The sequence below is a fragment of the Triticum aestivum genome, chromosome 5A (assembly GCF_018294505.1).
Source record: "Triticum aestivum cultivar Chinese Spring chromosome 5A, IWGSC CS RefSeq v2.1, whole genome shotgun sequence".
NCBI lineage: Eukaryota > Viridiplantae > Streptophyta > Magnoliopsida > Poales > Poaceae > Triticum > Triticum aestivum.
Genome location: NC_057806.1, coordinates 703,732,265 through 703,876,443, shown reverse-complemented (window position 1 = coordinate 703,876,443; position 144,179 = coordinate 703,732,265).

The following is a 144,179-nucleotide window of genomic DNA, read 5'->3' as shown; positions in this document are numbered from 1 at the left end:
TCTCGTAAGTCTGGCGCATATTCCCGTGCCTTGGTACGGGGTGTAGCTTGAGTGGAGGGCTGAGAGGCCTCTCTGTCGCGACAACGAGGTGGCCTGTCGGCCGCATCAAGTGCTTCCTCCTCTAATCGGGGTAGTAACCTGCGCTTTCGGTAGCTCTTGGAGGGGCGTTCGAGTTTATGCTGTTCGGCCGCAAGGACTTTAGTCCATCTGTCGACTAGCAAATCTTGATCAGCTCTAAGCTGTTGCTGTTTTTTCTTGAGGCTTCTTGCCGTGGCCATAAGCCTGCGTTGAAAACGCTTTTTCTCGATGGGATCCTCTGGCATGACGAATTCGTCGTCATCGAGGCTTGCCTCGTCTTTGAAGGGAGGCATATAATTATCGTCCTCGACCTCTCTGTCTGCCGCTCTCTCATGAGGGCTGGTTTCTCCATCCTCCTATGCTAAATCTTGCTGGAGGGGGTTTTATTTGGCGCTTTCCGGAGTATTATTATCTCCCGTGCTGGAATCACCGTGTTTGTTTTGGCGGGATTTTGAGCGGCGCCGCTGACGCGGGCGCTTAGGCTGTTTCTTGGAGGGGTCATCCTCCGCTATTCCATCGCCATCTCCCTCTTTTGGGGTGTCCACCATGTATATGTCATACGATGAGGTGGCTTTCCAGGTGTCGGGGGACTAATCCACGAGCACCTATGGGACCGGCGGACCGAGTCCCTTTCGGTTCGGCGGGGGCGAGGGTCGCACGAAGAGCGGATCGAGGCGAAGCACACGAGCAGTTTACCCAGGTTCGGGCCGCACGGATGCGTAAAACCCTACTCCTGCTTTGTGGTTTGTATTGAGTTCTTGCTCGGGAGCGCGGAGTGCTACAGTACACCCCAGCAGCTAACGAGACCGAGCGTGAGTGTTCTCTTCTCCCCCTCTACGTTGCGCATCGGCCTCCTTTTATATGCTCAAGGGGTCACCGACAGGTGGCAACGTAGACAAGGGTAAAAATGGAAAGGTGTTGTGGTTGGTACAGCTACCTGCTACAGTGTATCATACCTAACCCTGACGGCAGGGGACCAGGGCATTAAATGCCCATCTGCGTCGCCTAAATAGTGCCAAAGGGACCGTCAGGGACGCCACCGCTTGCCACGATGGCAATCTTGTCAGCGCCGCTTGCCACCATGCACCGCTGGCTGCACAGCCTCCCGCCACGTACGCCTGGAAGGGTCCCAGAGCGACATGTTGGTGGATGTGCTGGAGCGCGGGCGCAGAGTGGTGGCTTGCCGCGGCAAGCGCCTTGCCGCGGTCGTTGTCTTGTCGCGTCCGGGAGCTTGTCGCTCACCGGGCCTTGCCGGGACGCGTGGCGCGTCGCGGCGAGTTCCTTGAGATGCCTTGGTTAGCCTTCCCGGCAAGCTCCTCTTGCCGGGGTCTTGTCTCCTTGGCTTGGATACTTTGTCCTTAAATGGCTCCAAAGGAACCACAGAGGACCTTGGTGGTCACCCGGCAAGCCTTGCCGCGGGATGCTGCGACTGCCCGTGCACAAGTTCGGGATACTAGGGTACCCTACTCTAGTACACCGACAGGAGCCCCCGGGCCTGGGCCATACACGGTGCCGAGCGCTGTTGGGCCAGGCCCAAAACAGGGCACGGGCACACGCGGCCTGGGTTTCGCCGTATCTCTCCCCGTATCCACCGCGCCCTTCCCGAATGGCACGCGTTGAATGCGGCGTCATGGGAGAGATCGTGGGTGGTTTCTTTATTCGGAAAGGCGGAACGTCCGCCCCCTCCCTCTTTATAAGCATGGGAAACAGGGGTAGTTCGCCCAGTCGCCGGTTGCTACTCCAATCTCGGAAACCTCCGCCGCTCCCTCGTCTTCCCAAAGCTGAAAGAGAGCAGCGCCCCGTCCCCCATCACCACCAGCACCACCAACGTCGTCGACCTCCTCCACCACTTCCGCCATGGCTCCGAGAGCCGACAAAGGGAAGGTTGTGAAGTCGACCGAGGCGCAGCGGCTTGCGGCGCTGCGAAAGGAGCGGGCAATCTTCCCCCCCAAGCTCGCTGCGAGGGAGCTGAGGGAGAACTACTACCTCTTCTGGTCGACGGAGACGCGAGCGCATCCGCGCACGAAGGTACTTCCAGCCGCCGCTTGGAAAATGGCTCCAAATGGATATCCTTTCTTCGCCTTGTTCTTCTACTGCGGGCTCTGCCCGCCTTTCTCTGGGTTTTTCTGCGATATTATGAACACCTACGGGTTCCGCCTCCTTGACTTCACCCCCAATGTTGTTCTGACCATGGCAGTTTTCGCACATCTCTGCGAAAACTTTGTCGGAGTCTATCCCAATGTAGCCCTTTTTCGCCACTTCTTTATGCCCCGAGTAGAGAGAGGAGAGCCTTTATCTGGCGGAATCGCCTGGATCTCGAGGGCCGACAAGAAGGACACTTATCTAGAGGGAGAGTTCGGCGGCAAGTGGGAGGAATGGAGAGCAGACTGGTGCTGGATTGTCGAGGAGAACCCGCAGCCGTTTACCGCCCGGCGCCAAGCCCCAGTAGCACGCGGCAGCGATTGGAGTGACGTGGCCCCGGAAGACGATAGGCTGAAGATTGCCGTCACCCGGATCCAACGCCTCAGGCTTGCCGGGCTCACTGTAGGCGCTGTTGGCGCAGATTTTCTTCGCCGCCACATCGCCCCCCTGCAGGAACGGAGGAGACCCGCCTGGGAATTCAAGAATGCGGCGGATATCATGAGGCTGCGTCCGGGCCTCAACTTCAACTTCACTATTCTGGAGCTTAACGCGATGCTCCAGGAGCTGTTCAAGTACGACCCTCAACATCCCGAAGTGTTCAGGTTGCCGAAGGGTGTCGTTCCGCTGTGCAACAACTCCGCGCTCGACCGCATCCGTGCAATGATGCCGCTGTGCGATTCACATGGAATTGTCCCAACTTGGCAAGAGCCTGCAGACGACGTCGTGCAGGAGTTCTTTGACGGCTTGGTAGAAGTGCCGGTCCGCTCCGACAAAAAGAATAGCCTCACCCGCGACACCATCGATGCGGAGATGACACACAGCGCCACTAGGCTAGAAGAGGCGGCGACAGCCGCAGCCGCGGGCGAATTTGGATTCACCGTGGAGGAGGCAGAGACAGCAGAGGCGGCAAGCCGTGCCGAGCGAGAGGAGCTCGTCGGCGAGAAAGATCTTGCCGGGCATGACGTCGAGTCGAGCGAGCCCGCCGAGGATACGAGCGGCTCGCTGGAGATCAACTCCTCTTCCTCCTCATCTTCAGGCAGCTCACCGCAAGAAGAGCCTCCATCCCCACCAAGAAGGCGTCTCCGCAAGGCCGGGGATGTAGCGGGGCGGCGGGCGAGTCAACAGTCGCCGCGCCGCGCGACACGCTCCACCGCGGCAAGCACTGTTGCCGCGGGAGCACCTCACGCTGCTGCGGCAACTGGAGCGGGGTCCACCCGGACCACCGCTTCTGCTCCTGCCGCTTCTCACGCCGCGGCGGCAGCCGGAGCGGGGTCATCTCAGACCACCGCCACTGTTCCCGCCAAGCGGCCAAGGGAAACTACTCCTCCGCCTCCTCGCGCCGGATGTGAGCCAGACTTCGACCTCTCCGCGTTCAGCTCCGACGAGGAAGAAGAAGAGTAAGATTCTCTTGTTGTACTTGTAGTTCTTCAATTCTTGCTGTTTTGTCTTGTATCTCATTTGCTTTACTCTGAACTTATTCCTTTTTAGGACTCTGGCCCAGAGAGGAGCGAAGAGAGCCAAGGTCTCGGTGATTGTCATCGAGGACGAACCCACCGCGACAGCAGGGGGTGCGTCCGAGACAACCTTGCCGGACCCGGCAATTGTTCTCCAGAGCAGCCCCCAGCGTAAGTATATGGTTCGCTTTCCGCTGTTAGGCGCGCATGGATACTCTTTCTTTGCTGACATCTGACTGTTGGTTTGTGTAGGAGCAGAGCAGCCCCACCAGGAGCGCCCGGAGGCCGCCCCCGAAATGCCAAGGGAGAGTCCTCCGGCAAGGGAGAGTTCTCCGGCAAGGGACAACACCGGCGTCCCCCCGGCAGCGGAGACTACGACTGCCGAACCCAGTACAGGTAATCTTCTCTTCAAAGCTTCCCTTGGGTTCTTCTTCTTTTTGGGTATTTGCTTGACTTTTCTCACTTTTCCGGCCATCAGACCCATCTGCTGCGGAGCCGATGGAGACCGAGGTTGCTGCCGACGATGCTGCTGCCACTGAAGAAGCAGCCGGCGCTGATGATCCCGCCGGCGACGAGGCCGCCAAAGCTGCCGCCACAGCAGCTGGCGAGGGGTCTGGCGATCGCACTGACGGCCCTGAGGCCGCAGGAGCGCCAGGCGCTACGTCGACCGCCGACCCGTCCGCCGCTGCCGCAGCGCCAGGCTTCGAAGAGCCCCAGCCAGGCGTCTACTTGAAGGCCTGCGATGGCGTCTTCATCAACCTCCCCTGGGCGTCAAGCTCCAGGGCGCCGGTCGAGGGAGAGAGCTTTGATGGAGAGGTGCTCGCCTCCGCTGGGCTGACGCTAGTTGATGCGCCGAGCAGCAGCAGCGGCGAGCCTGAGGAGGAGCGGCTGTTGCGGAAGCTGTTGTCGCTCTACCGCGCGCGGCAAGCCAAGCTGGAATCCCGTGAGGCGCTTGTCGCGAAGGCGGGAGCGGACATCGAGAAGCGCGCGGAGGAGCTCCGAGGTCTCAACCAGGAAGCTCTTCGGTCCCTGGCAGAGGAGCGGGAGCAACTCGCCGAAGAGCAGAAGGCCTTCTTCCTCGAGAAGGCCGAAGTTGAAGAGCAACAGCGGCGTGCCGCTGAGAAGCTGTCTGCGCAGGAGGGCAAGCTGGTGCAGCGGAAAGTTAACCTCGACAGCCACGAGGAGGAGCTTGCCGCGCGTGAGCAAAAATTCGGCGGAGCCCTTAAGCAAGCAGAGGATGCTGCCGCAGTTGCCGAGGCCGCCAAGAAGGAGCTGGAGACGAAGGTGGCGCAGCTGGAGGCCGATCTCAAGGCGAGTGGTGAAGAGCTTGCCGCGCTCAAGCGTGAGCGGGAAGGACGCCCACAGCAACTCAGAGCTGCAGGTTCGTCTCGCCGAGAAGGGCAAAGAGCTTAGCACCGCCAAGGACTCCAACATAGATCTTCAGTTGAAGCTGACCACTTTGACCAAGACGTTGGACGGCGCCAGGGAGCAGGAGGTGGCCTTGAAGGAGGAGATCAAGGCAGACAAGGTGCTGCTGGCAAGTGCTGCCGCCGCCCAGAATGCTTTTAGGGAGAATGTGGAGCACTGGACGGAGGGTCTCATGAATGCTGCCGCAGATATCGATAGGGAGCTGGCGCAGCTGGGGCTGGAGGATCTCGGGTTTCCCTCTGAAGAGAACCTCCAACCCAGCGCCAAGCTCACCTTGTCCTTCAAAGGCATGGCGACGGCCCTCCAGCGGCTCCGGGAGAAGATCCCAAAGCAGCTGGCCGACGAGTCGCGCAAGATCTGCGCGGGAGCTCTTCAAAAGGTGTTGGTGAAGGTGGCCTTCCGCAACCCGGGCCTCAACCTCACCAACGTCCTCAAGACCCTGCCGCCGGATGCTGATCCGGAGGCGCTCAAGACCCTTGTCGCACCCATTGTGGACAAGGTGAGCGGGATCAAGAGGATTGAGGGCGATCGCGTAGACTAGGCCGCCTGTTTTCTTCTTTTCTTGTCGCTGCTGGTCATGTTATGAGAACAATCTGTTAGAGCCGCGACAAGCTACCTTGTAATATAACTCTATTCCCGGTAATGATTGCAATGTTATTCCCTTTACTTGATTCCTCCCTTTGTATGTTTTTGCCCTACGCTTTTAGGGAACTTGCCGGTGCAGGCACCTTAGCCGCGAGCGCTGACTGCGGGACGTCAGCAGCCTGCTGGCGGTGCCGCTACCGACAAGAAACCTTGTCGCAACTGGTCGCAGCTCACTTAAGTTGTTGAGCGGACTCGAAACAAAGTAAGGGCGCAACTAGCTACGAGTTGGTTCCTCCGTGCACAGGTTTTCCATACAAAGTGCGGTCGTTCAAGGGAGATAACTTAAAATTTTTAAAAATCTGATTGCTCAAACTTTGGCAACTTAGCTTTTCTGTTGTTTGCTTCCCGGTAAGGCGAAACTTTCTTGAACGACGCCTGGTCCATACCATTATCTTCTCCTTCCCCCCGGCAAATTTGTGGGTGAGGGAACCTTCCTTTCCTTGAGAAAAAAGAAAGAGAAGGAAATAAAGATATGGAGCCTTACGGCTCGTTATTGCTTACCGGGGAGTAGGTGCTGCACAAAGTGTCAGATCACATATGCAAAAAATAGAAAGCATGAAATTGACAAGATGTGCGGAGCATATGAGCTTTACTTATGCACGGGGTCTGCGCCCGGCTTTGTACAAAGGATTACATGCAACAGCGGCAAGACTTGTACAAAAGGTGGTTGCTAGAACAGGTTCCGGCAACCGCGCCTTACGGGTAAAACTTACGAAGATGCTCAATGTTCCAGGAATTGCTCACCGGAATGCTATCTTCGGTCTCAAGGCGGACAACGCCAGGCCTAGTGACTCGTTTCACCCGGTAAGGGCCTTCCCACTTCGGCGTCAACTTGTTGGAATTCTTGGCGGACTGAACACGCCGAAGAACAAGGTCACCTTCCTCGAGACTTCTGGCATTAACTTTGCGTCTATGGTAGCGGCGCAAAGCTTGCTAGTAGCGAGCAGCTCGTACAGCAGCCTGAAGACGGTCTTCCTCAAGGAGTAGCGCGTCATCTTGTCGCAGCTGCTCTTGCTCAAGCTCATCATAAGCGAGCACTCGAGGTAACCCGTATACGAGTTCCATGGGGAGAACTGCCTCTGCTCCATAGACTAGAGCGAAAGGTGTCTGGCCAGTGGCTCGATTTGGCATCGTCCTGATCGACCAAAGAACCACCGGCAGCTCCTCGATCCAGTTTCTTCCGCACTTGTGCAGCCTGTCAAAAGTCCTGGTCTTGAGCCCACGCAGCACTTCAGCATTTGCCCTCTCCGCTTGACCGTTGCTTCTCGGGTGAGCAACAGAAGCGAAGCAGACCTTGGCACCAAGATCTTGGACGTACTGCATGAAGGTGCGGCTCGTGAATTGCGTACCGTTGTCGGTGATTATCCTGTTAGGGATCCCGAAGCGGCAAACAATCGACCTGAAGAACTTGACTGCTGACTGTGCTGTCACCTTCCTCACTGCTTCCACTTCCGGCCACTTTGTGAACTTGTCGATTGCAACGTACAAGTACTCAAAGTCCCCGACTGCTCGGGGAAAGGGGCCGAGGATGTCGAGCCCCCATATCGAAAATGGCCAGGATAAAGGGATCGTCTGGAGAGCTTGAGCTGGTTGGTGTATCTGCTTGGAATGGAACTGGCACGCTTCACACTTGGTTACTTGTGCAGTTGCATCCTGGAGGGCTGTCGGCCAAAAGAAACCTTGCCGGAATGCTTTGCCGGCAAGTGTTCTTGCGCCAATGTGGTGACCACATATGCCTCCATGTATCTCTGCCAACAGCTTTTGTCCGTCTTCCCGGTGAATACACTTCAATTTCACACTGTTGAGTCTTCTTCTGTACAGTGTGTTGTCGACAAACTGGTACATACTTGACTGCCGGGCTACTCTTTCCGCTTCTTCTTGCTCTTCGGGAAGTTCTCCTGTCTGAAGGAAACGGACAATCTGCTGTGTCCATGCCGGGGCTTGTGGCTCGACAACAAGGACTAAAGGAAAATCTGCTGCTGCGGGAACATCCGCTTCTACGGCGAGAACCTGCGGCTCTGCCGGAGCTTGAGTTCCCCGGCAAGCTTGCCGGAGCAAAACTTGTTGGGAGCTTCTGCTTCAACGGAACAAACCCTAGGGCTTGCCGGAGCAGACTGCTCCTCAGCGCTCTTGGCGTTGATCTTGGGGACCTTCTTAGCGGCGGCTTCGGGAAGCTCTGCCAGAAAATAGTCACCAGAAATCAACTTCCTCTTCTTGCTCTGTCTAGTTGATGGCGTTACAGACGGTTGAGTCAGCTTGAGCACAAAGATCCCTGGTTCCACAGGTAACTTAAGTGCAGCGCACTTTGATAGGCCATCGGCAATGGCGTTCTGAGCTCTTGGAACATGCTCCATCTCTAGGCCGTCAAAGTGCTCTTCTAGCTTTCTCACTTCGTCGACGTAGGCTTCCATCAACGGACTCTGATAGCTCTTGTTCACTTGGCGGACGACAAGCTGCGAGTCACCCCTGACAATGAGCTTCTTGATCCCAAGGTCTGCCGCGATCCTGAGACCGGCAAGCAAGCCTTCATACTCTGCAGTATTGTTTGTTGCTTGCTCCTTGGGAAAGTGCATCTGGACTACGTACTTGAGGTGCTCTCCAGTGGATGCGACAAGCAGCACGCCAGCGCCGGCGCCTTGCAGCGAAAAGGCACCATCAAAGTACATCAGCCACTCTTTGCTTGCTTCCTCGATAGGGATGCTCGTTTCTGGAATTTCTTCATCTGGTGTTGGCGTCCATTCTGCTATGAATTCTGCCAATGCTCTGCTTTGGATAGTTGAAGTACTCTCAAACTTGAGGCCAAAGCTTGACAGTTCCAGTGCCCACTCAACAATCCTGCCTGTCGCTTCTGGATTCTGTAGTATCCTCTTCAGCGGAAAACGAGTGACAACTGTGATCTCATGTGCTTGGAAGTAATGGCGCAGCTTTCTCGAGGCCATGAGAAGGCTGAAAAGCAATTTCTGCACGCCAGAGTACCTTGACCTAGCCCCCTGCAGAAGGGAACTGAAAAAGTAAATTGGGCGATGTACCATTCTCTTCTGTATCTCCTCGCGCATCTGCGCAGATCCATCCTTGTCGGGACTAGAGCTTGTCGGGGAAGCCCCCTGCTTGTCGCTGGATGCACCTGCCGTGGTTGCTGGCTCGTCATCTGCCTCCCTCTCTGCTACTAACGCAGCACTAACCACTTGATTGGTTGCCACTATATACAACAGCAACTTCTCTTGTGGCTTAGGTGCGATAAGTGTTGCAGTGGAGGACAGGTATCTCTTCAAGTCTTGCAGCGCAGCCTCCGCTTCCGGAGTCCATTTACCTGCCTTTTTCAATATTTTGAAAAACGGTAGGGCGTGCTCAGCAGACCTAGAGATAAACCTGCTGAGAGCAGCCACGCAACCGGCAAGTCTTTGTACATCCTTGACGTGCTTTGGTGCTTCAATCTGCTCAATGGCCTTGATCTTGTCGGGATTGGCTTCGATTCCCCGCTGAGACACGAAGAACCCGAGAAGTTTGCCGGAGGGGACTCCAAACACACACTTCTCGGGGTTGAGCTTGAGGCTGATCTTGCGCAGATTTGCAAAGGTCTCGTCTAAATCTTGAATCAGAGTTGCCTTGTCCTTGCTCTTGACCACTATGCCATCCATGTAGGCTTCCACATTTCTGTGTATTTGTGGCTCAAGAGCGACATGGACTACCCTTGCAAATGTTGAACCAGCATTTTTTAAACCGAAAGGCATCCATATGAAACAGTACGTGCCACATGGAGTGATGAATGCGGTCTTCTCCTCATCCTCTTCTGCCATGAAGATCTGATGGTATCCTGAGTATGCGTCAAGAAATGAAAGCAAGTCACATCCAGCCGTGGAGTCAACAACCTGGTCAATGCGCGGCAAAGGAAATGGGTCTTTGGGACAAGCTTTGTTAACATCGGTAAAGTCGATACAAAGTCTCCATTTCCCGTTTGCCTTGCGCACGACTACATGATTGGCCAACCACGTAGGATGGAGCACTCCTCTGACAAGGCCTGCCGCTTCCAACTTCTTGATCTCTTCTGCGATGAATTCTTGGCGCTCCACTGCTTGCTTCCTGACCTTCTGCTTGACGGGCCGCGCATGAGGACAAACGGCAAGATGGTGCTCAATTACTTTTCTGGGTACACCGGGGATGTCAGACGGTTGCCACGCAAACACGTCGACGTTCGCCCGTAGGAAAGCAATGAGCGCGCTTTCCTATTTAGGGTCGAGAGTGGCACTAATGGTGAAGGTACCACCAGTGCCGTCCTCCTTGGCGGACACCTTCTTGGTCTCTGGCGGAGCTGCCGTTGTCTTCTTACACTTGCCGGTGGAGCTCGATGGTGCGTCTTCGACGGCAGCGCAGCACTCCGAAGAGGTGCGCTTGCCGGAGTGGGCATCAGAACTCTTGCCGGACTTGGTCTTCTTCTTCCCCCCGGGAGCTTCAACGGCAGGTGACTTGCGATCTGTTGCGGCTGCCGCTTCCCGGTAGATCTTGTCGGCGCAGATAAGAGCATCCTTCTTGTCGCCAGGGACAGAGATGACGCTTATCGGGCCTGGCATCTTCAGCATGTCGTATGCGTAGTGAGAGGCTGCCATGAACTTGGCGAGTGCTGGACGGCCGAGTATCCCATTGTAAGGCAATGGAAAATCGGCAACGTCAAAAGTGACCCTCTCAGTCCTGAAGTTCACCTCGCTGCCAAATGTTATTGGCAATGTGACCTTCCCCTTCGGCTTGCTCCTTCCCGGGTTGATTCCTTGGACTGTGCCGGTCTCTTCAAGCTCGCTGTCAGGGATCTGGAGTTTCTGGAGTACAGCGGAGGTGATCAGGTTCAAGCCGGCCCCGCCGTCAACTAGCATCTTAGTGACCTTGAGGTTGCGGATAGTTGGTGAAACCAACATCGGCAAGCACCCGACCGCAGTTGTGCGATCAGGGTGGTCCTCAATATCAAAGATGATAGGCGTGCTGGACCATTTCAGAAGCTTGCGTGACTCGACAGGTGGTTCCGCCGCATTGACTTCCCGCACCCACTGCTTGAGTTGGCGGTTTGAAGTATGCAGAGAAGCACCGCCGTCAATGCACAAGACCTCTGTGGGTTTCTGGAACTCCTGCTCACTGGTCTCGACACCATCCATGTCTTCATCGTCGTCGTCATCTTCATCCTTGTCGCGGCCGCGGGGAGGTCTGTCTCTTTGCCGCTGCTTGGCCTTGCCGCGGCGTCCTTCCCGGCCGGCGCGCTTCTTGCCGGATCCCTCTCCTTGTCGCGTCGCTCGTATTCAGCCTTTTGCTGCTGGACAAGCTGCTCGACCTTCTTGCAGCTCTGGAGGTCATGGCCCTTGGTGCGGTGGATCTTGCAGTACTGCTTGTCGGTGCCGTCCTGCTTGTCGGCGACCGCCACAGTCTGGCAGTTGGTGCATGCGGAAATCTCCTTGCCGGAGCTACCAGCTTTGGCTTTCTTGGCGCCACCTTCGTTGCCGGACTGCTCAATGACTAGCACATCTTTGCCTTTCTTCTTCCTGTTGTTCCGCCACCGGTTTTTCTTTGCCGGGGCAGCACCCTCGCTGTCAGATCCTCCTGCTCCTGTATTCTCTCCGGGGAGTTTCCTCCCTTCCTCAGCACGTGCACACTTGTCGTCCAGGGCATACAGCTCACTCACGTCTCTGATCTTGCACATCGCCATCTCCTCCCGCATCCTGCGGTTACGCACGTTCTGATGGAACGCGCTGATGACCGCGGCAGGGTGGACATCTGGGATGTTGTGCTGTACACGGCTGAATCTCTGAATGTACTTGCGTAGGGGCTCTCCTTCCTTCTAGGCGAGCAGATGAAGGTCACTCTCTTGGCCATGAGGTTTGTGGCCGCCTGTAAAGGCGCCGACAAACTGATGGCATAGGTCTGCCCAGGAGGATATTGAGTTGTCCGGCAAGTGCATGAGCCATGACCTGACGTTGGGCTTGAGCACCAGCGGGAAGTAGTTGGCAAGGATCTTGTCGTCCCGACCCCGGTAGCCTGCACCGTGATGGTGTAGATGCTGAGGAACTCCGACGGATGCGACTTGCCGTCGTACTTCTCTGGTACGTCTGGCTTAAAATTCTTCGTGCTGGGCCACTGGACTTGCCGCAGCTCACGAGTAAACGCAGGGCAACCTACCATGTACGGCAAGTCGCCTGGTTCCCCTGGCGCATGCATGTCGACAGAGGGCCCAGCGCGCTGGTCCGATTGACGTCGCGCTTCTCTTCGGCGCTCGATGCGAGTACGAGCGTCTTCTTGCTGTCGTTCGTGAAGAACTTGGCGCTGATCGCGACGAGCTCGTGGATCTGATGATGCGGTGGAGTCGCTATCGAGGTGGATCCGGCGAGTCGGCGATCTTGGCCTTCGGAGTGGAGAGTGCACAGTGGTTGCACCCCCACCGGTCTTGTCGCCACCGGCTCGTGCCTGGCTGACTTGCCGCGGTTGCGACGTGCTCGGCTGCCGTTGAGTGTCGCCGTTGGCGAAGCCGATGAGACTCTGAATGGTGGCCCTCCAGTCGTCGATCTTGTCTGCCATTGGAGGGTAGTCCAGGAGCAGTTGAGCTCGCGCCAAAGCTTCTGCTGTAGTGGCGGGTGGCGGTGGCGAACGGTGCGAGGAGCGGGATATGCTCGGACTTCTAACTATGTTAGAAGGAGTAGTATCTCGTCTAGGCGACCGTGCCTCGCTCGTGCCAGCGTGTTGGCGTGCATGCTGGTCTTGAGCACTCCGAGATCCACCAGCTCGATCTTGGTCCAGCAAACGCATCGTACCGTGAGTACCATGACGCTCCCGGTCCCGCGCCTCCTGAGATGGGCGCGGTGCATGTACGGACGCCAAGGTCTTGGAGTGCGCCCGGTCGTTGTGGGAGCCGGCTACACCGCCGATGGGCAGCGCAGCCTTGTCCTTGGACCTGGCAGCACCGTGAGCTCCCTCGTCGACGCCCGTTCTTCCGCCGGCGTCTGCCCCATCAGCCGTTTGCTCCGGCGGTGGTGGGTTCGGCGCGGACGGAGCAGCTGCCTCCGAAGCCTTCTTCTTCGGTGGCATGTCGATGAAGATGATGAAGATCTAGCTCGTGTGAACGCCGGATCTGGTTCACACAACCTCGTGCCCCCTACCTGGCGCGCCAAAGATGTCGGGGGACTAATCCACGAGCACCTATGGGACCGGCGGACCGAGTCCCTTTCGGTTCGGCGGGGGCGAGGGTCGCACGAAGAGCGGATCGAGGCAAAGCACACGAGCAGTTTACCCAGGTTCGGGCCGCACGGATGCGTAAAACCCTACTCCTACTTTGTGGTTTGTATTGAGTTCTTGCTCGGGAGCGCGGAGTGCTACAGTACACCCCAGCAGCTAACGAGACCGAGCGTGAGTGTTCTCTTCCCCCCCTCTATGTTGCGCATGGGCCTCCTTTTATATGCTCAAGGGGTCACCGATAGGTGGCAACGTAGACAAGGGTAAAAATGGAAAGCTGTTGCGGTTGGTACAGCTACCTGCTACAGTGTATCATACCTAACCCTGACGGCAGGGGACCAGGGCATTAAATGCCCATCTGCATCGCCTAAATAGTGCAAAAGGGACCGTCAGGGACGCCACCGCTCGCCACGATGGCAATCTTGTCAGCGCCGCTTGCCACCGCGCACCGCTGGCTGCACAGCCTCCCGCCACGTACGCCTGGAAGGGTCCCAGAGCAACACGTTGGTGGATGTGCTGGAGCACGGGCACAGAGTGGTGGCTTGCCACGGCAAGCGCCTTGCCGCGGTCGTTGTCTTGTCGCGTCCGGGAGCTTGTCGCTCACCGGGCCTTGCCGGGACGCGTGGCGCGTCGCGGCAAGTTCCTTGAGATGCCTTGGTTAGCCTTCCCGGCAAGCTCCTCTCGCCGGGGTCTTGTCTCCTTGGCTTGGATACTTTGTCCTTGAATGGCTCCAAAGGAACCACGGAGGACCTTGGCGATCACCCGGCAAGCCTTGCCGCGGGATGCTGCGACTGCCCGTGCACAAGTTCAGGATACTAGGGTACCCCTACTCTAGTACACCGACACCAGGGCCTAGTAGGCGCTGGTTCTTCATCATCTCCTTCATCGGCGTCCATACCGTCGATGTCCTCAGAGTCGAAGTCGAGCATGTCGGTTAAGTCGTCGACAGTGGCTATAAAGTGGGTGGTGGGTGGGCTTTGAATTTCTTCATCGTCCGTACCCCAACCTTGCTGACCGTAGTCCGGCCAGGGCTCTCCTGATAAAGAGAGAGACTTCAGTGACTTCAGGATATCACCGAAAGGCGAGTGCTGAAAGATGTCCGCGGCAGTGAACTCCATGATCGGCGCACAATCGGATTCGATCGGTAGGGACGCGGAGGGTTCGGAGTCTGGAGAGGAGTCCGGCTCCTTGGAGTCACGAGTCTCGCAGAGTACGGGGCTGGTGCTTGGCTCAATCGCTGTTGGGGTCGCAGCCCCCAAGGTGGCATCCAACCGCCCATCCTCGATCGGCGCAGTTGGCTCTGAATTAAGGGTCGGAGCCGATGCGGGTGTGGCCTCCAGGGCACTGTTCGGCGGCAGAGCTAGATCATGCTCGTGGTGATAGTGCGGCGCGCTCGGCAGTGGCTCGAATCCGTTGAAGATCAAGTCCCCGCGGATGTCAACCGTGTAGTTTAAATTTCCAATTCTGACCTGACAGCCAGGGGCGTAGCTTTCGATCTGCTCCAGACGGCCAAGAAAATTGGCCCGCAGTGCGAAGCCGCCGAAGACGAAGATCTGTCCGGGGAGGAAGGTCTCACCCTGGACTGCATCGCTATCGGTGATCGTAGGAGCCATCGAGCCTGACGGCGACGACACAGAGGAACTCTCAATGAAAGCACCAATGTCGGTGTCAAAACCGGCGGATCTCTGGTAGGGGGTCCCGAACTATGCATCTAGGCCGGATGGTAATAGGAGACAAGGGACACGAAGTTTTACCCAGGTTCGGGCCCTCTTGATGGAGGTAAAACCCTACGTCCTGCTTGATTAATATTGATGATATGGGTAGTACAAGAGTAGATCTACCACGAGATCGAGGAGGCTAAACCCTAGAAGCTAGCCTATGGTATGATTGTTGATGTGTATGTTGTCCTACGGTAGCTTGTGGGTGATGCTGCGAAGCCAGTCATCCGCGTCGAGGGGCTCGACGGAATGGTTAAACTTTGGTGGGTACAGCTTGATAAAGTCATTGATTGACACCAAGTCATTTCGCTGATGGCATGTAGTGTTTTGCTCAATCCGCTCTAGCAGGCGGTTGGTCTCACGCTTGTTTCTTTCCGCCTCCAGCATCACTTCGGCCAGAGAGGGCGGGTGAGGCAGATTTTCACCCCTAGCTGCACTGGCTTCCCCCTGCTCTGGGGTAGCAGGGTTGCTGCGGGTATTGACCATCCTAGGAGAAAACAAGACAACAGTTTAGATAAGGATGGCTCAAACTTAGCAAGGAAGTGCAGAATGTAATGGATAACACGGAATGCAGAGATGTTCATCCGTATGTCATGGTAATATAAAACTGCCATATATATACCAACGGTCATACACATCATACATAGTTTAGTACAAGCCCAGGCTACAGTACAACTATGATGAAAGACGTTACATCTCATCGGAGGCATTCCAAGCTCCTATACATTATTTGTTTATACCTCCGGAATTGATTACACACAAAGTCATATTCCACAAGTCACGCAGGACAGTGGAGATACAACTATTATAATACTAGTGATACTACTACTAACTCAGACAGCTCCGTAGTAGTCCTCATAGAAGTCACCTCCATAGCCTGGAAGTTCAACGTGATCATCCGGGAACAGACGGTCCTGAGGAGCTTGTGGACCAAAGGGGCTATGATGAGGTCTTGGACCAACAAACGGTGGCCTGCGGGGACCACGGGGTGGGGTGATGCCTCCCACATCACGCCAATCCACTATGTCTGGCAGAGCAGATCTTATAGAATACAGATCCCTTGTATCCATACATCCAGCTTGCACCGCAGGTGCAAACCGAGTCAATGTGGCCCAATGATCAGCACGGGTATTGAAAAGCTCCAGCCTCAAGGCCCGATTCTCTCGGTCCTTATGTTCGAGCATCTCGACAGTTGTACGAGTTAATGAGTCCTCCTGAGTGGAGTCAGCATAGATAGCCTGAAGATACCCTTGCGCTCCCGGAAGTGAAGCTGGCATGTAACGGAAGTCGGTGTTCCGAAGCAGGCCAGTCCGGACTCGCATGATGGTCATCTTGGAATAGGCAGTATCCTGCACAACCATCTCAACAGTAACCCCGAGTCCATAGGAACAGTGAAGGGGCTCGGTAGATCCAGGATAAGAAGGAAATATCCGGACGGTGCAGAAACATTGGCTTTGATTAAAGTCTCGGAATTGCTCTTCAATGGTGTATTCGGGATACCAACGGTAACCCGTCTCGATCATTACCCGGACTAACATGGCAGTATGACCGGGCACGTTGAGGCACCGGGTCAGGCGAACCACTTGGTTTTGAAACACGGTTGGCCATCTGAAAGCACAACCACAATGCCAAGACATTAGAATTTCTAGGGAAAATTGGACAGCAGAACAGCTGTAAATGCTCAGAAAAAGATTTGAGACATCCACAACAGTTTGCAATACCAGTCAACAACATCATATCAAGGTTCTGATTCATTAGCAACATACTAAAATAGTAGAAACTGAACTGGGGCTTGTAACAACAATCCTATAAGCTACTACGGATTAGTAACACGTGAACCTGATATAAGAAGAGAGCCTAGTCCTTAACCCACGTTGAATGAGAAGAGAATGACTCAGATCAGAGGACATAAGGTAAAGGAGTAAAAGAGCCTTATGTTCCCTTCCACAATCAATTCCCCTACATATAACTAAAGCATTTCTAGACTCGACATCGACCAGTTTGGCTCAACGAACCTATAGGCAGTCCGACTCTGATGCCAACGCTGTCAGGACCCCGATTCCAAGCCACATCGATCTAGCCGGTAACACCTCATATCACTTTGCGGCCTCACGTACGGTATCCCACGGGTGTCGCCTTACCATGGCCCGGAACCGTTTGCGCATTTTGGCTCACATATATGATAGTGTCGCTAGCATCCATATGACAGAGAACCCGGGCCGACATGGCTAGTCGTGAACCCAAAGCGGCACAGACCTATGGAGACAGGCATACATGAATCACATCGAGCATGTCGGTCATCAGCGAGTGAATCCGGGCTGTAGCACTGGGCTAACAGGACTCCGGGGAACCCGGGCTGTAGCAGGCTAGGCAGGACTCCGGATGTCACACCGTGACATTTCCCCGAAGGGACAGACATAGGAATGACGTGAAACACATGCCGACCAGTCAAGTGTCCTGAGCAGTAGTGTTGGGCTAGCAGGACTCCGGTGAACCGGGCTGTAGCGGACTACTATGGCTCGAGGAACACTAGACTACATTTCCCCATAAGAAAGGCCGCCAAGCCCTAAAACCTCTCGGGAGGGCTGATCTAGAGTCCGTTCGGGGCTCCGGAGAAGGGAATCCGTCGCCATCGTCATCATCAACCATCCTCCATCACCAATTTCATGATGCTCACCGCTGTGCGTGAGTAATTCCATCGTAGGCTTGCTGGACGGTGATGGGTTGGATGAGATTTATCATGTAATTGAGTTAGTTTTGTTAGGGTTTGATCCCTACCACTATGTTCTGAGATTGATGTTGCTATGACTTTGCTATGCTTAATGCTTGTCATTAGGGCCCGAGTGCCATGATTTTAGATCTGAACCTATTATGTTTTCATCAATATATGAGTGTTCTTGATCCTATCTTGCAAGTCTATAGTCAACTATTATGTGTTATGATCCGTTAACCCCGAAGTGACAATAATCGGGATACTTACTGGTGATGACCGTAGTTTGAGGTGTTCATGTATTCACTATGTCCTAATGCTTTGTTCCGGTACTCTATTAGAAGGAGGCCTTAATATCCCTTAGTTTATGTTAGGACCCCGCTGCCACGGGAGGGTAGGACAAAAGATGTCATGCAAGTTCTTTTCCATAAGCACGTATGACTATATTCGGAATACATGCCTACATTATATTGATGTGCTGGAGCTAGTTCTGTGTCACCCTATGTTATGACTGTTACATGATGAACCGCATCCAGCATAATTATCCATCATTGATCCAATGCCTATGAGCTTTCCATATACTGGTTTACGCTTATTTACTTTCCCGTTGCTATTGTTACAATCACTACAAAATGCTAAAAACATTACTTTGCTTTCGTTACTCTTTTGTTATCGTTACCATCACTATAATATTATTTTGCTACTAAACACTATGCTGCAGATACTAAGTTTCCAGGTGTGGTTGAATTGACAACTCAACTGCTAATACTTGAGAATATTCTTTGGCTCCCCTTGTGTCGAATCAATAAATTTGGGTTGAATACTCTACCCTCGAAAGCTGTTGCGATCCCCTATACTTGTGGGTTATCAGAGGCTCCGACTGGGTGGCGGACGGAGCAGGGTGTGGGGTTTCGTCGCGGGTTTTTGCGGCCTCGGTGTACGAATGGGTGGGCGGATGGGATGGCAGTGGGGAACCATGGCTTAGAGACGCGCTTGTCCGAAATGTGGGGTAAGTTATGAAAGTACCCCCACCGATTTGAGGCGGTTCTTTCGGTTCAGGGGTACCACGGGCATTTCGTGTGTCGGGATTTCACAGGAGGTGGGAGTTTTCGCGCGCGTTGTAATTTCGGAATAGCAAGGCGCGGGTTGAGATGGAGGGAGTTGTCGGAGCACAACGAGACAAAGATATATCTTAAATATTTCGGGCTAACAAGGCGCGGGATGAAGGCGGGAGTTTCGCGGCACGATAGACAGAGACGCTAGCTTGAATTGTCGGCATAACAAGGCGCGGCTTGAAATTTCGGAAGAACAAGCTTAACGTGTACCTAAAAAAATACAATTTGCACCTCAACACGCACAACACACACACAAACACTATTTAGACTAGAGTAAGGTACACGTGCATTGCACGCATGAGATTTGGCAACCAAATTATGAATAAATACCACATTATAGCATGCAAGCTTTGAGTCATATATGCATGATGTAGATGTTCGTTTAATTCTTATAGTTCATTTCATTCAAAACCATCTAGCTTTTATAAGAAAACTAATATATTTTAAGATTCATGGAATTGTGCATCATAAGACATAAAGTAAAAACAAATAATGGCAAATCATGTAGAAAAACATTTGGGTAATTCTGATACGGAAAATTCTAGAACAAATAAGAAGTGCTTGTGTTTTGATGTTTGTGCATTATGCTTAAGTTCAACCATGGAGTCTTCTAGATTATACATGTGGCGAAATCTGGTGGAATCTAGATGATATCCAACGGCCAGTAGTGCTCAAATTTGCCATCTTTGGACCATCGGATTCGCCTCATCCAACGACCATCTTTCAAAGTTAAAGTTACCCACACACAATATAAAAAAATATAAAATATAATATATATAGGGGTATAGATATAGATATGTGATGCGAAAGTCGCCCATCATCTCCAATTAGAATAGTGTGTCCATGCACGGATGCGACGTGGCCAAATGATGTCTGCCATCGGTATCTCAAATTGAAATTAGTCTGACCTTGTTCAATGTGTATACATTACAACATGCTCGTTTCCAAACCACACAACACAGATCTCCGTTATATTCATGCATGCATGGGTTTCAAACATCAGGATCTCTTATTCAAATATTTGAATTCAACTCTACATTGATTATGACCTCACCTATTCTTTTACACCCACACAGTAGTCTTCTCTTTATAATTGTACCACTAACTTTCTCTCGTGCATGCATGCACACACACTACCAGTCGGCATTATCCATCGCATGCATGCAATCTTTTTCTTCAAGTCGGTCTCCCATGAAGGCACACACCCACACACATCTCCCTCTCCATCATATCGGGCATTCTTTATCTCTCACGCGTGCATGCGCAACGATCGATGTTCCTCTATGTATGTGTGTATATATCTAGGTCTTTCATAGTTTTCCACACAAACCGATCAATCGATATATCCAGTGAGGTATCACCCTCTTTCCCACGTCCACATCGATCAATCTATACCTCTCTATATAGGATTAACATTTATAGCTAATACACCCACATTAATTATATATCCAACGTCCCCCTCTCATCATCCATGCCTTCCGCTTCATCTCTCAGATGCGTGCACAATGGCGAAGACAGGGGCAGTAAGGGCAATGCCCCCTCCCCCCCCTAACATCACTATATATCGAGGCTAATATGAATGTGATCATTAGAAAATTGCTGATAAAAATGGTTTAAGTTCATGAATTGACCCTCCTTGTAAAGGATTAGCAATGCTTGGCCCCCTAGCTCATTTATTTTTCATGGCTCCGCCACTGCATGCAACAGCGCACGTGTTCGCCCCCTCTCTCTAAATATCGATCTCGCACTTGTGCATTCCTTCATAGTCTCCCTCCACTCGGCCCCTCGCACCATCTTCTAGCCCCCATCGGATTTTGCCATGTGTACAATCTAGCAGACTCCATGGTTGAACTTGAGCGTAAAGCACCATCCTCAGAACAACAGTGGTTCTCTCTTGTTATAGAATCTTCCGTATCATAACTGCCCAAACTTTTTTTCTAGTTGAATTGCCATTATTTATTTTTACTTAATGCTTTACAGCGCACAATTCCATGAACCATAAAATAGATTAAGGGCTTCTTTGATTCAAAGGATTCTCAAAGGAATTTTGGAGGATTCTAATCATTAGAAATTTTTCCTATCTTGGTTGTTTGATTCGTAGGATTGTAAACCATAGGAATTTTTCCATATGATTCATTTGCACTAGATTTCATAGGAAACATCCCATCCACTCAAACCTCTTTGAAAGAATTCTGCATTTTTTCTATGCACAATCAAACACTCGTACAATCTGTAGGATTCAAGACGACATTCCACTATAATCCTATGTTTTTCCTATTCCCGCGTTCTTAGCTTTTTTATAAAACTAATTGATTTTGAATGAGATGAACTATAAGAATTAAACAAATGGCTACATCAAGCATATATGACTCAGAGCTTACATGCTATAGGGTGGTATTTATTCATAATTTGGTTGCAAAATCTGATGCGCGTAATGCACGTGTACCTTACTAGTACTTCGAGTATGTGCAAAACACGTAAATTAGAATACCAATGGCATGCCACACAGTGTCTCTCTTACAGTTCATGAAGCCACGTGGCACATGTGGAGGCGTTGTCACGACCTCCTTGCGTGGATTGATCACAGTGACGTGCTGCTGGTTCCAGAAGAATGTACTCGCCCTCCCTAATACATACTGGCGGTACATGCACGAAGCGAATATGTGCATGCACGCCACACACGCACTCATTCCCTCGCACACACACGCGGCTACACGGGCGGACGCAATTTTGTACCAAGATCCACCCCATGTCATAATTTGACGCGTGTAAAGTCGTTCACTTCATGGATGGTCAATTAATATAGCGCATGCAAATTGAGTGGATGTGAGGGCGGAAGAAAGACATTATTACTCCACTGCGCGCATGCGAGTAGTTAAATTGTGGGTTGCTAGTAGTACTTCCATTAGTCTCCTTCGTATTTTGTGCCAATTTTTGACAGTAACATAATATTTACACATTTGAGCAGTGTAGTACTTGAAATTTATGTTCCGCCAAACTCATCGGGAGCCGTTTCGGGCCTCGAAACCAAAACCATCAATTAATCTTTACCTTGTTCCCATCATATTCGAAAGCCTCCTCACACCTACTAGTATGTACCAAACCTGAACGTGTTCCCACTATGCAGGTATTAGTACTAGTGCTAGTACTTAGGTTATAAAAAGAGGAACTACCTAACCGAAAATCACTCTACCTTTCCTCATAAGTGCTTCCTCTTCGTTCGTTGTTGCCATGGCCGGTGAGGAGAGCTCTAGGTCGACAACTACTCATAACAAGGGAGCGGCAACCAAGGCTGCAGAAAAAAAAGAGAGGGCTCGCCACCATGCAGAGACCTCGAAAGATCTCTCACGGGCAGGCGATGGCTCCCAGGAGCGCCCTGGCCGCGGAGGCGAACATGCCAAGCCGGCAGAGCTGGAGTCGTTATCCCTCGACGGCATGCCCGGTCAGCTCAATAAGCACCTCAATAAGCAGAAGGAGTTCATCCAAGGCTTGATGGAGTTGCTAAAGGAGAGCCTCGACGACATGCCCGCTGAGCTCAATCAGCAAGGGGAGTTGACCGCCGGCTTGGTGATGCTACTGAAGAAGAGCATTGCCTCGGAGAAGAAGGCGACCAGCGAAATCCTGCGACTTCAGGAGGACAAGGCGAAGCTTTGCCACGAGATCGACCTGTTGAAGGAGAAGAACGCCGGCTGGAAGAAGCCGCATGAGAATAGTAGTTCCTCGATAAAGATGCTGCAGGCCCTCATCATGGAACAGAAGGAGGAGTTGGCGAAGCTCCGCATCGAGCACCCGGTTGCTATCAAGGTACGTAATGTGGTCGTGGAACAGATGATGAAGGCTCGCGTCGAGAAATCCCGCGTCATGGACAGAATGAAGAAGATGGCAGAGGAGACGCGCAAGGAGATCGAGGTCGTGGAGGCGATGAAGAAGCAGTTACGACTCCATGGCGAATTAGATCATTTGGGGTGATAATCTTCCTTCTTCTTTTGCTCCTGTGTTTCATCTTTTGCTTCGGGTGTTTCGACGCACGTGTCATGTTCTCTGCGAGGCATGAATAGAACAATGGTTTTTTTGAGGGAATGAATAGAACAATGCTAACAATGAGATGACTAGCAAATTAGATCATTTTTATCGCCATATGGCACTGGGCTGCTGTGTTTCGTGCTCCTCCGTCGCAGTACTACTCCAGTGGAAAACTTGAGTATACTGCACGGTTCTTTGATCCTCCTCGATTAGGTCGTCGACGCATTTATACAAGCAGTCAAATCACAAGGCCCCGCCTTCCAGCAGTAATGAGCCGTCAAATCACAAAGGCCCTCGCCTCTCGTGAAACCGACCAAGCTAGACTGCCCCGCCCTCTAGCCTTTTAAAAATGTATACTTTTGTACAACATAGTATTGATGGATTGCGCCATGGAGCAAAACTTGAAATTAAAAAAAGGTGATACATATACAGAGCGCTCGTCGCCAAATTATGTATATAGTACTATAAAAAAGGCTAGTCACAATAATGTTGTCTAGCACAACCCACACCTCAAATAAAACTAAGAGGGTGCTTGGATACATTTTAGTCCCATGACTAAAAGTAGTGGGACTAAAACATGCTAGCCTCACACATGCTTGGATCCAAATACTAAAAAGGCTAAAATCAAGTTAATGAGCATTTATTATCCTCCAAACCCTCCAATCCAGAACTCCCCTGTGTTAAAGGAGAGGAGTTAAATGAGTAGAGAGGGGACTAATCCGCATTTTAGTAGGGGTACCCCTGACTAAAAACTTTTAGTCTCAAGACTAGTTTTAGCCCCTCTTTAGTCAGGGGTGCTTGGAACTTTAGCCTCTTAAAGAGACTATTTTTAGTCAGACTAAAATAAGTCCCTTGGATCCAAGCACCCTCTAAGCATCCTGGAATTCTTTGACAAAACTAAGCACCCTGAAATTCTTTGACAACCAAACTGATGGCTATATGATGGTGGCCATATATATTGTACGTATATAATGTGAAGAAACGAGTGGTAGTACTATACCAACTAAAAGATGAAATGTAAGAAATACTAGTATGTACGTAATGAAGAGTTAAACTAACGAGAAGAAACATAACATAGTTCTGATAGGGGCTCAGCACAACACACCCCTCAAATTAAATTAAGCACACCTGAAATTAAACTTTGCAACTATTCCGGTAGACACTGCATGAGAACCACCATGAGCAACAAAACTGCCACCTTACTCAGAGTCCTCGTCCATGTCCTCCACTTCGTCCTTGTCCCTCTTCCTCTTGGTCGATACTTCTTTGCTTGAACCGCACACTTGGCTGTTGCTCTTCATCCAACCCTTGTAGATATTGAAGCAAAGGTAGCCATCCATTGCAGCATAGTGGATGTGGTTTATATCTAGTACATTCCGCTGCCATGCATGATGATGAAACGTGTATGGAGGTTTCTCCAGTTTACCGTACGAAGGATGAACCATGGCTCCTACCAGGGTTAGCATTGAAGGCTGACGAGTGGACACCAGCCGATTCTTCTGGAGGTCGAAGGTGTTGCCTACAATGAGGCCTATCCGACGCATGACTTCTTTGTCGTTACCAAAGTCTACAGTAACGAATTTGACTAGGTTGCTCTCGAGGAAGTCCTTAAAGTCCTGGCACTCAACGTCGGCTGGCATATGTGGTAGACCAAGCATAAGTCATGCACGCAAACCTAGATCACGGCGGGCTTCTTCCTCTCTTCGTCCTTTAGATCCTTCTCTCGTCCCAGGACTGTGGTGTACTCAACATTTAGCCCAGTGACCCACTCATCATCTGAGTCTTCGAACATGCGTCTGAAGCGAGAAAGGCATCCTTTCACCGTCGCGGAAGAACGGGTGTAGATGACGTCGAACTCATCGCCGGTGATGGTTCTAAACTTGTACTCACCGCCGATCGTGGAGATTTGGGACGCCATGGATTTAGTAGGAGGGTTAGTGTCGGTGTCAAACCCGGCGGATCTCGGGTAGGGGGCCCCGAACTCTGCGTCTAGGCCGGATGGTAACAGGAGACAAGGGACACGAAGTTTTACCTAGGTTCGGGCCCTCTCGATGGAGGTAAAACCCTACGTCCTGCTTGATTAATATTGATGATATGGGTAGTATAAGAGTAGATCTACCATGAGATCGAGGAGGCTAAACCCTAGAAGCTAGCCTATGGTATGATTGTTGATGTGTATGTTGTCCTACAGACTAAAACCCTCCGGTATATATAGACACTGGATAGGGTTAGGGTTACATAGAGTCGGTTACAATGGTAGGAGATCTTCATATCCGTATCGCCAAGATTGCCTTCCACGCCAAGGAAAGTCCCTCCCGGACACGGGACGAAGTCTTCAATCTTGTATCTTCATAGTCCAGGAGTCCGGCTGAAGGTATAGTCCGGCCATCCGGACACCCCCTAATCCAGGACTCCCTCAGTTAGGATTAGTGGAACTGCCGTAATGTGAATGGACGAGACGACTAGGAGCGAACCGCCGTAGTATTGAAGGACGTGCGGGGACGAGTAGGAGCGAACTGCCAGCGTGTGAATGGCAGGGTAGTGGCTTTCCTTTCTCCCATAATACGGGCTTCCGAGAGCCCTTGGATCAGAGATCGAACGGTTGCATGGCGTGATTCTAGACCTATGGGTGAATATCCTATCCTGGAGGATTATTCTGCAAATTTTCAGCAACTTAGCATGCGATCGTTTGATCTCAGATCCAAGGGCTGCCAGCAGCCCGTATCTTGGTCGCGCCTACCACGACCGTCGCGTCGCTCGCACGGTCGCACCCTTGGAGATTTAACACGGTGCGTTAGGCTATGTGATGTTGGCATGTCATACATAGTCATCACTTAGTCACTCATACTACAACAAGGTTGGCTATAAGGTTGGCTATAAGTGTATTTTTTACTCCTCTCTATCTCTTTCTTCGTACTTCCTCCGTACCATAATATAAGAATGTTTTTGACACTAGTGTAGTGCAAAAAACGTTCTTATATTATGGGACACAGGGAGTACTAGTATTTATTGCATTTGCCAAGGAGTGACCTCTTCCAATAAAATGGTGTTGCTAAGTTTGCTTCATTTAATTAGCTATAGACTCAAAATTGTCTTTTCACCTAGGTACACGTGCTTAGCATCGTTTCTTCCTTGGGTCACCAAACTAGTCTCTCTCTCTTCTTGATTAACTTGCCAAATCAGACTTTATGCCTATGTGGCAAGCTTAAGCACCTGTAGGAGCAAGTAAAAGTAAGTACAATAGTGCGCTTTACATGGCATTTTTCCATATGTGGGGGAAAGAGAGGCAAGGAAAAAGTGGAGAAGTGGGCTCTCATGCAAGAGCCAGCCTCTACTACATGGTGGAGCATTGGGAGAGGCACCTGTATGGAGGTGGTCAGGAATCGGGAGACTCACGCCGGTCGTAGCGCCACAGTTAAAATGATAATGGCAAGTCAAATCACAGGGCCCCACCTGTCCAGCAGTAAGTCGCTGTCGAATCACACAGCCCTACGTTTGCAGCAGCCTACTCCCTCGTCTTCTCGCGTCTCTGTCGGACCGACTAGGCGGAACTTCCGTGCCGCCTACCGCGCAGGAAAAGCCCTGCCCTCGAGTTTTAAATAGTATAAAGTATACTAATTTTGTATCCATGGATTGCCCCCACACCATGGAGCAAAGCGTCTAGAAAACGAGGTACACATGTATGGAGTATACAACACGCCCGTCGCGTTCACGTCGCACCCCAGACGGTCAGTCGGTCTAGCACGCTGCTCTCCGAATGGAACGCGCGTCATATTGCGTTTGCACATACATGTGGGACGGCAATTGAGAACCGACCATAGGCACACTCCCCGGCCCTGCAAGTCAGGTGACTTAATAGAAGAGGGAGACGAGCGATAGTACTAGAGAAGTGTTGTACTACGTTGGTGCCTGGATGATCCCTGGAAGACACGGAAGATCAGTTCGTCCATGCATGTGACCAGACTCCAGCAGACACGCCTGGATTGGCTATCGTCTACATATCGTGCAGGATGTCTTGTACATGGCTGTAGTTGTGGTGAGAAATCTAAAAAAAGGTTTCTTGTCATCTCGCAAAATTAGGTGTCATGTGCTTCAGATCACTGTGAGGGTTAAACAACGACAACTGAGTTGGGCTAGTCATTGGGGGCACATGCACGATAGTGACTACTCGGCTGCCATCTAGGTCAAGCCGGCTATGTTAATTAGGACATCTATCGACGGACCCCTTTTCTATGAGTTTATCTTTAATTTGAGCTTTGTTCCTCGTCTAGTTTGTCCGTCGGGATTCATGTTGTCTCCTTTGGGCAGTGAGGTTATGATTTCTTGTCATGTGGCATTTTTTCGTGTTATATGTTATAATCCGGCGCTTCAGATCAAAATGACGACAACTGCGCCTCCGGGCCACATGCATGAAGACTTCTCGATAGTCATTGACGAGGTCAAGCCGGCTCTGGTAGACAAAAGAAAACTAGTACTACTCCACTATATAGGAAGGAGCCTCCGCGCTTGCTTGCTAGTGTTGCTCTCTTCACACTGTCTCGGCCTCTCCAGATCTAAACACGACAGTGGTGGCCACTCTCTCTCTCTCTCTCTCTCTCTCTCTCTCTCTCTCTCTCTCCCTGCTCACTGCTGGTCACAGATCCAGCCGGATACTCTTCGACGGGGAAGGTGAGAAGGTGCAATGTTCACACGGTCGTCCTCGGCGATGACTCGTACCCACTACTGGGCGCGTCCCGATCAGCCTGCCTTGTCGTTCTATCCCAAGCACTGCTGGCGAGGGAGGGCCTCCGACCCCTTCTTCCTCGTTGCCGTAGTGTGGGCAGATCCGGCCTCCCGCTGCCCACCTAGCGACATCCCGGCGACCATCAGGTATAACTTCCTTCGAAACCGGCCTTGCTCTACTTCCCGAGCTCCTGACGTCGCTGCATTTGTAGCTTTTACTATTTCTCAGGCCCCCTCATAGATAGGATCGATCGGCTGATCGAAAACCACCTATTTTTTTTACGTTTAAGAGGTAAAACTAGTTCATGCACTCGAATCTAGTACTACTTCATTCAAACAAGGAAGAAAGGGTGTCGGTGTACAAAAAGAGGGGTACACTTTTTGTACCCCTATAACTGTGCACGGGCAGTCTGAGCCACGGGCACCACCACACTGGGCAAGGCAAGGGAGGTGAGCCAAGGTAAGGCCGAAGCTCAGGAGAAGTAGAACGACGCCAAGACCAAGACCACAAAGAGCAAAGGGGACGAAGCGGACCCCCCCCCCCGGCAAGATCCTTGCCGGGAGGCGGTTCTAGCAAGCCCGGCAAGACACTTGCCGTGGCAGCTCGCCCCACACCTACGGAGTGAGTCACCCTTGAGTCCACTGCCCCCATGGGGCAAGGATTCGGGAGACATCCCCATGGTGGCATGCAGATCTTTGTGAAGGCATACAAGATCAGATACACCCTTTAGAAGACGATGATCCTTAGCGGGATCCCAGCCAAGGAGGACCACAAGGCCCCCGGCAAGAGCCTTGCCGGGGATGACAGCAGGCACCACGGCAAGACCCTTGCCAGGGCCCCGGCAAGGCCCTTGCCGAGATCACCCGTAGGGCCACCATTAGGCCCATGCCAGTCAAACCTCCACCGCCGTTCGCATGCAGCTGCCGACCCAACCAGCTGGGCAGGCACCTGCATGGCAGCATGCAGATCTTCGTGGAGACCTACCACTGCGCCACCTCAGCTGCCTGCCTGCCTACATGGCACCGCGGGCGCCGCTGGCTAGGGCGTGTGTCAACACGAGAGGGAGCAGCGACGGATGAGACAGGGCTCTCCCCCATCCCCGATAAAGCAAGGGCACCTGGGCAAGACGCATTAAATGCGCCTTGTCATGTAATGCGAGGGATAACCTCGCATCACTGTTCCCTTTCCACCTCCTGTGTGCCACTGTGGCTACCCCTTTTCCTATAAAAGGAGGCCCAAGGCGACCAGGAGAAGGATTCGGCTTTTTGGAGCTCCTCACGCCCCATAGCTAGCTCAAGAACACAAATATATAATCCACCAAAGCAGCAGTAGGGTTTTAGGCATCCCCGCGGCCCGAACCTGGATAAAGGAACTGTGTGCTATCTGTTTGATCCGCTCTTCTCAGGACCCCGCGCCCCGCAACCGTAGTAGGGATTCTTGTGATCCCATAGGTATCGTTCATCACCGACATCTTTGGCGTGCCAGGTAGGGGGCGCAGTTGTGTGAATCGGCTTTAGCAGTTAGCTCGACGCTTCTTCAACATCATGGCGCCCAAGAAGAAGACGACGGTGGCGGTTGGCCCGTCGGAAGCCGGACATCCCGTCCCGACGCGGGCGAGCAGCGGACCGGTCGCGGAAAGGACCCGGGGCGCCGTTCGCGAACACCAACACCGTCCCAGCAGCCGGAGTTTGGGAGGCGGCGATATTCGTGCACCTGGTAACGGGCCGCACGCCGCCAAATCCAAAGACGGAGCCAGGCCCTCCGCGGGTGGCGCGGGGCCTTCTAAGATCGCTACCGCCCCGCCTGAAGGCGATGCGAGGGCCTCCAAGACTCCCACGCCGGCGCCGACGGCGCGCTCATCTCAAACGGCGCGCGACGAACGGCGCAATCACGCCGAAGACCCCGGGCGTCGCCGCGGGAAGAGCCCCGAGCGCCGCTCCCGGGAGGTAGAAGACCTGCCCGCTCGCTGAGGCGCTGGTGAAGATGGCATGCGACCGCGAGGTCGTGATAGAGCTCCTTCTGACATGGTCAGAAGTCGAAGCACGTCGCGATCCGTGCAGGTTTCGCTGCCACCAACGCCAGCAGAAGCCCTGGCGCGCGTGCAATTGCTCCTCGATTTTCCTCCCACTACGGGGAAACTCGACAAATGGAGAGCCACTATCCGAAGCCTTGTTGCGGTGGCCAACAAAGACGAACCAAGTCCGGTGGAGCCCCTGGGTCAACGCTCCGATGGAGTCCCACGCACCAGTGGCAGGAAAGCCGGTAGCGCCGCGACCACGGTGCACTCGCCTCCTCCTCGCCCGATACTGCGGACGCCAGCCCGTCGCGACGTTGCGGGTGATGAAATCTCCATAGCATCGTCCGACCCGCGGACCCACCGTGACCAGCGCCAAGTCCTTCGGGAACGATAACATGAAGACGCTCGAACCACTATCGAGCGCCGGGGCGGAGCACGCCACCAGTTAGACAAGCGAGCAGGGCCCGCTGTGAACCACCCGGCACCGGAGAGCCCTGGAGGCCTACCTTACGAGGTAGGCTGTCCGGCTTTTACCCGTGAGCTGCGGCAGTTCCAGTGGCCCACTCACCGCACCTTCAAACCTGACGTGGGCGAAAAGTACGGCGGCAAGACCCACCCGTCCGAGTTCCTCAGCATTTACACCATTGCGATGCAAGCTGCCGGAGCCCGTGACGATAAGGTGCTTGCGAATTACTTTCCGTTGGCGCTTAAACCCAACGCCATGTCATGGTTGATGCACTTGCCAGTAGACTCTATTTCCTCCTGGTCGGATTTGTGCCATGAGTTTGTGGGTGCCTTTACTGGAGGCCACCAAGCCCATGGCCAAGTGAGCGACCTGCACGTCATTCCCCGGAAGGGAGGCAAGAGTCTCCGCAAGTATATACAGAGGTTCAGCCGGATACAGTACAATATCCCTGATGTTCACCCTGCTGCCATCATCAACGCGTTCCATCAGAACGTGCGTAATCTCAAGATGCGCGAAGAGTTGGCAATGAACAAGGTGAAAGATGTAGCAGAACTCTATGTTCTTGCTGACAGATGTGCCCGGGCTGAACAGGGAAGGAAGTACCCCGGCGAACACGCCGGCGTGGAAACCGACTCCTCAGATGAAGATACTGCCGCCCCGGTGATGAAGGGCCGGCGCCGCAATAGGAAGCGCAAAGGTAAAGCTGTGCTTGTCGTCGAGGGATCTGATGACACCAGCTCCATCAAGAAAACAAAGGCAGATGACCCCGGCAAGGAAATTGCCGGATGTGTCGCCTGCCGGGCCTTGGCGGTTGCCGAGAAGCCAGGAAACTCCGACAAGCGATACTGCAAGATCCATCGCACCAAAGGCCACGCTCTCCACGACTGCCGACAGGTTGAGCTCCTCGCTGAGAAGCAGAGGGCTGAATATGAGAGGCGGGACAAGGAGAAGGGCCAAGACGATGCTGAGGGGTCCGGCAAGAAGCGTGACGGCTAGGCGGGCCGTCACGGCAAGGATAAACAACAGGAGAGGCCCGCCCGGAGCCGCGACAAAAAGCCAGAAGACGACAATCATGAAGAGGACGACGAATCCGACGACCAAGAGTTTCAGAAAGCTACAGAGGGCATGTGCGTCAACGGTGGCGCCTCGCTGCATACTTCTCACCGCCAGCTTAAACAGTGGGTGCGAGAGATTATAGCGGCAGAGCCGTCGTTTGATGCCCAAAGGCCGCTGAAGTGGTCCAGCACACCTATCATTTTTGACACTAAGGATCACCCTGATCGCACTACTACGGTCGGGTGCTTCCCATTGTTGGTTTCACCAACGATACGCAACCTCAAGGTGACAAAGATGCTAGTCGATGGCGGGGACGGTCTGAACTTGATCCCGCCTTCCGTGATCGAGAAACTGCAAATTCCTGATGGAGACCTCGAAAAGACGGGCACGTTTCAGGTGGTCCACCCGGGAAGAAGCCAACCTAAGGGAAAGGTCACGCTGCCCGTGACTTTTGGAAGCGATCTGAACTACAGGACGGAGAGGATCATGTTTGATGTTGCCAAGATCCCCTTGCCCTACAACGGGATCCTTGGCCACCCAGCGTTGGCCAAGTTCATGGCGGCGTCACACTACGCCTACAACATCCTGAAGATGCCAGGACCTGTGACGATCATCACCATCCCCTCCGATAAGAAAGATGCGCTGATTTGCGCTGACCAACTATACTAGCAACCAGTTGCAGTAGCTGCCGCCACTAGGGCACTTGCTCCTGCCGCTGGGACCCCAGGAGGGAAGAAGAAGAAGAAGACCGGTGAGACCTCGGACACCCACTCCGGCAAGCGCACCTCTTCGGAGTGTAGCGCTCCCATCGAGGACGTGCCAGAGAGCTCCATCGGCGGAAACAAGAAGCCCAGGGCCATACCGCCGGGAACCAAGAAGGTTTCTGTCCATGAGGACGGCACGGGAGGATCTTTCACCATAAGCTCCACCCTTGATGACAAATAGGAGGACGCGCTCATCACCTTCCTGCGGGCGAATGTCGATGTGTTTGCATGGCAAGCTTCCGACATCCCCGGCGTTCCCAGGGAGGTGATTGAGCACCATCTTGCCGTCTGTCCTCATGCATGGCCCGTCAAGCAGAAGGTCAGAAAGCAAGCTTTGGAACGACAAGAGTTCATCACAGAGGAGATTCGGAAACTGGAAGCAGCGGGTTTGGTAAGAGGAGTGCTCGATCCAACGTGGTTGGCCAATCCGGTCGTAGTGTGCAAGGCTAATGGGAAGTGGAGGCTGTGTATTGATTACACAGATATCAATAAGATTTGTCCTAAGGACCCCTTCCCGTTGCCGCGCATCGACCAGATTGTTGACTCCACAGCTGGGTGTGATCTGTTGTCATTCCTCGATGCCTACTCCGGCTACCACCAGATCTTCATGACAAGAGAAGACGAAGAGAAGACAACATTCATCACCCCATGTGGTATGTATTGTTTCATACGGATGCCTTTCGGGCTGAAGAGTGCTGGTTCGACGTTTGCGAGGGCGGTCCAGATTGGTTTTGAACCCCAACTCCATAGAAATATGGAAGCTTATATGGATGACATAGTGGTCAAAACCAAGGACAGGGCAACCCTCATACCGGACTTGCAAGAAAAATTTGCAAACCTGCGCAAGATCAATCTCAAGCTGAACCCTGAGAAGTGCATCTTTGGCGTCCTGTACGGCAAGCTTCTCGGGTTCTTTGTGTCACAGCGTGGGATAGAGGCCAATCCGGACAAGATCAAGGCTATAGAGCAGATTGAAGCACCCAAGCGAATCAAGGATGTGCGTCGGCTTGCTGGTTGCGTCGCCGCCATGGGCAGATTCATTTCCAAGTCTGCTGAGCGCGCGCTTCCCTTTTTCAAGATCCTTAAAAAGGCGGGCCCGATGGAGTGGACGCCAGAAGCCGAAGCAGCATTGCAAGATTTGAAGAAGTACCTCTGCTCCGCGCCGATACTGGTTGCACCTAGGCCACATGAGCCGTTGCTGCTATACCTGGCGGCAACGAACCAGGTGGTCAGCGCCGCACTAGTGGCGCAAAGAGAGGTTGGCGACGAGGTAATGACAGCGACAGAGCCCAACACCACCAATGCAGAGACGATGCGGCCAGTTGAAGTGCCGCCTAAGAAGAAAATGATGCAGCACCCGGTCTACTTTGTCAGTTCCCTCCTGCAGGGAGCTAGGTCAAGGTACTCCGTCGTGCAGAAAATGCTCTTCGGCCTTCTTATGGCCTCGAGGAAGCTGCGTCACTACTTCCAGGCACACGAGATCACTGTCGTCACTCGCCTCCCTCTGCAACGGATATTGCACAATCCAGATGCAATGGGAAGAGTTATGGAATGGGCACTGGAGCTGTCCAGCTTTGGCCTCAAGTTTGAAAGTACTTCGACGATTCAGAGCTGAGTCCTGGCGGAGTTCATTGCAGAATGGACCGCAACACCTAACGAAGAAGCCCGAGAGACTGCTCTCCCCGGCAAGGAGGCAAGTTGCAGTTGGATCATGTATTTTGATGGAGCTTTCTCCTTACACAGCGCCGGGGCTGGCGTACTGCTTGTCGCGCCCACCGGAGAGCACCTCAAGTACGTGATCCAGATGCACTTCCCCAGGGAGGTGTCAACAAACAATACGGCAGAGTATGAAGGGCTGCTTGCCAGTCTTAGGATCGCGGCGGACCTCGGAATCAAGAAGCTCATCGTCAGGGGCGACTCGTAGCTCGTCATCAAGCAAGTCAACAAGGACTACCAGAGCCCGTTGATGAAGGCCTACGTCGATGAAGTGAGAAAGCTGGAAGAGCGTTTCGACGGTATACAGGCTGAATACGTTCCCCGAGCGGAGAATGATATCGCCGATTACCTGTCAAAACGCGCTGCCCTCAAGCTACCTGTGGAACCAGGTACCTTTGTGCTCCAGCTAACTCAGCCATCCGTTGATCCATCAACAGAGCAGAACAAGAGGAGGAAATCAGGACCCGGCAAGTACTTTCCCGCCGAGCTCCCCGGAGCCGCCGGCAAGGATGTTGCCAGGGACACTGAGCCCGCCACGGGACGGCTAGCTCCGGCGGAGCGTCAAGCTCTTGCCGTCGAGACAGCCGCTCCTATAGCGGAGGAAATGCCTTTAGTCCTCGCCATCGAGCCCCAGGCTCCAGCGTGGGCACAGCATATCGTCCGATTCCTCCAAACAGGGGAACTTCCTGAAGAGCAGGAAGAAGCGGAAAAAATAGCCCGTCGCTCTACCATGTACCAGTTCGTCGATGACGTCCTGTATAGAAAGAGGCCGATCAGTGTGAAATTGAAGTGTATCCCTCGGGAGGAAGGATTGGAGCTGTTGGCGGAGATACACGGAGGCATATGTGGATCCCACATCGGGTCAAGGGCCCTTGCCGGCAAGGCATTTCCGGCAAGGCTTCTTCTGGCCCATCGCCCTCCAGGATGCGACGACACTAGTCACCAGGTGTGAAGCGTGTCAGTTCCATTCAAAGAAGCTTCATCATCCAGCTCAAGCCCTTCAAACCATCCCTCTTTCCTGGCCCTTCTCGGTCTGGGGGCTCGACATACTGGGCCCTTTCCCCCGCGCTGTCGGGGGCTTTGAGTACTTGTACGTTGCAATCGACAAGTTCACAAAGTGGCCGGAGGTGGAGGCAGTAAGGAAGGTCACAGCTCAGTCAGCCGTCAAGTTCTTCAAGGGACTAGTGTGCCATTTTGGTGTACCCAACAGGGTCATCACCGACAATGGTACACAGTTCACGAGCCGCACCTTCATGCAATATATCCAAGACCTCGGCAGCAAAGTCTGTTTCGCTTCCGTTGCTCACCCACGGAGCAATGGTCAAGCTGAGAGGGCAAACGCTGAAGTACTGGGATGATTAAGGACCAAGACCTTTGACAGGCTGCACAAGAGTGGAAGGCACTGGATTGATGAGTTGCCGACGGTTCTTTGGTCGATCAGGACGACGCCAAATCGAGCCACCGGCCAGACACCCTTTGCCCTGGTATACGGGGCAGAAGCAGTTCTCCCCACTGAACTCATATATGGGTCACCTCGAGTGCTCGCTTATGATGAGCTTGAGAAAGAGCAACTGCGGCAAGATGACGCAATGCTCCTTGAGGAAGATCATCTTTGGGCGGCTGTGAGAGCAGCACGCTACCAGCAAGCCTTGTGCCGCTACCATAGCCACAAGGTTCATGCCCGAAGCCTTGAGGAAGGCGACCTTGTTCTTCGGCGCGTTCAATCGGCCAAGAATTCCAACAAGTTGATGCCAAAGTGGGAAGGCCCTTATCGGGTAATACGAGTCACCAGGCCCGGCGCAGTCCGCCTGGAGACCGAAGATGCCGTTCCGGTGAGTAACTCCTAGAACATTGAGCATCTTCGCAAGTTTTACCCGTGAGGCGCGGCTTGCCGCCCCCCGGCAAGCCACCTTTTGTACAAGCATTGCCTAAGATGCATGTAACCCTTTGTACAAAGCCAGGCGCAGACCCTAAGCACAAATAAATGAAGCGCTGGTGCCCTAAGTTATAGCATGCAAGCTAGGTCGAGTCTCGTCCTTGGTTAGGGTTGATAGTGCTTAGCGGAGACTAACCCCTAGCTTAGAGGTTGAGTGTGCGTCTCTTTATCTTTCTTTTCTCTTCTTTGGTTCACAGGACACACGGATATCCGTGCCGAACCACTTGGGGAGGAAAAGAGAAGAGGGACAGACCAGCATCTAGACCACGGCAAGCCAGTATTATCGAGGGCTGCAAGAGCAAAGATTCACCCACGGCAAACCAGAGTTGTCGGGGGCTACAGCTTCAGATAAGTTCTTCATCCCTTATCATGCACTCCCTTATGGACTGAGGTATGTGAAACCTCGTTTTTCCTAAAGCTATCGTGCTCCCCTAACTCTAGGCCCTAGGGCTCGTTCCTGGGGCCAGGTTTGGTCGTAGTCGCGGAAGCGAGAGGATGAAACAAGGAGCCTGAACCCACCTCATCCCTGCCTCCACCAAAGGTGTGAGAAAGGTCGAGCGAAGTGGGGAGATGACAAGGCCTGTTGCCGGGCAAGGAAATGTTTGTCTTAAAGATATCAAGGATTTACTCCTTGTTGTGGGTTATACCCACAAACAAATGACCTGGCAAACATCCCCTTTTCATTAAAAACATTCCACTCAGGTACAGTCCATAGGGAATGAAAAATATGAATAATGGGATTACAAGTTTTAAATTCAGCTAAGGCCCGAAGGCTTACAAACTAAAAAGAGATAAGGTGCCCGTAATCCCTTTCTTGTCCCTATCCTCAGGAGGCAGGTCAAGGAGACGAAAAGGGCAAAAGGGGCGCCTAGGCGAGCTACGGGCAGCAGAAGACACCAAGAGAACATCTCGGTGGCCGTCCGAGGGCTGGATGGCGATGGCGGCGCCAGAAGCAGAGCTCGAAGACAAGGCGGCAGGACGTCAGCACGCGTCGAAGGCGTCGGTGCCCACGTACTCCGACTTGACGGCCTTGTCGCCCTCCCTCTTCCTCTTCCGCAGCCTCCCAACGCCAGCCGCCCAAAGACACGACCCCGAGAAGTTTAGGGAGCCGGCGACGCGGATGATGGGGTCACCGGTGCCGCGCGGAGCGGCACCCGACGCCTAATCGGACCCGTCATCCTGCCGCCTACTACCCTCGTCGTCGCTGCCGCTGTCCTCCTCGTCACTCCCGCCCGAGGAGGAGTCTTCACTATCAGAAGAGCTCTCCACGCAGCACCTTGCATGGGTCCCAAAGCACCCAAAGACCTTGACGGAGAGAAGGCCACCCTCCATCAGCTTAAAATGGAGAGTGAGCCCCTCCGTCAAGCGGTGGATATGAGCAAACGTCTTCCATCCCTGACGAAGATACATCACGTGAGGGGCAGGGAAGTCGACGCGGGCCCGCGTGCCACTGATCCCGCAGCCCCTCATGCGCAGCCACAACGACTCCGGCGGATCCAGCTCCATCTCCCGCGCGAATGGAGTCGGGAGATGAAGGCGACAGCGAGGCGGCCGGCGCAGCCTGACGAAAAACTCACAAGGGTCATCCCCAACGTAGCCCTCCATGGGGGGAGGAACTGCCGGCGGAGGCGAGGCCGGCGCGCCGCCCCGTGCTCCTCTTCCCCGAGCGCCTCGGCCTTGCCCACGGCCTCGCCCCCTCCCCCTTCCCCTCGCGGCTGGCTTTGCCGCCGCGGGTGCAGGAGAAGGAGGGATACGTTGTTGAGCGGCGACCCTCGCTGCCACCGTTGAAGGACCAGGATTCCCTCTCTCCATGACGGATGGAAGGGATGGAGCAGAAGCTGAAGGAAGGAGGAGATGAAGGAATGCGGGACGCCATCCCACCCCCCCGTTCTTTATAAAGGAACGGGGTGGGGGCTCGGCCGCCCCGCTCAGCCAATCAAGACACGGAAGGCACGGGGAACTGGAACCGACCCGCCGCCCCAGCCCGCGGTGGCAAGGTTCCCCGCCTCCACCATTCGCCACCCCAAGCGCATGAGAGACACGTGGTGGGCGTGCAGGACCGAGGCGACGGGTCAGGCGACCTCTCCCCACCCCGTGATCGTGGGGACTGGACGCCTTGAAGACCATGCCTCGGCCCCGTTCAGTAAATGGGCCGCGCCTCCACGCCTCCCTCCGTTCATGAGGAACGCGCCAACCGCCCCCTTTACTACGACGTGACGCATGCATGCAGGGCTCAGCCCCACGCATGCCGCCCACGTCACACACACCTCCCCATGCCACACCACGCGCGGGAAGCATGGGAAGCGCAGCGTGCGAAGAGACTTACCGCGGTAAAAACCGCCCCGCCTGCCCGCGCACCATTTTTGGGCCTAGCCCAACGACGCGATTGCGCTTACGTGTGGCCCAGGCCCGGGGGCTCCTGTCGGTGTACAAAAAGAGGGGTACACTTTTTGTACCCCTATAACTGTGCACGGGCAGTCTGAGCCACGGGCACCACCACACTGAGCAAGGCAAGGGAGGTGAGCCAAGGTAAGGCCGAAGCTCAGGAGAAGCAGAACGACGCCAAGACCAAGACCACAAAGAGCAAAGGGGACGAAGCGGACCCCCCGGCAAGATCCTTGCCGGGAGGCGGTTTTAGCAAACCCGGCAAGACCCTTGCCGTGGCAGCTCGCCCCACACCTACGGAGTGAGTCACCCTTGAGTCCACTGCCCCCATGGGGCAAGGATTCGGGAGACATCCCCGTGGTGGCATGCAGATCTTTGTGAAGGCATTCAAGATCAGATACACCCTTTAGAAGATGATGATCCTTGGCGGGATCCCAGCCAAGGAGGACCACAAGGCCCCCGGCAAGAGCCTTGCCGGGGATGACAGCAGGCGCCACGGCAAGACCCTTGCCGGGGCCCCGACAAGGCCCTTGCCGAGAACACCCGTAGGGCCACCATCAGGCCCACGCCAGTCAAACCTCCACCGCCGTTCGCATGCAGCTGCCGACCCAACCAGCTGGGCAGGCACCTGCGTGGCGGCATGCAGATCTTCGTGGAGACCTACCACTGCGCCACCTCAGCTGCCTGCCTGCCTACATGGCACCGCGGGCGCCGCTGGCCAGGGCGCGTGTCAACACGAGAGGGAGCGGCGACGGACGAGACAGGGCTCTCCCCCATCCCCGATAAAGCAAGGACACCTGGGCAAGACGCATTAAATGCGCCTTGTCATGTAATGCGAGGGATAACCTCGCATCACTGTTCCCTTTCCACCTCCTGTGTGCCACTGTGGCTACCCCTTTTCCTATAAAAGGAGGCCCGAGGCGACCAGGAGAAGGATTCGGCTTTTTGGAGCTCCTCATGCCCCATAGCTAGCTCAAGAACACAAATATACAATCCACCAAAGCAGGAGTAGGGTTTTACGCATCCCCGCGGCCCGAACCTGGATAAAGGAACCGTGTGCTATCTGTTTGATCCGCTCTTCTCACGACCCCGCGCCCCGCAACCGTAGTAGGGATTCTTGTGATCCCATAGGTATCGTTCATCACCGACAAAGGGGTGGGGGTGGGGGAGGATTTGTTACCTGAATCTAGGACTTGGTCGAAAGAGGAAATAATGGGGGCGAAAAGTAGCAGAGACTGGCTATCCAACTGGTCTCTAGGTCTAATAGGGAAATAAAGGGAAACGCATTACAAACACAATATAAACCTGATCTATTGGTTGAAAAAGGAAAGAAGGTGGGGACTGGGGGACAAGTCAACAGAGTAAGTCCAACACTAGATTTGCTAGCCTCACACAGTATAAGGTGGCTATACCGAACAAAAATGGGACCAACCCAGATATCCTGTTCTGATGTTTGTTGCCCGGAGCCACTCTTATGTAATGCCACTGGTAAAATGTAGAAGTCGCACTGTCAAAAGTAAGGACACGTTAAACCAATGTTGTTTTCAATGTAATGCCTCCAGTAATATGAATCAATGGCACTTCTTTACATGTCCTGCTAAAATTTCCCATTAAGATAAGTTGGTTCTTTTCATTAGAAATGCAATTGTCCTGGTCCGCCTACTCTCCCGTGCCTAAAGTAATGTCGTATTTAACGGTTGTCATAGTTAATCCTAATGCCCACACTAATATCTAGCAATGCCAGTGCTTTAGAAATTGCTACTGTCCTTGTAGGATTGCCATTCAGATAAGGAACATGCTTCTTTTCATTTGATGCATGTTTCATCACTTGTTAGTCACCCTCCTTTCCACCTTTTTTGTGCAAACAGAGATATACATTTCACGCTCGATCTTGGTTGAACTGCACAAATGATATCCAAATTATAGTTGAGCATTCCAGGAGCTTCACAACCAACCTTGATGTTGCTCAATTTTATTGAAACTAATGAAGAAGAAGCTCTGTGGGTTTCGATTTCTGATGGAAATGGAACTGGGGCTGGAGCCCTTTTCTTAAATTTTTTTTGAAGAAGCTGCTAGCTCATGGTCATTGCTTCATTTTAGGTGAACTGCACCAAAAGGTCCCATGAATTGAATCATCCATGTTGGTGACTGAAAGAGCCAGCTTCAGCATCCTAGTCTAAGCACCCCCGGCCTCCATCCTTGCGACGCACGGTACACCTCGTTTGCCACCTGCTCGACCCTAGTGTCACTGATAAAATGAAGTAATAATATAGTTAAAATAGAGCGAGTGTCATCTCTATCATTTCATTTCTGATGTAGATAAAGAAAGTGCTTCTCTTTGTTAATGTATGTTTCATCAACTAGTCCCATTGTTAATGTTTAAGCGTTTCTGCAAACTGGGGTGCTTAATTTTAGTTGATATGTACAAAAATAGAGATTTGAATGTCTCAAGGCGCCTCCTTTTACTACCGTTGTACACTGATGTTCATCACTGGTAGAAGGTGTATTTGGGAGACTTGGGATGATGTCCAGTATGAGGCGTACCGTATGAGGCATCGCAGGGCCCATCTCGCCCTCGCAGCATGGCATACTATGATACTATCGCAATATTTTCTTCTATTTATTTTGTGTGTTTCATCAACTAGTGCCATGATAATGTAATGACGCTTTTTAATTATCTGTGCAAACAGGGTTATTCAGCTGCATTTTGGTGGAACTGCACAAATGTATGTATGGAACCGGCATATATGCAGAGTGCAAGGTGTGCCAAGTAAAAAATTACCGACACCAACCCTGCTGCATGCACGCATTGGCATCCACCACCACCAGTGGGATGTGTGGCGCTCTCTGTGGATGGATCTTTCTCGGCAGCAAATCATCTAACCAAATACTAGTAGCTTATATTCGCAGTTTTCTAGGGAGTACTCTTTTCTGAAAGAAGCACCAATCTATTTTCCTTTATTTGTACACTGTGTCACAACTTTGGCCCAAAGGTCCAGAGCTATTTTAGGGTGATTTGCGTCGTACTCGGAGACTGATTGTAAGCATGATTTTCATTAGCTGTCACACTGATTGTAAGCATGAGGAGGTGGAAGATTAGGTTAGTGCGAAGCTTACCTTAAACCCTTACCCCGCTGTTGAAACGAGGCGAGCGTCGAGGGAACTATGGAGAACGGCGGGGAAGCGACGTCACGCCATCCGGCCTCCTCTTGCAGTGGGAGAACGAATACTCCTGTAGCTCCGGCTGGCTCTACACCCTCACGAACGACACTCCATACTCGATCGATTCGTTATCCTCTGGGTACTCGACCTTCGACCTATACGCCCACCACCTCCGCCTGACTGTCGCCTCAGGCGAATCTGTCTGCTCCATTACCCAGAGGAGATACTCGATGAACTCGGAGGACTGCATCGTGACTGCCGCCGAGGAGTACATGTACATCGCCGCCCTCATCGCCGCCGTCTCGCTCTTTCGCATACATTGCCACATGGCCCGCACCTTCCTCGAAATCTCCCACTCATTGTCAAACCAACTACGGATCTCCTTGAACCTTGCTAACTTTTCCTGGTCGCCGCCGGCGATCTGCCTGATTCGCTGCTGCATCCTCTCCTTAGATGTCCTTCTGAGTGGTCCGATGCTAGCTTTGGAAGAGGGGAGGAGAGACGGTAGTCTTGCAATAGAGAAGAGGGAGATGCGAGAAGGTGGTTTTGGAATGGAGATGATGGAGAGGAGAGGAGGTGGTTTTGCAATGGAGAAGATCAGAAGAGGGAGAGGCGAGACGGTGGTTTTGGAATGGAGATGATGGAGATGAGAGGAGGTGGTTTTGCAATGAAGAAGATCAGAAGAGGGAGAGGCGAGACGGTGGTTTTGGAATGGAGATGATGGAGAGGAGAGGAGGTGGTTTTGCAATGGAGAAGAGGGAGAGGAGCATCTGGCAGAGATTTAGGATTGGACGAGAGGGCCGGCGCGCTGTGACTGGATCAAAATCAAAACCAATTTACCCTTCAATTAAGAAAGCGACCCCACATTAACTAGTCTCCCTTTTATTCTGGGTAATAATTGACCATGATTTTCGCACATAAAATATATGTTATACGTCGCAAAAATAATATAATTTGAAAGTACATTCAGATACGAACCAAACTATACAATTTTTGGTGACATGCATTCACATTTTGCTTGTCAAATACAGTACATGGTCAAAGTTTGACCCAAAATACGCAAAACAACAAAAAATTACTTCCAAGACCAGCGCTGCTCTTTCGCTCTTCTCCTCTTAAACCAACGTCGCTCCTCCCGTGTTCCAATCTAAGTGCAGCGCCGCTCCTCTCCTCTTCCATTTCAAAACCACCACCCCTCCTCTCCTATTCTAGTCCAAAACCAGCATCGCTCCTCTCCCGTTCTAATCCAAAACCAGCGCCGCTCCTCTCCTCTTCCATTCAAAATCCACCGCCGGCGAGTGAAGGTGCTGTGGAGAAGTAGATCGATGGAGGAGTACAACCGATACGTGAGGATCGCAGACGGCGACCCTGTGAAGCTAGCTAGGATGTTGGAGATACTGTCTTGGTTTGAAAACAAGGACCAACTAGTGGCGGCGGCGACATCCATGGCCAAATATTTGCAACAGAGCGAAAAGGCCGCGATACTCCTGGAGGGAGTCATGCCGGAGTACATAGACTGCTCCTATGGGCCATGGAGCAAACAGATTCACCGAATCCGATCGTGAGGGAGCGGTGATGGGAGTATCAATCACAGATGGAGTATCCACCAGAGATTGAAGGATCGAGCATCAACAGGGTGCCGTTTGTGAGGGTGTCCTGCCAGAGTGAGCCGGTGGAGTCTTCGTCGACCGAACCCAATTGCAAGAGGAGAAAAGCAGTTGGCCCGACGACGCTTCCCCGCCATCGTCTCCCTCGCCGTTCACATCGTCTCACGGGGTGGCTGTCTGTCGCCGAGGAATAGGAGGGGGCTGCCCCCCCAGCCCAATAGTGGGGCAGGTTGTGAATTGTCAGGAGGAACTTAGGGTTGTCAGTATTTGCAGGTTGTGAATTGTGTTTTGTGCTGTGTATTTTGAAACTACTCTCAGGTATGAATGTCTTTTCAATTTCAGATTTGTAGTACTGAGCATATGAAGTATTTTATGAATTCTAGAGATCTATTTTTAGCACTGAAAAAAATGTAGTTTCATAGGAGTATAAAAGTGCAGACAATGTGACTCTCAGAGAAGAAACTGCAAGTTTCAGTTTTAGATAAGAAACTGCAAGTTCAGTTTCAGATAAGAAACTGCAACTTTCAGAGGCATAGCATTTATATTAAGACGGCCTTTTAAAACAAGGTTAACATCATGTTGGAAGTTTTATTCATGGTCGAAAATGGAACTACTAGCCAGTTAGCATCATGCTGATCAACATTCATGCATAGCACATCTTCATATGATGCACAGTCAAAATGCCCACACAATGTCGAGTGTGCGAAACACAGAGGAAACGAGGGACGAAGTTTTGGCAAGTGTTGGACGTGGTTTTGGGCTGCCCCGTCTAGGCTTTCATTTTTAACATGCGCAGCCCACGACCTCGGATGGGAGGTCCATAGGCCTGTTTGTATTTTCTTAGGGCCGTCATGTATCGACCGGCCTATGGACCTCCTATCCGAGGTTTTATTTTTGGCAGCCCAATTTATATTTTTTTTGAAGAAAACGCAGAGGTCTGTTCTATTTTTCTATATAAGAATAGGAACGCTAGGTCCAACTTATGTTTCCCTTCTAACTATATTATGTATATTTAAATTATTTTATATGATATTATATATTATTTTTATTGTCATCATATATTTAACAGATACTTACATATGTAAGAAAACAATATCCCACATCTTATTAACTTATAAAAATAATTTCTTAACAAATAAAATCCTGGATTGTGTTGGCACAAAAATCCTAGTGATTGTGTATAAAGGCTTGGTAACATTTAAGGACGAATGTAATAATATCACTTATTATTTAAATATATTTATAACAAAATGCTCAGCCACTTTTTATTTTTTGATAACATTGCTGGCCCAACCCAACATTATAATTAGAATCTGCCCAGCAAAATCGTGTATTTCGAGAAAGTGCAAATGGCCTATAATTTTTTAGGAAATAAAATAAATGGGTCGCATGGACGCTACATTATTTGTTCACCCAGCCCAGCTAATGGCTGTAATTCAAAATAAAGATCAAATTGACTGTAAATTCTACCGCGCAAAAAAAACTGTAAATTCTGAAAAATGGGTTGAATACGTGCCATATTTTTGGAGGCTGAAATGTGGGCCAATAGGTCGAAGCCAACGCAAGTCGTTGTCAATTTAGTCAACAAATGATTCTGACATGTTAGTCGTTGGATTTACATCCAACGACCGGCATCCATCTTCAATCTCTCGTCTTCTTTCTCCAGCGCCGCTGGGACCACCTCCCGCCTCTTGCTGCTAGCAGCTCTGCTTAGCACACTTCGCTATGAAGCGCTACTCCACCGTTGGCCAGGCCATCCCTCCACCCCTCCACACCTCCTATTCTTCTCCACCAACTGCCGAACCATACCGCACTAGAACCAGTTAACCCTCGTACACCTCTCCGTCTGTGACTCTACTCCCGCGTCTTCCCATCTCCGGCTCGTTGCTGTCCGGGGCCTCACCGTCGTCCACCACCTTGGATGCGCTCGGCGCGGCATGGTCAACGTGGTCAACGAATGACACCATCAAAAGTAGACTGTGCGTGGAGAGGCTGACAGCTGGGTCCACGGCCGCACACAAGGAAATGCCTCCTTATTATGCGCAAAATAATGATTTCTCCACCTCACATCTGGGACCCACCGAAAGGGACTCTGTATTTCGTGAAAATAACGTGCCCCCCGCTGACATGTCAGACCCACCAGTAATCTTCGCACGCAAGGAAGTGCCTCCTTATTAAGCACAAAAAATGAATATTCCCCCTGCCAGCTGGAACCCAACATAGTGGGAGGCTGACTTGTGGGCCTACCAAGTTGATCGGGACGTAGGGCTTTGTCAACTTAGTCAATATGAACGATTCTAGATCATGTTACCGTACGATGTTCATCCAATGGCTGTAGTGCTTCTTCAACCTCTGGTCTTCTTACTCCAGCCGCCCAAACCAGCGCTGGTCGTGCCGCATGCTCCTGCCTCCCGTGGCCGGCTGTGATGTCGCGGAGGCCTCACCGCCCCCTACTACTCCCACCGCTGGCCAGGCCATCCCTCTACACACCCACACCCCCTGTTATTCTGCAGCGACAGCAGCCTCACACCGTAGCCGAACCAGTGAACCCTCGTACTCCTCTTCGTGTGGGCATCCACTGCTGCGTCTTCCCCGGCTCCGAGTCGTCCCCTTCCTAGTCATCGCCGTCGTGCACCGATGTGGTGCTCTCGGTGCGGCGTGGTCAATGTGGTCAAGGAACGACTTCCATCGGACATGGACTGTATGTGGAGAGGCTGGCAGTTGGGTCCACGGCCGCATCAAGGAAGTGCCTCCTTATTACGCGCAAAATAATGATTCCTCCACCTGACAGCGGGGACACACCGGAGGGCCACCGTATTTCATGAAAAAACGTTTCCTCCTGACTGCTGGGACCCACCAGCTACATCTTTGCATGCAAGGAAGTGCGTCTGGGCAAAAAAACGATTCGCCCCCCTGACTGCTGGGACCCACCAGCTACATCTTCGCACGCAAGGAAGTGCGTCCGGGCAAAAAAACGATTCGCCCCCTGACTGCTGTGACCCACCAGCTACATCTTCGCACGCAATGAAGTGCCTGACAGTCGGGACCCACCTGGTCAAAGCGTACGTAGCGTTGTCATTCTAGTCGCGAACGTGTACGTACATATATACTGGTGGATGTAGAGGCGCGCACGTGTCATACTAGAGGCGCGTACGTGTCGTAGTAGAGGCGCACACATAGCATGTACACGTATGTACAACGGCAGGGTGCAATAAAGAAAATACGGCCACGTATGTGTACATACGGGCGGGGTCTCGAACGCCTACTCACGCATACGTAGGGCCAGGGCTCATGTACATGGCTGGGTCGGAATGGAGAAACAGCGTCATCGTCGTGTTCATGGGGAGGCAACGGAATGTGTCGTGTTCATGGGGAAGCAACGGAATACGTCGTGTTTATAGGGAGGCAACGGAACACATGGGAGCCAACCGGCTGGGTCGGAACGGCATGCGTGGTCGTGTTGATCAGGAGGGCTTGGACGGAACAGGCGATGGAAACGAGGCCTGGCATACCGCAAAACGGAGGAAACAGACCTCCTACATTCGGAACATGGTCCTGTTGATCGGGAGGGGTGTGGCGTACCGCAAAACGGAGTAAACAGACCTCCTACGGTCGAAACGGGGGTCCTGTTGATCGGGAGGGGTGTGGCGTACCGCAAAACGGATGAAACGGACCTCCTACGGTTGAAACGGGGGTCCAATTGATCGGGAGGGGTGTGGCGTACCGCAAAATGGACGAAACGGACCTCCTACGGTCGAAACGGGGGTCCTGTTCATCGGGAGGGTGTGGCATACCGCAAAACAGGACTCCACGGGATACTGTTCATCTCCACCGTCGACCTCCTCCAGCCTCCACGGGCTACCGTCGACCTCCTCCAGCCTTCACGGGCTCCTGTTCATCCAGCCTCCACCGCGCTCTACTCCACCGGCTACTATTCAACCACCCCTCCATGGACACCCCTCCACCGTGTATTGTTCATCCAGCCCTCCACACCACGAGGTCCTGTTCAACAAACCCTCCACCGTCTACTGTTTATCCAGCCCTCCACACCACGGGGTCCTATTCATCCAGAGGCAACGCCACCGCTCACTGTTCATCCACCCCCCCCCCCATGCAACATTCACTGTTCATCCAATCGATCGGCTTCAGTTAGTAGCAGTAGCGAAGGAATCGCTCGATCGGGTTCAGTTAACAACCATCGATCGATCGCTCGGGTTTAGTAACGCGTAGCCTGTAGTGCAATCGCTTGGGTTCAGTTAGAGCCCAACGCCTCGCTCGGGTTCAGTTAGAGCCAACGCCTCGCACACATGCGTGTACGTGTACGAGAGGAACGTGCATCGCTCGGCCCCCTACCTCCCACCGTAACCGGGAACTCCCTGAAATTTTCCTCCCCCTCGCTTCTACCACGGTTTTTTCTGTCATGGACGGCCCAAAGAATGTCATGCAGCTGCGTCTCCGGCCCGCCCAGGACGAAAAGCCCATTTTCTATCATGATTTTTTGTCATAGAAGTTGGAGGCCACCACATCTATGATGATACCGGGTTTTGTCACAATTATCGTCATAGAAGTGTCATATGTATGATAGAAAAAAATTTCATTCAGCCCAAAATGTCACGGATGTGTCTTTTTTTTGTGGTGAAATGAGGAAAACAAAATAAAAAAATCAAAAAAGGAAAAAAACAGCACACATAGTCTGTGTATATAGAATATATGTGTAGGGAAGTTATTTGGCTGATTTAGACAAGGTCAAAAAAATCTTGCTTAGAAATGAGGCCGTTTACCCTACCTTTGGAGCTCTTTTTAGCACATTTTTCATGAATGTGAGTTTACCCTACCAAAGTTTCAAAAGAATTACAACATCCATATAGCATGTCAAATTGGAAGTTCTAACATAGGTCCAAGATTATTCAAACATAGTTCTAACGTAGGTCCAACATCATTCAACAGAAATACAACATTATTCATAATGCTTCATAATTATTCATAAATAGCGTTGGGGCTTCTGTTTTTTCCTTGAGTTTCTTGCCATCACTTTGCTCCTCGTGCACCTTGTGCTCATTGCTTCTTCTCTTCTCCTCTTGGTGTTCGGTACCTTGCGTGTCTTCTTCAAACCTACCGTAGAGTTGTACAAAACATAAAGGGTAATGAGATCATGTCAAGTGATAAATGTACAGTAGTATTTGCAAGATTTACATACCTAGCATAACTCACACCAAACAGAAGGTTGCAAAAACCGAGTCCAGCTCTCCTCAGGCTCTGTCTCCAGCACACAGTACGCAACTAGAAATACAAAATTGTGTGCATCAACTGCACAAGCTGCTACTATATGTCCTTTAAACCTCCCTATGATAAAAGTAGCATCAATAGCCAAATAAGGCCTATAGCCTACCAAAAAACCCCGGCGACAAGCCTCAAAGCAGACAAAAACCCTCCTAAAGCATTCCTTGGTCTTTGCCACTCCCCTGAATGTGTACTCCACGGTGTGGTGGTCAATATCTACAATACTACCTGGCTGGTCCTCTCCACTTCACCTTTGAATGAATACAACAATTGAAAACTTTCCTGGCGGTTATCCTAAATAGAATCCATAGCATGTTGTTTACCATTGAACAACCTCATGTATGGTAAATCTATCTTGAGCTCGTCTTTGATGTTCTGCCGCAATTCCTTTGGACCCACTTGCTGGTTTTCTTTCACCCACTTCTTTACTTCTTTTTCCACCCATCTTGACTTGGCTCTACTGAATGTATCCTTCCTAAAGGTTGATTCCTGGCATGTGTGCTTAAAAGGGTTCACTTTGACCTGAACATTCGTGCTATTTCACATTTTAGATGCAAGCATCCTCCATTAACAACCCTCAGTCAGACAGTGCACGCTGTAACATACTTGGTCGCTCTTGTCAACTTTGATAGTACGTTATACCTTGATGCAGTATGTCACAAGTGCATTTCTACACTCAGTCATTGATGCAAAAATGGTACATTCTTCCAAATGAGGTTTCAAAGGGTCCCATTCAACAGTTGCAAGGTCTTTGTCCTCATCCACCGCGTCATCATCCACACGAACTGCATTGTGAGCATCATCTTGGTTTTCAGCCCGAGGTGCCCATTGTAAATTCTGAATAACATCAGAATATAGCTTCTCTTCATCAAATTCAGAATTGTAGGCATCAGGCTCCACTTCAAGGGGGACCCTACTGCTGGTGCCGACGCTTGTCGAGCCACCATGTTGCCGTGCACTAACTGAACTGTTCTCGCTAGAGCTGCCATTACGACGACTTGGTTCTGCTCGAGAAGTTGCACCCACCATGCTAGGTCCGAATGCGTGCTCAAGCACATCAATTTGCAGCCTCACATCAAAATTCTCTTTCTTCTTATGCCTAGCAAACATGGTAGCCATCTCTTCATCATTGCTAACTGTCACCCATTTCTTTTCCCCATCATAGTATTTGTATTCCACTTCATCAAGCAAAGCCCAAGGATATTGGCTACAAATCACCTCCCCAAATTGTCTGAAACTCCAATTACAAGCCATTGGCAACAGATAATCGAAACCTCCTTGGAATTTCTTCTCATTCTTTGCATTCAACATGTACCGGTCCCTTCTAATGTGCACCAAGAAAGCAAACCGCAACTCCATCCTAACCAACAAAAAACAGAGATGCAATTAGCACACTAATAGGGCAAACTAACTCGAATCTACTGTATAAATGCACAACTAAGCTCAATCTAAACAGGAGGCGTGACTTACCCCTCGGGAACCCATTCGTGGATGTGGCGGATCTCTCGCCCGATGCCTGCCTTGCCAAATACTCCGAGGTCGCCGCCACTCGCCATTTCGCCCTGGGATTCACCCTCATAATTCAAACAGCTGCACTAGGCCCCCACCTATCAACGCTCCGGCCGGGCGCATGGAAGGAGGCTGCACCACGGGTCGAGCAAGTGGTGGCCGGGCGCCCCACCCGTGGCATCACAGGAAGGTTGTAGGCGCAGAAGGACGGCCGCGGCCGCCACAGCGCAGCTGGGGGCGGTGGCGTAGGACGGCCGGCCCTCCACCGCCGACACCCCCTCCCCCGGCCCGATGCACCTCATGGCGCCGCCGGACCCCCAGCACCACCGCCTGCCGCCGGATCTCCGGAATCCCGCGCGCAGCCGCCGCCCACAGTCCTGCCTCCGGGGCCGCCGCGACTCCCGCCACCTTCTCCCACCAGAGCGGCCTCCCGCCGCCGTCGCGGATCACCATCACCCCCGCCCGTCGCCGCTCCCATGGATCCCATCGCCTCCGCCCGTCATCAGCGGGCCCCAATACCACCACCCGAGCAACCGCTGTGAGTCCTGGATCCTGCAGGTTGTCATGAGCCGTGGATCCCGAGCACCGCCTACGAGCCATGGATCCACCTCAGTTCGACTTCGCCGAAGCCACCATTCTGATGGGTAGCGCATGGGAGGTGGTGCTGCTTTGACGAGCTACTCTATCCACGAGCACGGCGTGTCGATGGATGCCTCCTCCCTCTTGTTCGCTCCATCCCTGAGCATGACGTCTCCACGCTCCACTCGACGGCAACCACCAACCCAAATTCATATTGGGCACTACCTCCAGGTGGAGGATATGTCGACCTACCGGTGGAGGATATGTTGACCTGCAGTTGGTCGTGCGCGCCACTACGACGCCTAGGATGTCCAAGTTTGTTGTTGCTGCCCCTCTTCCTCCACTGTTGCTACCTTCTTCATCCATGTTGCTGACTTCCCCCACCTCCCCTCTCGGGGTGGTGTATAGAACACAACCAAATCAAGGTGAGATTTTGTTCAGGAATAAACCTCTGAATAATGTCAACTGTTTGCATTGGGCTTGAACCTATTTTACCTAGAAGAAGACAGCTTCGCCGTGGCCACAGACGGCGCAGCGGACTTCCTTGGTGCGGGGAAGAGTGGGGTCACCGGCGACGTCCTGGAGCACCATGGTGAACTCTCCAGCACTATGGTGCACCACGTTCCGGTAGACAGTTGTTGTCTGCAACCTCCTGTAGTTTCAGAGCATTTCAAGGTCAAATCAAGAACCTAGCAACGATTGGCAATGCACCGAATTCTGTCGCAGGTTGACAGCCTGTGCTGCAAACTTAGCTTTCAGTTCAGTGTGCTCAAGCTCAGCTCTTTGTGAGACTGATAATCTCCTGACAAACTGTACAATTTTTCATGGTGAGATCTGAAGGATTTATACATCAAGGCAGAGGCGTCGAAGATGCCAGCCGAGCAAAGGAAGGTTAATATCAGATTCTTATAATGGTCATTGGACTGCTTCCTTATTTTTTATTCATATATTTTATTGTATGTATAAACTCTACTAGTTGTGCACCACTTGCCAAATTGTTGTGCGGCAAATTTATTTGTTGATGGCACGCCATTGCCCCAGATGAGACATCAACTACAAGCTAGCTACTAAACTAGTTGATCGATTGTTCTGCTGTTAGGTGTGCACACTTGCCATACGTCAGATCAATGCCTAGGTAGACTTGAGACCCCATACCTTCTAATTGATTATCTGCTGGTCGGTGGTTGCCTTTGGCCAAAAAATTGCTTGAAGCCGGTTCAAAGCTGTATTGGTAGTTGCAGGACGTATGTTGCCACATTAATTTAGTCTTTCCATTTTTTTCCTACTAGAATGGTCATACTTGGTGTTGAAAATTTGAAAGGTTTGTGCACTCGTTTGTCAGCTTTACCCTAGTTTTGCCAATCCTCTCGTGTCCAAAAAAAGAGGGTTGAACAGATAGAAAAATATCTGTTGACGACTGAACCTTGCGAATCGAAGGTTGTACAAAAATGTTTAATTCTAAAACATCATGTAACTAAACTGAACAGTAACAAAAATATGAGAAAAGGCGAAAAATGTACACTTATTATAAAATTGGGATTTTCACCTTTACTAAAATAAACCAAGAACTTCAAATAAAAAAAGCAGACCGGTTCAAAAATTACACAAAAAATATATTCTCCCCATTTCAAAAAAAAAATTGGTTCAAATTTAAATAACAGATAAGTTCAATGTTTATGAAAAATCCAAGAAGGTCAAATAAAAAAATAGAACAGTTCCAAAAGCTTATAAAAAACTTATTTCTGAAGAAACTAGAAGTTCAAATTTAAATAATGGAGCGGTTCGATGTTTATTACAAAACCAAGAAGTCCAAATTACAAAAATAGAGCAGTTCGATAATTATGAAAAACTCAGTTTTTTCCTTATTAGTAAAGAAATAAAAACAAGAAGTTCAAATTAAAGTAACGGAGTAGTTCAATGTGTACGAAAAACTCAAATTCTTTTCATTCGTAGAAAAATAGAAGTATGAAGTTCATTTTTTTAATTTTTTATGCTTATTTAAAACCCATATTTTTAGCTTATTAAAAAAACTAAGAAGTTCAAATTAAAATAACAGAGAAGTTCAAAGTTTATAAAAAATTAGAATAACAGAGCATTTCATTTTCGATGTTAAACCGAGAAGTTCTAATTAAACTAACAAAGCAGTCCAATCTTAATTAAAAAATTAGGACTTTTTTCTTTCTAGAAAATCTAACCAGGAAGTTTATGTTTTAAAAACAAAGCACCACGACATTTCTATACGAAAAACGAAACAAGGCTGGCCTAGAATAATGTTAACTCTCGAGGTTCATATTTAATAAATTGGAGAGTTCGACAAATATGAGAAAACAAAAAAGTGAAACATATGTTTGTACGAAAGAAAACTCTTGAATTTTTCCCATCTTCGGAAAATGGATTTTCCTCTTTTCTAAAAAAACATAGAATTTCAAATTTAAAATTTTGATCATTTTCAAGATTATAAAAAAACATGGATTTCCCCGTTTCTAGAAAAACTTAGATTTCTAAATTTAAAAGACAAAGTAGTCCAATGTTTATTACAAACCCCAAGAATGTTAAATGAAAAAAAACAAAGCATCTCAACACAAATTTATATAAAAGGTATTTTTTCCGTCAAAATACCCTAGAAGTTCAAATATAAAAAACAGAGCAGTTTGATGGTTATACAAAATTCAGATTTTCCTTTTTATTATAGAATGAAAAAAAGAAGTTCAATTTTTTTAAAATAGAGCAATACAAAATTCATACAAAAGGACTTTCACCGTTTCTAACAAAAAACTCTAGAGTTTCATATTTAAATAACGGGTTGGTTCAATATTTATTACGAAACTAGGATTTTTCCATTACTACAAGGAAATAAACCAAGAAGTCCAAATTACGAAAATAGAGAAGTTCGATATTTATAAAATCTTAGGTTTCCTTGTTACTAAGGAATAAAATTGAAGAAGCTCAAATTAAAATAAAGGAGTACTTTGATTTATACGGAGAACTGAAATTCTTTCTGTTTCTAGGAAAAAGGAAAGCAAGAAGTTCAATTTTAATAAAATTGTATGATTCTAAAACCATTTTTTTCTCTGGAGAATAAAACTATTAATGTTTTCGGAATTATGGGTAAAAAAGTAAAAGACAAGTTCAAAGTGAAAACAACTAGCAATTCAACTACTACATGGAGTGTGTTTCATATAAGAAAAAAAGAATAAAAAGACAAAGTCTAAAAAGACTTTAGCTAGAAGTTCACGTGTTTCGTCCCACGAAGTTCAAAAATTCTTGTAAAGGAGGTTCACTATGTATTTAGTTGTGCAAAAACACACAAAAATGTTGTTTCCAGTGTTTTAAAACAGTTTTCTCAATCCATTATAATTTAAAACATAGTGCTCGACACAGAAATGTTCTTCTATTCAACACATTTCCAAGGGTATATCATATTCTTATTCCAACATAAACAGTTAAAAATGAATTGGTGTATGTTGTCCTGAAAAGAAGTTTAATCGTATGAAAAAAAGTTGCGTCTTTTCAACATGTTTCTAATGGAATACGTGGTTGAAGTTCAAAGTGAAAACATCGGTAAGTTCGATGATTATAGAAAATCAGATTTTTCCTCGTTATTAAAGAATGGAAACAAGAAGTTCAAAAATAAAATAAAAAAAGTTTAACTTTTAAAAATAGAGTTCTCCAAAATTCTATAAAAAGGATTAAGAAATAAAACCAGGAAGTCCATATTAAAAAGATGGAGAAGTTCGATGATTATAGAAAACTCAGATTTTCCTCGTTATTAAAGAATGGAAACAAGAAATTCAACTTTTAAAATTCATAAAAAAGATTAAGAAAATAATATTCAAAATTCATAAAAAAACTCAGATATATTCACGTAAACCAAAGAAGTTCAGATTAATAACTGCCAGAAGTTCGCGTACTATACGGTGTGCATTTTGTATTAAAAAAAAATCAAAGGCTAAAAGTTTTGTTGTTATAAGTTCAAGTCCTCGTTCAGAGAAAGTTAAAAAAATATTGTGAGAGAGGTTTGTACAAAAAGAATATCATTTGTCTAACACTGAAGAAATGGATGAGAAAATTACAAACGAAAATATGTCACAGAAGTTCAACGTGAAAACAGCTGGAAGTTTGATTACTATAGTGAATGAATTTGAGATAAAAAACTTTTAAAATCATCGCGAGTATGAAAAAATGATCAACATGGGAAAGTTGTGTGTTTACATCATCTTTCCACCGGTATATTACTTGTTGAATTCCGGTGAGTGTTCCGGTAAGTGAATGGAGAGCTACGAGCAAAAAAATCACGTGAAAAACAGAGTGAAGTTCAGGTACACGCGCCGCGAAGTTCAGGTTCTTCACGCGGTGCATTTTCGAAGAATTTGTTTCGCAATAAAGGGAGAACGAATGATCTCGCCGTTTTTGAAATTACATAAAAATGGCTAGGAATCAGAGAAAACCAACAACATTAAAAGGTTTCACATTTTCCGTAGCTTTTCAGCACTATATTATTTGCCTCATTCCGATAAAGTTTGTAGAAATTACGGGGAAAATACGTTTTTATCCATTTTCAAAATTGACTTAAAACTGTAAGGAATTGGGAGAAACAATATATACAGAAAAGTTTCGCATTTGTTCAAGCTTTCTAACGCCATATCATTTGTTGCATTCGGACGTACGGTTAAAAAATTAGCTCGAAAATACTAACTCGGTGGAACTTGTATCGTTTTCTAAAATACTTTTAAACCATTCAAAATTAGAAAACACTCACTACTAGGGAAAAGGCTAGCAGCAGCGCGGGTACCCGCGCTACCAATAAGGCGCTACAGCTAACGTATAGCAGTAGCGCTGGTCCACCCGCGCTACTGCTACACAAGTGTTGCAGCAGCGCGCTTAAAGGAACCTTGCTGCTGCTAATAGCTATAGCGCGCTTCCCCTGTGCGCGCTACTGCTACAACCGTACTGCTGCTAACTTTTCTGCACTCGCTACTGCTAATTTTAGTAGTTTTTTGTTTTTTTTTGGCATATTTGTTTTGTATTTGAACAGGCTTTATAGAAGAATCTTTAGCACATACAAATGTCATCATGATACACATACAAATGCCTGCGAGACCACAAATGTAATCATAGCATATACGTACAAATAGTCTCGTCATAATCATCATCCAACACAAAGTGGTATCTTGTCATCATCTCGAAAATAGTGATACATGCAAGTTCCGAATACTTGCAACTACAACGTCATCCATCTAAACAAAGGTATACGCGAGAAGAGCTATCACTATGAGTGAGAGCGGAACTATGCAGTACATGAGATGGCGGTTACGAGTCCTCTCTCGCGCTAGCGTGAACCTCAAGTAACTAGCTTCTCCTTCTTGTCTGCTTTTGAAGCCTTTATGGCTGGCGTCCGAGAACCCATTCACTTCCGCCTGACACTCATGCCACTCGTTGTACACCCCCGGAACCTTCCCTTTGTACACGACATAGCAGTTCCATCTCGCCATCAAGAAACTAGGTACCTGTTAGAGATACATGTTCATGAACAGGATGTACAATCATATATATGCAACAAAATATACTAGAGAACACCGAAAAAGAAAGGGTTAGCAACTAGATGCAACATACAGTATGAAAATTAATTAACTAGAGGTACGCAGGTCATCGTACGCAAACTAACAAAGTAGCGTTATGCAAGTTCGGCAGGGATCATGGACATCACAAAGTTGCATCACTACAAATAGTATACAAGTTCAACTGACACATATCATCATCACCGGCATCATAAATCACTAGAAGTACCATCCTTCCATATCATCGTGGATGGACCCTAGCTTCTTGAACGGCGTGAGGTCTAGACGTTGCATGCCTATGCGAGTTCGGACGTCAGCTCGCGATATAGGGCCGTGGTGGAACATCCCCTTCTCATCGACGACTTCTATCATGATGATCGTCGCAATGTCACTTTGGATGCGAAAGAAGTCATCTCTAAGTTTATAATCCATTTCTCCATGAGATTCTAGCCACTTGTGGATATGATCATCATTTCTGCTTCTCATGCGAAGCTTTTGGTGATCCGTGTTGAACTGATTCATGAGATGGAGGATGTATAATCCATCCTTCTTGCTTGGTTTTGGGACTTGGATGCAGGAGAAGTTAGTTTTATGCGTGAAACCCATCTTCTTGTTCCTTTGTTTCCTGATCTGCATGTGGCCACCTCTAAAGCTGAAGCCTTGGAGAGCATCATCTAGAATATTCATTATGTGGGTGTAGTCTTTTTTCTCGTAGTCTCTGGAAGGGTCAAAATACACGGCGTGGGGGACTTGTGGATAAAGAATGATAAGGACGGCGCGCCCGTTGCTGCGGGGAAAAGACACCTCAAATTATTCCCCATAGAGAGAGAAGGAATGATTGCAATGTATGAAAGGGTTGTTCAAAACTGACTTACTTTGGATGATAAGGCACGAGGACAATTTCCCGGTCCTTATTCTGTACCATGAAGTTTTGGAGGTAGTCCCTAGCAGTTTCACGCTCAAAGTCGCCGAGACTCAAGAAAGACTCGTGCATGTAGTACGGATCCGCCACACAGATTTGCAAGACTTCTTCACTGTTCATGATAGAGCTCATATGTAGCGCAAAAAGGCGGACAATTGTAAAATCGAGCCGTCTTGTCAGAAACATCTCAAAGATATGGTCAAACCGCAGGAAGAACACCTCCGCGGGCCGTGTCTCGACGTAGCACTTCCCCTCAGGCACACGAGCCGCGTATGTCGGATATCCTGGATCCTTTCACTAGTAGAAGAAGGGTCAAACGTGAAGCACGTTAGTGCTGGTTTGAATTAGAGCCGGCACTAATGTATACATTAGTGCCGGTTCGTGGCGGCGATCAATAGTATCGGTTCGTGGCGAACCTTTAGTACCGGTTCATGCCACGAACCGGCACTAAAGAGGCTGTGTCAGCCTGCGGTCAGGCTATGGCCCCACCATCACCATTTAGTGCCAGTTCGTACCACGAACTGGTACTAATGAGGTTATGGCAAGCTGTTTTTAGTCCCACCTCGCCAAGAGAGAGGCAGTATGAGCGGTTTATAAGCCGTGAGTGCACAGACAATGACGAAGAGTTGCAATGCTCACCTACATGTTGATTAGCTTCAAGCCTTGCGGAATAGCATAGATTGCACTGAGCTATGTGCAGTGTAGTCTACACTATTCCGAATGGCTTGAAGCAAATTAACCAGCATTGCACCTCTTTTTTATTTTTAATAACTTATTTAAACTCCGGACTTCTTTTGTGTTCAGTATGCTGCATTTATAGCGACGTCATCAATTTCCAACATGTTCTGACATCATTTGTTGTTTTTCGGTCATTTACCTAATTGTTTAGAGAGTTAAATGACCGTGAAATTGAAAATCACTACAAAATGAATCTTGAAAATGTTGAAACTTGGCATGGTATCATCATATCACCCGCATAGCATGCGCGAAAGAGTAGAGAGGGTCACGACAAAAACTGGACGCACTACGTGTACAAACTGGACAAACTCTTTCCGAGTATCAGGGTTTCGGAGTCCGGAGTGGGTACTAATGTGCAACTCTTTGCTTGGTTTTGTTAGGGTGGTCCCTAGGAAGTCCCAAAACAATGGCATGAACCACCTCTACACAAAATTCCCTCATGTTCGTCGGTTATGGTACTTTCAGCCTATAAGTACTTAGACTCGGAGTGAGGAATCGATGCCGGTGAAGACCCTACACAAGGAGTGAGTGAATATTTGGCATGTACCACCCTAAGAGCACTTTTAAACACATGGTATGCCAACTCCTAGCTTTTCGTGCCATCCCGATGCTCCGGAGCCCCTCTATGGCGAAACCCTAGCCCCTCTACAACTTTCACCGGAGCCCAGAGTGGGTACTAATGTGCATCCCACCAATCAGGAAGAATCACACGGATCGTGTGTTTCTTTCTAGCTCTTGCGAGTCGTTGGATCAAGCGTGTGTTTCTTCCTAGCTCATGTGAGTCGTTGGATCGAAACTGGACATACTATTTCCGAGTATCAGGGTTTCGGACGAGAACTACTCATCTGTTACATGGCCACTTCAATGTTTTTTAAACTTATTTGAACTCCGGACTTCTTTTGTGTTCAGTATGCAGCATTTAAAGCGACGTCATCAATTTCCAACATGTTCTGACATCATTTGTTGTTTTTTGGTCATTTACCTAATTGTTTAGAGAGCTAAATGACCGTGAAATTGAAAATCACTACAAAATGAATCCTGAAAATGTTGAAACTTGGCATGGTATCATCATATCACCCGCATACCATGCGCGAAAGAGTAGAGAGGGTCACGGCAAAAACTGGTCGCACTTCATCTGTTACATGGCCACTTCAATGTTTTTTAAATTTATTTGAACTCCGGACTTCTTTTGTGTTCAGTATCCAGCATTTAAAGCGATGTCGTCAATTTCCAACATGTTCTGACATCATTTGTTGTTTTTTGGTCATTTACCTAATTGTTCAGTATGCAACATTCAATTTCCAGAAGAAAATAAATAATGCAGAAAATAAAAAACTATACAAAAAAATTACTCAAAAATAAATAGAAGAAAATAAATAATGCAGAAAAGAAAAAACTATATAAATAGAAGAGGTAGCCGCCGTTGGGTTTATAAACCAATGCGGCTGCCCTTCGCCGGGCGAGGTGGGACTAAACTTTGGGGTGGCAGCGCAAGGCCTTTAGTACCGGTTGGTGGCTCCAACCGGTACTAAAGGCCCCCCCTTTAGTACCGGTTGGTGGCTCCAACCGGTACTAAAAGCCTTCGTTTCCCGCCGCTTGGCCTGGCGAAAATAGGCCTTTAGTACCGGTTGGAGCCACGAACCGGTACTAAAGGCCCATCCTATATATATAGCACTTACGAAAATTTCAGTTTCATCTCCCCACTTCGTCTCCAACCTCTCGCGAGACATCACCGCGCGCGCCGCTCGATCCCGTCGTCGCCGCCCGTCGCCCGTCATACGTCGTCATCGTCGCTGTCCCCGCCGCCGCCCGTCGTCGTCGTCGTCTCGCGCTGCCGCCCCGAACGCCGCCGTTGTCCGTCGTCATCACCGCGGCCGTACGTCTCTCTCGCACCCGCGCCGCGCGCACCGGCCCGTACGTACGCCGCCGCCCCCGCCCCGTACGCCGGCATCCCCGCTCGTACGTACGGGGCGGCGGCGTACGGGGCGGCACTGCAGTATACACACACACATACACACACATACACACACATACATACACACACATACACACACACATTTTTTTACATATATATACACACACACACACATACACACACACATTTTCTGTTTTCTGTTTTTTAGAAAAGTTAATTAGATGATTGAATATTAGATTAATGTCGAATGTTAGATGAATTAGATAGAAAAGTTAAATATATATTAATGTCAATTGTTAGAGATGAATATAGCTAGATATATTAATTAGGTATATGAGATTTGAACTAGTTGAATAATTAATATAACTAGTTTATTTTTAGTAAGAAAATCGTCGAACTAGTTTATTTAGGTATATGAGATTTGAACTAGTTGAATAATTAATATAACTAATTTATTTTTAGTAAGAAAATTTAGGTATCTGAGATTTGATGATCTAATTAAAATATTATTTGTTAATGAGTTTTTCTGTTTATTTATTTTTTTTATATATTTTTAGTTTATATAAATGTTACATTAATGTCGAATGTCAGATGAATTCGATAGAAAAGTTAAATATATAGTAATGTCAATTGTTAGAGATGAATATAGTTAGATATATTAATGTCAAATGTTAGATGAATATATATTTGGCTAGATATAGGTGTTTAATGTTTCACCTATATGAACATAGGAAATGTCATCTGACGACGAAAAAGATTTCATTATGTGCCAACACTGTGAAGACCAGCGCGGCCTGTGTGACCAAAATTTCCTTGTTGATGGTAGGCGCTTCAGCATCAAGCTGGATGAGACATTCGAAGTTGATACAGTAAGTCACTTTGTCAATTATTATTTGAATGCAAAACTTATGCTTCATTTGCTTCAACTTATAATTTTAAATTTTCACTATTTTACTAGCGCATCCCCTGCCATGCAAGAATTTTTGTCTTGGATAAGATAGGTTTTAGTGCTATAGATGATATGGAGGTAAAGAGAGTTTACTTGAAGACGGAGCATGGGTATACTTTCAACGTCAAATTATATAATGGAGACACATACACCCATTTTGAATGCAAAACTTGGCAAGCACTATGCAAGGCTTATGCATTTGAGCCTGATATGGTTATCACCTTTGATATTCGTCCGGAAGATGATATTGAAGGTAATATAGACATCTGGGTCGATGTACAAACGCCTCCAGTTCTACCATTTGGTGAGCTTTTCTCAACCATGCATGCATATGTTTATGTCTTTCATACAGTTTATTCAAAAATAGTTGACAACTAATTTGTATTGTCAGCTTATTTCGGTTCAAGCAAACATGTCTGGCGCTTGGTAGACAACACCTACTACTGCCCCCGGGCTCAACTAAACTGCGAGGAGATAAGTCATTATGTTTCATGGCTTGAGGATCTTAATACTGTCAAGACATTTTTTTTCCTGAACTTAGAAATGTTAGTACTCAAAACGTCCAACCAATGGTGATCGTATTGAACTACGGTCACATCTATAATCGAAAGATGGTAAGATTTTAAATATTTGTCCTTAATTAGTGCATCTTTTGCATACATTATTTTTGAAGCTAAACTTTCATTGCTTAGTATATTAATTACTATACGATGTTCTTCAACAGGGACTTCCGATGACAGTTGTGCCTTAGTGGATCGAGACAAAAGGTTGCATGTCAATGGTTAGCTTACGACCAAGATTTCCTACATTGCACATGAGTGCATTCAGGATTTCTGAAAGCGAAAAATGCTTAATAGTGAAAGATTGGAGCAAAATTGTTAAGGATCGCAGAGAAGTACTAGGGGGCAGCAAGGAGAAGCGCAACCCAAGATTAGGAGACAGATTCATCTGCATGCTCCAGTATGATGAATCAGGAGAGCTATACATGTTCTATGTTATTCTACCTGAGAGGGAGCAGCAGGATCAGTAGCTACTAGTTCATGCTCTTAATTAGTACTTGTCTCATGTCCGTGTCCTAAACTTCGATGTTGGTGATGATTATGTTGAACTTGATGATATCATTGATTCTGTTACAAAGTGAATGTTTCCTCTTTAAGCTAGCCAGCGTTGATGATGATTAGATAGCTAGCGGTAATGACTATGATGATTAAATAGTGGTAATTAGACGACTATGATGATTTTGAGCTAGCTAGAGTTTATTTATTTATTAATATGAGATGATGATGATGATGACGACTACAACTCATTATAACGTAAAACAATCCTAAATTAAATTGATAACACAAATTTAATAAAAAAATACAAAATAAAACAAAAACCCACAACCATTTAGTACCGGTTGGTGTTACCAACCGGTACTAAAGGGCTCCCGGCCCCCGGAGCTGGCTCGTGCCACGTGGATCCCCTTTAGCACTGGTTCCTGCTGAACCGGTACTAAAGGGGGGGGCCTTTAGTGCCGAAACTTTAGTGCCGGTTCCTAAACCGGCACTAAAGGGCCTTACGAACCGGTGCTATTGCCCGGTTCTGCACTAGTGTTTGAGGCTAGTAGGCTTTTCTCAGTCGACAGCACATGGTCGTGCAGTCTCCTGAGATCCCTTGATAGTGCCTCCAGTGGTTTCGGTGGTAGCATTGGCTTGCCCATGAGATGGAACATGGCCACACCTTTCACGGGTACACGCTCTTCAGAATGCATCGTTTGGCTACTATGTGCTCTGGCTTGTTTGGAGGCAGCTATGTTCCCCGATCTCTTCCTCTCCTTTTTCTTGGGCACACCTTCTAGACCCTTCCTTAACCCCTGCCCCAGTGTTCTCGGGCTAAGTACTGTACGACCCTCGCGCTGGGATAGTTGAGCCTGTGTTGAGGCAGCATCTTCAGGCATGTCCTGTGAGGATTTCATGAAGAGAGACTTTTTGCAATCCCTGCTACGACCTTCCTGCCCGGGCATATCATCCATATCCTCATTAGCAAGCTGATAGCCCGATTCGTCATATGGTTGACTCATCAATTCTATTTCACAGTCATACGCGTTTGTATTGAGGAAATCCATAGGGTCGACCTCCGTCTCATCATCCATTCTCTGTTCTACAGGACAAATTACATCAGCCAGCACTATTGCACCTCCTTCATCATGTCGTCCGCCGCTCTCACCCGGCACTACAGGAGCTGGTAATTGCGTACGCGGGGTGGTGGTTTCCGCACATGCTTGTTGATGTGTGGTTATTGGTGTGCTCTCGGCCGGCTCCAGACGAATAAGATTCTTCGGCCATAGCAGCACCCAACCCTCGCAGCTTCCAATCCATGGCGGGGTCTCGTCGTCCGCTCCAACATGCTGTACTAGAGGAGGCAAATCCTCGTGCCCCGATTTCACACTGGACAAGCTAACCCTGAAGTGCCCAGTAGGGATCGGCTGGTTGTGGAACGTGGGTTGCAAGGGGTCCATTATCATCCCCTTTCCCACGTCCACCTTCTGGCCTTTGATCAAGTAGAGTATGGTGCACGGGGTTTCTTTCGCCTGCAAACACATATGTCTGTGGCGTAAAACATCCGAAAGGCAACAAAAATGGAATATTATATATATATATATATATATATATATATATATATATATATATATATATATATATATGTTGGTGCGACGTGTAATTACCGTGACGGTGTCGAGCTCAACCAAACACGAAGGCCCACCAAGCGCGCCAGAGACTGAGGACGGGCTGCTATGAGCGGGAGCGGCTGCGAGAGGAGGCCCAGTTGCGTGAGCAAGTGATGGTGCGATGGTGTTGTTGTTCATGGAGTTGCTCCCGACGAAACTGGGCAACGGGAAATCATGTACCGTCTTGTCTGGATTTTCCTTCATCCAGTTGATGATAACTGGAACCAAGTTAGTAGCAAAATCATTTCTGCAGGCAGTTACAGCTGCATTGACTGCCTGTTGTAGCAACTCATATTTGTCCTCGGCTGCTTTTTTCGCGTCCTCAGCTGCTTTTTTCTCGACCGCAAGCTTCACCTTCATGTCGATGTCTGCCTGACTAAACTTCTTTTTCTGCTTCTTGGCCTCCGGGCCCTCGTTGTAAAACACCTTCCACGTGGCGCCATCTCCAGCGCCGTGCACACGACCATATTGCGGCCGCTGGCCCAAAGGGAGTCCCTTAAGTTCGTTCAAGGCCCAGTTGAGAGGGGTGTCCCACTTGGGCCTCATCGGAGAAGTAGGGTTTTCGGCTACAAGCTGGTGTTGCTTCTCCAGTAGTCTAATCAATTTCCCCGTGATCTTGTCCGTGTAAAAAACCTTTTTCTCCTTGTCTCACTTGTAGCGGGCCCTGATGAAGTCATGCTCCAAGGGGTTGGTGAACTTCGCGAAGGGGTCTGGGAGACCCGCGGCTTCATGTTCCTCGTCCTCCTTATCCCATACGGGCCTTTTACCGAGGTAGCCACGGCTTCCGAGGCGATGCTTCCCCGTGTTCCTTTGCTGAAGGCTCTTGAATTTCGTACCCTTAGCCTTGGCGTCCTCGGTAGCGCAAGTGTCCTTGAACTTTTCGAACTCCTCTTCCGTAAGTGTCGGATTTTCCTCCAGAATCTTGGACAGGGGTTCCTCAGCCTCAATAGCTCGTTTCACCCTCGATTTCCAGGAGGCCAAATCATTGCTGAACATGCCCATGGCGTGATTGTTAATCTTTTTCATCTTCGGATCATCCCACGGTTGTTCTATGTTATCATCCGGATCGGGGGACTTGAATCTCTTGTGCAACTTCGTTAGGAGCAACTGCGTCAAATGTTCTTTACTCCTTAAGTCATCGTCATTGATGCTCGCGCATTCCCATAGGATGCATCCTACTTGGTTCCCATAGCACTTGCGACGTTCTTCTGGCTCTAACGGCTCAAACTTGCAGGTGCCATCTTTGTGATCACAAGTCGTCCAATACCTAGTTTGTTAGGTTTTCGTATCCTCTGCTTCTTATGCCTCTTTTCGGTACCGGCATCGGCGCCGGTATCTTCCCCGGCGGTACCTTCCCCACCGGTCTCGGCGCCGCCATCGGTGCCCGCACCGTCGGTGTCGGTGTCGGTGTCAGTACCATCATCGAGGCGGACCTGCAAACCTTGCTTAGCAGTCAAAAAGTCGAGGTAGTCTTGTTCACCCTCATAATCCATCTCGTCTGCATCTTGGTCAGAAGGCCCAGTTTCTTCATTGTTCGACATGTTTCCTATGATTAAGTGTCCTCATTTATTTCTAAAAGTATGAATAAATGAGAAATGAGATAAAAAAGAAATCTATGTGCCAGCACTCGATATGCCAACTATGTAGCACAAATCATGCCTTTATTCACGGGAAATTTCGGCATGACCTTTGCTAAAAAATGGACATATCGAGCGCCTGAAATTCACCGGAACGGAAATGAATCAACATTCCGGCGTAACATAGGCAACTCAGATCATTTACCAAAACATGACATGTCCAAAACATGACATATCCACATATCACATGTCCAGTTCAAATTTGCATATAAATTCAGCAAATTTTGAAACCTAACTAAATTCATAACTAAATAGATAACCTAATTAACATAACTAAAACCTAAATAAATTAACCCTAGCTAGCAGAGAGAGAGAGAGGGGGTGGTTTACAGAGGGTGCAGGGCGAGGAGGCAGGCCCGACGACGGCCGAGGTTGGGAGGGGAGGAAGCAGAGGAGGGAGGCGAGGGCCGACGGGTCGGGGGCGAGCGCCGGCGCCGGGGGCGAGCGCGCCTGGGTCGGGGGCGGCGGGGTCGGGGGCGAGCGCGCCGAGGTCGCGGGCAGGTGCGGCGGTGCGATGGGGCCGGGGAAGAGAGAGTGGGGATTTGGGGGAAAAGAAGCGGGATGAAGCAGGGAGAGGGAGAATTTTGGGTTAAGTGGACGTAGCAGTATCGCGTTTACACGAAACGCGCTACTACTACCTCGACTAGCTGTAGCGGTTTTCTGCAGAAACCGCTACTGCTACCTTGACTACCTGTAGCGATTTTCTGCAGAAACCGCTACTGCTACCTTGACTAACTATAGCTCTTTTTCACTAAAGCGCTGCTGCTATAACCAGTTTCCCTTTTTTCTTTTCCTCAGCATAATAGGAACATATATATTACATCATTGGACCCTTGCATAATAATGGCTAAGTGTGTATACAAAATAGGAACATATATATATATATATTACATCATTGGACCCATGCATAATAATGGCTAATTAAGTGTGTATACAAAATAGGAACATATATATATATATTACATCATTTGACCGATTCCTCAGCGCTGACGTTTTCGTTTTTGAGTCAGCTTCTTTCCCTTCTTGTTCGTCGAAGAATAATTGAGCCCCTCATTGTGACTTTGCATTTTCCATGGAGTACGATTTTTCTTTGGTAATGTAGTATTGATTCTTCTTTTGACGTATACTTCATCATCATCGTCATCTTCCCTCATTGGGTTGCCGTACTGATCATAGTCTTCCTCGTTGGCGACTCCATCCATTCCAATGATGTTTCTTTTGCCTTTCCTCATGACAACATGACTGGGATTGCATGGGTCGGTTATGAAGAAGCATTGTGTCACGTGCTTAGCGTGTACCCATGGCTCTTTTTTTGCGATAGCGTTCATGGTAGCGCTCTTGGCGTCGGGTATAGTCATGGTAGTGAAAATCCGGCTTTCTCTTTTGACATTCTTAGCCCATCTGACACGGAACATCGTCGTGTTGTGCAGTCCAGAGTAGTCAAGCTCCCAGATCTCCTCGACCCTTCCATAAAATCGTTCAGTTGCGCCGTTGTCGCTGCCGGTCATGCATTCCATCGTCACCCCTGAGTTCTGATATTCATCACTGTCCATATCTTTGGCCTCCGTGTAGAACGTGTATCCGTTGATATCATATGCCTGATAGGTTACGAGGTTGGGCGAGGGGCCATGTGCTAAGGCGTATATGAGCAATCCGTCCTTAGAGCCCTCCTCCGGGGGATTAGCAATAATATGCTCTTTGAACCAATGCAGGAAAGTGGAGTTGTGCTCTCTAGTAACTTCGGCGTCCGTCCTGCATACCCCCCGGTCACAATACTTCTTTGCGATAATTTCTTTGTGCAGTGCCACGAAAGGATCTACCTCGTCTAGGTGTTGTAACACTACCAAGTTTGCTCTGTCAAAGTCGCTGCGTCGATCTGAGTATGCCACGTGCAGTTCCCTGCGACCGTTGCAGTGACCTTCTCCTTCGAGCCTCCCATCGTGCTTGTTAACGGGCAAACCATCACTAACACCAGGCGGCTGGTCTGCGCCAGATAGAAAATTCTCACAGAAAGAGATGCACTCTTGTATCAAATAGCCCTGGACGATGCTTCCATCCGGACGGGACATGTTACGAACGAATCCTTTGATGATCCCATTCATCCTCTCAAACGGCATCATGTTGTGCAGGAATGACGGCCCCAGGTCTATTATGTCATCCACAATATGGACACACAGATGCACCATCACGTCAAAGAACGCGGGCGGGAAGTACATCTCAAGGTCATTCAGTATCACAACAATCTCTTCCTGTAGCCTTCGGAGCTGCTTCACACTGATCGACTTTCGAGAGATGACGTCGAAAAAGTTGTAGAGACCAATAAGCGTGTCACAGACGTGCTTGTCCATTATCCCTCTAAGGGCAACAGGTAATATCTGCGTCATCATCACATGACAGTCATGAGACTTCATCCCGCTGAACCTTTTCTTGTCCGTGTCTAGATATCTACTTATCTTGCCACAGTAACCGGAACTAACTTTGACTCTGGTAAGACACTTAAAGAATTGATTGATCTCAGCCTGACTTAAGGTGAAGCAAGAAGGGGGGCAATAATCCTCATTCTTTATTTTCTTGCCCTTCTTCTCCCGTGCCTCTGTCTCCGTCTCTGTCTCGTCTGACATTTTATGTGGCGGCATGTGCAGATCTTCCCTGATTTCCAAATCTTGCAAGTCTTTTCTTGCCTTCGTCCCATCCTTGGTCTTATCCGGCATGTTCATCAGTGTTGCGAGCAAGCTCTCAAGGACATTCTTACAGATATGCATTTGATCAAGGCAATGAGGTGTATCGAGTTTGTGCCAGTACTCCAAGTCCCAGAACACAGACCACGTCTTCCATACCTTCAGCAGCGGCTCCGGCGCCTTTCTCATCGTCTTTCCCGACGCGGGGCACTCCTTCCAGTTTTTCAATAGCTCATCGATTTCGGCACCGCTCCGCTTATGTGGAGGTGCTCGATGCTCAGCGTGACCATTGAATAGATCTCCACGGTTTCTCCACGGGTCGTCCTCTTCAAGCCATCTTCGATGCCCCATTTACACGATTTTTCCAGACCCGCCATCTTTCCTTGACGTTAGCTGCTGAGACGTTGTATCATCCATGCACCGCGTGCATCCGCAATATCCATGGCACACCTGGCCTGCCACATATCCATAACCAAGATAGTCATGCACTGTCGTGATCAGCGCGGCTCTCATGTTGAAATACTCGCCTTTGTTGGCGTCCCATGTCTTGGTCGGTGTTTTCCATAACGTGTCTAACTCCTCCTGAAGTAGCCCCAGATACAAATTAATATTATTTCCTGGTTGTTTCGGCCCTTGAATAAGCATGCTCATGTGAATGTACTTCGATTTCATGCACAACTAGGGGGGAGGTTGTACATCCATACAAACACGGGCCATGTGCTATGGTTGGTGCTCTGGTTGCCAAATGGATTCATGCCATCGGTACACGCGCCGAGAACGATGTTCCTTGCATCACATTCAAAATACCGATAGAAGCTATTCAACGCTCTCCACTGGCTTCCATCCTTGACGTGTCTCAGCTTCGGATCATCTCCATCGTCGGGCTTCTTCCTCTCCGCGTGCCAGCGCATTAGCTTTGCTTCCTTGGGATCTACAAAATACCTCTGGAGACGGGGAGTGATCGGTAAGTACCATACCACTTTATGGGGACATTTCTTCCCGGCCTTCTTGTATCGAGAAGCATTGCACACCGGACAACTTGTTTTTTCCGCGTGCTCCTTCCAATAAATTATGCAATCGTTGATGCATGCATGGTATCTAATGTGTGGCAGATCAAGAGGGCACACGATCTTCTTGGCCTCATCAACACTACTAGGACATAGATTACCCTCGGGAAGAACATCCTTTAGGTACTTGAGATGCTCATCAAGGCTAGTGTCGGTCCATTTGTTTTTAGCCTTCGTCTTCAGCACTTGGAGCGTGAAACTCAAGCGGGTCACCTCATGATTGCAACCATCATACAATGGAGTGGTCGAGTCTACCACCAGTTGCTCCAGCTTAGCCTCCTCTCTAGAAGCAGCTCTCTCAGTACTCGTCTCCTTGCGAAGCAATGCTTGGACATGAGGGTCCCGCACGATTGAACTTAGTACCGACGAACTCTGCTGCGTGGAGTCCATGTTGTTCTCTCCGCCGCCATGTCCGGCCCCTTCTCCGCCGCCATGTCCGGCCTCTTCCCCGCCGTCATTATCGATCATCTCTTTGTCTTGCCCCGTGTCATCATTGCCTGCCCCGTCGGCATCCTCAACATCGTCATCCTCATCTTCAGTTATCCACCGAGTATAGCCATCCATGAAACCAGTCATGAGCAGGTGCGCTTCGACACGACCATCGACATGGGGGTCAAGCCAAACTATTCCTTTGCATTTTCGACACGGACATAAAACCTCTGTTAGGTTATTTTCCTTCATGTCCTGCACCGCCGACCGCAACCACCTGTCCACCATCGTTCCACTGACCATCATGAACTCTGCACGGTAATAATAAACAAACTGATTATAAAAATGCGTGCATTCATGAAAGTCATACAAAAATTCGGCATGACCTTCCTTAGAAGTAGGACATATATAGATCTAGAGTTTGCCTGGAATTCGCCAAAACGGAAATAAATCGACATTTCGGCAAAACATAGGCAACTCAAATGCACAATTTGGCGTCAACTCATGCCACACACACAATTTCCATAAAAATATCACACACACACATGCATAAACATATTTCCATTTTGCAAAAGCATGAAATATTAATCACACCTCTATCTCGAGATCGAGCACACGGTGGAGATGATGATGTAGGGAGGTCAAAAGTGCACAAAGCTCTTCTTGACAAAGAAAGATCTAGTTAGGGGGCAAATAGGTCACTTAACTAAATGCTACATCTACCTAGCTAGCTAATTTGGGAGGAGACAACTTCAACTAGTGGAGGGGGGAGGAAAAAGAGAAAGGAGATGAATTAATGGAGGTGGTGTAGTTATAGCTAGGAGTAATGAAGAGAGAGAAAGGTAGGTAGAAGAGGGAGAGTAATGGGGGAGAAGTATTTAGGAAGAAGAAGAGTGAGAGAGGGAGGATGTGGGAGGGTAGGGGAAAGGGAGGAGAGGAGATGGGAAGGGGGAGGTGGAAAAGGTGGTGGGTCCTGCATCTTAGCAGTAGCACGGGAGAGAAAGCGTGCTGCTGCTAAGAGCGTAGCAACGGCGCGCTTTCCTGTCACGCACTACTGCTAAACGGGCCAACCCTGTGCACATTTTCAAAATTAGCAGCAGCGAGGTGACAAAAAAGCGCGCTGCTACTATGGCATTAGCAGTAGCGCGCTCCCTGGCACCGCGCTACTGGTAAACTTATGTCGTTGTAGCAGCACGGTTTAAGCGTCACACGCTACTACTAAGTTTGCACCAGTAGTGAGCTTTCCGAAGCCGCGCTGCTACTACTTAGCAGCAGCGCATGTTTTTATGCCGCGCTGTTGCTAAGATTCTGTGTATAAGGTTTTCCCTAGTAGTGACTTTTAACATGAAAAAGTAGCGCATTTTCATAAGCTTTCCAACGCCATATTATTTGCCTCAATTCGATTAGCCGTTTAGAAATGACATCAAAAATACGAACTCGGGTGTTTAGTTTGCGAAATCCTATGATTTTCCAAATTACTCTTTATCCATAGGGAATTAGAGAAAATTTTCAACATGTGGAAGGAGCGGTTTTGCAGCAGCTTTCCAACACCATATTATTTGCCTCATTCCGATAAATGGTTTAGAAATGCGATCGAAAAGATGATTCACGTTTTTTGTATGAAGAAAAAACGGTTTTCAAAACTGCTTTTAAACAGTTTACATTTTGCCAAAAATTTAACTTGGGTCATAATACTAGTGTCCATAGCTTTCCAACGGTATATCGCAAACCCCATTTGGGCAATGTTGGCGGAAGTTCAACCTAGCAGTGGGAGAAGTTCAGGTCGAACAACTCAGGTAGTAAAATTGCAAAAAACGCAATTTCATCATGACCCAAAAGCAAAATCCTCCAACGAGTGAGATTCCTATTTAAAACCGGTATTTAGTTGCTAAAAAAGTTTTTAGATTGCACTAACATTATATAGAAGACCACTAAAGAAAATAATTTGCGGGGAAGCCACGGTTGCGAACATAGCCCGAAGGTCGGGTTCATACAGAGGGAAGTCCAGACGCGTTACTCAGGCAGTTCAGGTTGTGATCAGAATATTATTCTGATCCCGTGATGAGAATAGTGTTTATATATATATATAGGTCTCCTGCCCTGGCCGCGCCCCTCTGCCATGTTTGGACAAGCGGGAAAGGAAGGAGGGGGGAAGGGAAGGAAGTAGGAGTCCTACTTCTTCACACTTTCCTATTCCTCCTATCCTTTCCTTTCCTCCCCATATGGCTGGCCCTATAGGGGCGCACCAGTCCCTTGTGGGCTGGTGTGTTCCCCCACTTGGCCCATTAAGCCTATATCTTTGTTGGGGTTGCCCGGAACTCCTTTCTGGTGACCCGAAAGTACCCGGTACCCTCGAAACACTTTCGATGTCCGAATAACATCGTCCTATATATCAATCTTTACCTCTCGACCATTTTGAGGCTCCTTACTCCGAACAACATTCGTTCACCAAATCATATAAGTCAAACTAGCACATATGCCCGTGCATTGCAACGGGAGAAAATAAATAGTTGTATAATCAAATTTAAGCAAAATATATAACATATGCATGTATTGCAACAAAGAAAAAAAATCAAGATTTCATATGGTATTTAAGAGTTTACCTATGATGGTGCACTATTGAGTTGTAGCTCTCATTTCGCCACTTCTGCCATCTTCAATTTGATGTGAAAGTTTTGGACAACCATGCAACAATAAAAATGCAACGCTAATCATCAAAATATAAAAAAATAAAACAATTTAGATATGTATGTGGAACAAAGCTACTGAGTTGTAGCTCTCATTTCGCCACTTCTGCCATCTTCACTTTGATGTGGAAGTGTTGGGCAACCATGCAATGTTAATCACCAAAAGATAAAAAAAATTTAAAAAATTAGATATTTACATGGAACAGAGCTATAAACTTATCACCTGATACAAAATCCAAAATAGAAAAAACCATATGAAAATTGATCAAAATTTTATTATTGGATTTGAATGTTAACAAACTAATTTGGTTTCCCCGGAATTTTTTCTTTCTTTCAAAGTATAAAATTACTTAATGTTTTTAAACCCGATAAATATTTACAAACTAAAGGGACCATCATGACTACAAAAAGCACTTACTAACAACGTTTTGATTTTCGGTTTGTGATTTTTCTCACTCTAGGCCGAGATGGCCGAATTTCGGTCATTTTTAAAAATTTTGGCCGAAATTTGTCCAAATTTTGACTGAAATTTGATTAAAATTAGACCAAAATTTCTCAAATTTGACCAATTTCGGTGGAAGGTAGATTTCGCCCTAGGCCGAGATTCCCGAAATTCGGCCGAAATCCATTTTTTTTTTGGCCGAAATTCAAAACACAGCTTACTAAGGATGCGAATATTAATTCTAGCAATTGACGGTAACACACATGTTACTACAACGAATACTTTAAGATATAGTTTTCATATATACTTATTTAAACTCTAGAAAAACACAGATATGTTTTCTCGGTTTTCTTAAAGTATGATAGACGTGAATAAATATTAAAAATGAATTAAATGCTAACATATACAACAGCATCGAATCTGTGCTGACACGTACAACTTCTAGTTGGTATCTCTCTCCAGTCTAGTAGCAGCACCGAATCTATGCTAACATATACATCAGCTTCTAGTCTCTCCCTCTCCAGTCTAGTAGCAGCGCGGAACAAGCAACACCAGCACAACCTAAGCCAGGTATATTTTCCCCTAAAAAAATATATTAGCCCACATAAGGCCCAACTGGTGAGCGCATCAGCTCCCTCCCGCGCGTCAGTGGGACCTCCTGCTACCTATGCTCTGACCCGACCTCTGCTTCTATTCATGCAGCCGCTGCACCGCAGGCGCTTCCATCACGGCCATAGACCTCTGCCTCTCTGCTCCTTTTTGGTCCCACCTCGAGACCTCCTCCATAGTGGACAACTTTAGCAGCCGATCTCTCATCAATCCTCCGGCGACCGCATATGCGCCCACACCTGACCCGGCCAGTTTCTTCATGTGTTTGTTGATTCTTGAGCTGGCCTGCAGATTTGCAAGCAACTTGGCAGGATATATAAATTGCTGTAATTTGGTGAAAGAAAGCGAGGCGGGACTATTTCAATCTTGAATGCTTGCAGCCATCGGGACAACAGGCTAAAGTCCTGAGTTTGATGCCCCTTCCTGAGCAATTCTTTTACCACGGCCCACACAGTGAGATCAAAAATATTGTGAGCGGTGATGTGGCATTGTTCATTAAAAATAGAACCCTCAATTATGACAAATATTTGGGCTAGCTCCACAGGTTGTGCCCCAAGGGATGAAAACCGGAGGTTGTGGGTTCAATACATGGCAGGAGTGATAATTTTTCCGATCAAACTATTTTTTATATAAAATAAAAAGTTAGATAAATCTCATCCATTAATCTTTATGGTTCATACAAAATCAACGGATATAAAGAGGTGACGTATGGAGAACTATGAAAGCCTCCGTCCTTTATTATTAATTAGGTAAAGATAATACTAAATCATCATCGAATGTTAAGCGTGTAGACCCTACAGGTTCGAGAACTATGTACACATGATCTGGATACTCATATTGGCTCCTACATATTTTACGAAGATCTTTATCGGTCGAACCGTTATGACAACATACATTATTCCCTTTGTCATCGGTATGTTACTTGCCAGAGATTCGATTGTTGGTATCTTCATACCTAGTTCAATCTCGTTACCGGCAAGTCTCTTTACTCGTTCCGTAATACATCATCCCGCAACTAACTCATTAGTCACATTGCTTGCAAGGCTTCTTATGATACGTATTACCGAGAGGGCCTAGAGGATACTTCTCCGATACTTGGAGTGACAAATCCTAATCTCGATTTATGCCAACCCAACAAACACCTTCGGAGATATCTGTAGAGCATCTTTATAATGACCCAGTTACGTTGTGACGTTTGAGAAACACCACTAACAAAACACCGATGAAGACCAAAAACTGTCATATGTGAGGTGCCCTCACCTCTGAGCAGCGAGATGGAAGTCCGAGGCGAGGGGGCTGAATAATCTCCGGTCACACCTTTGTCTCTCCCAAACCCTAGCTATCCCGACGCTTGTTTCTTATGGACGCTAATTTTAGAAACATCTGCTACTTTATTCATACACTAATTTTTGTAGAAACATATGCAACTTTATTCTTACTCATGCACCAATCTTGGTTTGGATCAGTCGACGGACACTAAGCACGGCCAAAAGAATAACATCAAAATGCCCGAAACAGATTCAGAAAAAAATATAAGTACTGTTGTCAAGTTTAGGACTTTAATAAGGATGGACTGGTTAACATAGCCATTTATGGAACAGAGTGCTCAAGTTAATGGACGTTGTCTAGGGACACCTACTTGTTGCATCAATCCCTTGACCCTAGCTAGCCCTAGCTCGCCCTCTCTCTGGACTCTCACTCGAACTGGAGGAGGAACAAGAAGAACAAGTGTTGAATCTAGTTTTTTTTGTATAGTTGAGGTTGTTTCTAGTATAGCGACGCGATCACCTCCCAGCTATCTCGCTATCAGACACGATCAGCACACCACGTGACTCGACCGGCTCGCCGCACGGCTCTGACCTGGTCACAGCTCGAACACGCACACACACTACTCGGACACTATCTGGACATGCCCCAGATAATTGCCATACACTAGTCGGACAATGCCCATACGATGCTTAGACACACACACGCACGCACGGCCACACACGCACACCCTCCATAGATTAGACCCGGCGCGCCGACGCCGGTCACCAATGTGGCGGACATGGCTTATTGCCAAAACTCACCCCCTAAACCATGACATCGCAGCACGGCCTGCCGACAGGAGCCCTTGCTCATCGTCATCGTCTCGTCCGCCTGATGCAACTGCGGACCTCCTAGCGCCGCTGCGACATGTCGTGTGCTCACGGCACCCGCACTGTGGTTGCCAGATAGCTCATCATCGGAGCTGTCTCCGGAAACACCGGGCGTCGCCATCGCCAGGCACTCGCCGCGGACATCACCGCGCGCCACAGCCCGGAACCTGGTAGCTCTAATGCCAGTTGTTGCGTCTATCCCTTGACCCTAGCTAGCCCTAGCTCGCCCTCTCTCTGCACTCTCACTCGAAAGGGAGGAGGAAGAAGGAGAACAAGGAGAGGACATGGTGGTTTTTCCGGTACACGAACGCCCGCCTTGTGAATGGCAATTTATCCCGGAGCTCAAACTCCAACCACACAACACACATGAGCGGTACATAGTGACTTGTAGCCTCTGGACGACGCAACGCCCATGAAACGAACTCCGTGAGCTCTACATGCATGTACGCGCTCTCCTGCCGAGTCGTCCGCCCTCATGCATGGAGCCACGAACTCCACCGTGGCACTCGGTCTCCATGCCTCGCTCCTCCGCTACATTCGCCATGCTCGGCACTCCCCGGCCAGCGCACCCGTCGCACTCTGACGCGGCCGTTTCCAGTGCGGTGACACGGTCACCTCCCCGGCTATCTCGCTAACAGACACGATCAACACACCAAACGACTCCCACGGCTCGCCGCACGGCTCCGACCTGGGCACAGCTCGAATGCGCACACACACTACTCGGCCATACACTAGTCGCACAATGCCCATACAATGCCCAGACACACAAGCACGCACGGCCACATGCGCGCACCCTCCACGAACGAGCGCCGACGCCGGTCACCATCGTGGCGGACATGGCTTATTGCCAACACTAGTTGCTGAGATTAAAGCACTCATGAGGGATAGGGAGTTTGTCCTCAGAAATTTAGTCGAGGTCAAAATAGGATGCAGATCAATTGGCTAATAAAAGTCATACAGAATTAGTTACTGTTTGTGTGATTACATAAGGGGCCTTTATGTGTATTGAAGATTTTTTGCCACTGGATCATAATCCTATTATGATGGAATAAAACTATCTTTTTCTTAAAAAATATAAAGTTATTGGATGCCTCTAGCTACGAGTCAATGGTTGCAGAAAATCTAAAATAGAGTAGTACTGTAACGCAATTAATTTTTATTTTGAGGCGTTACTGTAGTGGAATTAAATGATATACCCACCTACCCAACTTTGGCCGGAAGTTTACTGAAGAAGGAAGGAGTTGTACTACTTTCTCCAAGGAGTCAAAAGACTGTCCTTTTCATCCCCACCCCCCGCTCCCTCCTCCCCAATTCGAAACCCCAGAAAATCCTCGTCCGCTACTCCGACTTCATCCGATGAAGTCCCCGCCGCCGGCGCTCCGTCTGGAGGAGGCGCCGCGTCCGCACGCCGCGGACACCACAGGCGCAGCGGGACACGTCGGAGGTGCCGACGTGAAGCGAGCTGGATCCGGCGGTGAGGTCCAGGCGACGATCTGCCCCGCCTGCATGGCGCCCTGGAGCAGCGAAGGCCCGCATCGCATCTGGTGAGCGAGGGCCGAGGGCCTCCACCCCCACGGTCCCAGTGCATTCTCGCTGCTACTTTTCTTCTTATTCGCGGGCAGCCATGTCGGTCTCTTTGGGATTGGGGGCTATTAGCACACACACGGTATATATATCGTCTCTGTAATGGATTGGGGGCAATTAGCGCAGTATATATCGTCTCTGTGTTGGATTTGGGGGCATACACCGCTGCTGATAGGATACTGAAGAAGCTTGCATCTCTTTTTACAGTCCACTTTGCAACGTTATTTTTCTACTGGGGAACATTGCTCTCATGGTGGGAGTTCTCCTCTTTTATCTTTAGGCATATTAATTCCCATTTTTCCATGTTAGATGCACCTACGCGTGCATGGCTTCCGGTAACAACTATGGGACTTTTGAGAATTATAGACCACTGATCATCTCCTATGTGTCTACTACATGTATTCAGTTGCATTCCATGTGGCCATGTGTATGGCAGATCATGTCTGGAGAAGTTGCTTTGTCCTTCTAGCAATGAGAGTGCCAAGGTAACACATACCCAGTGAACAGATTAAATTGAAGCTATGTATATAAGATACCTACATCGAATTGCTCAACTTATGCATCAATGTTGTTCTTTCTAACCAGTGCCCTCAGTGTGGCAAAGGGTTTGTGGAGAAGCTTATTATCAACCTCTACGCACCAGAAAACATGCTAGAGGGTTGCTGCAGTCCGGAGGTCCTGTTTCTTTCATCCATTGTACATCTATATATAGATGTTCCAAGTTTATTTTTATATCTTTTTTTCGGCAGAGTTTATTTTTATAGCGACACACTTACATTTAGGACATTGATTTATCTCTCGCGCTCTATATTTGAAGTTCAAATCTAAAGTGGTAATCGTGTATTAAGCTTCTTTTTAGGACGATCCACTCTACGTATCTGTTGATCTTGCTGAGGCTAAGGCAGATCAATTTTCAAATTTGAATGTTTATTCAATATCCGACCTAATTTTTATTTTAATCCATTTCAAAAATAAATAAATTGAAACAATGTGTATGAACTTTAAAAGTATTCGATATTTGATATTTGTTGTGAATTAACGAGGATTCAATATCAGAACGCCATAAAATTTGCATCTGTTTAGGCAAAGTTCAGAAGTTGGGCATTAAATTGTTTGATTACAACCTGAGTCCCGACCAATTTTTAATTGTATCGTCACCTACTCTGTATGGAAGGACATTCTGATTAATACTCTGCTATTTTACGTACAACTTACTAATGGATGCATAATTTTCATAATACTTTAATGTGGACTGGGTCTATCAATCAAGTACTCTATTTAAATATTGCCTTACCTTTAGTGTGGTAAGGTGGAGCACTGTAAAATATCTTAACATACGGGTGCCTGGGTGAGCGCTAATGCAATTGTTTCTCACAAAAATAAGGACAGCGCTCGTTAAACAAGCTCGGGAGAAAGAAAAAAGAACGAAGTGCCCGGTAACAGTCCTGGCATCGACGCTAGCAAGATTCCTCCGATCGAAGGGGATTGGGCCGTAACGGCTAGGAATTAAAGCCGAGTGACTGGACTAAGCGCCCGCGTTGTAGATGCCCTAACATCACTCTGCTTAGTCTACTTTCTTATTGAAACTGGCAAGGAAACAAACAAATGTAGATCAGCATGAGGCACCAAATTTCTATGTTAATAACTTTTGTAAAAAAACATGGATGCATGATAGTCATCTTAATCAATGCAACTAAAAATAGTTTCCACTCGCTTCGTATGGCTTACAGCAGGAATATATAGGTAACGTGTATTTTTTTTGTGGGGGATAGGTAACGTGTATCTAAGTTGATTCGAAGTAGAAATTAATCTGAATGAACAAAAATCGGGCCGACATTGCTTTTCTCGCACAGTCCTTGGTCTCTCACTTTGAGTTCGGATTATATATGAAAACTTTCGACCTAAACATCATTTAGTTTCTCTTTTGTACAAAATCATGTTGGTGGAATAGTGGTGGATTTCATTTAAAAATAATAATCAATACATCTATATATACAGTCCCCTCCAAGCAAGGGTGGATTTCAGTTGTTGCATGTGGGCATAGTTAAACAAATAAATTTGTTGGAGCTAATGCGAGTATTCGCTGCTAAGCCTAGTGGGAACTAGAATATCGTTCTTTGCCAAATATATGAATTCTCCGAATACATCATCAATATAAGGCAATGCCTCATATACATGCATATGAGATAGTTACAACATACAATAGAGAGTGTTAGGTGCGAGGGGACAGCACAACCTGCACTAGGTTAGCGCATGGGGCTGTGGCGACTGGTGCTGGCGCTGACTCAGCCGCCGCAGGACACGGGCGAGCTGGGGGTGATACTGTTTTCCAACACATGTTGCCGCACTTTTGTCCTTTTGCTGGCCTAAAATTACACTTTGATCTATTCACCATTCTGTTTTTTTTTGGGGGGGGGGGGGGGGGGGGGGGGTGAGGTTGGATTCATCATTTTTCATGCTGAATGTCTTCTAAACCCATCCTTATACCTGATATTGCATTTGAAAAAGTAAATTACTTATTTTTTATTTGGTAACCAGATCCTGAAGAACAGTGTTGTTAACATGTAATCAACAGTAACATTTTCCACTTGAATCAATATTTTTTTATGACAACTACTATCATATTGTTAAGAGGTTCCTTTAGTTTCAGTATTGATTATAACTCACAAATTCATCTTTTGTGCAATTGACCTGCCACTGGAGGAAATTGAAGCATTTTACAAGCCTATATTTGCTGCAGTAATTAGGGAACATTCGGAGTATAATGTTGCTGAGGAACCATCCAGTAATTCTACATGTGATGACAGGCAGCAACTGTTTTCAGAACGGGTGGCTCAGATAGAGGGAACAGTACATGAAAAAGTGACAATGGCTAAGGCTAACTTGATGTTAATGAAGGGGCGATTGAAGAAGATGGTTGAACAAGAAAAGATGGCGCCGAAGGATGTGATAGAGTTCCTGGAGCAGAATTGCCCTCACCTTATGATTCGTGCATCGTGCTTGTTCCCGTCGTTGCCAACACTGACTATGGACAACGTGGAGGTTGCAGATGTTGAATTAGTTGTCAGTGAGGGACCATATAGTCATGCTGTGGAAGTTGATGAACAAGGTGGCAGAGGCAACGACGTGAACCATACCACAATGGTTTCAGGTGAGGTGACCGATGGCTCATACAGAATAGAGGTTGAGGAAGTGGACAACAAGCGCTTTGGTGACAGTGGCTACTCTGGAAACTATAATTTCAATGCCTCCAACAAAGAAGCAAATGGGATGTTGCCGAGTATGAATATAGAGGCTGCAGCTGAAGGTGGTGAACGCATGCAGACCAAGCAAGCAGCAGCGCCAACCTGCTCTATATGTATGGAACCTTGGACCTCCACTGGAAAGCATCACATCTGGTGAGGAAGATGTTTTCAACTATCGGTTTATTTTTTCTTTGGGTACATACTACTGAACGGACCCTTGTCTTCCATGAGACCATGATCTTGTGCTCAAATTGAGCCCCATGTGCAAATAACTTCAGTGACATCCTACTTTTACTATATCTTCCCCATGTTGGGATTGAAATCAGAACATCACACTATACGCAGTAGCCATCTCTTGTGGATGATCACAGTAACTACTCCTATTAGTGGATGTACTTTGATTTTTTTGATAATGCACCAGCTTTTGCATTCCATTATTTTTTAGATATGTTTTTTCATTGAAAAGAATACCACTTGTGTTTTGAGTAATAGTAAATATTTAATTTTATGATAGGTTATCCGTAACCATTCGATTAGTAAGAATGTTTCTTTCTCAACATCAACTAGACAACTACTACGGCGTCAAAAAAAAAACTAGACAACTACTATAGGGCATAGTTGCAATTTTGGTTTAATTTCTTTCCTCTAGTTGAATTATTGCAGACCATGAATTCATTATACATGTGACATAATTGAGTTAGGTGATCTCCCTGTATGTAGTTTACGAAGGTTTGGGTTGAGGTTCTGAGGAGGTGGCAGCAGGCGATCACTCGGTGTAGGACGGCAAGCTGCCACTGGTAGAGCTTAGTTGGACCTTTCATGGTGCTTGTTGTATTTTATGTCTTGATGATAAGATCAGCGAGTTTTTATTCTATTTTTCTTGGTTCTCGATTTATACATGTACGCATAAATGTGGCTGCTCTAGATCATCTCCTATCTCCCATATGCAGTTGCATTCCTTGCGGACATGTCTACGGCTGGTCGTGCCTCATAAGGTGGGTCAAGTACCAGCTTTGTGGGAATGAGAGTGTAAAGGTAACATGCATTATTCAGAACACAAGTGCCTCATATTAACTGATGTTCATGAATCATTGATGATATGTGCACATGAAATTGCTAATCTTATGCACGAATATTTGTCTTCTAATCAGTGCCCTCAATGCGGGGAAGGAATTGAAGACATGCCTATCGTCCTCCATGCACCATATTGTCAGGTTCTGTTTCTTTTTCTGGTGTACTCTCATAGGGTATTGCATTCTAGACCATTGTTTATTTGGCATATCTTATAGTAGAAACAATAGTTGTCTCTATGATATGACCAGTTAGTTATAACATGTATTCAGCATTATAAATGTGCTCAAACCGTATGTTCGATCCACGGTAGCTTTTAGTTTGTAAAGTGTTCAGATTGTTTTTTCCATACTAGATGTCTTAACAACACAAGTTATATCTTGTAAACATGATTTTTACACTAGACATTAATAGTAATGAGAAAATTATGTCAATGATAGTAATGTCCTGTGCGATTTTCACTATGCTTTCGCATTCCAGTTATTTATGAAAATGCTGTTGCTTTTTGGCACTGTTGTTGCATTTAGGCCATTAATTTAGACGAGTATGGCTGCATGCATTGCCAAGATGCAGAGGCCGGGGGTACATCCTCCTTTAAAAAAAAATTAGACGACCGCACACATCCAGTAACGAGGATGATGACCCGCTATCGTCATGTTCCCAGCATACTAGTATCCAAATTGAGGAATTCTTCCCCGCCGTCAGCATAGTCGATCTCCACCTTCGTCTAGTTTCTCGCTCAATTTATCTTTCACAAATCGTTGGGACAACAACATGATGTAGACCGTTTTGGCAAATTTTGCCTTTTTGTGAGGCATCCCATCACCTACACGCTCCCGAGCAAGAGTTCGCCCCTCACCCTCACCCTCTGGCTTGCTCTCTCTCTCTCTCCCTCTCTGGATAGAGTTATTTTTGTCAATACACATCGCACTAGCAGAGAAATGGTAGATAAGAAAAGTGTTCCGTTCTCCCCATCGTCGCGCACATCTAGCGAGATGAGGGACCCTAGACGCCGCCTAAGGACTTATTGGCGAAGCCATGGCGGCGTCAGGGAAGGTGCCGGCGGGGCTCTCATGTTCTCTATCGTGGTGTCCGTGGAGAGGCGCATGGTGGCGGTGATCCTTGCCGTGGTGCGCGTCACATGGTGGCGACGCTCAGGCGGTGGCGGGCCTACCTGGTGGTGGCCTCCTATGAAGACGCAACATCCACCTTGCCTAGATGGTGCGTGGTGGGCGGCGATGGCAGATCGATCTGGTTTGCTAGATCTGGACGCCGGTGCTAGGAGCGGCCTAGGGCTCCTCTCTGGCGGCGCCTGGGCAGGACAGGCACATGGTGCATGTGGTGCTTGCGTGCAGTACGGGTGGAGCGACCGTGGCCTGTGATCTGACTCATATCTGGCCAGGTCCTTGGAGGTAGACTGCGGCGTCCCGACGTGTGTGCGGGCATGTGTGCAGTGGCGGGATCAGGGTGCAACGGGTGATATCGAGCTGCGAGAAGATGTTGTGGTGCTGGTGTGACATTGTGCTCCCACATGCTTGGGCCTGCTACTCTGGAGTTATGGCGTGCGGGCTCCCTTCTGCGACGCGAGGTGTCCTAGCGACACTATACTGTCGTACAGATCGGTGCACATAGCCACGGGCATGGCGTCGTGTGAGCTCGCCCGAGCCATGGCAAGTGGGCTGTGCCCGAAGGTTGCTCGGACGGCGGCCGTCGGCAATAACTGGGTAGAGCCTCCTCCAATCCACCGGACTGGGTGGAGCCGCAGTGTCGCACCCCTAGCTAGTGGTAATGTACTAGAGTAGTTAAGCATGCATACATCATGTTCATTTTCCTTTAAATTGGAATTGAGGAAATGCAAAAGCCTCATAAGACATGCTAAAAGGGTTTAAACCCTAAGTTTTACCACTAGCTAGGGATGTGGCAACTCAGACGTTGACACTTCCTACCGTGGAGGTGTATATGTCCACTTGGTGGCTGATGATGGGCAAGGATTGGAAGAAGGTGACTTTTGCTCTTCCTACCATGGTTGGAGTGATGGGATGTGGATGGTTGGCGGAGCCTCGAGTCATGGATGCCGGGGCAGCGTCCTTGAATGGCGGTCTGCATGATTCCCTCTCCGGCGGGCATCATGGCGGCGGTGCTGGTTATGCCTCAAGGTCGTGTGGGCGGCAAGAGGTGTAGTAGCCCGGGTGCTCGGGATCGCACTCTATTGTCCAAATATGGATCTGGAGGTCTGTGCTCGTCGTTGGGGTGCCTCATGGTAGCGACGCTTGTTGGCGCCCCCTCTTCTCACAGCGCCGCTTCTTCTTCCTGGAGCTGTCTCACACAACTCTCTACTTTCTTTGTTTCCCTCAAGAACACACAAGAAGGAGAAACTCTCACACACACAGACACACACACACACACACGCATGTACCAAGGAGGAGCCTAGAAAGCTTTGCCCAGAGCCTCTTCCCCTTGGTGAATACGCTTGCTACATTGTTTCTGCCTCAGTCCTCTCGGCCGCCACTTTTCACATTCATCTTCTCCAACTTAAATAGCTAAGTACAAGACTGACCCATGCAGTAGCCAGCCGCCACTCTCGCGGCTGCTAACGCCCACTAGCCATTGCACTAGGCCACTAATCACAACTAACTCTATCTACATGCACGTTGCCATCCACTCCTATTATTGTGCTAACAAACTAAGTGCCTGGCCAAGCAATCTCTCAACAGCCGCAAACCAAGCCGTCCAGCTACCTGACTTATGCACGTTCGGAGCCATGCACACTCATACGCACACTCGCCATGGCGCTAAGTCTCGCACGTCCCACGCCCACCCGATGCGTCCGACGAGTCCGACCGCACCAATGCATCCCGCACGTCGCGCGCATCCGACGCGCCCGATGAGCCCGACTGCACCAGACGCCGTGGCTTATTTCAACAACGCTTTGCACCATTTCCCCTTCTGAGGGCGTTGTCGTGGAGCTTAGGTTGTCTAGGACGTATCATCACATATATCTAGGCCTACAGGTGTTAGTTCTCGAAAATATAGTTGCGTGCGTATGTGCTCTCTGCGTATGTGCTCTCTGGTTATCCCAATCTGCTTTCTACGAGGACCTCTTTGCAACCTTGTATCGTTCGGCCATGTACTTCGGTTTTGGCCAGTCGCCTCACGACCATTTGACCTGCACCGCACCGTTGGATTTCCGCTGATCATCTCCTTCATCGCGGTTGGGTCAACCGCATTTATCCCCTTTCTCCTCGATGGCGCTAGCATCGTGGTGCTCTGGCATGCTGTCGTCAGTTGCTGCTCGCAGTCGCTTCTGTTGCCGTTTGAAGCTTGCCGTAGGAGCCATCACAGCACACATTGTCGCGCTGGTGTAGTGCCTGCCACCGGCAGTTGCAGCAATTGCATGTGCTACTCCATCCCCCACCGTCCCCGTCGACGGTTCCAGCATCGACGATGCCGGGCATCGCCGGTTGGAGCTCGCCATGCAGGCCACCCCAGCATCCCGTCACCCTCATTTTCTAGTTCCAGCAAAAAGAAATCTCGGTTCCAGCAAAAATCACTGCCATCACAACAAAAACCACCACTATCCCGACAAAACACATCATCGCTTCCAGCAAAAAAATATCGCCGCTGCAACAAAAAAAACCATTGCTTCCAGCATCACGTTTCCCCGGTTCCAGCACTTTTTGCATCCCCGTTGGTCCCTGTGGTCGCAACTTTTCGATGGCCGGTTACAGATTTTTCAACGGCTGGTTGAAGCACAAAAAAATGTGACAGCCGCCGTTGTAACATGCAAGGAAAGTGATCTGCCGGATGCCAGATGCGGCTTCAGTTTGAGCATCGGCGGTGACGGCACATCGCGGGGTGCAGCGCCCAGTTGTAGCTTCTTTTTGCATTGGATGTAGCTAGCTCCCCGTGTTGACCTCTTTTAGCCTCTACTGTGGCGGTCGCTGCGGCACACACGACAACCGTGGGCTTCATGAGGGCGCACTTCCATGCATCAGCTCTAGGGGAAGGGGCAGCCGGGAAGGAGCGGTAGTAGTAGTGGTGGAGCGGCGATGGAAGTAAAGATCGGGAAGGGGGTCATTTCCAGCGTCGAAACGTGTGGCGAGGGAGAAAAGATAAGGGAGTGGGTGGTTGCGCGGGCACACGTGGGACGACGTGGCTTGCATAGGCGAGTGTTGCGCGTGTGACGAGTTACTCGACCAGCCGAAGCTTCGTCCGGCTGTTTCGTGAAATGGAAGATAGTGGCGAGATGAGATTGAGATGTCAGTGGCAAAGATGCATGTAGTTTCAATGGAGTAATGGCATTTTGATAATTAGACAAAAGCAGTGGCATAAGCAGAATTGCAGGAGCGAGTAGCGGCATTGACATAAAATGTTCATTTGTTTTTCTAGATATTAAACCCATTATGTGTTGATGCGTAGTGATGCAAACTATCATGGTTGGGACTTCTTCTGTTATCTTTGCATCCCCATCTAAAACCACTCAACCAAGAAATGTCTTGCAAACCGCCTTATCTTTGGTTGTTTGCTGAAGGGACATTAAGAATTAAATTGTTATGCTCAGTTGTAACATGTTGAATAGATTTCTTTTGCTGGATGTTGATTATATCTCACAGGTTCTTCTTTTGCCCAATTAACTTGCCTTTGCAGGAAGTACATGGGTATTATGAATCTAAATTTGCTGAGATTGAGGCATCGATAGAAGACTGTATGCTGTATGCAGAATTAACTTATCACTTAGAAGAGCTAAGCAAGCTTCATAATGCAGAACTGCGTGCACTACTTGACAGTCATTTTGCTGAGATGGAAAGGGTGGCGATTCTACACGTGGCACTGGTTAACGCTAGAATGATGTCCATGAAGGAGCAGATAAAGAAGATGGCTGAAGAAGACGAGGCGATAACGGAGGATCTTGTCGAATTCATGGAACTGAATTGCCATCAACTCTTTCCTACCCTACCATGCCTACCCCCATGGCCCTTCTGATCAAAGCTGGTGAATGGTTTATTTTGTGCAACTCAGCGAACTGCTTACCATACTCTACAACATATTATGTATTTCTACTTCATGATATTTACTTACTGTGATGTCGGAGGACTCTCTGGTTTGACTTCATTTTTTGTCAAGTACATGGTTGCTGGCTAGTTAGCTGGAGCTAGTGTCACCAAGTCATCCTGTGCCGAGACGTTGTATAAGCAGTAATGGTGTTTCAAACTGTCAGAAATATGCACTTCTTTGTCCCTCCATTCATAAATATAAGTCGTTAGGTTAGCAAGTAGGCTGCGAAGGTCCTTCTGGGTCACATCACATGTGTCCCATACACCCTAGACCCTACTGAAAACATAAGTTGTGGTGCACTCCCATACGAAATGGTTGTTTCCCAGTTAGCTAGCGGCAACAACTGTACTACTTGATCCAGCCTACACCCATGCCCCTTCTGATCAAAGCTGCTGAATGGTTTGTTTTGTACCATACTCTACCACATATTATTTCTTTCTACTTCATTATAATGGTGTTTCGAACTATGAAAAATATGTGGTACTTCGTACTTATGTTTTTAGGAACACTCATGTTGGACAGGAATTTGGTGAATAGTAAATTACAAACAAATACATGAAATAAAAAATGGATTTTTTTTGTAACATGCACGACCAGTACTCGCATATGAAGTTTCACCAGAAAGAGAATTTTGTGCTATCAAGGGCAAAAATCACAAAATCAAAGCTATATAAAAAGTACTATTTGATGAATTGTATGGTCCCAGTTGTATTTGTATGTTTCCGATTGTATTTTTACTGGTTTCATTTCTTCGCAAAATTCACAAGTGAGTAGAATGGTCAACCAAGTTTGATACCCCAATAATTATGATTTTTTGGATTTTTTCTAGTATTTTTTCAAATTTACTACTCAGGTGGGTGCGGATGGAACCGTGTTCATTTCTATATTTTCACTCTTGTTCTATTTTTCATTTCCTATTTTCAGGTCCTTGAAAATTTTATGTATCACACTTATCTAAGGTATCTCCAACGCATACCTATAAAACAGAGATGGTATACGTCTGCGGACCCTTCCGGATGCGTCCGCGGACAGTGATACGGGAGCCGGCCATCCAACCGTGCCAACATAATTAAATTTCAAACGGTATTTGAACAGTCCAAATACTTTTCATGTATATCAAATTTTCATTTAAACCAGAACAAATTAATTACATTTAAACCAGACCAAATTTATTTCATTTAAACATGGTTGTCACTCCTCCACACATGATATATCCTTGTGCATGATTGGCTTGATGCGCGAGGAGTAGCAAAAGTATTGCTCCTAAGTTGGGAAAATAACCGATGTCCAAGTTTGCTGCTTTCCCAAGAACTAGCATGTTCTCATCATTCACCTTAGAAACTTCTCCTCGTGCTTGCAACGAGTTAGTGATAACATGGTAGAAATAACGTATAACAGGACTATCAATGCAACTGGCTCTTTGCTTAGAGCCATGATGATTCATCCTAAGAAAGGATTGCCACGGGTGCGGGTCAATGAAATCATAAACATATCTAATATGAGCATCATTGTTGGGGAAGCCAAAATAATTACACCACTCAACGAACACTACTAGGGATAACCCTAGTAGTAGAGCTTGTTTTATAGCTAGCAGTAGCGCTTGTAAGGCTACCAGTAAGGTGCTACAGCTAACTGGTAGTAGTAGCGCTTGGTAGGGAAAAGCGCTACTGATAACAGTAAGTAGCAGTAGTGGTTCTTTGGAAAAGCTCTACTGCTAAATTTTCCTGTATTTTTGAAAATGAAGCTTATTGTCACTGCATTTGGGTAGGTTTTATATACAATACTTTCTTCATATGATTTCATGACCATGATTAGTTATTATAATAACAATGGGTGAAATGAATGTGGATTAGATTCAAGTGGAGGCAAGATGTGGTGTACACATGTTGCCTCCACTTGAATCTTATCCAAGTTCATTTCAGTGCCGACCTTCCACCAGGTGAGGCCTATCGCATAGACCCCGGTCATCTCCGCACCAGTCGCACTCCGGGAGCCTATCGTCGTCGCCAGACATTTTCCTATGTTCATAAAACTTGTACAATTCAATATATGTACTACAAAAACTAAATTAGATCATTATTATTCATCACGGTTTGACTATCGGTCTGTCAAGTCTTTTCTTGAAAACTCTCAGCTCACGTGGTGTATATATTTGACCATCGGTGATGGTCGTTACTCCTCCTTCCCCTAGTGCATAACAAAGGTTTAGCACAATGGGAAGAAGGAGAAACGGCCCCCACGACAACAATCAGGATTCTTCGTCCTCTCTCATATATGGTGGATGCACTGCCTCACTGATTTTTCAACCGTCGGTGATAGTCGTTACTCCTCCTTCCCCTAGTGCATAATAAAGGTCTAGCACAAGGAGAATAAGGAGAAATGACCCCCACGAAAACAATCGGGATTCTTCTTCACTCATATATGGTGCAGACTTTCTCCCTCACTCATTTGTTGACTGTCATGTATGGAGCCTCGACAGACTTAAAGTCAACCCGAAATGTCGTTTAATTATCTTTCTAAAAAAATCCGGGCGACTCGATATTTCCTACATATTCTAGCACAAGTCATGCCAAAATTCACAGAAAAATCTGGCATGACCTTAGCTAAAAAAGGACATATATCGGGTGCCTAAAATTTGCTGGAATGGAAATTAATCAACACTCCAGCAAAACATAGGCCACTGTGAGGTGATCCCTGCAAACATAGGCCACTCATATAGCTACTACTCTACTACAACTATCAAAACATCTACATCATCATCGACATGGGGATAGCGATCTTTCTCACCTTGAGGTCGGAGGTGGTCGGTGACGGGGATGACGGCGGGGATGATGCAGGGGCTCCTTGATTTCTACAAAAACAAAATATAAACAAAAAATATTATTATCCTCATCTTATGACTTAGTGAAACCCTATGTCTAAAACATCCTACTTCTAGCCCTATCATTTACTAAAAATACCTTGTTCTAACCTAAAAATTGAAAAGACCTATACATTTACTAAAAATACCCTAGTTCTAGCCCTAACATCATTCTATCCATCCATCTATCTATATATCCTCATAAATCCTAGAAAAATGCCCTGGATTTTTAACTACTATCTACTTCTTGGATCATATAAAAATGCCCTAATTTGACATAAGTTAGAAAAATTCATATTCTATTCAAAAGACCTACATTTACTTATTTTTTCAATTCTATTCAGAAAACCTACATTTACTAAAAAATCTCTTATTGCATAATACATTTCTGTACCGAAAAATTTCTATTACTAAATACTTTTACTAAACAATTCTATACCTAAATTTTTATAGAAAGTGAGGTCGGAGGAGGATGAGGAGGGAGGACTGAGGGCTTCGGGCGGCTGGGGGAGGGAGGAGCGAGGAGAGCAGTGGGAGGAGGGAGCAGGGAGCAGGGCGGTCGAATGAGGGAGGAGGGAGGAGGGCCGACGGCGGGAGGAAGGAGGAGATAGGAGGGCCTTCGGAGGAAGGAGAGAGGAGGGCGTTTAGAGGAGGAGGGAGGCAGGCAGGAAGATACCTTGGGGTGCTGCTGGGTGACGGCGGGCGACGGTTGGCGACGACAGGAACAGCGCGCCGTAGAGTGAGCGAGTGAGAGTGTGAGGGGGAGAGTGAGGACGCGCGTGGGCCAGGGTGTGTATAAGGGGCCCCGTAGTAGTAGTGTTGGTTCGTAACCACCACTACTACTAAGCTCCATAGCAGTAGCACTTTAAGGGAACGAGCGCTACTTCTATGATCATTAGCAGTAGCGTTTTTATAGAACCAGCGCCACTACTAAGGCTGATCATTAGCATGTAAAAAAGCATCAAATTAAAAAAAAAGCATTGGTCATGAATGATCTTTTTATGTAGATTCTAAATTTTCAGTATGAGAGTTCACCGGTTTAGGAGCCGACGAAGATTCATATTACCACAGATCCTACACATAGAGTACAATGAAGACCAAGTGGTTGTGATAGTTTGAGAAGCACCATATTTAAGGTGGTAAACATTCTGTTCGTGGAGCGAGGTGGGGCTAAACTTTTGTCATAGGAGGGGACTGAATTTAGCAGTAGCGCTGGTTTGAGGAAAGTGCTATTGCCAAGTACAATAAGAGTAGCGCTCTTTAAGTATGAGCCCTACTAGTATACCTAGCCTGCCGACTACGGTCTGGCAAATATAGTAGTAGCACGTATTATAATTACAGCGCTACTGCTATGTGCATAGTAGCAGCGCTCTTTATGCCCAAGCGCTACTGCTAAGTAGTAGCAGCGCTGCCTTCTAAAAAGCGCTACTAGTCAGCTGCTGTGCATAAGGTTTTCCCTAGTAGTGGATTTAGCCATAATCTTGATGCAAGTTTGTTGGTTGACTGCCTAGTTAGTAGGGAAGGATTGAGTCACACGCATGCATGGATAAGTTGTTAGTGGCCGAGTCATGGATGCATGCATGTAGTACCTTAGCTAGTGCGTGACTTGCGGTGTGGCTGGGTTGTGCGTGCGTGTGTGGCTTTTGGGGTGTGTGTGTGCGCACCGTATATAAATCCCCCGCCTGGGTACTCTTGTAAGCTGAGCCGAGTGTAAGCCATGTAGCCATTGTAAAGAAGAAAAGATTGGGGTGTTTGAGCGCCCGTGGCGGCGTTCGTGCACCGGCCGGAAAATCTCTCGTGTCCACTGTTCTTCTTCTTCCACCTCCGTTCGAGTGAGAGGAGAGGTAGTTAGAGGGCTGCGGTTCCAACAATTGGTATTATGAGCTGGTTCATCTTGGGTGTCGTCCCCTTGCCGGAGGCGTGCCGGCGGTGGCGGCGTTTGCCGGCGGCTGCGCGGTGAAGCTCCGGGCCGTGTGTCGGTCTATGGAGGTGCGCGGCGTGGCGAGGAGGCCGCGGTGGCTGCAGCGGCACGGTGAGGAGGCCGCGGAGCCGCTGCGTGGTGGTGCGGTGGCGCAGCACGGCGTGGCGGCGTGCAGGCACTGCATGGCTGCATGGAGGCCGCGGCGGCGAGCCGGACGCGACCGGTGCGTGTTATGGGTGCACACTGGATGCGTCGGGCGCGTCGGGACCACGGTCGCGCGTACTAGGGTGCGGTTGACGTTGGGAGGAGGTGTATGTCGCCGTTGTGCTCGAGTCTGTGCTCGAGTTCGGCAGCATCCTTCCGGCGTTTGTCGCTGTCGGCTGCCATGGCGGACGCGGAGGCGGCACGCGGTGAGCGTTTGGTGCAGTCGGGCGCGTCGGATGCGCGCGGGACGTGCGGGATGCACTGGTGCGGTCGGACTCGTCGGGCGCGTCGGGTGCGCGCGGGACGTGCGGGACGCAGAGGGACGCCAGGCTTGTGTTGCCGGCGAAGAAGGAGCTCGGTGTATGTCGCCGGGGTCGTGACGGCGCACGGTGCGACCGGCGTCGGTGCGCCAAGTCAGGTCTGTGGCGGTGCGACCGGCGTCGTTGCGCCAGGTCGGATCCGTGGGCTGGGTCATGGTCATGACGACGACAACGAAGCGAGCTACATCAACTCCGTCGATGGCGGGCTCACGACACGTCGCAGCGGGCGCGGAGGCGCGTGATGATGTTGAGCGAAGGCGTTCAAGACGATGGTCGACGGCAAGGCGTGTCAAGATTAGGAGGGGAATTGTTAGCCATAATCTTGATGCAAGTTTGTTGGTTGACTGCCTAGTTAGTAGGGAAGGATTGAGTCACACGCATGCATGGATAAGTTGTTAGTGGCCGAGTCATGGATGCATGCATGTAGTACCTTAGCTAGTGCGTGACTTGCGGTGTGGCTGGGTTGTGCGTGCGTGTGTGGCTTTTGGGGTGTGTGTGTGCGCACCGTATATAAATCCCCCGCCTGGGTACTCTTGTAGGCTGAGCCGAGTGTAAGCCATGTAGCCATTGTAAAGAAGAAAAGATTGGGGTGTTTGAGCGCCCGTGGCGGCGTTCGTGCACCAGCCGGAAAATCTCTCGTGTCCACTGTTCTTCTTCTTTCACCTCCGTTCGAGTGAGAGGAGAGGTAACTAGAGGGCTGCGGTTCCAACAATTGGTATCATTAGCTGGTTCATCTTGGGTGTCGTCCCCTTGCCGGTGGCGTGCCGGTGGTGGCGGCGTTTGCCGGCGGCTGCGCGGTGAAGCTCCGGGCCGTGTGTCGGTCTATGGAGGTGCGCGGCGTGGCGAGGAGGCCCCGGTGGCTGCGGCGGCACGGTGAGGAGGCCGCGGAGGCGCTGCGTGGTGGCGCGGTGGCGCAACATGGCGTGGCGGCGTGGAGGCACTGCATGGCTGCCTGGAGGCCGCGGCGGCGAGTCGGGCGCGACCGGTGCGTGTTATGGGTGCACACTGGATGCGTCGGGCGCGTCGGGACCATGGTCGCGCGTACTAGCGTGCGGTTGACGTTGGGAGGAGGTGTATGTCGCCGTTGTGCTCGAGTCTGTGCTCGAGTTCGGCAGCATCCTTCCGGCGTTTGTCGCTGTCGGCTGCCATGGCGGACGCGGAGGCGGCACACGGTGAGCGTTTGGTGCAGTCGGGCGCGTCGGATGCGCGCGGGACGTGCGGGACGCACTGGTGCGGTCGGGCTCGTCGGGCGCGTCGGGTGCGCGCGGGAAGTGCGAGACGCAGAGGGACGCCAGGGTGTGTCGCCGGCGGAGAAGGAGCTCGGTGTATGTCGCCGGGGTCGTGACGGCGCACGGTGCGACCGGCGTCGGTGCGCCAAGTCAGGTCTGTAGCGGTGCGACCGGCGTCGTTGCGCCAGGTCAGATCCGCGGGCTGGGTCACGATAATGACGACGACAACGAAGCAAGCTACATCAACTCCGTCGACAGAGGGCTCACGACACGTCGCAGCGGGTGCGGAGGCGTGTGATGACGTTGAGCGAAGGCGTTCAAGACGATGGTCGACGGCAAGGCGTGTCAAGATTAGGAGGGGAATTGTTAGCCATAATCTTGATGGAAGTTTGTTGGTTGACTGCCTAGTTAGTAGGGAAGGATTGAGTCACACGCATGCATGGATAAGTTGTTAGTGGCCGAGTCATGGATGCATGCATGTAGGACCTTAGCTAGTGCGTGACTTGCGGTGTGGCTGGGTTGTGCGTGCGTGTGTGGCTTTTGGGGTGTGTGTGTGCGCACCGTATATAAATCCCCCGCCTGGGTATTCTTGTAGGCTGAGCCGAGTGTAAGCCATGTAGCCATTGTAAAGAAGAAAAGATTGGGGTGTTTGAGCGCCCGTGGCGGCATTCGTGCGCCGGCTGGAAAATCTCTCGTGTCCACTGTTCTTCTTCTTCCACCTCCGTTCGAGTGAGAGAAAAAGTAGCTAGAGGGCTGCGGTTCCAACAGTGGAAAGTGATGTTAAAGTCTTGGTAAAAGAGACGGAAAGTGATCCTTTCCTCCAGATATACATTTGACACTAACGCAACACTGTGCGAGAGAGTACTAAGAAGCTCAAGCGTCAACAAAATGGTGCAATCCGGCATTATGACAAAGTCTCAAGCCCATTTGGTTGTTTTGATCTTCCTTCTAGTGATATTTTGGAACTTCTTCCTTGCTCAACTTGTTGTGGTTGTGTAGTGGATGAACTCCAATCACCGCATATGCGAGAAGACCTCTGCGTAGACATCTACAAAACAATATTTCAGTCCAACATAATAAAACAAAAATGATCCTAGGTACTCACATCATCATACTCCTCTAAAAACATCAACAAATCCATGCCAAACTCAAGTTTGAATAAAAAATATGCATCTCCTAGTCATGGCAATGCTAGGCATGGAGAACACAGATTTGCAAAAAATAAGTTGGGGATCCAAGGAGAAACATACCATAGATATATCACACAGAAGAATTTGAACTGAAAACGAACTAGTAGTGAGACCGGGCAAAAGTTTTGCTAGGGTTTGGAGAGATTTGGAGGAACAAGAAGAAGAAAAGAGAGAGATGGGAACAAAATACCTCTGTTGGTGTTAAAACTAGCAGACCTCGAGGTAGGGGCGTCCCGGACTGTGGATCTAGCATCAATGGTAACAGGAGATGAGGGACACGGTATTTACCTAGGTTCGGGCCCTCTTTAAGAGGTAAAACCCTACTCCTGCTTGATTGTATTCGATATATGTGTTACAGGGTTGATCTACCTCGATATCAGTGTGACCAAACCCTAGGCTACGGGGGATGAAGATTGCCCTGCCCCTAATGACTATACCCTTCAGTTTATAACGATAGGGCTATGGTTACCAAAGATAGATTACATACCAGGAATAAAAGAGATCTTGCGCCTTCATGACTTGGAGGATACACCACGGCTTCATAGAACTCCTGCCATAGTACGGCTCCATTAGTCCAGCCCGTATACAATGGGCCATCGCCCCAAGGACCCCTTAGTCCATGAATCCGTCAGTAGCCCCCGAACTTGCCTTCAGCGCTAGAACTTATGCCTAGCATCCGCTCTGATAACTGTCTTGGGCTTGCAAGGTGAGTTCTTTTGATTCATCCCGGCGTTGGTCCAACACCGCCGATCAATGTCCGACGTTCAAACTATGTACTCAAGTTGCTATAACTTGAAACCGTCAGACCTCAAAGGCATCACAAGATCAAGGTGGGACCCTAGGAATCTTAATGCCATTCCTTGGAGCGAGGGCTTCGCGTACCCTTTTCAGAAGGTGTGCGGCCCAATGCCATCTTTTCGCGAGCCCAACTCTCCATATTCAAAACTAAACGCCTATTTATAGATCGGGGGCGTGGAGGATAGTAGTAAAACAATCCCCAGCACCATGGCCGACCTTCCAGGTGTTGGGGAACGTAGCAGAAATTCAAAATTTTCTACGCATCACCAAGATCAATCTATGGAGTAATCTAGAAATGAGGGGAAGGAGAGTGCATCTACATACCCTTGTAGATCGCTACGCGGAAGCGTTCAAGAGAACAGGGTTGATGGAGTCGTACTCGTCGTGATCCAAATCACCGATGATCCTAGTGCCGAACGGACGGCACCTCCGTGTTCAACACACGTACAGCCCGGTGACGTCTCCTACGCCTTGATCCAGCAAGGGGAGAAGGAGAGGTTGGGAAAGACTCCATCCAGCAGCAGCACGACGGCGTGGTGGTGGTGGAGGAGCGTGGTACTCCAGTAGGGCTTCGCCAAGCACCGCAAGAGACGAGGAGGGAGAGGGGTAGGGCTGCGCCAAGAAGGAGAGGAACTCATCTGTTGGCAGCCCCAAGTCCTCAAGTATATATAGGGGAGAGGGAGGGGTGCGCCCCACCTAGGGTTCCAACCTAGGGGCGGCGGCCAGCCCCAATCCCATCTAGGGTGGCGGCCAAGTGGAGGGGGAGAGGGAGGCGCACCAGGCATGGGCCTTAAGGCCCATCTGCCCTTAGGGTTTGCCCCCTCTTCCCCTTAGGCGCATGGGCCTTGGTGGGGGGCGCCCCAGCCCACTTAGGGGCTGGTCCCTTCCCACTATTGGCCCATGTAGGCCTCCGGGGCTGGTGGCCCCACCTGGTGGACCCCCGGACCCCTCCGGTGGTCCCGGTACACTACCGGTGATGTCCGGAACACTTCCGGTGGCCAAAACCATACTTCCTATATATTAATCTTTACCTCCGGACCATTCCGGAACTCCTCGTGACATCCGGGATCTCATCCGAGACTCCGAACAACATTCGCTAACCACGTATATCTATTCCCTATAACCCTAGCGTCATCGAACCTTAAGTGTGTAGAGCCTACGGGTTCGGGAGTCATGCAGACATGGCCGAGATAACTCTCCGGCCATTAACCAACAGCGGGATCTGGATACCCAAGTTGGCTCCCACATGTTCCACGATGATCTCATTGGATGAACCACGATGTCGAGGATTCAATCAATCCCGTATACAATTCCCTTTGTCTAGTGGTACGATACTTGCCCGAGATTCGATCGTCGGTATCCCGATACCTTGTTCAATCTCGTTACCGGCAAGTCTCTTTACTCGTTCTGTAACACATCATCCCGTGATCAACTCCTTGGTCACATTGTGCACATTATGATGATGTCCTACCGAGTGGGCCCAGAGATACCTCTCCGTTTACACGGAGTGACAAATCCCAGTCTCGATTCGTGCCAACCCAATAGACACTTTCGGAGATACCTGTAGTGTACCTTTATAGCCACCCAGTTACGTTGTGACGTTTGGCACACCCAAAGTATTCCTACGGTATCCGAGAGTTGCACAATCGCATGGTCTAAGGAAATGATACTTGACATTAGAAAAGCTTTAGCATACGAACTACACGATCTTTGTGCTAGGCTTAGGATTGGGTCTTGTCCATCACATCATTCTCCTAATGATGTGATCACGTTATCAACAACATCCAATGTCCATGGTCAGGAAACCATAACCATCTATTGATCAACGAGCCAGTCAACTAGAGGCTTACTAGGGACATGGTGTTGTCTATGTATCCACACATGTATCTGAGTTTCCTATCAATACAATTCTAGCATGGATAATAAACGATTATCATGAACATGGAAATATAATAATAACCAATTTATTATTGCCTCTAGGGCATATTTCCAATAGTCCCCCACTTCACTAGAGTCAATAATCCAATTCACATCGATATGTGATTAACACTCAAGGTCACATCCCCATGTGACTAACACCCAAAGAGTTCTGGGTTTGATCATGTTATGCTTGTGAGAGAGGTTTCAGTCAATGGGTCTGCAGCATTCAGATCCGTATGTAGTTTGCAAATTTCTATGTCATCTTATAGATGCAACTACTACGCTACATTTGGAGCCATTTCAAATATCTGTTCTACTTGGAGCTATTCTAAATTATTTCTCCATTATACGTATCCGGTATCTCTACTCAGAGCTATCCGGATAGGTGTTAAGCTTGCATCGACGTAACTCTTTACGTCGAACTCTTTATCACCTCCATAACCGAGAAACATATCCTTATTCCTCTAAGGATAATTTAGACCGCTATTTGGTGATCTACTCCTAGATCACCTTTGTACCCTCTTGCCAAATATGTGGCAGGGCACACATCAGGTGTGGTACTCAGCATGGCATACCGTATGGAGCCTATGACAAAAGCATAGGGGACGACCTTCGTCCTTCCTCTTTCTTCTACTGTGGTTGAGCTTTAAGTCTTAACTTCATACCTTACAACTCAGGCAAGAACTCCTTCTTTGACTGATCCATCTTGAACACCTTCAAGATCATGTCAAGGTATGTGCTCATTTGAAAGTACCATTAAGCGTTTTGATCTATCCATATAGATCTTGATGCTCAATGTTCAAGTAGCTTAATCCAGGCTTTCCATTGAAAAACACTTTCCAAATAACCCTATATGCTTTCCAGGAATTCTACGTCATTTCTGATCAACAATATGTCAACAACATATACTCATCAGAAATTCTATAGTGCTCCCACTCACTTCTTTGGAAATACAAGTTTCTCATAAACATTGTATACACCCAAAATCTTTGATCATCTCATCAAAGCATACATTCCAACTCCGAGATGCTTACTCCAGTCCTTAGAAGGATTGCTGGAGCTTTGCATACTTATTAGCATCTTTCAGGATTGACAAAACCTTCCGGTTGTATCACATACAACCTTTCCTCAAGAAAATCGTCGAGGAAACAATGTTTTGACATCCTATCTGCAAGATTTCATAAATAATGCAGTAATCGCTAATATAATTCCAACAGACTCTTAGCATCGCTACGAGTGAGAAAGTCTCATCATAGTCAACTCCTTGAACTTGTCGGAAAACATCTTAACGACAAGTCGAGCTTTCTTAATGGTGATACTTACCATCATTGTCCGTCTTCCTTTTAAAATCCATATGTACCTAACAGCCTTATGACCATCAAGTAGTTCTTCCAAAGTCTACACTTTGTTTTCATATATGGATCCTCTCTCGGATTATATGGCCTCGAGCCATTTTGGAATCCAGGCCCACCATCGCTTCTCCATAGCTCGTAGGTTCATTGTTGTCTAGCAACATGACTTCCAAGACAGGATTACGTACCACTCTTAAGTAGTACGCATCCTTGTCATCCCACGAGGTTTGGTAGTGACTTGATCTGAAGTTTCATGATCACTATCATAAGCTTCCACTTCAATTGGTGTAGGTGCCACAGGAACAACTCCCTGTGCCCTGCCACACACTAGTTGAAGAGACGGTTTAATAACCTCATCAAGTCTCCACCATCCTCCCACTCAATTCTTTCGAGAGAAACTTTTCCTCGAGAAAGGACCCGATTCTAGAAACAATCCCTTATTGCTTTCGGATCTGAGACAGGAGGCATACCCAACTGTTTTGGGTGTGCTATGAAGATGCATTTATCCGCTTTGGGTTCGAGCTTATCAGCCTGAAACTTTTTCAGATAAGCGCCGCAGCCCCAAACTTTTAAGAAATGACAGCTTAGGTTTCTCTAAACCATAGTTCATACGGTGCCATCTCATCGGAATTACGTGGTGCCCTATTTAAAGTGAATGTGGTTGTCTCTAATGCCTAACCCATAAACTATCATGGTAATTCGATAAGAGACATCATGGTATGCATCATATCCAATAGGGTGCAGTTATGATGTTCGGACACACCATCACACTATGGTGTTCCAGGCTGTATTGGTTGTGAAACAATTTCCACAATGTCTTAATTCTGTGCCAAACTCGTAATTCAGATATTCATCTCTACGATCATATCATAGACATTTTATCCTCTTGTCACGACGATGTTCAACTTCACTCTGAAATTACTTGAACCTTTCAATAATTCAGACTTATGTTTCATCAAGTAAATATACTCAGTATCTACTCAAATCATCTGTGAAGTAAGAACATAACGATATCCACTACATGCCTCAGCACTCATTGGACTGCGCACATCAAGATGTATTACTTCCAACAAGTTGCTTTCTTGTTCCATTTTACTGAAAACGAGGCTTTCAGTCATCTTGCCCATGTGGTATGATTTGCATGTCTCAAGTGATTAAAAATCAAATGAGTTCAAATGATCCATCTGTATAGAGTTTCTTCATGCATGTCTACCAACAAACATGGTTCGCATGTCTCAATCCTTTCAAAAATGAGTGAGTCCAAAGATCCATCAACATGGAGCTTCTTCATGCGTTTTATACCAATATGACTCAAATTGCAGTGCCACATTTGTGTGGTACTATCATTACTATCTTATACCTTTGGCATGAAAATGTGTATCACTATGATCGGGATGGTATTATTCAAATAAACAGAGTAACCATTATTCCCCTTAAATGAATAACCGTATCGCGATAGACATAATCCAATCATGTCTATGCTCAACGCAAACACCAAAAAACAATTATTTAGGTTTTAATACCAATCTCGATGGTAGAGGGAGCGTACGATATTTGATCAACCTTGGAAATACTTCCAACACATATTGTCATCTCACCTTTTAGCTAGTCTCCGTTTATTCCGTAGCCTTTTGTTTTGAGTTACTAACACTTAGCAACCGAACCGGTATCGAATACCCTGGTGCTACTAGGAGTACTAGTAAAGTACACATTATAATGCATATCCAATATACTTCTGTCGACCTTGCCAGCCTTCTCATCTACCAAGTATCTAGGGTGGTTCGGCTTCAGTGACTGTTCCCCTTATTACAGAAGCACTTAGTCTCGGGCTTGGATTTAACTTTGGGTTTCTTCACTAGAGCAGCAGCTGATTTGCCGTTTCATGAAGTATCCCTTCTTGCCCTTGCCCTTCTTGAAACTAGTGGTTTCACCAACCATCAACAATTGATGCTCCTTCTTGATTTCTACTTTTGTGGTGTCAAACATCGCGAATATCTCAAGGATCATCATATATGTCCCTGATATATTATAGTTCATCACGAAGCTCTAGCAGCTTGGTGGTAATGAGTTCAGAGAAACATCACTATCTCATCTGGAAGATCAACTCCCACTTGATTCAAATGATTGTTTTACTCAGACAATCTTGAGCACAAGCTCAACAATTGAGCTTTTCTCCCTTAGTTTGCAGGCTAAGAAAATCGTCGGAGGTCTTATACCTCTTGACGTGGGCACGAACCTGAAATTCCAATTTTAGCCCTCGAAACATCTCATATGTTTCGCGACGTTTCAAAACGTCTTCGGTGCCTCAACTCTAAACCGTTTAACTGAACTATCACGTAGTTATCAAAATGTGTATGTCAGATGTTCGCAACATCCACAGACGACGTTCAAGGTTCAGCACACTGAGCAGTGCATTAAGGACATAAGCCTTCTATGAAGCAATGAGGACAATCCTCAGTTTACGGACCTAGTCCGCATAATTGCTACTATCATCTTTCAACTAAATTTTCTCTAGGAACATATCTAAACAGTAGAACTGAAGCGCGAGCTACGACATAATTTGCGAAGACCTTTTGACTATGTTCAGGCTAATTAAGTTCATCTTATGAACTCCCACTCAGATAGACATCCCTCCAGTCATCTAAGTGATTACATGATCCGAGTCAACTAGGCCGTGTCCGATCATCACGTGAGATGGACTAGTCATCATCGGTGAACATCTTCATGTTGATCGTATCTACCATTCGACTCATGCTCGACCTTTCGGTCTCTTGTGTTCCGAGGCCATGTCTATACATGCTAGGCTCGTCAAGTCAACCTAAGTGTTTCGCGTGTGTAAATCTGGCTTACACCCGTTGTATGTGAACGTAAGAATCTATCACACCCGATCATCACGTGGTGCTTCAAAACGACGAACTTTCGCAACGGTGCATAGTTAGGGAGAACACTTCTCTTGAAATTTTAGTGAGGGATCATCTTATTTAAGCTACCGTCGTTCTAAGCAAATAAGATGTATAAACATGATAAACATCACATGCAATCAAATAGTGACATGATATGGCCAATATCATATTGCTCCTTTTGATCTCCATCTTCGGGGCTCCATGATCATCATCGTCACCGGCATGACACCATGATCTCCATCATCATGATCTCCATCATTGTGTCTCCATGAAGCTGTCTCGCCAACTTATTACTTCTACTACTATGGCTACCGGTTAGAAATAAAGTAAAGTAATTACATGGCGTTGTTCAATGACACGCAGGTCATACAATAAATAAAGACAACTCCTATGGCTCCTGCCGGTTGTCATACTCATCGACATGCAAGTCGTGATTCCTATTACAAGAACATGATCAATCTCATACACCACATATCATTCATCACATTCTTCTTGGCCATATCACATCACATAGCATACCCTGCAAAAACAAGTTAGACATCCTCTAATGGTTGTTTGCATGTTTTACGTGGCTGCTATGGGTTTCTAGCAAGAACGTTTCTTACCTACGCAAAAACCACAACGTGATATGCCAATTGCTATTTACCCTTCATAAGGACCCTTTTCATCGAATACGATCCGACTAAAGTGGGAGAGGCAGACACCCGCTAGCCACCTTATGCAACTAGTGCATGTCAGTCAGTGGAACCAGTCTCACGTAAGAGTACATGTAAGGTCGGTCCGGGCCGCTTCATCCCACAATGCCGCCGAATCAAGATTGGACTAGTAACGGTAAGCATATTGAACAAAATCAACACCCACAACTACTTTGTGTTCTACTCGTGCATTGAAACTACGCATAAACCTAGCTCATGATGCCACTGCTGAGGAACGTAGCAGAAATTCAAAATTTTCTATGCATCACCAAGATCAATCTATGGAGTAATCTAGCAACGAGGGGAAGGAGAGTGCATCTACATACCCTTGTAGATCGCTACGCGGAAGCGTTCAAGAGAACGGGGTTGATGGAGTCGTACTCGTCGTGATCCAAATCACTGATGATCCTAGTGCCGAACGGACGGCACCTCCGTGTTCAACACACGTACAGCCCGGTGATGTCTCCTACGCCCTGATCCGGCAAGGGGAGAAGGAGAGGTTGGGGAAGACTCCATCCAGCAGGAGCACGACGGCGTGGTGGTGGTGGAGGAGCGTGGTAGTCCAGCAGGGCTTCGCCAAGCACCGCAAGAGACGAGGAGAGGGGTAGGGCTGCGCCAAGAAGGAGAGGAACTCATCTGTTGGTAGCCCCAAGTCCTCAAGTATATATAGGGGAGAGGGAGGGGTGCGCCCCACCTAGGGTTCCACCCTAGGGGCGGCGGCCAGCCCCAATCCCATCTAGGGTGGCGGCCAAGTGGAGGGGGAGAGGGAGGCGCACCAGGCATGGGCCTTAAGGCCCATCTGCCCTTAGGGTTTGCCCCCTCTTCCCCTTAGGCGCATGGGCCTTGGTGGGGAGGCGCCCCAGCCCACTTAGGGGCTGGTCCCTTCCCACTATTGGCCCATGTAGGCCTGCGGGGATGGTGGCCCCACCTGGTGGACCCCCGGACCCCTCCGGTGGTCTCGGTACACTACCGGTGATGCCCGGAACACTTCCGGTGGCCAAAACCATACTTCCTATATATTAATCTTTACCTCCGGACCATTTCGGAACTCCTCGTGACGTCCGAGATCTCATCCGGGACTCCGAACAAGATTCGGTAACCACGTATATCCATTCCCTATAACCCTAGCGTCATCGAACCTTAAGTGTGTAGACACTACGGGTTCGGGAGTCATGCAGACATGGCCGAGATAACTCTCCGGCCAATAACCAACAGCGGGATCTGGATACCCATGTTGGCTCCCACATGTTCCACGATGATCTCATCGGATGAACCACGATGTCGAGCATTCAATCAATCCCGTATACAATTCCCTTTGTCTAGTGGTACGATACTTGCCCGAGATTCGATCATCGGTATCTCGATACCTTGTTCAATCTCATTACCGGCAAGACTCTTTACTCGTTCCGTAACACATCATCCCGTGATCAACTCCTTGGTCACATTGTGCACATTATGATGATGTCCTACCGAGTGGGCCCAGAGATAGCTCTCCGTTTACACGGAGTGACAAATCCCAGTCTCGATTCGTGCCAACCCAACAGACACTTTCGGAGATACCTGTAGTGTACCTTTATAGCCACCCAGTTATGCTGTGACGTTTGGCACACCCAAAGTATTCCTACGGTGTCCAGGAGTTGCACAATCTCATGGTCTAAGGAAATGGTACTTGACATTAGAAAAGCTTTAGCATACGAACTACACGATCTTTGTGCTAGGCTTAGGATTGTGTCTTGTCCATCACATCATTCTCCTAATGATGTGATCCCGTTATCAACGACATCCAATGTCCATGGTCAGAAAACTGTAACCATCCATTGATCAACGAGCCAGTCAACTAGAGGCTTACTAGGGACATGGTGTTGTCTATGTATCCACACATGTATCTGAGTTTCCTATCAATACAATTTTAGCATGGAGAATAAACGATTATCATGAACAAGTAAATATAATAATAACCAATTTATTATTGCCTCTAGGGCATATTTCCAACACCAGGTTCATCTTCGCACCCACGCAGCCCTCTCCAAGGTGATTGGCTGAGCTGCTCGGTTTCTCATCTCCAACTATAGTGCCTGGGAACGTAGCGCATCCTCCCCCCAGCAGATCTAGTTACCATCCGTGCCGGCCTCATCTCCATCGCTGGGCAGGCTCTTGTTGAGAGCTCGCCTGCTACAAGAAAGGAGGAGAGAGTATGCCTTTTTCCCTTTCTTCTAAGAGGTTTGGGCTTCCCCATCCATCCCTTTTACGGGGCTTAGTAGAGTTCTACGGGATCCAGCTCCATAACCTCACTCCGAGGTCCATATTGCATATTTCTGGCTATGTGGCTTTATGTGGGACATTTCTGAGTTGCGAAGCCCACTTTGACTTACAGAGGAAGTACTTCTGCCTTGTCCCGCGCCTCTGGGGGGATCTATATTTGAAGTAGGCGGTGCGAAAGTATGGCAAATAGCCGGTACCGGGTACCCCATTGGCACCCCCGGAAGATCCCGAGAAATGGACCTCGGAATGGTTTTATATCGAAGACGTTCCCCTTACCGATCTAGTCCGGCAAGGGTTACCCAGATACTCAAATGATCCACCTATAAAAATGTACAACTGGCAGCCCAGAGGCCCTTCCCATTAGGACAGCGAAGAAGTTTGCGCCTTGTCAGCCAAGATAAGGTTGCTGACCAGTAGAAAGCTGACCATGGTCGAGGTAATGGCCATTGTCCCCCATGCGTGCAACCTCTCCAACAAAGGGGTCACTCCTTATGGTGCTATAATGGTACCAATGACATGACCTGATACCAGTGCCAAGGGCCGGACAACAAGCCCGCTCTAGCCAAAATATTGGCCGACCTCTACAAGGGGGAGGAAGCAGACTTCGCACGAATGAGCATTCGATATGGGTTCTCCGGATATAATCCGGCAGATTGGGTAAGCCGCAGTCTACTGACTCAAGCGTCCAGACTATGTCTCAGTTCTAACTATTTATGTTCGAACAGGGCTGGAGACGTCAAGTGGAATTCATTAAATCCGCTCCTCCTCAACCAGAGGATCATTCAAGTGATGATAATCCAGGGTATCATGACGACCCAGAAACGTCAATTGTTTGAAGGCGAGGTATTTTATGAGGAGGGCCTCGATCGCGCCTAGGTCGCTGTGGTAGCTGACCATCCTGGGATTCTTCCTTCTTCTAGAGTAAGTGATAAGACGATCCCCTCCCAAAAAGGATGCACATCACGTGCTATACCCAACGTGCTGACTTCTACTCCCAAGGGTCGCCGTTCTACACGTTATTGGCGCAGTCCGATGCCAAGCTCGCGCTAGCTCTACCTCTCTCTGTGTGGCCTTTCTCTAGCTCCAACCAGAAGAAGGAAGGGAGAAGAAGCTAGTTGACACAAGCGATTTTCCAGTGCACGTACACCGCCCGCAGCACGAACTGCGTTTCTTTTGTTTCCTGAGCACGAAGTCAGTCCAGCCGGCAATACACGGAGGATTAGTGAGCCTTTATACACAAGCACGTACGCTACGACGCGCCCACGGCGCTCCACTCGCCCACACCCCGCGCCCGTCGCCTACTTGGCTCCCGCTCCCGTCGTGCCCGTACACGGACGACGCGGCCACTAGCAGCCTGGATGCAATCCCTCCTCCGGCTCCATCGCTAGCTGAAAACTACCCACGTGCACGCACGCGTGGTCACACACACACCTACACCTGGGCGCGCTCGCACGTACTTGAGGCCGCCACGAGCCGGACCTGACGCGACCTGCGCATGCACACACACACGTCAATCCGGCCAGGGAAGAGTTCGGATTGCTTTGGCTCCCGTTTCCAACAGAAGATCGAAGAGGAAGACTCCTGTTGAGGTAGAAGTGCCTGCCTCCTCAACCTAGAGTAATGAAATCGTAGGGATAGCCACTCATGGTACCCCTCTTATGTAAAAACTTCGTTTAAACTTCCTTGCGGGAGAAGGACATCCTTGCATCAATCCAAAGATAATCCGGGTGCACCGAACCATAACTGCGACCCTGCATTTTTGGCACGAGCCAAAGTTCCATCCGAACATACGACCGACATCCCTCTAGAGGATTCCGGTGATGTTTCGGTCACCAACTCTGAAGTTGAGAGCATAATGAATCATTGCCGTTGGAAGGAGGCCCTATGCCATGACACCTTTACAAATCAAGACTTTAATGCCTTTAGTTTAGTGGACGCATATCTCGGGGCTGCCCGAACGGGTCTTGAACGGATCGCCGGACTGTTTGCCTCCAAAAAGTAGGTACGTAGCGGGAGATACTTAAAAGTTGATCGTGTTTCATAACCTACCAGCCCCCAAGCCTTGATTTGGGCGGGACGAACAGGTTATGGGTTACATATGATATGGTAGATGTAGGCTGCAAGAGAGCAGAGCAAAAAGCTGACTGAGGACCTTGAGGCGAGCCGGGCGCAATGGGCCGAAGCCAAAGCTGAACTGGATGAGCTCGGAAGGCCACCAGTAACTTGTCCGGTATGTAGAAAAATTGTTCCTCAAAAAGGATGTATGGTGTATGTGTGTAGTACCATTGTATCCTACGTACAGCCGCAGAGACCGTGCGCGAGTTGCAGAAGGAGCTATAAGCTGGCAAACGAGTGTTGACGCGAAGTCTTGAGAAGAAAAATGAGCTTGAGTCCAAAAATCAGCGGTAAAGCGAGGAGTTTAAAAGTTTACGGGCTCAATTGACCCAAACCACAGACGAAAACCAAAAGTTAAAAGGTGGCATAATCGGTTGAATTTTAACCGTACTGTGCTGTTTGACATATGTCATTGAAGTTTTTGGCGATGATGGGCGACACCAGCTAGCTAGGTCTTCTGACTGGGCGGCCTGAGGAAGAGTTCAGCACTTATGACGGGAACCTTATAAAGGAGATGTCATCAACCTATGAAAGAGCCCAGAAAGCCATGAACAGTATGGCCAAGGCACTATGGCCGTGGGACACGCCGCCGGACAGTTTGGCCGAACTAGCCAGCCGCTTTTAAGGGGCTCGGCGAAGGTTTGAGTTGTGGAAGATCTCGGCATGCCAAGAAGGAGCGCGCGAGGCGTGAGCAATGGTAAAGACCCGCTTCACCAAGCTACACCCGGTGCATATGGACCGGGTTAGTCTCGTAGGCCCGGACGGCCAAGAGATACCACTAAGCTTGGTGTATGAGGATGTAACGCAAGCTTCTCGATATTCGCACAAGGAATGTGTGTTAGATCAATTGATAGACAATGTCGAGAATGAGTAGTTTAGTCAGCTCTATGTATCTATGTACGTTACATTGACCTGACTCGATCCGCATTCTTATTTTTGTTTTAAAAAGAATGTTGTCTTAACCGACCATCGGCTTCTAGCTCCCCGACCAGTGGTCAGGAAGTGCTCTGTATTATGTGCTTTGAGAGACAACGCAATTCTTTGGGAACTACGCAATCCGTTCATTCTGCTCGAACAGACAAAACATGTGCGGAGAGTTATGTTATATTACTATTTAACATAAGCAACATCTTCTGACGAAAATAGTTCCTTCAAAGGTTCCTTTCTTCGGGTAGAATATAGTCCGGATCCGTGAGATCAAACGGAGACCAATGGTTGCGAAAAAACCATGGTGGTGAGCGCGAGGCCATATTCACTACCCTTTGGCGACTTATTATGTTCTATAAAAACGCTAGCTTTTGGCTTCACCCGTCTGAGGTATGGTCCCTGGTGATCGGGTCGTAGCAATCGCAGAGGTGCTCCCTTTACTCCCTAGGGGTGAACATAGGAGCCAGGTAACCCATCTTCGCAAAGATCTTAGGTCAAATTGGTGCATATGTTAGCTTGAAAAATATGAGAAGGCTGCAATCAAGGCGATTGCGATTCATATTATATTATTCGGCTCCTTTAAGGGAGCCCCCATGCAAAGCAGGGAGATACATTTAATGATGTATGCAATACAGGTTTTTGCATAGTTCGGTTTAACCGGAAATTCACCTATGTTGAGATTGAAAAAAAGAAGGAAGGAAAAAAGGGTGAGGATGAGTGCGGATTACTGCCAGAGAGCTCAAGCATAAAAACGTCGCACCCTAGCTGCATTCCATGGGTTTGGTTCAAGGCCATTGTCAGATGGGCGGCGAAGGCGATATGGTCCTCCTACTAGTACATCATCAATGATGTACAGGACCTCCCATTTGGGCAAGAGTTTATGCTTCTGCTTATCAGGGAGCCGGAGGACAGGGTCACCCATGTTGTATGTCTTTGCCCGGACTTCGCGGCTTTGGTAGCGTTGTGCTTGCTGCTGATAAAAAGCGGATCGAGCCAGATCTATATCCCGTTCTCCTTCCAGAGCATCCAAGTCATCATGCCGATCTAGCTCGGCTTCCTTTTCTTCATACATGCGCAATCGAGGCGCGTCGTGATGAGGTCGCATGGGAGGACTGCTTTCGCACTTCATACCATAAAGAATAGTGTGTATCGGGTTGACTAGTTAGGAGTGGTGTGCAGCCCCCATAGTACGGAATCGGTTCCTCGCCCCAATGGCAGTCTGATTGCTCAAGGGATCGAACTAGGCGAGGCTTAATTCCGCTCATGATGAGTCTGTTTGGTCAATCAACCTGTCCATTAATTGGTCTGTGGATGGTATACCGAGGCATAGTCGAGTTTAATACCCATTTTACCACACCAGTCTTTAACTTCCTGGGTGGCGTTTTCGGTAATTATGCTATGGGGGACACCATAACAGTGTACGATGTCGGATATGAAGTCGGCCATTGTTCCAGATTCCGCCGAAGTGACGGGGCTTGACTTGATCCACTTGGTGAATTTTTCGACCATGATCAAAGTCACATGGACCATGTCGAGCCCCCAGACCGCAAAAGGCCAGGTTATTGGTATCGTCCGAAGTGATGTGGGGGCATGCGACTTTGATTTGTAGAGAGCTAGCATCTGACGCAGTGTTGGACTAATGTCCGGGCATCCTCACGGGCATAAGACCAAAAGAAACATGCTGAGAAGGCTTACTACGTATGTTTATGTTGCTATGCTATGCTCGTAGACGTGGTTTGGTTTGAGAGAATTCATGATAGATGTGAGTGATTATTGTTAACTAAGGTTTAACATAAGGTGTCTAATTTAACACACATCTGGGTGGATTGGTTTGTGGGCGCCTCGGGAAATCCAGTGTTGTCCAAAGGAGATCCCGGGGTATCCCAGTGATTTTTCCTATGGTTTGCCACCCAGGCTCAAAGGGATCATTATGTTATTCATGCTAGAAACTTCTCTGTGCAGCCACAAGCCATTATGGGCTCTGGCATAGTTGAGTATGTTGTGTGACCTCTTTTAGTGGTAGACTAGCAGATGTAGGGGATGTAGGTGGTATGGTCTACCCGTCGTAAAGAGTTAATGCTTCTGAAAGACTATGTCTCGGTCATCCGTCTCTCAAACATCATGTAGTGCGAGAATTCCAATGGGGGAGATCGAGTCTTCTGGGAAAAGTGTGCAAACCTGTGCAGAGTGTACAAACTAATCATGATTAGCCGTGTCCCCGGTTATGGACATCTTGAGTATCTGGTTCTTGAATTATTATGTTGATCTCATCACTCTATTTAATTAATAATTTGTTGTGTTAATGTTAATTTGGGATTGAGTTGGGGTTACCTTCTCAATATCATTTAACAAACTTTGTAGTTAAATAAAATATATTCCTTTGTTGTAGGGAAAAATTAGCTTTATGCAAAATTAAACTTAGAGCCTCCACCAGCCAAATATGCATGTAGTGATACCCATTATTCAGCATTGCTCTACAGCGTGAAATTGCCAGTAGGAATCTTACGACGAGTAAGTGATACGTTAGGGTTACGATTTCTACACTCAACTTTGCCGTTGGTGTTGATGGGAATCCACAACCTTGTTGTTACTTCCGCTATATGGATTGAGGTAATAGTATTTACATTACTTTATACATGTGATTTACCTCTGTTATAAATCCTCGAGTACTGTGTGTGTAAACATACCAATCCAGGGATGACACTTAAGCATAGAGACTTCGATCCATTCGGGTCGGGTCGCTACAATCATCATCACCAATGATCCTCTCATCGAGAGGGGATCAATCTCCATCAAAATCTTCACCAGTACCATCTCCTCTCAAAACCTAGTTCATCTTTTGTATCCGATCTTTGCCTCAAAACCACAGATTGGTACATGTGGGTTGCTAGTAGTGTTGATTACTCCTTGTAGTTGATGCTAGTTGGTTTATTCGGTGGAAAAGATCATATGTTCACATACTTAATGATAATTAATAGTCCTCTGATTATGAACATGAATATGCTTTGTGAGTAGTTACGTTAGTTCCTGAGGACATGGGAGAAGTCTTGTTATAATTAAGTAATCATGTGAATTTGGTATTCGTTCGATATTTTGATGAGATGTATGTTCTCTTTCCTATAGTGGTGTTATGTGAACGTCGACTACATGACACTTCACCATGATTTGGGCCTAGGGGAAGGCATTGGGAAGTAATAAGTAGATGATGGGTTGCTAGAGTGACAAAAGCTTAAACCCTAGTTTATGCGTTGCTTCGTAAGGGGCTGATTTGGATCCATATGTTTCTTGCTATGGTTAGGTTTACCTTAATTCTTTTTCGTAGTTGCGGATGGTTGTGAGAGGGGTTAATCATAAGTGGGAGGCTTGTCCAAGTAAGGGCAGCACCCAATCATCGGTCCACCCACATATCAAATTACCAAAGTAACGAACGCAAATCATATGAGCATGATGAAAACTAGCTTGACAGTAATTCCCATGTGTCCTCGTGAGCGCTTTGCTTTATGTAAGAGTTCGTTCAGGCTTGTCCTTTGCTACAAAAAGGATTGGGCCACCTTGCTGAACCTTAGTTACTTTTGTTACTTGTTACCCTTACGAATTATCTTATCACACAACTATCTATTACCGATAATTTCAGTGCTTGCAGAGAGTACCTTGCTGAAAACCGCTTGTCATTTCCTTCTGCTGTTCGTTGGGTTCGACACTCCTACTTATCGAAAGGACTACGATAGATCCAATATACTTATGGGTCATCAAGACTCCTTTCTGGCATCATTGCTGAGGAGTGAAGCGCTTTTGGTAAGTGGAATTTGGTAAGAAAACATTTGTATACTCCGTTGAAATTTACTGTCATTTGTTACTATGGAAAATAATCCTTTGAGGGGCTTGTTCGGGGTATCTTCACCCCGACCGGAAGATCAAAGAGTTGCTACTCGACCTACTGCACCTACTGAAAATATTTATTATGAAATTCCCTCGGGTATGACAGAGAAACTGCTAGCTAATCCTTGTGCAGGAGATGGAACATTACATCCCGATATGCACCTAATCTATTTAGATGAAGTTTCTGGATTATTTAAGCTTGCAGGTAAGAATGTTGTGAAGAAGAAGGTCTTCCCTTTATCTTTGAAGGGAAATGCATTGACATGGTATAGGCTATGTGATCATATTGGATCATGGAACTACAACTGATTGAAATTTGAATTTCATCAGAAGTTTTACCCTATGCATCTGGTTCATCGTGATCAGAATTATATATATAATTTTTGGCCTCGTGAAGGATAAAGTATCACTCAATCTTGGGGGAGGCTTAATTCAATGTTATATTCATACCCCAATCATGAGCTCTCAAAAGAAATTAGTATGCAAAAAAATATGCTCGGCTTTCTCATATTGATCGATCCATGCTCGATACTTCTTGTACTAGTTCTTTTATGAAGAAGGATATTGAATTCAAATGGGATTTATTGGAAAGAATTAAACACAACTCTAAAGATTGGGAACTCGACGAAGGTAAGGAGTCAGGTATAAGCCTTAAGTTTGATTGTGTTCAATCTTTTATGGATATCGATGCTTTTCATGATTTTAGCACTAAATATGGACTAGACTCTGAGATAGTAGCTTCTTTCTATGAATCATTTGCTACTCATGTTGATCTCCCTAAGCATAAGTGGTTTAAATATCATCCTCCCATTGAAGTGAAATTAGTAGAACCTATTAAAGTTGAACAAGAAACTATTACTTATAATGTTGATCCTATTGTTCCTACTGCTTATATTGAGAACCCACCTTTTCATGTTAGAACAAAGGATCATGCTAAAGCTTCAACTATGATTCGTAAGAGTTATATTAGAACACGTACACCCCCTGAGCAAATTAAAGTTGAACCTAGTTTTGCTATGGTTAAAGATCTCTTGGTTGATAATATTGAAGGGCATGTTATTTATTTATGTGCTGAAGCTCCTAGAATTACTAAACCTAATACTAAAGATAAACATAGACCTGTTGTTGGCATGCATGTTGTTTCCGTTAAAATAGGAGATCATTTTTATCATGGCTTATGTGATGTGGGTGCTAGTGTGAGTGCAATTCCTTTTACTTTATATAAAGAAATTATGAATGATATTGCACCTGCTGAGATATAGAAGATATTGATGTTACTATTCATCTTGATAACAAAGATACTATATCACCAATTGGATTGTTAGAGATGTTGAAGTATTGTGTGGGAAAATAAAGTACCCTACTGATTTTCTTGTTCTTGCTTCCCCACAAGATGATTTTTGTCCCATTATATTTGGTAGACCTTTCTTGAATATTGTTAATGCTAAGATAGACTACGAGAAAGATGTTGTTACTGTCGGTTTAGGGGATATGTCTCATGATTTTAATTTCTCTAAATTTCATAGACAACCCCATGATAAAGAATTACCTAGTAAGGATGAAATTATTGGTCTTGCTTCTATTGCCGTACCTCCTACTGATCCTTTAGAACAATATTTGCTAGACCATGAAAATGATATGTTTATGAATGAAAGAAGAGAAATAGATGAAATATTCTTTAATCAAGGACCTATTTTGAAACATAATATTCCTATTGAAATCCTTGGGGAACCTCCTCCACCCAAGGGTGACCCCGTGTTTGAGCTTAAGCAATTACCAAATACTTTGAAATATGCTTATCTTGATGAAAAGGAGATATATTCTTTTATTATTACTAGTAACCTTTCAAAGCATGAAGAAAAGAAATTATTGAAAACTCTGAAGAAGCATCATGCCGCTACTGGATATAGTACTCTTGATGATCTTAAGGGCATTAGTCCCACTCTATGTCAGCACAAAATTAATTTGGAGCATGATGCTAAACCAGTTGTTGATCAGCAAAGCAATGACGATTAAATCCTAAGATGAAATAAGTGGTAAGAAATGAAATACTAAAGCTTCTGGAGGCAGGTATAATTTATCCTATTGCTGATAGTAAATGGGTAAGTCCTATTCATTGTGTCCCTAAGAAGGGAGGTATTACTGTTGTTCCTAATGATAAGAATGAATTGATTCTACAAAGAATTGTTACAGGTTATAGAATGATAATTGATTTTCAAAATTGAATAAAGCTACTAGAACAGATCATTAACCTCTACCTTTTATTTATCAAATGCTAGAAAGACTATCCAAACATATACATTTTTGTTTTCTAGAAGATTATTATGGTTTCTCTCAAATACCTTTGTCAAACGATGATCAGGAAAACACCACTTTTACTTGCCTTTCGGTCGCTTATAGATGTATGCCTTTTGGTTGATGCAATGCACCTGCTACCTTTCAAAGATGTATGGCTGCTATATTCTCTGATTTTTGTGAAAATATTGTTGAGGTTTTCATGGATGACTTCTCCGTTTACGGAACTTCTTTTGATGATTGCTTAAGCAACCTTGATCTAGTTTTGCTGAGATGTGAAGAAACTAATCTCATTTTGAATTGGGAGAAGTGCCACTTTATGGTTAATGATGGTATTGTCTTGGGGCATAAAATTTCTAAAAGAGGTATTGAAGTTGATAAAGCTAAATTAGATGCTATTGAAAAGATGTCATGTCCTAAAGATATCAAAGGTATAAGAAGTTCATGATGGTTTCTATAGGAGGTTTATTAAAGACTTCTCTAAAATTTCTGGGCCTCTCACTAATCTCTTACAAAAAATATGTTCCTTTTGTTTTTGATGATGATTGTGCAGAAGCATTTGAAATATTTAAGAAAGCCTTGATTTATGTGCCTATTGTTCAGCCGCCTGATTGGAATTTACCCTTTGAAATTATGTGTGAGCTAGTGATTATGTTGTTGGTGTTGTTCTAGGACAAAGAGTTGATAAGAAATTGCATGTTATTCACTATGCTAGTAAAACTCTAGATAGTGCCCAGAGAAACTATGCTACTACTGAAAAAGAATTTTTAGCAGTTGTGTTTGCATGTGATAAGTTCAGATCTTATATTGTTGATTCCAAAGTAACTGTTCACACTGATCATGCTGCTATTAAATATCTTATGGAAAAGAAAGATGCTAAACCTAGACTTATTAGATGGGTTCTCTTGCTACAAGAATTTGATTTGCATATTATTGATAGAAAGGGAGCTGAGAACCCCATTGCTGACAACTTGTCTAGATTAGAAAATGTTCTTGATGACCCACTGCCAATTGATGATAGCTTTCCTTATGAACAATTAGTTGTCATAAATGCTTCTCGTAAAACTCCATGGCATGATGATTATGCTAATTATATTGTTGCTAAATTTATATCACCTAGTTTCACATACCAGCAAAAGAAAACATTTTTTATGATTTAAGACATTACTTTTGGGATGACCCACAACTTTATAAAGAAGGAGTAGATGGTGTTATTAGACGTTGTGTACCTAAGCATGAACATGAACAGATTCTATGCAAGTGTCACTTCGAGAATTACGGAGGACACCACGCTGGAGATAGAACTGCACACAAGGTATTGCAATCCATTTTTTATTGGCCTACTCTCATCATGGATGCCCATAAGTTTGTCTTGTCTTATGGTGAATGCCAGAGAATTGGCAATATTAGTAGACGTCGGGAAACGCCTATGAATTATTCACTGTTTTTGAACCATTTGATGTTTGGGGATTTGATTATATGGGACCTTTTCCTTCCTCTAATGGGTATACACATATTTTAGTTTTTGTTGATTATGTTACTAGGTGCGTAGAAGCTATTCCAACTAGTAGTGCTGATCATAACACTTCTATTAAGATGCTTGAAGAAGTCATTTTTCCGAGGTTTGGAGTCCCCAAATATTTAATGACTGATGGTGGTTCACATTTTATTCATGGTTCTTTCCATAAAATGCTTGCTAAGTATGATGTTAACCATAGAGAATTGCATTTACATATCATCCTCAGTCTAGTGATCAAGTAGGATTGAGCAATAGAGAGATTAAACTGATTTTGCAAAAGAGTGTTAATAGATCTAGAAAGAATTGGTCTAAGAAACTTGATGATGCATTATGGACTTATAGAACTGCTTATAAAAACCCTATGGGTATGTCTCCGTATAAAATTGTTTATGGAAAATCATGTCACTTACCTCTCGAACTAGAACATAAAGCTTATTGGGCTATTAAAGAGCTCAACTATGATTTCAAACTAGCTGGTGAAAACAGGTTATTTGACATTAGCTCGCTTGATGAATGGAGAAACCAAGCCTGTGAGAATGACAAGTTGTTTAAAGAAAAGGTTAAAAGCTGGCATGACAAAAGGATACAAAAGCGTGAGTTTAATGTAGGTGATCATGTTTTGCTATACAACTCTCGTTTAAGATTTTTTGCAGGAAAGCTTCTCTCTAAATGGGAACACTGGTACAACGATGGGCTATACAAACGGTTTTTAACCCCTTTCTGCGACGGCATTTGGAACCGTCGCCAAGTGAGTGTGGGCGATAGGGGGGTCCTTCCCACACGACCCAGAAACCGTCAGGGATAGGCCCTTCTGACACACAAAATGAGCTCATGTGCAATATAGTGGGGCATCAAAACACAATTGCTTCCATTCGTATGTACACCCCACACGATGAATCCCAGAAAATCATTTCCATTCGTATGTATATCACACACAGTTCTTTGTGTGGAAATGTTTGTGCAAGGTGGCCTAACGCAAACAGATCGCTGCCGGAAGCCGTGTGTGATTGTTAGTTGATCGAACACACCTACTTTCTAGAAACCTTGCAGGTTGTTTGAGTTCATCGCCCACGGTGCTATCTAAGTAACCGTCTGCAATAGAAAACCCCAATAAGCAGGGTAATTAGCCCATTATGGATAATCCATGTACTAATCAAATTGATATTTCTTATAATACACACCAAATATTTCATATCTGTATAACAGCAACCAGGATTTCATAATCGAATTACATCAGATACCTTCGGCACTCAGTTACGCCATTACACAATAGCACCAAGTTTCACATGCAACATCAAAAACCTTTGGAAAGTAGCATCATACACGGTAAATAGACAGATGAATCTCATCTAGGAAAACGCAGAAGCAGAAGGCAAATATTGAGCATTCAATGATGGTGAATGTCCTTGCAACTTTAGGCCAATGGCAATGGATAATTGCGCGCCCAACCTTCGTCCTCTTTAGCAAGACTTAAATATGGTACTGTGGGTGTTGAATGAATACCTTCCTCGCCTCATGACCATGCAGGTGGTTTGAGAGGTAATCATCGCTGAACTGCTTTGAAAAGTACTGAAAGCAAAGATATGCATAAATCGTTGTTATAAATTTTGAAATGGCGCAAGGGGTAAAAACAAGGTAAAAGAGTTAGTGCCATCCTATAGTTGACTGATGTCTTCTTCATTGTGCAAACAAAGATCTTACTGCTATTCGTCGCAAGTTTCTTCATCCTAACAATCTTTTTGAGTTTCTTGACTTGACTGATATTCATGGACATCTCATTCCCCATGTGCAAAATGGGTCGAACAATGGGTCTAAGCCTCTGATAGCAGGACCTACATGCGCAAGGCCAATGTAAGAAACCTAAATATTAGAATGATTCCTGCAAGTGCACAATAATGTGCTATTAGCCAAAGGACCATGCTTGAACAAACCTCGATGGTAAACCACAGTGTCCCCCATTGTTTCCCTGCAACACACATAAGGAAGATCTTGATCAGGTTAACTGAGAGTTGCCACACTATCAGTAGAATATGTATTGAGTACAGCCAAATTCGATTGGTGTCGTATGCATAACAATACAAAATTGTACCCACAACAGTTGGAAATCAAATTGCAGAACTGAACCAAACAGTTAAATGGAAAGCAGACCAAATGAACCAAAATAGTTAACTGAGCATGACATTGCAGAATAGAAACATGTACTAGAAGATAAGACAGTTACCAAAACAACGAATGCTTGAGAACAGTACTACGAAATGTAGCAATTTTTGGACCAAAGTGTTAACTGAACATTACATTTCAGAGGACCAAACTGTTAACTGAACATCAAATTGCATATTAACATTACAGAGGACAAATCACTAGAAGGCACTGGCGGTGTCCTCGAGAAAACAACACGAACTATATTTTAAAGTAGACAACCACGTAGCGGTGTCAACGGTGGCCTCGAAGACGAGATGCTCCTCCAAGATTTGGCGGTCGGCACGCATGGCAGCCATAGTGACCTCGTGCGCGTGTGCGACCGCATGCTACTGAGCTCCATCTTATACTGCATGCAAAATGGTTGTGGGCAGCACTTAATTGGAGGAGGGGAACAGTGATTTCGGCGGAAGTTGTAGCGCCGTCGGTCGGGCCATGTGGTACGGGAAAGCAGGAGGATGGTGTGGGTGGGGTGTGGATTACCTGACCATATCAATGAGGCTGCGTAGCAAGAAGAATGGTCGCCGGCAAGGAGGCCACGCAGCAAGAAGAAGGGTCACCGGCGAGGAGGCGGCGCTGCAAGAAGAAGGGTCGTCGGCGAGGAGGCGGTGCTGCAAGAACAAGGGTAGGCAGCGAGAAGGAGACGCTGCAAGAAGAACCGCCGCCGGCGAGGAGGCTGACCAGCTGCCAGTAAGCAACAGTGACGGTTTGAACTTGGAAAGCAAGGAGGAACAGTGGAAATGTGGCTTTTGGTGGGAGGGAGGGGGCGTGAAGATAGATATTTCCGCGGTGGAAATTTTTTTCGCTCGGTGCCGCGAGAAACTAGCGCGCAAGTGTGGTTCAAGCGGGGGCGATGGACTTTAGACGACGAAGCTTCCTGCGTAAGCCAGACAACACGGTATGCCAAGATATTTTATATCGCATCCTGCACGATTCTTTCTAGTAAACTCTTTGTGGTATACATGATATTTTTCATTATGTTTTGAAAGACAAAATGGTGTTACGGAGGGAAAGGATGGTGTTTGAATTGCTAGAACATATACGTACAGTGAACATGCAACTAGTACATGAGTGTTGTGTTTAGATTTGGAATTATTCCGGGTTCGTTTGGCATTTTTATGCATTAATTGAGTTTCTGGGCATTTCATGTACATAATTCAAATTTGAACTACAAGCACAAGCTCCAGTGCACCAAAGTTTGATGAAAAATCACATGTGTGTCTTTGGGTGAATTTATAGGTCCCATGCAAGAAATGGGAATGAAATTCAAACATATGGGCATCGTGGCTCGGCCGGAAAGATTGAGAAACTTGGTTTTTTAATTCCTGTAATCGAAAACACGCCTGAAAATCATGAAACCTGGCATGGTGTCATGACATGCCACCAACATGCTACGGTATATTTTTTGGCCGAATTGGGACAAGCTTTGTTGTAAGCTTCATGCAAACCGGAGCTTCCCTCAAGAAGGCTCGTGGTTCCGAGAGGGAACGTGTCACCTCCGTGTGCAAAACGACAGACGTACACTGCCTTCTCCCGCCTTAATTTTTTTACACAGGCATATTAGAGCAAATAGAAGTAGCGTCCTAAATTTTGAAATTATTCTGGATTCGTTTGGACTTTTTTATACATTAATTGAGTTTCTGGGCATTTAATGTGCATAATTCAAATTTGAACTACAAGAACATGCTCTAGTGCACCAAAGTTTGCTGAAAAAACACATGTGTGTCTTTGGGTGAATTTCTAGTTCTCATGCAAGAAAAGGGAATGAAATTAGAACATCTGGGTGTCGTGGCTCGGCCGAAAAGATTGAGAACCTTGGTTTTTTAATTCCTGTAAATCCAAAACACGCCTGAAAATCATGAAACTTGGCATGGTGTCATGACCTGGCACCAACATTCTGCGGTAATGTTTTTAGCCGAATCGGGACAAGCTTTGGTGTAAGTTTCTTGCAAACCGGTCCTTCCCTCAAGAAGGCTCGTCGTTCCAAGAGGGAACGTGTCACCTCCATGTGTGAAACGACATACGTACAGTGCCTTCTCCCGTCTTAATTATTTTACACAGGCAGATTAGACCAAATAGAAGTATAGTGCTAAATTTTGGAATTATTCCGGGTTCATTTGGCCTTTTTATACATTAATTGAGTTTCTAGACATTTAATGTGCATAATTCAAATTTGAACTAAAAGCACATGGTCCAGTGCACCAAATTTTGTTGAAAAATCACATGTGTGTCCTTGATTGAATTTCTAGGTCCCATGCAAGAAATGGGAACGAAATTCAAACATTTGGGCACCGTGGCTCGGCCGGAAAGATTGAGAAATTTGCTTTTTAATTCCTATAAATCCAAAACACGCCTGAAAATCATGAAACTTGGCATGGTGTCATGACATGGCTCCAACATGCTGCGGTAAATTTTTTGGTCGAATCAGGACAAGCTTTCGTGTAAGCTTCTTGCAAACCACAGCTTCCCTCAAGAAGTGACGTGGTTCCAAGAGGAATGTGTCACCTCCGTGTGCAAAATTACATACAAACACTGCATTCTCCCGCCTTAATTTTTTTACATAGGCAGATTAGACCAAATAGAAGTAGCGTCCTAAATTTTGAAATTATTCCGGGTTTGTTTGGCCTTTTTTATACATTAATTGAGTTTCTGGCCATTTAATGTGCACATTTCAAATTTGAGCTACAAGGACATGCTCCATTGCACCAAAGTTTGTTGAAAAATCATATGTGTGTCTTTGGGTGAATTTCTAGGTCCCATGCAAGAAATGAGAATGAAATTGAAATATCTGGGCGTCATGGCTCGGCCGGAAAGATTGAGAAACATGGTTTTTTAATTCCTGTAAATCCAAAACATGCCTGAAAATCATGAAACATGGCATGGTGTCGTGACATGGCACCAACATGTTGTGGTAATTTTTCTGTCCAATTTGTGTAGGCGCACACATTAACAATCAACAAAGTCATTTTGAACAAGTAATGTCACGTTACAAATCGGAAATGCAAGTATTATTGAAACCGTGGGCGTTCTACTTACATATTATGTGTCGCCACATGTCCCCTTTTTATTGGCTGTGAGGTGTCGTGCGGGGTAGCTATTTGCGTACGGGAGGCGTGCGATCAGACCCCTGCGTGTGCTCAATTAGAGAAGAGCCCTTTGACCTCTACCCGCCGCGCACCTCCCTCCCAACGTCTCCATTAATGGCACCCGAGCCCCTGTTCTACGTCGTGGCTATATGTCTCACTGGACTAAGATTTAAGAGATAAAAATGAAAATCTGAAAAGAAAGTTTTGCATGGATCTTGATGTAAGATCCGACGGACCTATATAGCATCGACTGTGAGTTATAGCAAGCATGATGAATATAAGGACGATGACAGTGGATAATAATTGTCTTACATATTTAGGAACATAATTAAAAAATCCACATGTGGCAACGCCCGAAATACACAAGGGCAAAAGAAGAAGGAAGACAACGATCTGGCTCGCTGATATCTACTTTATTGATGTGTTGCTGCAGGCCGCGGGAACTAGTCTCTGTGGCAAGCGGCGATGAGCTCTTTCTTGTCCTCAAGATGCTGCTTGTGAGAATCCACGGATTCCTCCACCAGCCTTCTACGCTCGACGTGCAACATGGCATTCTCGTCCATAAGCTTCTTGAGGATGACATCGGTCCTCTTCAACAAGGCAGTGGTCTCCTCTTAGTGCTCCGCACTTCCAACGAACTTCGCCCACAGCATGTCGCGCTCGGCCAGGAGCTTCGCATTGTTCTCATTTAGTTGCTGGATGAGGCCAGTGGCATGTTCAAAAGAGGCTTTCATGTCATCCTGCAACCTCGCCCAGCTAGAGATATGATCCATCTGGCTACGGACGATCGCATGCATGCGCCTGTAAGAGTCCTTGCCTACCCGCGAGACATTTTCCCAAGCCGCCGTGGCGCGGGAGGACATCTCTGCTGCATTCGCAGTGGGGCGGGACATCTCTTCTGCTTGCATGGCGCGGTCGGACCAGTCTGCTGCATCGACGACGTGGCGGGAACTCTTGGCTGCTTCGGCGGCGCGGCGGGACCTCTGTGCTGCTACGGTCGCGCGGCGGGACATGCCAGCTGCGTTCGTGGCGAGGCGAGACATCTCTCGTGCTTTCGCTTCCATGCTCACATCTCCCTGGTGGCAATCTTTCGACCCAGAACTCATGCTCGCCATGGCAGACGCAAGGGAACGATGATGAATGACTTGTTTATTTTTGTGGATGAGGAGTTGAGCAGGAATGTGCAGTCATCTTGGAGTAGTAGTATTTATAACCGAGTACTTGTACGCTCCTAAGTGGGAAACTGTTTAGGTTTTGATCGGTGTGAACAGGTTTGCAATTCGGAACGTGACGGGACGCAGGCTCAAAATTTATTGATGGTTATAAGTGCGGCACTATTCCCGAAAGGCGTAACGTGGGCATGTATGCCTTCTCGGCCACGTATGTGGCGTTTGCACCATAGGGTGCACCGCAATAGGCAATGTCAGAACACGTCTTGTTCCAACAACCGTGCGCGCTCGTTATTACCATCGCACACGCTTCTTTTAATTAGAATGTGTGAGCCCATCTAGCGTACACACGTTGATCTATCTAACTATTTCAGTTTGTTGTGGCTAATCGCCGATAGTTCATCTGTGTAAAGTGTATGCCATCAATCGCAGACACTTTGATCTGGCTGACCCGTTTCTGTTCTATTTCCTAATCGCAAATAGTTAATCCTTCTGAAGCGTATGCCCTCAATCGCACACACCTTTATCTAGCTGCCCATTTCTATTGTTCCTCCTCATCACAAACAGTTCATCCGAGTGAACCGTATGTTGTTGATACGTCTCCAACGTATCTATAATTTATGAAGTATTCATGTCATTATATTACCATTCTTGGATGTTTTACAATCATTTTATAGAAACTTCATATCCTTTTTTGGGACTAACCTATTGACCCAGCGCCCAGGTGGTTTGTGCCCACCTGGTGGCCTCCCGCACCCCCTCTTTACCCTATAAATTCACAAATATTCCAAAACCCTTCGGGGTTAACCTAGATCAGAAGTTCCGCTGCCGCAAGGCTCTGTAGCCACCGAAAACCAATCTAGACCCTTTTCGGCACCTTGCCGGAGGGGGGAATCATCTCCGGTGGCCATCTTAATCATCCCAGCGGCCACCACGATGAGGAGGGAGTATTCTACCCTCGGGGCTGAGGGTTTGTACCAGTATCTATGTGTTTAATCTCTCTCTCTCTCTCATGTTCTTGAGATGTCACGATCTTTATGTATCGCGTGCTTTACTAATATAGTCGGATCATATGGTGTTTTCCCCTCTCTATTTAGTTTTGATGAATTGAGTTTTTCCCTTTGAGATTTCGTTGTTATCGGATTGAATACTTTTATGGATTTGAGAGCACTTGATATATGTCTTGCAATTGAATACTCGTGGTGACAATGGGATATCGTATTGATTCACTTGATATATGTTTTGGCACTCAACTCGCGGATTCTCGACATTGGGGTAATCTACGCATAGGGGTTGATGCACGTTCTTGTCTTTGTTTCTCCGGTAGAAATTTTGGGGCACTCTTTGAAGTTCTTTGTGTTGGATTGAGTATTATGAATATGAATTTGCTTTGGTGTTATTTTAGTACAAACTCTAGGATAGGTCGAACGGAAAGAATAGTTTTGTGTTATTTTAGTACGAACTCTTGAATAGATCGAACGGAAATAATAGCTTCGAGGTGGTTTTGTACCCTACAAACAATTTATTCTTATGTTCTCCGCTAGATAGGAACTTTGGAGTGATTCTTCATCGCACTTTGAGGGGTGGTTATATGATTCAATTATATTAGCACTGTTGAGAGATTGCACTAGCAAAAGTACAGACCCTAGGCCTCATTTTTAAGCATTGCAATACCATTTGTGCTTTGTTTTATCAATTGCTACCTTGATGTTTTTTATTGTTCTTATTGCAAAAACCAATATCTACTATACAAATTACACTTGTATCACCATCTCTTCGTCGAACTAGTGCACCTAGGAATCAAGTTCTTAATTGACGTAGGGCAGAGGGTCATGTTCTACTCTTCCAAGACACCTTTGTAGCTAATCTAACCCTTCCATGATAGCATGTTTAGGTGTCGCTGCTAATTGTGAAGGCATTTATTGTAGTGCATTATGGAGAGTGTGAAGCATTTTGATGCTTACTTCATGCTAAATAGGGATTGCACTATGCTAATTAGACTGTATTCCCTTCAAAAATGCATTATTCTCATCATGATACTTGAATATGGTGCACCTACTGATGCGATATATGAGTATCTCCAGATGGATGTCTGAGAACACATGTCTTGAACCAATGGTCAGATTTATCAATGTGATGGTGATGGTATTCAGAGAAAATTGCTTGAGAGAACCAAATGGCAATGACACAACCGATTCTTGGCACCTAGGGAAGCAAGAGGGTTTCGCAATATGCTTGTATGTATCGATTGCATGCACCAGGAATGAAAGCACTGTCCACATGTTTTGCAAGGGAAACACCAATGCCATGTTGGAGAGCCAACCATCATCCAAGAAGTCATGGCATCATGTGACATGTGGATTTGCTACCCTTTTCTTAGAGCATCTAAAACCGCTTCCCAAAATAATCCCTAAATAACCCCTTATGGGGGCTCTCCAATAACACTTTTTGATTGTTGGGGATGGACGCTTTGGCAGATCCCCAATAGTCCATTCCTCAATACCAAACCACTCACTTGTCAATGAGATATCGGTCTCTGGATGGTGATGTGACGGTCAGAGGTTTGTTGCTGTGTCACGGTGACGGTATGTGCCGATCTGAGGGGGAGGGGCCTGAGGAAGATGTGGTCGCCGTCGGGACCGTGGTATGCGCCCAGTTGATGTGAGAGTTCTTTCGGGGTTATGCTGCGTGTGTGCGTGTGTACCTCCATGTCTGCGTATTTGAGTAGTTGAGTTGAATAGAAGGCAACATATAGGCCATTCGGCGGCCGGGGCGTTCGTCGCTGGAAAAATCTGTTCATCTTCTTCTACCTTCGTCCGGCGTTCATCGCCAGAGGGAGGTTCGGTGTATGTCGCCGGTGGGTTTGTCCCAACTTTTGGTATAAGAGCCTCGCGGCTCGGGGCTGTGGCGCGGCGAGTCCTCGGTGAGCACGGGGGCGGCCGCGGCTGTGGCTCGTTGTGACACCGTTCGTGCGGCAGATGCAGAGGCACGGCGACGACACACAGCGGCGTGGCGACATGGAGGTGCGGCTCTGCGGTTGAGGCCGCAGCGGTGCAGGGCGATAAGCCGCGGCGGCGAGCCGGGCGCGACCGGTGCGTGTTATGGATGTGCATGGGACGCGTCGGGTGCGTCGGGATCACGGGCGTGCGTACGAGTGTGCGGTTGACATCGGGAGGAGGCGTATGTCGCCGTTGTGCTCGAGTCCGTGCTCGAGTTCGGCTACATCCTTCCAGCGTTGTCGCTGGAGGCTACTCGGCGTGTGTGACCAGAGCCGGAGCAGACGGCGTGGGTCGCCAGAGATGAAGAAGGGTGTTCTCCCTGGCGGTTGATGACAAGCTGAAGTCCTGTCTGGATGGGCGATGAGGTCATGGCTTAGAGGGAAGAATGTTAGGCAATAAGCCACGGCTCAGGACGGGTCAGGCATGGTGCGCGCGGTGGCCGCGTCGGGTCCGACTGTGGTGGGCTCGGGCACGCGTGTGTGTGCGTGTCAGAGGGGTTGTGTGCGTGCATGTGTGGCACGAAGGCGTGTGCGTGTGTTAGTTGGCGCAGTAGGCGCGGGTGTGGACCATGTCGGGCGCTGGACCTGGTCGCGTGGATCGCGTGCGTGCGCGCCGGGAGCGAGGGGACGTGGGGAAGTGCGCGAGGGGGGTGCGTCGGGGGCACGGCGTAGCACGCCAGTGGACGCGGATATAAACCCCCTCCCATGGTGGTCGAGTTCGAGATCGCCAGAAATACACAGGAGCCGTTTGAGGGAGTCCTGGATTAGGGGGTCTCCGGACAGCTGAACTCTATCCTTTGGCCGGACTGCTGGACTATGAAGATACAAGATTGAAGACTTCGTCTCGTGTCCGGATGGGACTCTACTTGGCGTGGAAGGCAAGCTAGGCAATACGGATATGTATATCTCCTCCTTTGTAACCGACCTTGTGTAACCCTAGCCCCCTCCGGTGTCTATATAAACCGGAGGGTTTCAGTCCGTAGGACAACATACAATCATACCATAGGTTATGTTCTAGGGTTTAGCCTCTCCGATCTCATGTAGATCAACTCTTGTAATACCCATATCATCAAGAATAAATCAAGTAGGACGTAGGGTTTTACCTCCATCAAGAGGGCCCGAACCTGGGTAAAACATTGTGTCCCCTGCCTCCTGTTACCATCCTCCTTAGACGCACAGTCCGGGACCCCCTACCCAAGATCCGCCAGTTTTGACACCGACATTGGTGCTTTCATTGAGAATTCATCTGTGTCATCGCCGTTAGGCTTGATGGCTCCTACGATCAACAATAGCGATGCGGTCTAGGGTGAGACTTTTCTCCCCGGACAGATCTTTGTGTTCGGCGGCTTTGCACTACGGGCCAAGTCGCTTGGCCATCTGGAGCAGATCGAAAGTTACGCCCCTGGCCACCAGGTCAGGTTTGGAAGCTTAAACTACACGGCCGATGAGGGAGTCCTGGATTAGGGGGTCTCCGGACAGCCGGACTGTTGGACTATGAAGATACAAGATTGAAGACTTCGTCCCATGTCCGGATGGGACTCTACTTGGCGTGGAAGGCAAGCTAGGCAATACAGATATGTATATCTCCTCCTTTGTAACCGACCTTGTGTAACCCTAGCCCCCTCCGGTGTCTATATAAACCGGAGGGTTTCAGTCCGTAGGACAACATACAATCATACCATAGGCTATGTTCTAGGGTTTAGCCTCTCCGATCTCATGTAGATCAACTCTTGTAAAACCCATATCATCAAGAATAAATCAAGCAGGACGTAGGGTTTTACCTCCATCAAGAGGGCCCGAACCTGGGTAAAACATCGTGTCCCCTGCCTCCTGTTACCATCCTCCTTAGACGCACAGTCCGGGACCCCCTACCCGAGATCCGCCGGTTTTGACACCGACATTGGTGCTTTCATTGAGAGTTCCTCTGTGTTGTCGCCATTAGGCTTGATGGCTTCTACGATCATCGATAGCGATGCAGTCCAGGGTGAGACTTTTCTCCCCGGACAGATCTTTGTGTTCGGCGGCTTCGCACTACGGGCCAACTCGCTTGGCCATCTGGAGCAGATCGAAAGTTACGCCCCTGGCCACCAGGTTTGGAAGCTTAAACTACACGGCCGATGAGGGAGTCCTGGATTAGGGGGTCTCCGGACAGCCGGACTGTTGGACTATGAAGATACAAGATTGAAGACTTCGTCTCGTGTCCGGATGGGACTCTACTTGGCGTGGAAGGCAAGCTAGGCAGTACGGACATGTATATCTCCTCCTTTGTAACCGACCTTGTGTAACCCTAACCCTCTCCGGTGTCTATATAAACCAGAGGGTTTTAGTCCGTAGGACAATAGACAATCATACCATAGGCTAGCTTCTAGGGTTTAGCCTCCCTGATCTCGCGGTAGATCTACTCTTGTACTACCTGAAGGAAATAAGCCCTAGAGGCAATAATAAAGTTATTATTTATTTCCTTATATCATGATAAATTTTTATTATTCATGCTAGAATTGTATTAACCGGAAACATAATACTTGTGTGAATACATAGACAAACAAAGTGTCACTAGTATGCCTCTACTTGACTAGCTCGTTAATCGAAGATGGTTATGTTTCCTAACCATAAACAAAAGAGTTGTTATTTGATTAACGGGATCACATCATTAGGAGAATGATGTGATTGACATGAACCATTCCATTAGCTTAACACACGATCGTTTAGTATGTTGCTATTGCTTTCTTCATGACTTATACCTGTTCCTATGACTATGAGATTATGCAACTCCCGTTTGCCGGAGGAACACTTTGTGTGCTACCAAACGTCACAACGTAACTGGGTGATTATAAAGGAGCTCTACAGGTGTCTCCAAAGGTACATGTTGGGTTGGCGTATTTCGAGATTAGGATTTGTCACTCCGATTGTCGCAGAGGTATCTCTGGGCCCTCTCGGTAATGCACATCACATAAGCCTTGCAAGGATTGCAACTAATGAGTTAGTTGTGAGATGATGTATTACGGAACGAGTAAAGAGACTTGCCGGTAACGAGATTGAACTAGGTATTAAGATACCGACGATCGAATCTCGGGCAAGTAACATACCGATGACAAAGGGACCAACGTATGTTGTTATTTGGTCTGACCGATAAAGATCTTCTTAGAATATGTGGGAGCCAATATGAGCATCCAGGTTTCGCTATTGGTTACTGACTGGAGACGTGTCTCGGTCATGTCTACATTGTTCTCGAACCCGTAGGGTCCACACGCTTAAGGTTTCAATGACAGTTATATTATGGGTTTATGAGTTTTGATGTACCGAAGGAGTTCGGAGTTCCGGATGAGATCGGGGACATGACGAGGAGTCTCGAAATGGTCGAGACGTAAAGATCGATATATTGCATGACTATATTCGGACATCGGAAAGGTTCCGAGTGATTCGGGTATTTCTTGGAGTACCGGAGAGTTACGGGAATACTTATTGGGCCTTATTGGGCCATACGGGAAAGAAGAAAAAGGGCCTCAAGGGTGGCCACACCCCTCCCCTTGGTCTGGTCCGAATTGGACTAGGGAAGGGGGGCGCCCCCTTTGTTCCTTCTCCTTTTCCCTTCCGCTTTTCCTATTCCATATGGGAGGTTGAATCCTACTAGGACTAGGGAGTCCTAGTAGGACTTCACACTTGGTGCGCCCCCTCCTAGGGCCGGCCTCCTCCTCCCTTGCTCCTTTATATACGGGGGAAAGGGGGCACCTCTAGACACAAGTTGATCCACGTGATCATATTCTTAGCCGTGCACAGTGCCCCCTTCCACCATAATCCTCGATAATATTGTAGTGGTGCTTAGGCGAAGCCCTGTGACGGTAGAACATCAAGATCGTCACCACGCCGTCATGCTGACGGAACTCTTCCCCGACACTTTGCTGGATCGGAGTCCGGGGATCGTCATCGAGCTGAACGTGTGCTAAAACTCGGAGGTGCCCTAGTTTCGGTGCTTGATCGGTCGGGCCGTGAAGACGTACGACTACATCAACCGCGTTGTGCTAACGCTTCCGCTGTCGGTCTACAAGGGTACGTAGATCACACTCTCCCCTCCCGTTGCTATGCATCACCATGATCTTGCGTGTGCGTAGGAAATTTTTTGAAATTACTACGTTCCCCAATAGTGGCATCCGAGCCTAGGTTTTATATGTTGATGTTATATGCACGAGTAGAACACAAGTGATTTGTGGGCGATATAAGTCATACTGCTTACCAGCATGTCATACTTTGGTTCGGCGGTATTGTTGGACGAAGCGGCCCGGACCGACATTACGCGTACGCTTACGCGAGACCGGTTCTCCCGACGTGCTTTGCACAAAGGTGGCTAGCGGGTGACAGTTTCTCCAACTTTAGTTGAACCGAGTGTGGCTACGCCCGGTCCTTGCGAAGGTTAAAACAACACCAACTTGACAAACTATCGTTGTGGTTTTGATGCGTAGGTAAGATTGGTTCTTGCTTAAGCCCGTAGCAGCCACGTAAAACTTGCAACAACAAAGTAGAGGACGTCTAACTTGTTTTTGCAGGGCATGTTGTGATGTGATAGGGTCAAGACATGATGCTAAATTTTATTGTATGAGATGATCATGTTTTGTAACCGAGTTATCGGCAACTGGCAGGAGCCATATGGTTGTCGCTTTATTGTATGCAATGCAATCGCGCTGTAATGCTTTACTTTATCACCAAGCAAGCGATAGTCGTGGAAGCATAAGATTGGTGAGATGACAACGATGCTACGATGGAGATCAAGGTGTCGCGCCGGTGACGATGGTGATCATGACGGTGCTTCGAAGATGGAGATCACAAGCACAAGATGATGGTGGCCATATCATATCAGTTATATTGATTGCATGTGATGTTTATCTTTTATGCATCTTATCTTGCTTTGATTGACGGTAGCATTAAAAGATGATCTCTCACTAATTATCAAGAAGTGTTCTCCCTGAGTATGCACCGTTGCAAAAGTTCTTCGTGCTGAGACACCACGTGATGATCGGGTGTGATAGGCTCTACGTTCAAATACAACAGGTGCAAAACAGTTGCACACGCAGAATACTCAAGTTATACTTGACGAGCCAAGCATATACAGATATGGCCTCGGAACACGGAGACCGAAAGGTCGAGCGTGAATCATATAGCAGATATGATCAACATAGCGATGTTCACCAATGAAACTACTCCATCTCACGTGATGATCGGACATGGTTTAGTTGATTTGGATCACGTAATCACTTAGAGGATTAGAGGGATGTCTATCTAAGTGGGAGTTCTTAAGTAATATGATTAATTGAACTTAAATTTATCATGAACTTAGTCCTGGTAGTATTTTCCAAATTATGTTGTAGATCAATAGCCCGCGTTGTTGCTTCCCTGTGTTTATTTTGATATGTTCCTAGAGAAAATTGTGTTGAAAGATGTTAGTAGCAATGATGCGGATTGGATCCGTGATCTGAGGTTTATCCTCATTGCTGCACAGAAGAATTATGTCCTTGATGCACCGCTAGGTGACGGACCTATTGCAGGTGCAGATGCAGACGTTATGAACATTTGGCTAGCTCAATATGATGACTGCTTGATAGTTTAGTGCACCATGCTTAATGGCTTAGAATCGGGACTTCAAAGACGTTTTGAACGTCATGGAGCATATGAGATGTTCCAGGAGTTAAAGTTAATATTTCAAGCAAATACCCGAGTTGAGAGATATTAAGTCTCCAACAAGTTCTATAGCTAAAAGATGGAGGAAAATCGCTCAACTAGTGAGCATGTGCTCAGATTGTCTGAGTACTACAATTGCTTGAATCAAGTGGGAGTTAATCATCCAGATAAGATAGTGATTGACAGAATTCTCTAGTCACCATCACCAAGTTAGTAGAACTTCGTGATGAACTATGATATGCAAGGGATAACGGAAACGATTCCCAAGCTCTTCGTAATGCGGAAATTGACGAAGGTAGAAATCGAGAAAAACATCAAGTGTTGATGGTAGACAAGACCACTAGTTTCAAGAAAAGGGCAGAGGGAAGAAGGGGAACTTCAAGAAGAACAGCAAGCAAGTTGCTGCTCAAGTGAAGAAGCCCAAGTCTGGTCCTAAGCCTGAGACTAAGTGTTTCTACTGCAAAGGGACTGGTCACTGGAAGCGGAACTACCCCAAGTGATTGGCAGATAAGAAGGATGGCAAAGTGAACATAAGTATATTTGATATACATGTTATTGATGTGTACTTTACTAGTGTTTATAGCAACCCCTCAGTATTTGATACTAGTTCAGTTGCTAAGATTAGTAACTCGAAACGGGAGTTGCAGAATAAACAGAGACTAGTTAAGGGTGAAGTGACGATGTGTGTTGGAAGTGGTTCCAAGATTGATATGATCATCATCGCACACTCCCTATACTTTCGGGATTAGTGTTGAACCTGAATAAGTGTTATTTGGTGTTTGCGTTGAGCATGAATATGATTTGATCATGTTTATTGTAATACGGTTATTCATTTAAGTAAGAGAATAAATTGTTGTTCTGTTTACATGAATAAAACCTTATATGGTTACACACCCAATGAAAATAGTTCGTTGGATCTTGATCGTAGTGATACACATAATCATAATATTGAAGCCAAAAGATGCAAAGTTAATAATGATAGTGCAACTTATTTGTGGCACTGCCGTTTAGGTCATATTGGTGTAAAGCGCATGAAGAAACTCCATGCTAATGGGTTTTTGGAATCACTTGATTATGAATCAGTTGATGCTTGTGAACCATGCCTCATGGGCAAGATGACTAAAACGCCGTTCTCCAGAACTATGGAGCGAGCAACTGACTTATTGGAAATAATACATACTAATGTATGAGATCCGATGAGTTTTAAGGCTCGCGGCGGGTATCATTATTTTTTGACCTTCACAGATGATTTGAGCAGATATGGGTATATCTACTTAATGAAACACAAGTCTGAAATATTTGAAAAGTTCAAAGAATTTCAGAGTGAAGTGGAGAATCATCGTAACAAGAAAATAAAAGTTTCTACGATATGATCGCAGAGGTAAAATATTTGAGTTACGAGTTTGTCCTTCAGTTAAAACAATGTGAAATAGTTTACTACTCACGCCACCTGGAACACCACAGCATCATGGTGTGTCCGAACATTATAATCGTACATTATTAGATATGGTGCGATCTATGATGTGTCTTATCGATCTACCACTATCGTTCTGGGGTTATGCATTAAAGACAGCTGCATTCACGTTTAAAAGGGCACCATCTAAGTCCGTTGAGATGACACAATCTGAACTGTGGTTTGGCAAGAAACCAAAGTTGTCGTTTCTTAAAGTTTGGGATTGTGATGCTTATATGAAAAAGTTTCATCCTGATAAGCTCAAACCCAAATCGGAGAAATATGTCTTCATAGGATACCCAAAGGAGACTGTTGGGTACACCTTCTAGCACAAATCCGAAGGCAAGACTTTTGTTGCTAAATTCGGGGTTTTTCTAGAGAAGGAGTTTCTCTCGAAAGAAGTGAGTGGGAGGAAAGTAGAACTTGATGAGGTAACTGTACCTGCTCCCTTATTGGAAAGTAGTTCATCACAGAAATCTGTTCCTGTGACTACTACACCAATTAGTGAGGAAGCTAATGATGATGATCATGTAACTTCAGATCAAGTTACTACCGAATCTCATAGGTAAACCAGAGTGAGATCCGCACCAGAGTGGTACAGTAATCCTGTTCTGGAAGTCATGTTACTAGACCATGACAAACTTGCGAACTATGAGGAAGCGATGATGAGCCCAGATTCCGCGAAATGGTTTGAGGTCATAAAATCTGAGATATGATCCATGTATGAGAACAAAGTATGGACTTTGATAGATTTGCCCGATGATCGGCAATACATAGAAAATAAGTGGATCTTCAAGAGGAAGACGGACGCTGATAGTAGTGTTACTATCTACAAAGCTAGAATTGTCGCAAAAGGTTTTCGACAAGTTCAAGGTGTTGACTACGATGAGATTTTCTCACTCGTATATATGCTTAAGTCTGTCCGAATCATGTTAGCAATTGCCGCATTTTATGAAATCTGGCAAATGGATAAACAAAACTGCATTCCTTAATGGATTTCTTAAAGAAGAGTTGTATATGATGCAACCAGAAGGTTTTGTCAATCCTAAAGGTGTTAACAAAATATGCAAGCTCCAACGATCCATCTATGGACTGGTGCAAGCATCTCGGAGTTGGAATATACGCTTTGATAAGTTGATCAAAGCATATAGTTTTATACAGACTTACGGTGAAGCCTGTATTTACAAGAAAGTGAGTGGGAGCACTACAACATTTCTGATAAGTATATGTGAACAACATATTGTTGATCGGAAATAATGTATAATTTTCTGGAAAGCATAAAGGAATATTTGAAAGGAGTTTTTCAAAGAAAGACCTCGGTAAAGCTGCTTACATATTGAGCATCAAGATCTATAGAGATAGATCAAGACGCTTAATAAGTTTTTTCAATGAGTACATACCTTGACAAGATTTTGAATTAGTTCAAAATGGAACAGTCAAAGAAAGAGTTCTTGCCTGTGTTGCAAGGTGTGAAATTGAGTAAGACTCAAAGCCCGACCACGGCAGAAGATAGAAATAGAATGAAAGTCATTCCCTATGCCTCAGCCATAGGTTCTATAAAGTATGCCATGCTGTGTACCAGATCTATTGTATACCCTACACTGTGTTAAGCAAGGGAGTACAATAGTGATCTAAGAGTAGATCACTGGACAGCGGTCAAAATTATCCTTAGTGGAATAAGGAAATATTTCTCAATTATGGAGGTGACAAAAAGGTTCGTCGTAAAAAGTTACGTCGATGCAAGTTTTGACACAGATCTGGATGACTCTAAGTCTCGATCTAGATACATATTGAAAGTGGGAGCAATAAGCTAGAGTAGCTCCGTGCAGAGCATTGTTGACATAGAAATTCGCAAAATACTTACGGATCTGAATGTGACAGACCCGTTGACTAAAATTATCTCACAAGCAAAACATGATCACACCTTAGTACTCTTTGGGTGTTAATCACATAGCAATGTGAACTAGATTACTGACTCTAGTAAACCCTTTGGGTGTTGATCACATATCGATGTGAACTATGGGTGTTAATCACATGGTGATGTGAACTATTGCTGTTAAATCACATGGCGATGTGAACTAGATTATTGACTCTAGTGCAAGTGGGAGACTGAAGGAAATATGCCCTAGAGGCAATAATAAAGTTATTATTTATTTCCTTATATCATGATAAATGTTTATTATTCATGCTAGAATTGTATTAACCGGAAACATAATACTTGTGTGAATACATAGACAAACAAAGTGTCACTAGTATGCCTCTACTTGACTAGCTCGTTAATCGAAGATGGTTATGTTTCCTAACCATAAACAAAAGAGTTGTTATTTGATTAACGGGATCACATCATTAGGAGAATGATGTGATTGACATGACCCATTCCATTAGCTTAGCACCCGATCGTTTAGTATGTTGCTATTGCTTTCTTCATGACTTATACATGTTCCTATGACTATGAGATTATGCAACTCCCGTTTGCCGGAGGAACACTTTGTGTGCTACCAAACGTCACAACGTAACTGGGTGATTATAAAGGAGCTCTACAGGTGTCTCCAAAGGTACATGTTGGGTTGGCGTATTTCGAGATTAGGATTTGTCACTCCGATTGTCGGAGAGGTATCTCTGGCCCTCTCGGTAATGCACATCACATAAGCCTTGCAAGCATTGCAACTAATGAGTTAGTTGTGAGATGATGTATTACGGAACGAGTAAAGAGACTTGCCGGTAACGAGATTGAACTAGGTATTAAGATACCGACGATCGAATCTCGGGCAAGTAACATACCGATGACAAAGGGAACAACGTATGTTGTTATGCGGTCTGACCGATAAAGATCTTCGTAGAATATGTGGGAGCCAATATGAGCATCCAGGTTCCGCTATTGGTTATTGACTGGAGACGTGTCTCGGTCATGTCTACATTGTTCTCGAACCCGTAGGGTCCGCACGCTTAAGGTTTCAATGACAGTTATATTATGAGTTTATGATTTTTGATGTACCGAAGGAGTTCGGAGTCCCAGATGAGATCGGGGACATGACGAGGAGTCTCGAAATGGTCGAGACGTAAAGATCGATATATTGGATTACTATATTCGGTCATCGAAAAGGTCCCGAGTGATTCAGGTATTTTTTGGAGTACCGGAGAGTTACGGGAATACGTATTGGGCCCTATTGGGCCATACGGGAAAGAAGAAAAAGGGCCTCAAGGGTGGCCGCACCCCTCCCCTTGGTCTGATCCGAATTGGACTAGGGAAGGGGGGCGCCCCCTTCCTTCCTTCTCCTTTTCCCTTCCTCTTTTCCTATTCCATATGGGAGGTGGAATCCTACTAGGACTAGGGAGTCCTAGTAGGACTCCACACTTGGCGCGCCCCCTCCTAGGGCCGGCCTCCTCCTCCCTTGCTCCTTTATATACGGGGGCAAGGGGGCACCTCTAGACACAAGTTGATCCACGTGATCATATTCTTAGCCGTGTGCGGTGCCCCCTTCCACCCCATAATCCTCGATAATATTGTAGCGGTGCTTAGGCGAAGCCCTACGACGGTAGAACATCAAGATCGTCACCACGCCGTGGTGCTGACGGAACTCTTCCCCGACACTTTGCTGGATCGGAGTCCGGGGATCGTCATCAAGCTGAGCGTGTGCTAAAACTCGGAGGTGCCGTAGTTTCGGTGCTTGATCGGTCGGGCCGTGAAGACGTACGACTACATCAACCGCGTTGTGCTAACGCTTCCGCTGTCGGTCTACAAGGGTACGTAGATCACACTCTCCCCTCTCGTTGCTATGCATCACCATGATCTTGCGTGTGCGTAGGAAATTTTTTGAAATTACTACGTTCCCCAACACTACCCATATCATAAATATTAATCAAGTAGGACCTAGGGTTTTACCTCCATCAAGAGGGCCCGAACCTGGGTAAAACATTGTGTCCCCTGCCTCCTGTTACCATCCGGCCTAGACGCACAGTTCGGGACCCCCTACCCGAGATCCGCCGGTTTTGACACCAACATTGGTGCTTTTATTGAGAGTTCTTCTGTGTCGTCACCTTTAGGCCCGATGGCTCTTCCGATCATCAAAAACGATGCGGTCCAGGGTGAGACCTTTCTCCCCGGATAGATCTTCGTGTTCGGCGGCTTTGCACTGCGGGCTAATTCGCTTGGCCATCTGGAGCAGATTGAAAGCTACGCCCCTGGCCATCAGGTCAGATTTGGAAGTTTGAACAACACGACCGACATCCGCGGAGACTTGATCTTCGACGTATTCGAGCCATAGCCGGGCGAGCTGCACTGTCACGATGGGTATGACCTAGCTCTGTCGCCGAACGGTACCCCAGAGGCCGCGCCCGCATCAGCTCCGACCCTTAGCTCAGAGCCAATTGCGCCAATCGAGGACGGGTGGCTAGACACCGCCTCAGGGGCTGCAGTCTCAACGGCGATCGAGCAGAACACCAGCCTAATCCTCTGCGAAGCCCGTGACCCCAATGTGCCGGACTCTTTTCCGGACTCCGAACCGTCCGCGCCCCTGCCAATCGAATCCGGTTGGGCGTCGATCATGGAATTCACCGCCGCAGATAGTTTTCAGCACTCGCCCTTCGGTGACATTCTAAATTCACTAAAATCTCTCTCTTTGTCAGGAGAGCCCTGGCCGGACTATGGCCAACAGGATTGGGATGCAGACGACGAAGAAATTCGACGCCCACCCACCACCCACTTCGTAGCCACTGTCGATGATTTAACCGACATGCTCGACTTCGACTCCGAAGACATCGATGGTATGGACGACGATGTAGGAGACGAACATGAACCAGCGCCTATAGGGCACTGGAAAGCCACCTCGTCATATGACATATACATGGTGGATACACCCAAAGAAGGCAATGGCGACGAGATAACGGAGGATGACCCCTCCAAGAAGCAACCCAAGCACCGACGTCAGCGGCGCCGCTCTATGTCCCGCCAAAGCAAAAGTGGTGATACCGGCACAGGAGATAATAACACTCCAGATAGTGCCGAAGACAACAACAATCCCCTCCAGCAAGATTTAGAGCAGGAGGATGGAGGAGCCAGCCCTCCTGAGAGAGCGGCAGACGGAGAGGAGGATGACAATTACATGTCCCCCTCCGAAGACGAGGCAAGCATCGGCGATGATGAATTCGCCGTACCGGAGGATCCCGTCGAACAAGAGCGCTTCAAGCGCCGGCTTATGTCCACGACAAATAGCCTGAAGAAAAAGCAGCAGCAGCTTCAAGCTGATCAAGATCTGCTAGCTGACAGATGGACTGAAGTCCTCGCGGCCGAGGAATATAAACTCGAGCACCCCTCCAAGAATTATCCAAAGTGCAGGTTACTACCCTGACTGGAGGAAGAAGCGTATGATACGGCTGATCGGCCACCTCGTGGCCGCGATAGAGAGGCATTCCAGCCAAAAACTCAGCCTCCACCCCGACGCCATTCAAATAAAAAGGCATGGGGAGATACGCCAGACCTGCGAGACATATTGGAGGACAAAGCAAAGCATGCAAGATCGATCTACGGATCACAAGGGTGCACAACTCTGCGAGACGATAAACGTCATGCCGGATACAGTAAAAGAAAATCCGGTCGGGCCGAACACAGCGGGCAAGACCCATTCGAGCCGCGTCGCGATATAGCCCAATACAGAGGCGCCGCACACCCCTTATGCTTCACAGACGAAGTAATGGATCATCAATTCCCAGAAGGTTTCAAACCTGTAAATATTGAATCATACGATGGCACAACAGATCCCGCAATATGGATTGAGGATTTCCTCCTCCACATCCACATAGCCCGCGGTGATGACTTACACACCATCAAATATATCCCACTAAAGCTCAAAGGACCAGCGTGACATTGGCTTAACAGCTTGCCAGCGGACTCCATCAATTGTTGGGAAGATATGGAAGCCGCATTCCTCGACAACTTTCAGGGCACTTATGTGCGACCACCAGACGCCGATAACTTGAGCCACATAATTCAGCAGCCAGAAGAGTCGGCCAGGCAATTGTGGACTTGGTTCCTTACAAAGAAAAATCAAATTGTCGACTGTCCGGATGCAGAGGCCTTAGCGGCTTTCAAACACAACATCCGAGACGAGTGGCTAGCCTGGCACCTTGGTCAGGAAAAGCCGAAATCTATGGCTTTTGTGCGGGAGAAGACAGCTGGTTGGCTCGCAGTAATAACGTATCAAAGAACCATGGTACCTCCGATACCAAGGACGGCAATAGCAGGTCACGTCGCAACAAACATAAGCGCCGCATTAACAGCGAAAATACCGAGGATACGGCAGTCAATGCCGGATTCAAAGGCTCTAAACCCGGTCAGCGGAAAAAGCCATTCAAACAAAGTATGCCAGGTCCGTCCAGCTTGGACCGTATACTCGATCGCTCATGTCAAATACACGGCACCACAGACAAGCTAGCCAATCACACCAACAGGGATTGTTGGGTGTTCAAGCAGGCCGGCAAGTTAATTGCCGAGAACAAGGACAAGGGGCCGCATAGCAATGACGAGGAGGAGCCCCGGCTGCCGCACACCGGAGGACAGAAGTGGTTTCCCCCGCAAGTGCGGACGGTGAACATGATATACGCAACCCACATCCCTAAGAGGGAGCGGAAGCGTGCGCTCAGGGAAGTATATGCGTTGGAGCCAGTCGCCCCAAAGTTCAACCCTTGGTCCTCCTGTTCGATCACCTTCGATCGCAGGGACCACCCCACTAGTATCCGTCATGGCGGATTCGCCGCACTGGTCCTAGACCCAATCATTGACGGATTTCACCTCACTCGAGTCCTTATGGATGGTGGCAGTAGCCTAAACCTGCTTTATCAGGACACAGTGCGCAAAATGGGTATAGACCTCTCAAGGATCAAACCCACAAAAACGACCTTTAAAGGCATCATTCCAGGTGTAGAGGCCCATTGCACAGGCTCAATTACACTGGAAGTGGTCTTCGGATCCCCGGATAACTTCCGAAGTGAAGACTTAATCTTCGATATAGTCCCGTTCCGCAGTGGTTATCACGCGCTGCTCGGGCGAACCGCATTTGCTAGATTCAATGCGGTACCGCATTATGCATACCTCAAGCTCAAGATGCCAGGACCTCGCGGAGTTATTACAGTCAATGGAAACACAGAGCGCTCGATCCGAACAGAGGAGCACACCGCGGCCCTCGCAGCAGAAGCGCAAAGCAGCCTCTCAAGGCAATCGACCAGTTCGGTGCTTCAAAGCCCGGACACCTTCATGCGCGCTCGGAGCAATCGGCAAATAGACCGCCTGGCGCGATCTGAGCACGCGTAGCAACACGACAGCCACCCCAATCCCAGCCCAACGGCGAAGCTCGTGCCACGCGTACATAATTACGCATTAAAAATACCATGGGCACAGATGGGGAGGGGGGCACAACTGCGGCACGCCCCAAGACGCGGCTTAAACCGCACTAGGGGCTTCCCGTTTGGTTATTTTTTTAAGGACATTAATCTCTGGAAACACTGTCTGGCAGCACTATTGCCGAACACATGATGCAGCAACCAAGGAGGCAGACAGCTACGTCATACCACGGAATTCCCAGGTGGATTAAAGTAACGAGCGAAATATTCGATTTAATATCATTCCTCAGCTTGCCCTTGGAAGGGACATAGTCCTACTCTTTGCTTATCACACTATCTGTATCACTCTGCTTTAATGCAATTTTTTGAATAAACAATGCATGACATTACGACCATTATTGCATTCTTGTTATATATATATATATATATATATATATATATATATATGTGTGTGTGTGTGTGTGTGTGTGTGTGTGTGTGTGTGTTCATTAATGACGCCTTGCAACCGTACACTTTGGTACGGCCAATACACCAGGGGCTTACGTACCCCACAATACTGGTGTGAAAAGTCCGAACACTTTCACAAGTGCGGCACCCCGAACTTATAGCATTATATGCATCAGCTCCGAATCATGTCTTTGGTCAAATGTTGGGTTTGCCCGGCTCCTATGTTTTGGTACCTTACGTTCCGCTCTATCGGCTAAGGTAGCGCTAGGAGAACTACTACGATTGTGCCCCGGTTCTGCTTTGTTCAGCACCTCAGTAGAGAAAGCTAAAACTGACTGTCATGATAAGGCGAGAGACTGGTCGCTGTTCGGCGAGGTTTTCGAGTCCCTAAAGACTTATGCCGCTTAGAGCGAGGGGCCGGCCCTGTCCGGCTTAAAGGCGTGTATCGCGCCCCAAATTCGGCCTTCCGAATACCAGGGGCTTCGCCGAAATTTAAAATTATAGGATTCTATGGCTAAGTGAGAGTGATAAAGCATTATTAGTCCGGTTGCCTTGTTCGCTATGCTGAGCACCTCCCTCGAAGGACCCAAACATGGGAACAAGAGTGCTCAGGTTTATCCCGAACACCCCAGCACTCGTGGCATGGGGGTAGAAGCCGAGGACTAGCCATCTCTCAGATTGGATAAACAGCCAAACAGAAGGTAATATTTTAAATTCAAATAAGCGTTGCATAGCGCATATGAAACAACTTTTCATAAATACAGGATAAAACGAGCAAGTCTCACTCAAATATTACATCTTTGGAACACTCGTCCGCTATGATACGGGCACCCGGCAGAACACCCTCGTAGTACATCTCGGGGTGGCGGCGCTCCTTGCCCTCCGGCGGCCCCTCCTTGATCAGCTTCACGGCGTCTAGCTTGACCCACTGCAATTTCACACGGGCGAAAGCCCGACGTGCACCCTCAATGCAGACAGATCCCTTGACGACCTCCAGCCGCGGGCAGGCATCCACAAGCCGCCTCACCAGGCCGAAGAAGCTGTTCGGAAGGGCGTCGCCAGGCCACAGCCGGACTATAAAGCCCTTCATGGCCTGATCGACCGCCTTATGTAGCTCGACCATCTGCTTCAGCTGGTCGCTCATTGGCACTGGGTGTTCGGCCTTAGCATACTGAGACCAGAACAGCTTCTCCGTTGAGCTTCCATCCTCGGCCTGGTAAAATTGTGCGGCATCGGACACGCCGTGGGGCAAATCTCCGAATGCTCCTAGAGAGCTCCGGATTCGGGTAAGTAATCGGTAATTTACTTTTACATGCTTGCTTTGCATATAGAAAGCCTTACCCGCCGCTATCTTCTTCATTGCGTCGATCTCCTGGAGGGCCCTTTGGGCTTCGGCCTTGGTACCTTTTGCGCTCTCGAGGGCCGCGGCAAGCTCAAACTCCCGCGTCTTTGAGTCAAGCTCCAACGCCTCGTGCTTCGCCATGAGAGTCTGGAGCTCTTGCTCCACCTCCCTCACCCGAGCCTCGTGCTTCTCTCGCTCGGTGCGCTCCTTGGCCGCGTTATCTTCGGCCTTGCTTAGCTCTTGCTTCAGGGTTGCCACCTCGGTCGTGGCCCCTGGCGAATATACGATGATCCTGTCATTTTGCAATCGCATCTTCTTTTATATATACATATCTATAGACAGGGTATTACTTACCCTTGTTCTCCTTGAGTTGCCTCTTGACAAGGACGAGCTCTTTCCTGGACCCCTCGAGGTCCTGCCTCACTACGGCGACCTCCGCAGTCAGTGCGGCGGACGCCAGCAGCGAAGCCTGCATATGCATATTGACATAGTTATATTAGACTCCTGCGATATTATTTGATCCTCTGTTGGGCTTTTCTTTGTGAACACCGAACAAAGCATCAGGGGCTACTGTCTATGCGGTAATATTTCTACTAGATTTTAAAACACTTACCTCAAAGCCTGTTAGAAGGCTGGCACAGGCTTCAGTCAACCCGCTCTTGGCGGACTGAACCTTCTGGACCACCGCAGTCATAATAGTACGGTGCGCCTCATTGATGGAAGCGCTGCGAAGCGCTTCCAATAGAATGTCCGGCGCCTCTGGATGTATAGAGGCCACCGGCACAGGCGTCTTGCCTTTCTTAGAAGGAGGCCGCCTGCCCGAGCCCAGAACCACTGGAGGTTCCGGCATGGTGTTCGGCTGAGGGCCGAACTCGGAGTTCTTAGGGGCCCCGTCCCCTCGGCTCCCGGAGTCCGGAAGGTCGCCTTGAGGTGCCTCCGGGACTGTCTCCCCTCGATCCGGTGCCTCTTGAGATAGCACCTCGGCGTCGTCGGCAGGATGAGGGGAGGTGGCGGTCGGGACTGGATCGCTATCCATGTCCGACGAGCCCGGGGAGCCATCCGATGATACATCGATACTGGCTCGTGCCGCCTGCATAATTATGTTCGGCGTTAGGGAAAGCAGTGCAACAAAGGAATGCTATGAGTTACTCTGGTATCCGAATACTTACGATCTCCCCAGGGGCTTGGCCCTGGGCAACCACTCGTCTCCGTCTTCATCGACGATGGTGGAGCTGTCCGGAAGGAGAGACCTTCCCTTCTTGGACCCTTCGGCCCCCATAGTCGGGGCGGCCTTCCTTTTCTTGTCTTCCCCGCCTGGAGGGGGAGCATCTTCTTCTTCCTCCTCATCTTTGAGGGAGGAGTGTGCCGCAGAGTTATCGGACGATGAGTCCGATAACACCTGGCGCCGGGAACTCTTTCGGGTTCCCTTGGCCTTCTTGGCCTTCTCCGGCACCTTGTAAGGAGCCGGAGTTAGCATCTCCGTCAGGAGAGCGCCCGCAGTGTCTTCAGGCAAAGGGGCCGGACAATTAATCTGCCCCGACGTCTCCACCCAGTCCTGTCAAAGGCATGGAGATTAGACCCCGCGCATGATTAAGCTAGGGGAAATAAATGTCCTACGGGACGTATTAAACTCACCGAACGCGTTAGGCGCTTTGCGCTTAGTCCGCGGTCCTCGGCGAGAGAAGGAGGGACCTCGGCGCCCTTGAACAGCACCTTCCAGACATCCTTGTGCGTCGTATCAAAGAGCTCGCTCAGAGTCTGGTGCCGGGCTGGGTCGAACTCCCACAAGTTAAAATCCCGTTGTTGACACGGGAGGATCCGGCGGATGAGCATAACTTGGACTATGTTACAAGCTTGAGCTTCTTGCTTGCCATACTCCGGATACATTTCTGGAGTCCATCCAGCTACACCGATGAACCCCACGACAAGACCTTCTCTTTCCAGGAAGTGAGCCGTGTAGGGAATCCGGATCGAAACTCGGGGGTTGTCGCCCATTTGGCGTCGCGCGGCTCGGTGATGTAGAACCACGCCGATTGCCATCCCTTTATTGTATCCACAAAGGAGCCTTCGAGCCAGATAACGTTGGGCATCTTGCCCACCATGGCTCCGCCGCATTCTGCTTGTTGGCCTCGTACCACCTTAGGCTTGATATTGAAGGTCTTTAACCACAGGCCGAAGTGGGGCCGGATACAGAGGAAAGCCTCACACACGACGATGTACGCCGAAATGTTGAGGACGAAGTTCGGGGCCAGATCATGAAAGTCCAGCCCGTAGTAAAACATGAGACCACGAACGAATGGATGGAGGGGAAACCCCAGTCCGCGGAGGAAGTGGTGGAGGAAAACTACCCTCCCGTGAGGTTCCGGGGTAGGGACGATTTGCCCCGCAGCGGGCAGCCGATGCGCGATATTCGCAGCTAAGTATACGGCTCCGCGCAGCTTCGTGACGTCTCCCTCCGTGACGGAGGAGACCATCCACCTACCTCCCGCTCTGGACATGGTTGGAGAAGGTGGAGGTGGGAAGTGCGGACTTGGGCGCTAGAGCTCGAGTCTGCGAAAATGGATGAGCAAAGGAGGAAGAAGGCGTGGATGAAAAGGTGAATCCTTATCCCTTTATATGGGCGGGCGAAACTAAGCGTCCCCACTTGCCTGGTAAAACTCGCTTATCCCCTAGGCGCCGTAATCGATGGCGCGGTTGGGTTACCCACGCCCTTATTGATGAGAATCCCGTAATAAGGGGACACGATCTCTACTTTGACAAGACGTGTCGAAAAACTGCCTCGCGTTATGTGCGGGGCTAGTTAAAGGAAACGATTCGAATAATCACCGGGCCATGACATAACGTCATACTGTCAAAACAAGTCAGCAAATTAGATTTGCGAAAATATTATTCTCTCTACGGAAGTATGTGGAACTTATGTTACAGGGTCAGACACTATCCTCGTATTCAAATTCTTCTGTGATATATTCGGAGGAGGAACCCGCCTTGCAATGCCGAAGACAATACTGCGCGCCGGACTCATCGTCATTGAAGCCTGGTTTAGGGGCTACTGAGGGAGTCCTGGATTAGGGGGTCTCCGGACAGCCGGACTATTCCTTTGGCCGGACTGTTGGACTATGAAGATACAAGATTGAAGACTTCGTCTCGTGTCCGGATGGGACTCTACTTGGCGTGGAAGGAAAGCTAGGCAGTACGGACATGTATATCTCCTCCTTTCTAACTGACCTTGTGTAACCCTAACCCTCTCCGGTGTCTATATAAACCCGAGGGTTTTAGTCCGTAGGACAACAGACAATCATACCATAGGCTAGCATGTAGGGTTTAGCCTCCCTGATCTCGCGGTAGATCTACTCTTGTACTACCCATATCATCAATATTAATCAAGCAGGACGTGGGGTTTTACCTCCATCAAGAGGGCCCAAACCTGGGTAAAACATTGTGTCCCCTACCTCCTGTTACCATCCGGCCTAGACGCACAGTTCGGGACCCCCTACCCGAGATCCACCGGTTTTGACACCGATAGCCAATATCCGCGGAGACTTGATATTCGACGGATTCGAGCCCCTGCCTTGTGCGTCACACGGTCACGATGAGTACGATTTAGCTCTACCATCGGACAGTGTTCAGGAGATTGCACCGGCAGCCGCTCCGACCCTCAATACGGAGCCAGTTGCGCCGTCCATGGACGGGTGGATGGACCCCACCACGGAGGCCTTATCCTCAGCAGCGATCGAGCCGAACATTGACCTTACCCTGCAGGAGAGCCGGCTACCGGTGCCACGCAATACACACTCAGAATCAGATGGAGTAAAGTACTCAACACAGCGGCGAAGTACGGCGGTAATCGCTACACCAAGAGCTACCCCAAGCGGAAGTTGCTACCTGAATTCGATGAGGAGGCCTTAGATCCCCCACAACCAAAAAATTAGAATGGCTATTCGGCCGGATAGACAACCTCACGGCCAACATAGAGCAGCAAACAACGCCGCACACAAGCCAATACGCGATCCACGCGAGGGCTCACATCAAAAGGACGGCGCAACCAGATCCATTTATGGACCATGCAAGCGCGCTCCAGCATACGAAGCAACTCAACAAACATCTGAACACCACGGTACACCCAGATACAGGGGTGCCCCACACCCCCTATGTTTCACCAACGAGGTGCTGGACCATGAATTTCCAGAGGGATTTAAACCCGTAAACATAGAGGCATACGACGGAACAACAGACCCTAGGGTTTGGATTGAGGACTATATCCTCCATATCCATATGGAGATGATCTCCACGCCATCAAATACTTACCCCTCAAGCTCAAAGGGCCAGCTCGGCACTGGCTTAAAAGCCTCCCCGAAAACTCCATTGGAAGCTGGTAAGAGCTCGAAGACGCTTTTCGGGCGAATTTTCAAGGGACTTATGTCCGACCTCCGGATGCGGACGATTTGAGTCACATAACTCAACAGCCCGGAGAGTCAGCCCGGAAGCTTTGGAACATGTTTCTTACTAAAAGGAACCAAATAGTCGACTGTCCGGACACCGAAGCCTTGGCAGCCTTTAAGCACAGCGTCCGAGACGAATGGCTTGCCAGACACCTCGGCCAAGAAAAGCCGAGAACAATGGCAGCATTAACAAGCCTCATGACCCGCTTTTGCGTGGGCGAGGACAGCTGGCTAGCCCGATGCAGCACCAGCGACCCAAGTAAATCCGAAGTTAGAGACGGAAATGGGAAATCACGACGCAGCAAAAATAATAAGCGCCGGAATAAAGAAGACATCCCGAAGAGCATGGCGGTAAACGCCGAATTCAGAAGCTCTCGGCCAAGTCAGCAAAAGCCGCCCTCTAAAGGCGCCAGAGATGAACTGTCCAGCTTAAACAAAATTCTGGACCAAATATGTCAGACCCATAGCACCCCTGATAAACCTGCAAATCATACCCACAGAG